Source organism: Phyllostomus hastatus, unplaced genomic scaffold, assembly GCF_019186645.2.
Source record: "Phyllostomus hastatus isolate PE091 unplaced genomic scaffold, TTU_PhHast_1.1 phas_contig_17, whole genome shotgun sequence".
NCBI lineage: Eukaryota > Metazoa > Chordata > Mammalia > Chiroptera > Phyllostomidae > Phyllostomus > Phyllostomus hastatus.
Window position 1 is genome coordinate 10478494 of NW_025333664.1, and position 137795 is coordinate 10616288.

A 137795-nucleotide genomic window follows, 5' to 3' on the forward strand; every position below is an offset into this window, starting at 1 on the left:
CAGTTCCCGCTGCGCGCAGGGAAGTCATAAGCTCCAGGAAATGAAGGCTCCGGAGCAGTGCCTCCTCCTCACCCATAACTCCAGCCTCATTACGACCAGCTCAGGCCATAATGTGGAGAATCTAAGCCGGATCCCCAGAGGCAGCAAGCAGCACAGCTCCGGGACTGCGACCAGGGCCACCAAGGTGGGGGAGGGCCTGCAGACACCCGTGGCTCTGCCATCACGCCCAGGCCCCACAGAGGGGGTGATGGGACTGAGACAGGGGACCTGGGGGAGCTCCCAGCAGGGTCACCGGTGGTCCGGACCTCCGTGAGTTCAGGGTCCTGGAGGGAAGGGGGGAGCAGGATGCTCAGGATGCGACACCTCACTCTTCCCTGTGGACTCGTGGTGTTTTCTCACTGCAGCTGCCCTGGAATGCAGGTTTCGCCCCCTCCCCTGGCAACAGATGGCTCCCGACCCCCAGGCCCCTCCCATAAAGGAATTCTGGAGCCACTGCTGGGCAAGAGCACTGAGTGCTCAAGCAAAGTGGGTGTAAGACACCAACTTCCACTGTGACTCCCCATGAGTCGGTGGGCTAGAATAAAGGCAAGAGAATTGCCCACTGTGGCATCCTGTTGCAGGAGGATTCTCCTGCCCCCAAATTCCAGCCACTTTCCTTGTCCACAGGAGGACGTGGCTGGGGGCCAGGTCAGTCCTTCCACCTCCTCTGCCCATCCAGACACACACCTCGTATTCCCAACCTAACTCCCCAAACTGGCCAGACCACGCCCAGCCTGCCCGCACACACCTCTGCCGGCATGCCCATACCTGTCTTCCCACCTGCTTAGATGCCCCCTCCTCCAAGAAGCAGCCCTGATTCCCTCCCACCCACCTGCCCCTTCCAGGCACCTGGGCCCACTCCCTTCCCCAAGCCCTGTGGGTCTCAGGTTGCACCCCCTTTGATAGCCCTGATCACTTGCCACCTGATCACTCGCCGCCTTGGTTACTGGGGGTCTTGTCTCCCACCCCACTAGACCGAGCTCCTGTATCTCAGGCATCCTGCCCAAACCTGGCACAGAGTGGAAGCTGAGAGGAACTAAGTAGCTGAACTGAGCTGAGCTGGAGGGGGGGGGGCGGGTATTGAGCCCCTCACCTCTACTCACTGTTCCCAGTGCCTGAAATTCCTCCGTGAAGGCAGCATTGCTGTCCCCTGTAAACACCCACATTAAGCCATTATTCATCATTATTGCTTGAGTAGGAGTTAGTCCCTCAGATCCTTTCTTGCCGAAAGCGGGATCTCGTGGAGGGGGGAGGAGAGAGATGGATTGATCTGGGAACTGCGCGCTGGTCCAGGAAAGGGGAGGAGGGGTGTCTCAGACCCTGGGAAAGGCAGGTTTTCCTGGGGGATGTGCAGACACCGAAGGCAAGGTCCGAGGTGTGGTGACCCTGCCCCAAGTCACACGGGGCACCTCCAAGCAAGGCCCTCTGGAACTCGGGTGCCTGCCCCTGAGAGGGGGTGCGGAGGGACCAGCGTGAGATCCAAGGGCCTTCCCCCCGCTACTGTTCAGGACGGAATGGCTCTCCATGCTGCTGTGGGCCCAGGCGAGTGGTGGGTGGCGGCGTGGGTGCGGGACGCTGTGCGCCCAGGAGGCCCGGACCCTGGGAGCTCTTGAGGAGCCCCTCTAGAAGGGCCTGCTCCTTCCCTGGGGTGAGGGCCTTCTAGACGGTGGGCTGGGCTGGAGAGGCGGCGACCAGGGGCGGCGGAAGCGGCTCCTAGGGCCCCTGCTCCTGTGGGCGCGGGGCTGGTGGAGGACCGCTGAGAAGGAGCTGGGGAGGGGGCTGGGGGAGGGCAGGGGAGGAGAAGCGTGTGAGGGGAGTTGAAAGGAAGGGTGCCGGGGCCCAAGGGTGTGAGGGAGGAGGCAGGACTACTTCGCTACAGTCCCAGGAAGGCAGGGACCACTACGGTCCCGACAGTGTTGTGTTTGCCCCACCCCGCACGGCGCCAGGCACACTGTACATGTTTGATTAGTGACTACCGTCTACAGAGAGGCGCCGCCTGCCCTGCAGTCGCATGGAGCCTGCTCTGATGTTCTCTTGTTTCTCTTGCAGGCTCCTGCTCCAAACCGCCCCAAGACCTCTAAGGACCCAAGGATCTGCGGGCCCCAACCAGCGCCCCTCTGCGCAGGGACCATGGCGCACACCGGACTCGGGAGCTGTGGAGGCACTGCCTGGTGACCCGGCCGCGGAGGCTCGAGGGGGGCGCGGGCGGGGACCCCAGGGCCGTCCATGCCCGGGGTGCGGCCGCGCCCCCTCCCCCTCCAGCCAGGCGCCCCCGCGCCTGGGTGGCGTTCAGGGGCGCGGGCCTGTCCCGGTGCTCCGTCTGGAGCGGCGCCCCGGTGGCTGCGCTGAGGCCACCATGTGACGCGGCGCCGCCCCGTGGTGCCACCCGAGTGGCGACTCCCTGGTGCCTCCGGTCCATGCGCCTGGGACCCTCGCGCAGGCCAAGCATGAGGCCGCAGCCCGCCGGTCGGGGGCTGCCTGGAGCCGCGCTGTCGCCCGCGCTGCTGCTCTTGCTGCTGCTTCTGCCAGCGCCGCCCCTGCCGCTGGGAGGCCTGTGGGCGGCGGGCACGCCAGCGCTGGCGGCGCCTGGAGCTCTGCAGGACAGCGCGCTGAGCGCGGGCCGCGTGAAGCGTGGCTGGGTGTGGAATCAGTTCTTCGTGGTGGAGGAGTACACGGGCACCGAGCCCCTGTACGTGGGCAAGGTAAAGAGGGACCCCGCACCCACTTTCGCGTGCCCAGGACCCTGGACGCACTCACTGGTAGATGCAAGGGACTCCAATTCCCTTACACACGCACCCCCATAAGTGCCAGTGCCTGGTCCCCACTGCGGCAGACACCAGGGGCGCTCACTCGAATTTCGACCCGGCCCCACGCCCTTCTCTTAGAGTGCTGGTGGGTAAGCCCAGTCCACCTTGTAGCTAGAGGTATCTAGAATGCAGAAACAAACGTGCAGATCTGAGCGTGTCCTACACATACCCTCTGCACCCAGCTTAAAGTTTTCAGTAGCTTCCCATGCACTCGGGGACAACCCCAAATTCCATCCCATTGCCTCCACAGACCCAGCCCCACCCTCGAGTGTCCACAGGGCCCTGCTGCCCTCTGACTGCCCCCGATGCCCCAAGCACTCCTGCTGCCGCCCCTTTGCCTAGGTTGTCCCCCGGCCCCCAGCAGCTCCCCCCTGCTCCTACTGATTACTGTACACGCACCCTCAGCTCCCTGCTCCATCACCACTTGTCAGGGAAGCTATCCCTTCCACATCAGGCTAGCAGAGCCCTGTCTTTCCTCCATAACACTTAATTATGCATGCGTTTGTTTGATTATGCATTTAATGTGCATCTTTCTTCTTAGACTGTGTTTGTTTCCCTCACCATCAATCCCCAGTGACAGATGCAGGCATTGCCCACAAACTGTTCGTTGAATGAATGAGTGAATGAATGCATGCTATAAACTCTGATGGTTAGTGTGGCTGAAGGTCTGTGCCTTCGGGAGTGTAAGGAGCTGAGATCTTTTGTCCATCCATTCATTCCCGGAGCCTCTCGTGGATGGGATGCTGGAGAGGCAGGGGCAATTAAGATCCAGCCTCTGCCATGTGGGGGCTCCCTGGAGTGGCGGAGACACCCCCAGTGCACAAGAAACTTCCCAGGTCAGCACCTGGCCCTGAGTAGGCACCTAATACATGGTATCTATTGGCTTCATGGAGGAGAACACACCTGAGTGGGTTTTGATGTATGAGTAGGAGTTCGTCAGCCTAATGGGAAAGAGGGCATAACCTATGCAGAGACTTGGAGTTCTGAAGGAGCCCAGCTTATCTGAAGGCCTGTTGGTCGTCGAGGCGTTGAGGTAGGGGGTGTTTGTAGGGCGTGAGAAGCAGGGTGGTGCCCAGGGAGAGTTCTCTGGCTTCTGCTAAGGCCAAGCAGCTTTCCAGGAAGTTCGGGTCAGCAGAGCTGGGGAGAGACCAGCTCTGGAGTTTCCTGTGTGCTGAGATCCGGGTCTGAGAATTGGGGGACTGGACAAGCTGCCGAGCTCAGGGCTCAGGGACCGGGACCCTGGACAAGGACGGGAGGACAAGGCCTCGATGTTAGCCTTGTGATTTTCCCGGCAGGAAACCCAGATCTCATCTCGTCTGGACACAGTCGTCCCTGGCCCTTGGCTACTCTCCCCTCCACACATGTGGCGAAAGTCGGTCCCCACAGCTGATCCGAGGGAGGATTTCCCAGACCGAGCTCAGAGAGGCTCCTGTCCCGGCTCAAGCAAACCCGTGGCAGAACCTGAGGCCGCTGACTCCTAGCCAGGGCAGGGAGACGGTGGTCCGGCAGAACAGGGTGCAGGGACGGGAAGGGGGCACCAGTGCCCCACAGCTAGACAACAGCTAATGGGGAGGTGGCGAAGGATGCTTTGGGGCCAGACACGCCCCACTTGGAGGCCTGGCTCTGCTAACCCATGAGCCACACTGCCTCGCCCTCTCTGGACCTCAGCCTCTTCATCTGCAAAAGCGGGGCTAAGAGAGATCGCTCCCTAGGGCTGGGGGAAGGATTGAAGAAGAAAACCGAGCACATAAAGCATTCTGCCTGGGGCCGGTTGCTTGTTTATTATTTTTTTCTCATTATTTCTATTGAAGAACTTAACTCTTAAAGTGCAAAAGAGAAACAGTTGTTCCCTTTCGTAGACACGGAAATCGAAGTTCAGAGAGGGCAAAGTCACAGGGGCCAAGTGGCTTGGCCAGGACTTGAACCTGTGTGTGCTGGAGGCCAGTCCCAGCCTGGTTCCCCAAACCTTCGTGAAACTTCCAGGCCCCGGGAGAAGGACTTTGGAAAACCCCTGAGAGACAGGGAAGGACGCCGACACCTCTGCCTAAATGGCTGTGGTGGTCTCAGGCAGCCCCGCCCTGGGGTCTGCCCAGCAGCCGGGGCTCAGAGAAGGCACCCCCCCCAGCCACCCACGTGCTGCAAAGGCCCGAGAAACGGCTGACTCCCCACTGTTGTCCACTTCTGTCCCCCCATTATCCTCGCAGCAGCGCGAGCCGACCCTACCCCATCTGCTAGAACCACAGCCCGTCAGTGACGGCAGGGCCCTTGTAACGCCCTTCCTTGTGAGATGGGGAAACTGAGGCCAGGGGCAGAGAACCTCAGGCCAAGGTCCCAGTAACATGGTGACAAAGTCAATGACCAGCCAGATCTCCTGACGCCTGGCCCGCGCCTGGCCCGCGCCTGGCCCGGGGCGGTTTATTCTGTGTGAGCATCTGCTCTGACGCAAGCACGGCGCCCAGCCCCGGGGGTCCTCCTCCTCACAGTGACCTCTCCCAGCATCCCCGCTGCTGTCCTGACACGGTCAGCCTCCCCCTTCATCATCATCTGCACCCAGTGCCCCTCCTCTCTCGCCTTCAAGGCCACGTCCAGACAAGCACTCCCTGCAGGGAGGAAAAGACAAGTTTCCATCTCTGCAAACATTTGTGCAAAGCCCACTTTCTTATGAAAGGCGGGGTAGCGTGTGGCTCAGGGGGCCAGCTGCAGCCAGACGGCCAGGGCCACACCCCAGCTCTGCTGCTTGTTATGGTGACGCTGGGCTCGTCATGTGACACATCTCCGGGCCTCAGTTTCCTTTTCTGTTGAGGGAGGCTGTTCCTAGCCCCTCCTCAAAGAGCTGTGATGAGGAGCCCGTGAGTCGGCATATGTCGGGAACCTAGAAGAGCGCCTGGCACGTGCTCAGCAGTAGTTTTAAGTTGCAGGTCTCGCCTGTCACTTCCGCCACCGAGAGATACCATCTACACGGGCTCACCAAACCCTGCTGTAGACCCCGAAAGCCTCTTGGCGACCTGATGTCCTAGTTTTTCACCACGAAGTGTGTGTGTCAGGGGAGGTGGTCCCCAGCCCACCCCTCACTCTAGGAGTATGGGCTTGGGCTTTTGAAAACCACTTGTCCCCTTTCTGGTCGAATCCCGTTGTCGTGCAGCTGGTTGTGTGTGCACACGCACACACACACACACGCGCACTCAGACTATGCTCTCTCGCTCTTCAGGGAGAAAGGACTTCTCCACGGTTTCGGTTAATTCACTGCTTCTGGGTCCCCTGCCCCAGGGAGCCGCGGGGAGGGAGCATCCGTCCTTGTCGAATTCCAAAGGTAGCTTAGCAACAGCAGCATCTCCAGTGAACCCCGGCCCCAGCGGTAACCTATTTTACAGCCGCCGCCGCCTCCATCCCTCACCGCCAGGCTCCTTCCTGTCGGCACCCGCAGGAACCGCTGGGCGCAGGGGTGCTCGCCCAGGCCCCGCACCAGCGGTTCCCTCCGCTGTCCTGTCCCCTCGCTGCCACCTCCTCCTCCTCCTCGCAAGGCCCACCCTTAAAGCAACCTCCAACATTTCCATACAATCTGGGTGCATTGACTAATCCCCTTTTCTGAACTGTAATTTCCCCCGAGGCTTCTGTCAGCTGGTTGTGGATTTTGTAGGATTTTTAATTCTTTTTTTTTTTTTTAAAGCTAGAATTATATAGGGTCAGCACTCATGCCCAGCCCCTGTGGGCGGTGAGATCTATTTTAGATATACAGCAGGATTAAAGTGGGGAGGAGAGCAGATTTAATTAAGTTGCTAATATTTAAAGAAAATTGATGAACTCCTGGTTTACGAGTAGCTCGGGCGTGAACAGACCCCTTATTCTGGGAGAGGCTTTTTATTTGATTTGCTTTCCATTTAAATCCTGGACTCGTTTTATTTGCGTTGCCACACTGTCCGTTTAATTGTCTTTAATAAGGGAAACGTACCTCTGTTCCCATTTAATTTTGATTTAATTAGGAGGAAGTAATTAACAGCCTCATAAATCCTGTTTTTCGGCCCCCCCCTGGGGAAAGGCCCTCACTCCCGCGTTTTGCCTGTTGTTTATGGTCCAGGGCTGGAGTTGGGGAGGGGCCGGTCTCCCCCGGGGCTGCCCACACCTGATGCAGCGGGGAGAATCCAGGACGCGAAGTCAGACAGGCCTTGGGGCCGCCTCTTGTTCGCTGTGTGACTTCAGGCAGGATACGGCCCTCTCTGAGCTTCGGTTCACCAACCTGTGTGACAGGGAGAGAATAATCTCTGATTCCCCAGGTCACTCTGAGACATCAGCGAGGTCACGGCAAAGAGTCCGGAAGGACGCCCAGTGACCCCCCGCCCCTCTGAACACTTGCCTCCCTGGGACTTAACAGAGTGACGGGATCTTCCAGAAACCGCAGAGCACTCTGGGGAATTCTAATGACAGCTGCGTGTTTCACTGTTCATTCATTCAATGTGCACGGTGCTGGGCCACACGCCGGATGCCGAGGATGTGGAAACAAAGCCACGTGCTCGGCCCTCAAGGAGCTCGTGATCTCACACTCTCGTGCGCGCGCACGCTCACACACACGCGTTCAACTTCCCCTCTCCTCCGTCTTCTCTGTGCAGGCGTTGTCAGGGCACCGGGGCGTGCTGCGCTGGGGGAGTTCAGGCCACAGAGCAACCACAGTTCGCCCCAGTCCCTGAGGCCCAGCACAGCTGGGGCGACAGATGTGCAGCACTGAGGTGGTACAGGGGAGTGTGCGTGGGGCGGGGCGACGGAGCAGGGTGAAGGTCTTTCGGCCAGATGGGAGGGCATCCGAGAGGACTTCCTGAAGGAGGAAACACGCTGAGTTTAAAAGACTCCACGCAGATGTTGGACAATGGTCCCTCTGTCTCCAGTGGGTCAGGATTTGAGTGGCCCCCAAACTCCCCTGAGACTCGGGTGTGAGAGAGAGAGGAGGCGAACCTGCACTGGGCACCTCCTGCTATGCACCGAGAGCTTCCACACGTGATCTGATGAACCTTTAAAATGTTTTGGAAAATGTCTGATCTACAGAGAGGAAAACTGAGGCTCAGACAAGGGTGTCCTCTTACCGCGGGCTGTGCCACAGGTCAGTGACAGAGCTGAGGCTGGCGCCCAGCCAGTCCTGAAGCCAAAGCCTGTGGCCTTTACTGATCTGTGATTCGAAGTCCTCTTCTAAGTGATGAACTAGAGGCTCGGACTGAAGAGGCCGCCACCGACTGGTGTCAAGGCCTCTCCCCCAGCTGTGCAGCCCCGTGACTGCCCCGAGGTCCAGCCCTTCCTCCCCGGTCCCTCTTAGCCCAAAACATTGTAAGTGGACTGACCCGCTCCCCAGAGGCTGCAGAGGGGTCACCCCTGCATAGGACTCAAGCAGGTGAGGGCCCGCCTCATCTCTTCGCCTGGGAAATGGGGATGCGTGTGTGGGTGAAATGACACCAGATTTCTGCAAAGGCCTGCGACACATGCGTGATACGCAGGGGTGTCCAACCTTTCGGCGTCTCGGGGCCACACGGGAAGAAGAGTTGCCTTGGGCCGCACATTAAATACATTGTGACGCACAATCACGGAATAAATCTCACAAGGTTTTAAGTAAATTAACGGTTTTGCGTTGAGCCGCATGCAGAGCGGTCCTGAGACACATGCAGCCCGTGGGCCGCAGGCTGGACACCCCTGTGCCAGGGGATCGGTGAACGAGAGCACCACCCTCCAGCCTCCACTCGCTGTAGGTCTCGAGAAGTGTGCTCCTGAGATAGGCCCACACACGCTCCCTCTTCACTATGGGGCCGGGGCCGGGGCGAGCAGGGCCGCAGTCCCAGCCCCGCCTGAATCCTCAGCTCCTGGCCCTGCCCTCTCTGTCCTTACAGCCCCCCAGTGGGCAGCCCCTGGGCCCCAGCGTGACCTCTGTGTCCTTCTTCACGGAAAAACATTGATGACTTCACCTCTGGGTTCCCATCCCTCCTCCCCACTCCTCACTCGTAAGGGACCCCTGTCCGGGGTCTGGGTTAAGATGTTGCAGGCTGCAGGGACAGGAGGGAGGCCCAGAAGGAAGAAGAAGAAGGAAATACCCATTTATAGAGTGTTTAAGACGTTACACGTTCTCATGTAATCCTCACCACACCTGCACCAGGTAGGGCTTGATCTGACTCCTCAGGTGGGAGAATGAGCCCAGAAAGGTAAAACAAACAAGCCCATGGTCACAATGTTTGTAAGTCGTGGTGTCAGGAGCTGGCTTCCCCCACGTGTCTGTGTGACCAAGCAAATGACTTCCCCGCTCTGGGCCTCCGCTTTCCCATCTGAGAAAGGGGAGAATAACAGTGCTCCGTGTGGCCGTGATGAAGACTAACGCTATAGCTGTTCAGCATCCCCCCAAATGGTAACTACAGGCACACCTTGTTTTACTGTGCTTGGCTGTATTGCGCTCCGCCGATGCTGTGTCTTTTTTACAAATCGAAGGCAAGACCCTTCACCATCAAAAAAGTTTGTGACTTGCTCCGTTGCGATACCGCATTGCGATGTCTGGAACCGACCCGCCGTGTCTCCAAGGTGTGCCCGTATTCCGCGCACTGCTCAGAAGTGTGTGCCGATGGAGCGAGCAAGCAGATGGCAGGTCTGGTTGGAAACGCGGGCTTGGGCACTCTAGGAGGGAACGGGGCCACCCTCGCCTATCCCTGCGTCCCCTGGGCAGACGTGGCAGAAAAACATAAACAGCAAACAGGAGAGACAGGTCTCATCTCCCCGCGCTGCCAGTGATTCAGGGCCGCCGTTCTGAGATAATTTTATTGGGGGCATTAAACTGAGTTATGAGGTTTTTACAATCCAGCCACTTATGAGAAATCTATTAACAGTAACTGGACAGGAAGAAGGGCTTCTTGGTGGAGCCCAGGACAGGCATTAATTGGGGCAATCTATAATAGGATGGGGACCCAGAAAGGTTCCACCAGACGCCTCCATTTACTCCCCGCAATTTCTGCTGAGAATCAGCAGACTCGCCAAAAAGCGAGAGATGCCCATTAATCGGCTAATGAAATATGAAAATGTTTATGGGCCATTCAATCTTCCAAATGGCACTTCTATAATCCACCTTTCAGACACAAAGTTCCACCAGCAGAATTTATTCCCTGGCTCCTCCTGCATGGCAGGGGGTGGGCTTTCGTCCCCGTTTATGACAACTTTATTGGCACCTGTTATCCTGCTGGGTGGGCTGGGGGACGCAGCATCCTGGCTGGAAAGGGGACTTGGGGATTCTCTCATTCACACCCCATCTCTCTGGAAGTTTAGAGGGGAGTGGGGACCCAACCCAGGGTCACCAGCTTCCTGGGATGCATTTTCCTTTGCTCGGAGCCGCCTCGGAGATCTGAGCATCGGAGGGTAAGGGCTCGGGTGTCTCTGTTTGGAAGAACAGTCCGCTGGCTGAGTCCTTGCCCAGGAGATCTCTGGCAGGGCCAACAGCCTGGGACCTGGAGCCTGTGAGTGCCTCAATTCAATCCCAGGTATATATCGCTGACATTTAGCAAGAATGTAACAGTCTGGTAGCTGCCATTTGTTGGACACTTATTACGTCTCAGGCAGGGCTGATTTTCAGCTCAGGCAGGGCTGATTTTCAGCTCGTGCACACTGGCGTGGTTGCGCCGGGTGGTGAGATGGTGAAGAAGTCTGCAGTAAATAGTGTCTCTCCACCCCCTTGCCCAGCTCCCTCAGCCCCTCGGACCTGTCTGTGATCTAGCAACCGCAAGGTGCCTGCCTGGCTACCTGGCCCCGCGGGGTCCTGCTGTGGCCCCACTCCATGGACAGTGCCCCTGCCCTGCTGGCTGTTAAATACTTTGTCATGTGCGGCCAGGCATGTGCTGAGGGCCTTGTGTGGTTTCAACTCAATTATCCCCCAGCACCTCTGGGAGAGAGGTGCTGCTGTGACCCGCGTGTTACCGAGGAGGCGACTGAGGCTCGGAGAGGCGCAGCAGACACCCAGGGAGGTGCTGCTGCTGCCCAGGCCAGGCTGTCGCGCCTCCTCCTCCCTCTGGGCCCCTCTTGGGAGGCTGGAGGATGGGGCGAGCCGTCCAGGCTGCAGACCAGGCCAGTTCCTCCACTGAGCCAGTCACCCCACTTCTCCAATCCTCAGGAGAACACAGAAAATAAATCTATAACACCAGAGGCGAAGCCTACTCTAGTACTTTCTTTTAAGTAAAGAACGCTGAACTAGACATATACGTCCATTGCTCAGCACGGTGCCTGGCACGTAGGGAGTGCCCCTTCAGCGCGCACCCCGTTTTCTCCTCTCTCCCTCTATGCCCTGTGCCCATCCTGTGCCAAGCAAGCCCTGCATCTGGCTGTCCAGATACTGACATAAGTAAGGTTCAGCCCTGATATCTGGGGGTGCGGAGCCCAGGGAGACCGGACAGCGGCTCGGAACCTTGTTAGAAATGCACGCCGAGGCCCTGTTCCCAGACCCACCGAGTCGGAATCTGCATTGCAACAAGATCCTTGGGTGATTGGCATGCACGGGAGGTGGGAGAAGCACTGGCTACAGCCACCCTACAAGCTGACCATGACGACGATGGCATGGCGGGCTGCAGAGACCTCGGAGGGCGCTGGGGAACAGAGATCCGGAAGAGCTTTGGGGAAGAAGCGGCATTTGAACGGAGCCTGCGGGATGAGTAGGGCTTCAGCAGGCAGAGCAGTCAGGACAGGGTGCCCGCGGCTGGAGCCGACTGGTGTGGAGGCGGCTCTGGACTTCCCTGTAAAGGCAGTGGGGAGCCATAAAAGAGTCGCAAGCAGCGGGGGACGTGTTCAGATCTGCCCCTGAGGCCGAGGGTTCCGGCTGCAGAGGCAAAGGTAGATAGCAGGGTAGGGCTGGAGCAGGGAGAGCCGCTGGTGGAACGTTCCCGGCCCGACCGTGAGGCCCGGACCAGGGTGCGGCATGGCCCCCCAGGCCTCCGTGTTTCTGCAGAGGGCTGGTACGTGGGAGAAGAGACACACTTAGGAGCAGGCCCCCAGCGGGACTGAAGGCGGGGAAGCTGAGAGGAGCTTCCTCCCACCCTCCACTCCGTCTGTCTCCCTGCCTCTCCAGATCCACTCGGACTCAGACGAGGGTGACGGAGCCATCAAGTACACCATCTCGGGCGAGGGCGCAGGCACCATCTTCCTGATCGATGAGCTGACCGGTGACATCCACGCCATGGAGAGACTGGACCGTGAGCAGAAGACCTTCTACACGCTCCGGGCCCAGGCTCGCGACCGCGCCACCGACCGCCTCCTGGAGCCCGAGTCGGAGTTCATCATCAAGGTGCAGGACATCAACGACAGCGAGCCCCGCTTCCTGCACGGCCCCTACATTGGCAGCGTGGCCGAGCTCTCGCCCACAGGTAGGCTGCGGGGTCCTGGGGGGAGGGGCTGGGCCAGGGCGAGGGGGAAGGGGGCCTGCCAGGCTCTGAGGGCGGCCTGCTGTGGGTGCGTGGCTGCCACTCTGGGGCAGGGCCAGGGAGACAGGAACTGCTGCCCCGGGGCAGACGTACAGGCGTGAGCCCAGGTGCCCACACAGGCTCAGGCCTAGTCCTGGGCACAGTCACAGCCGCACACGTGGACAGAGGCATGCACGTGACCTCAGGCACACACGTGGACACAGTCCCCCATGAACATGGGTCTACATGTGGACACAGAGATACACTCGGACACAGTCTTACACCCACACGCAGTCACACACACAAGCCCAGCTGCACAGGCTACTGCAAGCTGGCTCAGCTGTCTGCTCGTGCGCGGCCCTTCGCCAGAGTCCACCTGCACCGTGGCCACCATCCCCACACAGCTCAGGCACAGCTGGACATGGCTACACCTACAACCAGAGACCCAAGCCCACGACCAGACACAGCCTCACACCCAGCCTAGCCACCTACAGCCCCACCCAGGAAACAGCCCCTGACACAGATGGAGCGAACGCACAGTCACCCACACAAACACAAGGAATAGCCACACCCAATGCCACCATCCTGGGGCCGGGCCCCACCGGAGTGGGGCCGCAGACAGGCCCGCGCACGACCAGGTGCAGCAATGTTCAGACAGCTTCATTCACCGCGCTCGGGAAGCCCCGAGGCAGCCAAGTCCCGCCGCCTGGGGACACGGGTTCACAGAGATGGCTGAGGCCCCAGACACAGACTCAGGTGCATGTGCCCAGGCAGGTTGCACACACTCGGAGGCACTGGGTGTGTGTGGAGAATGAGCACACACATTGCAAGTCCCGTCTGCAGAACACCTCCGATGTGGCCCCACTCAGGAACTCACGTTCACCCAGCAGGCAACACCGAGGCTAAAGGCTGGATGAACCTGCCCTCTTCCTCCGTGGGGCCCTCACGCAGCCAGCTGACCACCTGGCCCCACTCGGGCTGGGGCTCCTGTTAAAGCCAGTAGCTGCCGTCTCCTCCCCCACCGTGGTAACCTCCAAGCCAGGCTGGGCAGGGAGCACGTGCCGTCGCTGATGCGCTGTGGCCAGGGGCTCGGCGCCGCTTCTCTCTGGGCCTTCCAGCTCTACGGCTGCGCGACAGATGCCAGGGGCATCTGGGTGCTTGGGGAAAAGTGCAGTCAGCCCCAGCTTTCCCAGATTCAGCTGAACTGGCAGATTGGTGGGTAATGAGCGGGCTGCCGGGAACTAAAGAGGAGGGAGCGGACCAGAGAAGATGGCGGGCACGCAGGGATGGTGGGAGAACAGGGAGCTGCGAGGGTGTGAGTGTGGGTGCCGCTGGATCGCACACACACGCGGGTCTGCGTGTGCGCCTGGTGGGCACCTCCTTGGCTGGTCAAATGGCATCTTAAGACCCGTGTGCCCGTGTGACATGCCATGTGTCTATTGGAGTGTATTCACTCATTCACTGAAGAAATATGTATGCAGCCCTGGTTAATGTGGCTCAGTGGACTGAGCACCAGCCTGTGAACAAAAGGGTCGCTGGTTCGATTCCCAGCCAGGGCACATGTCTGGGTTATGGGCCAGGTCCCCAGATGGGGGCATGCAAGAGGCAACCACACGTTTATGTTTCTCTCCCTCTCTTTGTCCTTCCCTTCCCCTCTGTCTAAAATAGATAAACAAACTTTTTTAAGAAATTAAAAAATATATATTTAAAAGAAAAAGAAATATGTATGCAGACTTACTATTTGCTAGGCACTGGGGACACAGCAATGAAAAGGCAGACAAGCCTCCCTGCTCTCAGGAAGCAAGTAAACAAACAGATCTTCCATTGGGGAAGGCTCCTTTGAGAGGACACTGATGCGGAGACCCGAAGGCTGTGAAGGCAAGGGCCCTGGGGGAAGAGCATTCCGGGCAGAGGGAACAGTACCTGCCGAGTCCCTGAGGTGAGCGGAGAAACAGTGGGATCTTGCAGTCAGGCGGACCACAGTCAGGGCTTCGCCTTTCACGCTGAGCAGGCGGGGACGTCAGCGGGTGGGCTTGTCCAGAAGAGCGACATGATCCGACTCAGTTTTAACAGGATCCCCTAGCTGTTTTGTGACAATTAGGTGGGGGGTGGGGCGGGGGGGACGGCAGAGACAGATGGCCCATGGAGGAGAATATTGCAATTACCTAGGCAGGAAATCACAGTGGTGTGGAGCAGGGTGGGACCGGCGAGGGTACTGGAAAGAGGTCGACGTATGGATAGATTTCGAAAGTAGGGCTGAAAGCATTTGCTAATGGATTGGATGCGAGGCGTGAGCGGAAGGAAATTCAAGGATGACTACCGAGATTTTGACCTGGACAATTAAAGCGACGGGGTTTCCATTTGCTGAGATGGGCGGAACCGATTTCGAGGCGGAGGTAAATCAGGGGTTCGGTTTCAGGCATGCAAAGTTGGAAGTGCCGGTGAGCTGGCCAGATGGAGATCTGGGAAAGGCAGTTCAATACACAGGCTCAGCGGACAGGTCTGGGCTGGAGACATGAACTTGGAAGTTGTCAGTAGCAGAGACTGCCTGGACTGTCAGAGCCCAATGAGGACTTAGGAATCAGTTGTGCAAATGGGGGAAACTGAGGCTTGGAGGGGCAGGGATGTGTCCAAGGTCACACAGCGAGTCAGAGGTAGCCCAAGCCGCTGACCTCCCAGGCCCAGCAGCCTCTGCGCCTAAACTTAAACTCTGGCCTAAGAAGATGTGCCCTCCCTGTCTCTCTTCCCCCAAAACCAGCCTGCCTGTTTCTCCATCGAAAAGGTCAGAAAGGAGGCTGCAGAAGGAAGCAGGAGCCATATCCCAAGGACCTGAAGGAAGCCTGGAGCCTGGGAAGGCTTAATTGAGCGAGGGAATGACTCCCGCAGACTTGCGTTGGAGACAGCGCCCCCTGCTGCTGTATGGAGAACGGGTGGGGATGGGGGGTGGGGGCTCCAGAGGGAAGCCCAGCCCCATATCCACCTGGGAGGCTGGTCCATCATCGCTCCCCTCACGCTTCAACTCTGAGAGGTGCAGGTGGCGGGACTGACCGTAGCATCCCCATTGAACAGGTGGACACACCGAGGCTCAGAGAGGAGGAAACGTGCTCGCAGTCACGTAGCGAGTCAGTGCCACGGCAAGTTGCTGAGCTTGGCTCCCAGGCTGTTGGAGTGGCAAGGGTCCTGTGTCCCCTGTGGGGAAACTGAGACCAAGAGAAGGGCAAGGCTCATTCAAGGTCTCCCAGCAAGCAGGAGGCAGGGCCAGCCCCCAGCGTCATGCACGGGCACTGGCCTGAGGAGGCTCACCTCTCCTCGCCTCCCGCTCCCAGCCCACTCGCTCTGACATTCCACGCAGGAAAGAAGTCAGGCAGGCGGACTCAGCTTAGACAAGCCAGGCAACCCAGGAGGGGGGAGGGAGGAAGCAGAAATTAAATTAGTTTATTTCATTTGAGCAACTTTTTGAAGGGGAAGCAAATTCGACACCGGGGTGCTTGCGGAGACTCCAGGCGGCTTTGAACATCAGTCACAATTACCGAGCCTCCTGATCCGGGCTGAGGGAGGCGGGGCCGACAAGCGGCACCTGGTTCCGGGCAGCTTTGGAGATCAGAGGGAGCGGGGACGCAGCTTGGGACATGAAAGGCAGCAGCACTCGCAAATTAAACCACTCATGGCTTAAAAGGGAACGGAAGTGTGCCAGGGGCCTCCAGCGCACCACGCTCCCAAGGAGGGGCGCAGGCCGCCCAGCGCGACCTGCAGCTGGCTGTCAGCAGGCCCGGCTCCCCTCGTGACCTTGGCCGAGTCCCTGCCTCCCTCTGGGCCCCAAGTCCCCTTCTGAGCATTGAGGGGGTTTCATTTATGCAACAGATATTTTTTAAAGATTTTATTTACGTATTTTTAGAGAGAGGGGAAGGGAAGGAGAAAGAGAGTGAGAGAAATAGCAAACTGGGGCCCTGGCCTGCAACCCACGTGCCCTGACCAGGGATCAAACCAGTGACCTTTTGGTTTGTGGGACGACATCCAACCCACTGAACCACACCGGTCAAAGTGTGCAACAGATATTTATTGAGTACCTACTGTGTGCCACGCACTGCTCCAGGTTTTGGGGATTATTAGGAAGCTTATGTACAGAGCAGGTTGAGGACAGGAAAGAAATAAACAAACCACTGCATTACACACCCAGGGGCGTAAGCGCTGTGAAGAACAGGGAACTGGGAATTATACAGGGTGGGGTAAAAGTGGGTTTATAATAGTTTGTATGGAAAATAATACAGTGATTAATCAATAATAATACAAGAATGAACTCTGTTCCACGTACTCACAGCTACAAACCCAGCTTTCCCCCATCCTATACTGGGGGAGTGCTATTTTTTAAGATTACTTATTTATTTTGAGAGAGGGGTGGGGGGAGAGAGAAAGGAAAGGAGAGGGCGAGAAACACTGACCGGTTGCGTTCCTTGCCTCTCGTACAAGCCCCAACCATTTGTGCGCCAAGCCAGGGACCAAACCTGCAACCCAGGCGTGTGCCCCGCCTGGGAATCCACCTGAGCCACACAGGTCAGGACGGGGAAGGCCTTTCTTTTTACAACGTGACATTTGAACAGAGACCCGAAGGGACCAAGGGAATGAGCTGAGGAACTATGTGGCACCGTGGTTGTCAAACTTGACTATGCGTCCACATTACTGACAGGCTCGTTACAACACAGATGGCTGCCTGCTCTCCTCCCTGCCCACCCCCCACCCCAGGGTTTCTGATTCCGTGGGTCTAGGCGGCTGGAAATGTTTGCATTTTTAACAAATTCCAAGGTGATGCTGATGCCACTCATCTAGGGACCACACTCGGAGAACCACTATGTTGGAGGAGAAGTTCCAGGCAGAGGGGACAGCAAGTGCAAAGGTCCTGAGGCATAGTGTGTCTGTCATGTCTGAGGAACAGCAAGGTGCATGTGGGTGAAGAGAGGAGTTAGTGAGGGGGAGAGTGCCTGGTGAGATCGCAAGGGGTACCAGAGGCAGGATCACTTAAGACTCTGTGGCCACTGACATGTTTTCGGTTGTCCTGTCGGTGAGGCAAGGAGCGGAGAAGTGGCATGAGGCAACTCACATTTTTAAAGGATGACTGTTGGCCGCCATGTTGAAAACAGACTGTAGGGGGCGAGGGTGGAAGTAGGGAGATGGGTGAGAGGCAACTGCAACCGTGTGGACAAGAGGTGACAGTGACTTGGACCAGCGTAGGTGGTGAGAAGATACGGGGTTAGGGGTGCATGTTGAAGGTGGAGCCTGCAGCCTTTGTGACAAAGGATTGGATGTAGGGCGTGAGAGACGGGACGAGGGTGATGCTGGCGTTTTGGGCCCGAGCCACTGCATGGATGCAGCGGCTTTGCTGACACTGGAGTGCTCCGGGGAGAGCGAGTTTGCCGTGCAAAATTCAGAATTCATTATCGGACCGGTTGAGATTGAGATGTCTGCTAGAAATCTGAGTGGAATTGTCAGGGGGACAGTTGGATCTCCGAGCCTGAAGGTCAGGAGTGAGATCGGGGCTAGAGATACAGTGCTGGACGTCATCCACCGACAGAGGAAATGTAAGGCTCGGGGCTGGCCGACATCAACAAGGGAGTAAGTTTTGCTAGAGAAGAGTTGGACGAGGTAACCTCTTGATGAAGGGGAGCCGGACCCCTCCCCTAGGGTGTCAAACCTGACCAGCATACAGCGAGAGGATCTCATAGGGCTCCTGTGCCCAGTTCAGCTCCGCCTGCTTATTAATGCCAGCTCCGTATAGTACAATACACTTGGCACTGTGGAGGATCCAGCAATGAGAAGTTCAGTCCAATACTCATCTATTAGCCACTGCTTTATTCTGGGCACTGCAGGGGATGTAAAGATAAGTAATTGAATTAAATCCACAAATGTTTATCTGCACCCATTATCTACAAGTCCTCCCATGTACTTGGCCCTGTAGGGGTTGCAAAGATGAGTCACCCAACCTAGCGAACATTTATTAGCACCTACTTGATATATAGCCCCAAGGGGATAAAAAAAAATAAGCAGTTGCTCTCAATTCAATAAACACAGATCTGTGCCTACCATGCGGGGGTGCAAAGGTTAGCAAGATACGGCTCCTGACCTCAAAGTGGTAGCAGAGCAGTTTTATTTCTGGTGTCAGCGCTAATTCGTAGTGACTTTAGGGCTGTATTAGGGAGTCTGAGGATTCATTGAGGCTCAACAGAAAAGAAAGCCACAATTGATTAGTGATGTCTGCTTGAGCAAACGCAGGAGAATGTGGTAGTTTATATGCCATAGGACTGGCGTTGCTGGACCATGGCGTTGTGGCTCAATGGTCTGGAACGGGCAGAGACTCTGCCACAGCCACTTTCCCCCGTGTTCCGTTAGCAGCATCTTTAACAGGTGGGAAAAGACTGTTTTATAGTCGAGTTTGCATCGGGATATTCACTAAATAATAGCCATCCGCCAACACTGCCTTCGTGGAGCTATTTCCCTTTATTCTAACCATCCTGGAAAATAAGCAAGGCAGATATTACTGTCCTCATTTTACCAAGGAGGGAATAAATTCAGAGAGAGAGAGAAAGCGGCTTGCCTGCGGTTCCAGAGTAAGACAGAGCCAGAACCAGACCCAGAACCTGAGACCAGAACCCGAGCTGCTTGCCTCAGCACGTGCGGCAAATAGCCACCACCATTTCTTCAGCTGGCGCACGACTGTGCAGCTTGCAGAGCACTCTCCCATCCCTAATCTCATTTCATCATCCCAGGAACTCTCCTGGGTTCAGTGTTGACACCCCGTTTTACAGCTGAAGAAACTGAGGTTTAAGAGGGAAGGAGAAATCCAGTTGGGATAGCATGCTGACTGCGAAATCCAGGGCTGGGAACCGGGGACAGAGAGGACAGGAGGAAGGCAGAAGGCAGTGCGTGCCCCAGGGTCCCGTTGGAGCAGGGCAGCAGCAGGCTGGGGGCCCCTGATGGTCCCACCTGCAGCCGGAGAGAGTATAGCTCAGCAGCCCTCGGGCCCAAGCCAGGAATCAATCGCTGGCCTCTGCAGAGACAACTTCTAAAGATGTTTTTAATTAAAGTCCAGGAAGATCTATATGTGCAATATCTCCTTGCCTAGCAACGGCACTGGCTCTCACCACCCTGGGTGGGGACGGGGGACGGGACAGGAGGTTTCTGGTGGGAAGCGGCGGCAGACAGCAACAGAGGCCCTGGCCTCTAGGAGTGCCGCGCGGCCCAGGCGATCCGAACAGGAAGGAGTGCACCTGCGTCTTTCTTTGTCTTGCCCGTCAACAATCACGCAACACACGTGAGCACACTCTCTGTGCCAGGCCCTGCAGAGGCCCCCCACTGTGGCAGGGGGGACAGAGGTGACAGAGCCACCACCCTGCTCTCAAGGGTCTAGCACATAGAGGGTGCTCTGTAGATACTGGGTGACTGAATGGAACTGAAATAAAAGCAAACATTTTTTTTTGCTTTCTGCAACTGGCAGAGGGACACTCTTGCAGACACTTAGGATGTCACTGGCCCAAACAAACAAGGTGGCCAGACAACTTACCAGAGCGCCCTGTTTAGTGCCTTTTTAAAAAGATTTTATTTATTTATTTTTAGGGAGGGAAAGGGAGGAAGAGAAAGAGAGAGAGAGGGAGAGAAACATCAGTGTGCAGTTGCCTCTCAAGTGGCCCCTACTGGGGACTTGGCCCGAAACCCAAACATGTGCCCTGACTGGGAATCAAACCAGTGATCCTTTGGTTCACAGGCTGGCACTCAATCCACTGAGCCATGCCAGCCAGGGACAGAGCACCCCATCTAAATGTGGAGAGAATGGAAGAGCATATAGGTCTCCCTTTGGGATGGCAAGGGGTGGATTGGACACACACACACACACACACACACACACACACACACACTCAACAGCTGCCTGCATGGCCGAGCCCATGGCCGGGACCCACGAGCAGAGGAGGGGTGAGGAAATGGTGTTCTGGAGCTCCCTGGAGACCTGAGAGAAGTGTTGGTGACACAGCGGGGCCCTGACCCCATCAAGCCGGAATCGCCTTTCTTCCCCTCGTCCCCTCCCACTCTCTCCCACTCTCCTCCTGCTTTTCGCGTGTCTCCGTCTGTCCCTGTCTCTATATAACTCTACTTTCCAACTTCATCTCTGTGTTCCTACCTCTCTCTGTCGCATGGTCTCTGTCCCACTTTTCTTCTGTCTCCATGCATCCCGGCCTCTCCAACCCTCATCCCTCCGTCTCTGTCCTAATCTCTCCCTTTGTGTCTTGGTATCTCTGTCTTCCCACTGCCCCTGGTCCCTCTGTCTCTGGCCCACTTTCTCGGCCCATCCCCTGTGCCTCTTTCTCTGTCACTTGTCGCCGGGCCTGCCTCCTCCCTCTCCACCCTGCGACCTCCCCCTCCGGTGCAGCCACTTGCCTGCGTCTCCGGTGCCTCATTCATCTACATTAGGCCGCCCTGGCTGGGCAGCGGAAGAGGGGTGGAGGCCAGCCCAGCACGCGCATTATAAGTGATGATCAAAAAGGGAGTTGGTGGGGGCGGCGAGGGGGGAGCTGGAGAAGGGGCTTGTTTCCTGTGTAATCTGAGCATTCCCAGGGACTCGACAAGTGGTTTTTAATTTTTAATAGAAAGCATTCCAAGCAGTTCTGGCAGCAGCAGGGGGCGGGACTCATTTTTTATAAATGTTTGAGAAGCTAAATGCAAGCCGAGGGTTTCCCGGGCCCAGCAGGGCAGCGCGGGGAGGCAGGGAAGAGGCAGGAGAATCATAATTACAAACATCTTCATAATAATGACACTTGGTCACCTCGGTGGAGGACTCTGTTCTTTTCCAAAGTGTTTCATCTCTTTCATCTCATTAAGGCGTCTTCCTCGCCCAATGAGGCAGGAAAGATAAAGCCTTATCTCCATTTCACAGAAGGGGAACTGAGGCCCCGTCAGGTCAGACAGTTTTCCCGTAACCGAGGACAAGGCCGGAATGAGAATTTATGTCTCCAGTCCCCATAGCACCACCGCCTCCTCCCTGAGCCAGCTGGGGCTTCTCCTGAGGGTCCTGGAGCCCACACTCAGATCTCAGTTGGGCCCCACACATAGCAAGCATGAAGGGACAAGAAAGGAAAGAATTCTGGCCTGGGAGTCAAGACTTGGGTTCCAGTTCTGGCTCCATGGTGAGCCGTGTCAGAGCCGCCCAGACAAACCACAGATGAGGGGTGGGCCAGCCCCATCCTTGTGATACTGTTGCCCAGGGATCTTCTATTCAAGGCCAGGGGCATGGGCTCAGAGATCTTCGGACCATACAGAGAGAGGAGAAAGGAATAACTGTGATGGAGCACCTACTATACGTCTGTCTTCTTAAATCTATCCACTTGAGTCCTCGTAGCATCTCTGGGCGGGGGGGCAGAATGGCACCCCCCCAAGTTTCAGACGGGGAAATAGGTCCGACAGGAGGGAAGGCTTGGCCAAGGCACAGAGTGAAGAAGTGGTGTGATCTGAACCCAAGTCTCTCTGATGCCAAAGCCCACATAGTCTCCATGGAGGTGTGAGGGTTACCTCCTCTCAGGATGTCGAACTTCTCCTGCCTGTTTTGCCTGGGAGGAACTCTGCACCATCCTTGCTGCTTCCTTCTGGGTGTCAGCCTCAGCACAGGGACAGTGCACCCCGGTGGGCGACAGGCTGGCTACCCAGACCTGTGTTTGGATATTTTCCTGCCATGTACTAATGATGTAACCTTGGGAAAGTCATTCCGCCTCTGTGACTCCGTTTCCTCACCAAGTTCTATCAGGGGTTGTGTCTAGGGCATCAGTTCTTAGCCTGGGATGCCCTTTAGAATCACTGTGGGAGAGTTTTAAAATGCCCCTGCCTGTGCTCCACCCCAAGAGAGCCCTACTGAATTGGTCCGGGATGGGGCTCAGCATCAGTTTTATTTTATAGCTCCTAAGAGATTCTAATGTGCAGCCAGGCTGAGAACCACCGGTTTCTGTGCTCTCCCAGGACCAGCCTTTCCATATCTCACACTCCATGTGGAGCCCTGGGCTCTGAGATCCCGTTCGTCCAAGAATCACGTGGGCAACCATGGCAGCCTGGACTTTGGCGCTTAACCTCAGGTAGCAGAAGGGCTGGCTCGCAGCACCATGGACAGCGAACAGCGCATCCCGGCCTCTGGAAGTCTGGGCTTGAGCAAGCTGTTGAGGAGGGAGAAGGCTCAGTACAACTCCTTGCCACTCCTCGCCTTTTCCCTCCCTCTCCTTTCTCTGAATCTCCTCTCTCTTGCTTTCTGTGTACTTCTTGTCCTTTGACCCGCTTTTTACATGTGGGTTTTGACATCTGGTCCATTTGGGTTTGAATCGTACCCTTCCGATTTCCTTGCCAGGAGAATTTAGCCAGGCTCTGTCCTTGGTTCTGAACGTGGAAATCTGTTTCTTTTGCAGTAGTCCTGACAGTGTGGTGGTACTATCACCCTCGCTTCACAAAGGAGGAAATTAAGGCATGAAGTGTTTCATTACTTTGCTCATCCTCCATTTCCTCATTTGTATAGTGGAAATCTTTTTTTAAGATTTTTAAAAAAGATTTTATTTATTTATTTTTAGAGAGGGAAGGGAGGGAGAAAGAGAGAGAGAGAGAAACATCAATGTGCGGTTGCTGGGGGCCATGGCCTGTAACCCAGGCATGTGCCCTGACTGGGAATCGAATCTGCGATGCTTTGGTTCGCAGCCCACACTCAATCCACTGAGCTACACCAGCCAGGGTGTAAAGTGGAAATCCTGATAGAGTTTATTTCAAGGCTGTATTATATAAATTCCATAAGATAATACATATAAAGGGCTTATCAATATCCAGCACAAAGTCATCATTGATAAGTGCCACTATCATTAAATAATGATATATAATGATGGGTTTCATTATTACTCATCATTAATTCACAGTTTCACTTTTCACGATGCGTAACAGTTTCTTCATCTGTAAAGTGGGAATAATACAGGATTGTACTGGACTCATCTTGTATCAGCTCACAAGAGCCAAGTATTGACTTTCAGGAGCTTTGTGAGCCTCTTGATATCACACTGGTAGCTTCAAATTGGCCATGGTGGGAGTCTTTACACCATGGAATTCGCAGACACTACAAAGCAGGGCATTCCTCCGTGCTGCCCCAGCCCCCGGGGCTGATGGCTAAGCATGTCCCAGTGGACCATTGCATCCCATCACAGAGATGACGTGAGGACTGAAGGAGAGAATGGACGTGACAGGGCATTGTAAAACTCAAACTGCTGAACCTAGGAGGGGTGACCTCAAGGTGGTCCCCCAGCCACCGCAAGCCTGGCACCATTCTGTCTGTCAGTTCTGGGGAGCTGCTGACTTGTGAAGAAGGTGGAAGGGGTGTGGGTCCCGGGGAACCAGTTGTGAATCACTGACCCTTCACCATCCCCACGTGTTGGCATTAACTGTAATGGCTGCAATAAAGAATCCCAGATTGGGAAATGACTCCATCATCCCCGAGGGAGTCCCTGGGAGGGAAGGAAGGAAGGGGAGGGAGGGAGAGAGAGAGAGAGCAAGAGAGGGAACAGCCATATCCCTGGGGAGTCACTCAGTCTGGTATCGTGCGTTACCCAGAGTGGGGGGTGGGGGAAAACAGGCAGAGGGGAGTGGCGGGGAGAGCCTCTCATAACAGTTACAACAGCCACTGTTTACTGAGCACTCACCGTGAGCCTAATGCTTTATGTATCTTTCTTCTTCCAATTCAGCATGTCTGTGAGAGGGGCGTGATTGTGCCATTGTAGCCTGGCTGGCAGCACCTCCTGATTTGACAACAACCTGCATTTACTGAGTCCTTAGCAAGGTTTAGATACTGTGCTCGGTACTGAAAAGGGAAATCTATTTGAGTTCTGAAACAGATCCCAAGAGTTTGGTAGTACTATCATCCTAATATCACAAGTGAGAAAATGGAGGGACAAAGGGGTTTGTGATATGCCCAAGGTCAAACTGGAAAGAAGTGGCAGAGTCATACTGATTGTGATTCAGTGCATCAGGCCACCAGCCCCCAGAGTCACTGCACCTGTACTGACTCGGCTACCCAGAAGGACTTTGACCTCAGAGAGTCCTGAGTTCAAATCCCACCACGTCCTCAGTCTGTGCCCTCCGTCAAACCACTTCTGCTCTTTTACCTGTTCCCTCCCCTGTAATTAGAAGGGACCCATTCCACCTCTCAGGGATGCTGTGAGGATTGGAGATGATGAATGTAAGTGCCTGGTGAAGCCAGGCATGTAAAGAGCATTCAATAGTGTATTCCTTTCTCCTCTCTCTGTATAAGGGGGTGGAGACACCTGGGATCATTCCCTTGGCCCTGAACAGGGGACCCCTGGGCCCCAACCATCAAGAGGGAGGGGGCTTGCCCAAACCTCTTCCTCACCTTCTCCTGGAAACCCTGGTTGGCATGGAGCTGGAGCCACCAAAGAGAGAGGTGCATTGCAGGGCAGGTTGAAGAGGCTCGTGATGGGAGGGAGGACACCACAGGGAAATGAGAAATGCAAAAGAGGGAAAAATAAATACATGTGTCTGTCTGGAATGATCGAGGGCCCCGGGCTGGAGGCGGGAGCGGCGGGCGGCAGGCCGGCTTCGCAGAACTGCCGCAGTAGCATTCCCAAAGCCTCCCTCATTAGCCCGGCAGCGAGCTGGTCTCCCCTCCCTGCGCACCGCCCTGCTGACCCGGAGAGCCCGGCCAGCCCCAAGAGGGCCCCACTCCGCTCCTCGGCGTGCGGGGCCTCACTCTCTCACCAGCAGGGCACGCAGAAGAGAGCTTCTCCTTGAAGCGAGGTCTGAGTCCTCACCCCCTTGGGTCATATCCTGAGCCCCCAAGGCTCTCTCTTGATCTTTCACCTTGGCCCCTACTTTCTGGAAAGGTTCAGAGAGACCGCATGGCTTCCCTGTCCCCCCTTAGCCCCTCCCCCACCCTCACCCTCACCACCCGTCCTGTCCAGCCTCACGTCCCAAGCCCTGCTTTTGTCAAATTGAACATGATGTCAAATTAGAGCCATCTCTGGGACAGGCCGAGAGAAGCTCCCAGTTTAATGAGGCAGCGTCGAAAATCAATAACTTAATTGCCGCTCTTTGATGGACTTTTATCCAATTTATACTCTCCCCAGCAGCCTACGTGCAGAGCATGAGGAGAAGTGTGTGTGCCTGGGGGCAGGGCTCATGTGGGCAGGGCGTGGGGAGGGGCGAGAGGGGCACCAGGCCCACAGCCAGCTGCTTCCCAAAGGGCAAGTTGGGCACTGCCACGCCCCTTCCCCAGGGCCCAGGAGATACCGGCCTCCGAGCCTCCAATGAACCTGGTGATCCTTCCTGGCTGCCCGCTCATCCCCCACTCCCCCACCCTGTGGCGGGACAGGGGTGGGGATGGGGGAAGCGAGGGGGCGGGGGGTGTGCGGAGGAAGGAGGCAGAATTCCCCTGAGAAAGCCAGACGGGCTGGGGTGGGTGGAAGACCCCTCTCTTGGGAATCAGGTGCCTGGTTTCCAGTCCTGGCTCTGACCCTGACTCTCGGGACCTTAACTGGTGAACGTGACCATGGCCACCACCCACGGAGAGACTGCCCTGAGCCCGCTCTGCGTGGAGAGTTCAGAGTGCATTCCCTCGTGAGCCCAGGACTAGAATCTTCCGCATTTGGCTGAAGAGGAAACAGATGCGGAGAGGCCGCCCTCCGCTGAGTCCTGGGCTGGGAACCAGGGAAGGGAGGCTTGAACCCAGGTCCATTCCTGTGCCAGTCACCAGGAAGGCCCCTGGTCAGGGAGCAGGCTGGGTGGGGGTCAGTGTGGCGATGGGGACTGTGAAGGGACTGGCTTCTGTGACCTCCAGCCTGGGCCTCCTCTGCCAGCTTCCTCAGGGGTAGGGAGGGGTGGGGAGGAGGAGCTCGGCGGCCGCAGGTGACCCCAGTGTTGCTTGGTCCCCCGGGCCCAGGCACATCGGTGATGCAGGTGATGGCCTCGGATGCGGATGACCCGACATACGGCAGCAGCGCTCGACTGGTTTACAGCGTGCTGGATGGAGAGAACCACTTCACGGTGGACCCCAAGACCGGTGAGGGGCGGGGCCACAAGGGGTGCGGTCTCAGGGGCGGGGCTTGGGGAGACACATGAGTGGCACCAGGGGCGGGGCCCCAAGGGGTGCGGTCACGGGGCGGGGCTACAGGGCGGGGCCTGGGGGGGAACAGACGGGTGGCACCAGGGGCGGGGCCGGTGGGGGTGGGCCGTGGACGGAGGACAGCACCCAGAGGTCTGCTCTCAGCCTTCCAACCACGTGGCACCGAGGGTAGGGCAGAGCACACGGAAGCATTTTGCTCGCTGCGGGAGACCCAAGGGTGGAGCTGGAAGAGGGGAGGACTGAGAAACAGAAAAGAAGGCGGTGGCGGCCCCTGCGAGATTGGCAGAAAAACGAAGGCAGGAGGCGGCCACTGCGGGCGCTCCGGAAGGACTTGGGAGGTCCGGACGAAGCAGCCCCCTGTCCTTGGACCTAAACGGAGGCGGGCGTGTCCTGAGTGTAGTTTGGAGGAGGTCGGCTGGTGAAGGGCACCTTTTCAGCAGCTGTGAGGGCTCCGTTCAAATTCAGACGGAAAGACAGAATTTGTTTTCTTCTTTGCTTATTTGCCCTCCCCCCAACGCCACCAAACGAGGGTGCGGCACCCCCACCTTCACTCTGAGGTCAGAACCTGGCTAGTCTCGGAGTGGCCCTGCCAGAGCGGCAGGGCGCACGGAGGGAGGAGCCTGAGGCTCAGAGACGTGAAGTGGCTCTCGGGGCGTGGGGGTCGCACAGCCGGGAGTGGCTGCCAGCTCCGGGGTTGGTGCTCGCGTGGTCCCGGGGAGAGGAGGGGACAAGTGCTATAATGGGGCTCACAGCCGGGTGGGGGGAGGGGGGCAGGCTTAAGCGCGGGCATTTAAGATTTAAGACGCAAGGTTCTCGGCGGCGGTAGCAGCACCTCCAAAGGATAAGAAGGTCTTGGCTAGACGGAGATGCGGAGAAGGGCATTCCAGGCAGAGGGCATGGTGCAGGCAAAACTGGGAGGATGAGAGCATCCTGAGGCATGAGGGGAATTGTAAGCGACTCAGGACGGGAGGAGCGCGCGTGTGGAGAAGCGGTGCAGGGAGGCTGGCCAGGGCCTGGCGCGCTCAGTGTAAGCGAGTTGGAGAGCTTGGAGCTTATTCTCAGGGCGGTGGAGGACGGAGGGGTATTCGATGGAGCTGCATTTGGGTTTCTGTTTGTGTGTTTGTTTTGTTTTGTTTGGAGAGGGGCTCAGAATTCCAGTCTAGGAGCACAGTTGTAGTTGTATTTTGTTACATATAATATTTTTACTTTTTCCTCGTTGCCAAACTAATACATTTTAGAGAACGTTGAAACATTAAAGAAACGTCCAAAAGAGGAAGAAAGAGAGCAAATGCTTTCTGCCTCCACCCCCGGTAATTGCAGCCCCCAAGATAGCCTGTCGGTATATATAGCCAACAAGATCTTGGACTCACTCATTTGAAAACTAACTTATTCTTTTAAGTAGAAAATGTATTTCAAGGTTCAAAACTCAAAAAGTCCAAACAGGCATTCAGTGGCAATTCTTTACCCCTCCCAGCCCCCCACCCACCCAGTCTGTGTCTCCAAGGCAACCAGTGTAATTTCCTCCTGCATCTTTCCAGAGCCATTCTATACATGTACGAGGAAAGAAGTATATGGATTTGTTTTATTTTTTTTTACACAAATGGTAGCTATAACACACCATACACACTGCTTGCCTTTTTTGCTTACCAATACATCTTGAAGATTATTTCATATCAGTACACACAGAGCTTTCCCATTCTTTTATTCAACAGCTGTGGTGGATACACAAGAATTTGTTTCACCAGTCCCCTGTTGATGGACACTTATGCTCTTTCCAATCTTTTGCTACAACGAACAATGCTACAGTGAATAACCTCGTACATATATCATTTGGTGTGCATGTGGGAGTATTTCTGCAAGATTATTTTCAGGAAGTGGAGCGGCTGGATCAAAGACCACGTGCATTTACTCGGGATCTGGAGAGATAATGCCAGCATGTACCAGCTTGTTCTCCTGAGAGCCACACACCAGGGAGCTGGGTGCCCCTCCTCCCCGCCAGCACGTTGGGTTCATTGATGACTTTGAAGCAGGGAAGTGACATGCTCGGGTTTTCATTTTAACAAGATCCCTCAGGCTGCTGCTGTATCGCATGGCTCAGAGGCAGGGGTAGAATTCGGGGAGACCCAGGCACCTGGGGTGCCCAGTAGAGAGAGTCCTGAGGGACAAAACCCAGATCCTGCACCCCTTGGCATCCACCCAGACTCTGTAAGCTGCTTCATCTAGTTGGGGGGGGGGGGGTGCAGAGATAATGTAGGACTGGGTGTGAGGGTTAGTGGGGTGCTGAGGAGGGAGTCTGAGGGCTGAGAGCGAGACCCTGAGAGGGCAAACCTCGGGGGCCTAGATGAATGCAAGGGAGCGGGTTGAGGGAGGAACCCAGGGGTCCCTAACTTTGGGGCCTGGGATGGGAAGGGGCCCCATCTGCAGAAACAGGAGGAGGAATGTGGAGAAACGTCCGGAACATCTAGCAGTCCGTCTGAAATAGGGGCTCGAAGCTCCAAGGGCGGTCGCGGCTCTGTAAACTTTGGTTCCGCCAGGTGCGCGGAAGGAATAATCACACCCATCTCACGAGCTTGTTGTGAGGGTGCAATGGGAGAGTTCACTCATTCATTCAGCAACTCCTGGTTGCGCACCTTCCATGTGCCCAGCTCTGTTCTAGGATCTAGGAATATGGCGGGGAGGGGGGGGCAAATCCAAGAGCTTGCCCTCACAGAGCTGGGGATAGCTTATCAACATACCACGGAATGTCCAGTAGCAATGCGTGCTAGGAAGAAACAGAAAGCAGGATGAGGGGAGAGGCTCGGATGAAGAAGTCAGGAGCAGCCTTGCTGGGGAGCTGACCCGAGGACTGAGACCTCAAGGAAGTGGGGGTGGGAGCCACTCGGCACCCAGGAGAGAGAGCTTCCAAGGAAACAGCAAGCGTGTGAAGAGTTCAGCGCAATACTTGGCATATGAAGGGAAACCAAAGGGATGAAGGACATGACGATGATGATGGAGCCTGAGGAGGTGGGGCCCTGAGCGTTGATCAGCTTTTGGTGGGAAGGAGAGGAAGAGACAAAACCTAGCCATAAGGCAGGGCCCAGGACCGAGTGTGGGAGGTGGCAGGGGCGGGCAGATGAAGAACCAGGCTCGGAGAGAGTGAGGAGGACAGCCGGGTCCCAGGGAAGAGCATCCCCCACGGCAGAGGGTCCGGAGGGAGGGGCAGGTGAGGAGCCAAGGAGCCTGGAAGAGCAGAAAGAGTCAGTTCCTAAGAAGCCGGAGAGTGGGCACCAGGCGAGGCAGGCCGAGGTGTCGGTGGGGTCCTTGTTAACTGGGGTCCCTCCGTGCTCCTCGTCTGAAAGGGCCTCTGTGGACACTTCCCAGGAAGGACCGCACTTCCCTCCCCGAGCCTTCAGCCCCGCTGCAGGAGCCGCCGGTGCCTTTCCCAGCCCCAGCCCCGCTTCCCCAGCCGGGAATATTCCGCTGGTGCGGGGCTATATTTAGCAGCCACCGCGAGGTACAGTCTGTTCTCGCTGTGCAGAGCGCGGGGAGCAGAGCCGGACAGGGCCTGGGAGGAAGGTGTGAGGGGCGGGAGGGGGCGGGGCACCGCGAGGCCCAGCGCCGGGGGAGGGATTAACGTGCCCGTTTTAAAGGCCAGGCCTGCCAGCCAGCCCCCTACAGGGGCGACAGGGATGGCATTTACGGGCTAATGAGCCGTCCCTTGGACTCCGGGGCCCCTTCTGCAGCGCTCGGAGGGGACAGCAGAGGTGATGAGGGCAACAGCTGGAACAGAGGGCGATGGGTGAGGGGGAAGCTGCGGGGGGCCCGCGGAGGCCAGGTTCTGATTGCCAGCCCCGCCCACTGCCGCCCCCGGCAAGAATAGAAAGACTCGCGCAGAGACCTCAAAACATCCGCTGAAAATTCTCGCCTGGCCTAGAGATGCCCGTTTCCCAGGGAGAGAATGACACCAATCTTTGCTGAGCATCTTCTAAGTGGGAGGAGGGACAGAGAGGCTGTGGGAGAACGTCAGGTGGTCAAAAATGCTTATTGAACACCTACTATGTGCCAGGCTCTATAGATAAGACGATGACCAAGGCCAATGTGGATCTCTGCCTCGTGGCACTTACCTGTGGGCACCCACCCGGGACTTGAGGAGGGGGAGTCAGCGAGCCATCCCCAAAATATGAGACCTGCTCCCGGAAGCTTCGTCTCATTTCACCCTCCCGACAGCCCTACTAACTGGGTGTCCCCATTTTACGGAATAGGAAACTGAGGCTCGGGGTGACTCCAGAACTTGCCCCGAGGTCAGATAGCATGTAAAAGGCGGAAAGAAGTCTTGAATGATATCTGTCCGACTCTGAAGTCCCCCCTTTTTGCACTGCCTCAGATTTGATTCTGTAGCCCCTGCACCCAGTAGGCCCACATTAAGGGACTAACAAGTGAGTGAATGAATTTGCGGAGCCAGAAGGTTTCGAGAACAATTTCATGGGCTGATTTGGGAATTCCACCCCACACCCCCATAAGCACACCAGCCTCCAGGGCGCTCCTCCCAGCATCGGGGGGCAGAGTGGGGAGCAGGTAGGAAAACATGCCGTCGACTCTTCTCACCCCCAGACCGGCCTCAGAGTAAAGTAACTGCCCTTCCTCCCACCCCTTAAACCCAGGCCAGCCTTGTGGCTGCTTTGGCCAACGGAATGTAGCAGAAGTGATGCTCTAGAAATTCTCAGATTGGGCCTTAAGAGACCTTGAACCTTTCACTCTCTGTCCTGGAACATGGTCCTGAGACCGCCCTATAAGGAAGCCAGCTCAGCCTGCTGGGGGACGAGAGGAGGCCCCGTGACAGCCAGGGTCAACTGCCAGACATGGGCCTCAGGCCACCTCGGGCCTTCCAGCCAGCTGACCTGCCTGCTAAATGCAGCTGCAGAAGCGCGCCCAGGAGAGGAACAGGCCCAGGAACTCAATTTCTCTGTCAGCTATCTACTGCTATCTAACAAACCCGAAATGTGGTGGCTTCACACAGCAATAATTTCTTATTTGTCATAATTGTGTGGGCTTTCTGGGGTCAGCACGCGGTAGCAGTCAGCTGGCAGGTCAGCCGGGACAGCTGGCACGGCTGGCCCTCTCTCCCCATAGCCTCTCGTTCTGGGCTTCTTCACAGTGTGGTGGTCTCAGGGTCCAAAGAGGACAGGTCCCCAGCACACAAGGGCTTAGCAAGCCTCGCTTTTGTCACACTTGCTGAGGTCCCATTGGTCAAAGCAAGTAGCGTGGCCCAGGCCATTGTCGGTGTGGGCGGAGATGACCCATGGCGTGGATTCCGGAGATGTGGTTCCCTGGGAGCTGTTACCATAGCAACCTACCACCGAGTGTAACCCTGAGGCAGGGCCCAGATGCACCATGGCCTCTGGGGATCTGCCTCCCAGTCACCCAGACATGGCACCTGATCATACACTCAAGGCCTTAGCACCAGCTTCCAAAAGAGAAGAGTTCAGTGTCCCCAGTCCCTCTGGAGCTGGCAGTGGCAGGGCCGGCCCACAGGCCGGGCTCTTGAGCGTGGCTCCTCACCCACAGGTGTGGGTGTCAGCCAGCCCCCTGCTGCAAGCCCCACTCAGAGCTGGGGCTGCACGGTGGCCCCGATCCCGTCATCAGCCTCCCTGAATTCCGTGAGGTGCCCGATGGAAAGTGACACGCACAGGGCTCAGCACTCGGCCAGTGCTCCGCGAGGCAGCCCCACTCCCTGCCTTCCCACCTGGTCCACTCAGGGCCCCCTGTCTGCAGCTGGCGGCCACTGCCCCAGCAGTCCGTCCGTCCGTCTGCCCTCTCCGTTCCTCCCTGCCCCCACCCTGTTTCTCCTCTGCCTGTCCCTTGTCCGTGAGAATGTCTGTTTCACTATTTCCATTTGCCTCTCTCCAGGTCTCTCCGAGTCTCCATTGGTCTGCCTCTTTCTGTCTCCACCTGGGCGTAGACTCCTCTCCAGCATTCCTGCTCCCCTCACCCCTTCTCTCTTCCTCTCTCTCTCCAGGTCTCCCTCCCTCCGGACCCCTCCCCACCTCTGTCTCCACGTGGGTGTCTCCTCTTGTCTCTCTCCCTCCTCCCACCAGGTTTCCGTCTGTCTCCTCCTCGGCTTCCCTTTCTTCTCTCTCTCCTTCCCTCTCTCGCCTTCATCTTTTATCTTCTCCTCTTTTGTTCCTTCTGCTCTTTTCCTCCTTCCACGCCCCCCCTCCACCCCTGCACCAAGGTGGAGGAACCCCAGGCCCACCTTCCCCCAGTACAGTCCCCACTGTCCAGGGTTGCTGCTGCTAACAGATCAGCTGCAGACACTCAGCAGCTAACAGCCCTGGGCCCTGCCCCGCCCCCCAGAGGGCGCCCCTCACAATCACAGTGTTGAGGCGCCAGAAGTGGGGGGTGGGCCATGCAGGACCTGCTGCACGATTGCAACGGTGCTTTGCCTGATTAGGACCGAGAAAAGCAAGGAGAATATTCCAGAAGCTGAGATGAAACCACACAAATGGCACCCCTCTGCCAGAGGCCCCAGATCTGCCCTTGCACCCGGTGGTGGGTGGAGCAGGGGACTCAGGCAGGCGAGGTCGGGACCCTCCTTCCTACTGCGTGCCAGCAGCACGGTGCGACTCGGGCCCCGCAGTGCCTGCTTGGATCCTGGCTGTGCGCTCTCTACATGTGAGACTTCGGGCGAGTACTTAGCCTCCCTGTGCCTCCGTGTCCCCATCCGTAAAGTGGGGACAATCACAGCACCTTCATCACGGGGGGGATGAGAGGAGTGAATGAGACGGGTCACTTAGGTGCCTGATACAGTGGCAGGTACAGAGAGAGTCCAGGCACATCACTGACGACTGTCATTGTCACATGCAGTTCTCGCGAGATGAAACTGGGCACCAGTGAGTCTCGGCTGAGTTTGCCCCCAGGCCATTTGACAGTGTCTGACGGCATTTTTGGAACTGGGGGTGGTGGGCGGGGTGCTGCTGGCGCCGCCTAGTGGGCAGAATCGTCCTGCCAGAACGCCTGGAGCGCTGAGGCGGAGGAATCCTGCCCCCTGGGGAAGTATTGTGGTCGTCCCCTTTTACAGACGAGGAAACCGAGTTTCAGAGAGGGCAAGGGATGTGCTCAAGGCACATGGCTCTGAAATGGCAGATCTGGGATCGATCCCAAGCTCCTCTGCTTCCAAGACTCCCCTCTCCTTGGGGAGACCTGTTTCAGCAGTGGAGGGGTCAGCAGGGGGCCTGCTGAGAAGTCCTGGAGGCCACTGATCTGTGTGGCCCTTGCTAGGAAGAGTACACAGGCCATTTCTCCATGTGGTCCCCACACAAGCACGGCCACCCCCCAGAGGCCCCCTGCCCGGCTCCCCCAGTTGCACACACACACACGCACACACTGCAGCCTCTTCTCCCATCCCAGTGCCTTTATTGGAGTCGGGAGGCTGCTTGGGGACATCAGGACTCAGAGACTGGGTTTTATGGGGCGCATCACGGGGCTGCTGGTGCATGACTCCACCTGGTGCTCAGGCCCTGGGTACCACCTGTCACCACCTGGTGCTCGGCAGGTTGGAGTGAGTCATGGGGGGAGGCTCTGAATGCCTCATCAACTCCCCGCTCCGCCTTCGTCTCCCCCTGGCAGAGACACAAGAAACGCAGCCTTCCCCTCAGCAGAATTCATCTTGCAGTCACCCCGTTCCTGCGGCCCCTCCACCCCCGCATCCATTAACAGCTTGAAGGATTGTCTGAGCCGCCATGAGCTAGTGCCTGGACAGAGAGAGAGAAGCTGTGGCCAGGCTGGGGGCCAGGGTCTCGGGGGCCGGGGGGCCGGGGATGAGGTAATCCTGGAGGGGGGCGTGTTAGTGTGCATGAGTGTACGTGAGCACATATGCGTGCTTATGTATGCAGCACGCAAGCATATGAGACATACCTAGCCTGTGTGTATAGGTAGGTGAAATGCCGCAGTGAGTGTACCTGAGTGTGGCAATGAGTCCAGTTCACTCTGTGAAACACTCACCGAGCTGCCGCTCCGAGCCAGGCTCGGGGCCGGTGCCGCCGACAGGAGGGCGATCGGACAGTCAGGGGCCAGGCTCCCGCAGGGATTCTCAGGGTTTGCCCTCCCCTGGGGAAGCTGAGGCCTCAAAAGTGGGGCGGGTCTCCCAGGGGCAGGTTCTAGTCCCTACACCTCGTTTTAGTAAACCACATAGTCTGTTCTGTTGCTTTTGTGCCGTGTGTGAGTGTGTGGGTGTGTGGGTATGCTTGTGCATGTGAGAGTGTGTTTTTGAAAGTGTGTGTTTAAAAGTAGGGGTGTGCTAGTGTATCTGTATGTATCATGTGTGAGTATGTGTGTGAAAGTGTGTATGAATCTGGTGGTTGTGTGTGTGTGTGTGGTAGAGTACTGTGTGTGTGTGGAGTATTGAGTGTGTGACTTACCCGTGTGAGCCTCTGAGCATATCTGTGCGAGCACAGGCGTGAGTATGCGGGTGGGGGGGCTGCTGAGTGCCCCACACCGGTACTGAGGCCCTGGCTGTGTCGTCTGCACTCCCCCCTGAACTTGAATGAGCCAGCCTCTGCCTGCGCAGGGGTCTCATGTCAGCGGGCGGCTGATGTGGGCATCCTGGGCCTCACCCTCCCTCACCCACAGGTGTGATCCGCACAGCCGTGCCTGACCTTGACCGCGAGAGCCAGGAGCGCTACGAGGTGGTGATCCAAGCCACAGACATGGCGGGCCAGCTGGGTGGCCTCTCGGGCTCCACGACCGTCACCATCGTGGTCACCGATGTCAACGACAACCCGCCCCGCTTCCCGCAGAGTGAGTAGGCCCTTCCCGGACAAAGGAGCCAATGCCTGAGTGTCTGTCCGTGAGCCCATGAAGCCACCCACTGACCCCACTGAAAGAGGGACACGCATCTGTCTGTCTGTCTACCCACCCAAGCCAGCCACTTCCCCCAGGTCCCTTCCACTCGTGCGTCTTGCGAAGAAGGTCCCCAGAGTTGTCTGATTTTCCATACATCCGAGTAACATGGCTACCCCCTCACCCGTCACCTTGCTTCCTGCCGACGGTGAGTCACCCTCTGTCCGCCCACCCAGCCCCTCACGGCCCTTGCACACACCCCAGTGATCTACCACGGGCTCAAGCTTGCAAAGGGGTGGGGCGCAGACACAGGGACATGTCAGAAAGAGGCTGCAGCCGTACCCCGGCCATCACCATGCCTGGCGAAGCTGAGTCTGGAGCGGCAGTCCTTCCTTCCTCCTCCGGGCCTGGAGGGCAGGGCTCTGTGCTTCTGAATCACGAGGTCTTTCTCCCCTCTGCCTCTCCCGGCACAGCAGTGGATGGGGGTTACCAGGCCCAGTCCCCCCACCTCCCCGTGGGCCCCGCCAGCCCCTCTGTCCCAGGCTCAGGCTGAGAGCTGTGCAGAGGGGCGGGGGGCTGCCGCCAAGGCTGGCAGAGACTAAATGCCTGGGGAGCCGGGCTGATTCCTATCGGGTGAGCCATTACTCAAGGTCTGCTGCTCTCACATTAGGCCCCGCCACAGGGGACTGACCCCCTCGAGATAAGGGAATCCAATCCCTTAGCTGAGAGCGCGGCGTCACTGCAGCCTAGCGCGGCAGCCCAGACAAGGAGCTGGGTGGGCAGAGCCAGCTCCCCAGCACCTGGGAGCCTGAAACGGAAGCCAGCCCCCCCCACCCTGCCCTCTCCCCCACCCCAGCCCAGCCCACTATGGGGAAGCTTCAATGCACCAGGTAAAGGGGAGGGAGCACCCGGTCTTCTTCCCAGCTACACTGGGCTCTGCCTTGGCTCTGAGCTGGGAGGGGTGGGGCAGACAGAAGAAAAGACGCCAGGGCCCCAGGCAAACTCTTGTTTATTCATTCTTTATTTATTTTTAGCACTTCTTTATTGTAAAATATAGCACACAGACAGGTGTGGAATATCAGTGTAAAGCTCACCCTCCTTTAACCACCAGTCGGGCCCCCAGAAGTAGTCCACATGGCCTCTCCTGGTCACGACTTTCCCCCCACTCCTCCTCCGGAATTAACCGGAATCCGCTCTTGCGGTCTTCACCTCCTCGCTTTTCCCCAGGGTCCCCGCACCTGTGTCTGCATCGCCCAACATTAGAGTTTCATTTCATCCGTGTTTAACCTTACATAAGTGGATCCACACCATATGAAGTGTTTGTTTTGCCTCTCAGTATCGTTTGTGAACCCCTGCGCTGCTGCTTGCAGCTGTAACTCATGCATTTTCATCGCCGTATAGTAGTCCGTGGTTTCACTATTGCGCTGTTGATGGGCATTTGGGATGCTACTGGCTTGAGGCTTTTGCGGAGGATACTGCTTGGGAACATTGCCGCAGGTCTCCTAGTGCCATTTTGCGCACATTTCCCAGCGTGTATACAGTGGAGCAGAACAGCTGGCTCGTGAGATAGCTTCAGCCTCACTAAATGGAGCCAGACTGTCCCCCCTGTAGAGACAGGCACGTGTCCGCTGTACCACATCCTCGCTAGCACTTGGTATTGTCAGGTCCTTTCATTTGTGTTAATCAGGTGAGTGTATACTGCTTCTCATTCACTCGCCCACTGGTCCCTCACATGTCTCATTTCTGTGACAGGCTGGTGTTCTGCCAGGCACTGAGAATGCCTGATGAATAAGAGATGGGGTCCCTGCCTTCCAGGAGGGAGAGAGAGACAGAGAGAGAGAAGGGGAATGAATGAGAATGGATGGATGGAAACAGAGAGTAAAACGGAACAGGGAACCGCAGTCACCTGCACACTGGGATGAGCTGGGGGGCCCTGGGCACACAGGAGCGGAGCCCGGAGGTCTGGGAGGGCTCCCTGGAAGAGGACGCATTCTGTGAGACTAAAGGGAGAGTGGGAAAGAGGAGGCCAAGGCAGCGAGGAGAACACGGAGGGGTGATGATGCCTGCAGGAGAGACAGAGCAAGTCACATTGAAGGAATCGCAGAGACTTCGGCCCCGCAGACGCCACTGCGGGGGTGGGGCCGTCAGGGGCCTGGGGAAGGATGAGGCTGCAGCTGTCAGCCGGAGCCAGGCAGCACGCTCCTTGTGGGGCCGGCCAAGGGGCTTAGACAACTCCATCCAAGGGCAGTGGGGAGCTAGGCGAGGGGTTACAGCAGGGCAGACCACGATCAGCTTGTGTTTCGGAGAGAGAGCCCCCTCCCCCCGCTGGGTGAGACTGTGTGCGGATGAATCAGAGGCACACAGCCCACGCAGAAGGGGCAGCAGACCTGTGTGGGGCCTCCAGGGGCCAATCCCCACCCCCACAGCCCCTGCTTCGCCTGCAAATCACCTTCTCCTCAACCTCGTCTCTGGGAGGAGGGCAGGGTGCCATTTCGTTCCATCTGACCTCGTTCCTTCTGGTTTTCCATCTGTTTCGCCCCCGTAGCCACAACGGTCATCTTGCCAGTGCGCAAACGTGCCAGGCATCACAGCCACCTCAGGGCCTTTGCACCTGCTGTCTCCTCTGTCTGGAATGCTCTTTCCCAAGCATCTACTTGACTCAGTCTTTTACAAAAATGTCATCTTCTCGGAGAGGCCTTTCTTTCTTATCTTTCTTTTTCTTTAATTCTTGTTTATTCCATTACAGTTGTCCCAATTCCACCCCCCTTTGCCCTCCTCCACCCAGCCCACCCCCCGCTCCCACAGTCAATCCCCACCCCATTGCCTGTGTCCACGGGCCATTCAAACATGTTCTTTGACTAGTCCCTTCCCTTATTCCCACCACTCCCCGCCCCCCTCGTTTCTCCTCCGGCGGCTGTCAGGCTGCTTCATGTTTCCATGTCTCCGGTTCTGTTTTGCTCGTTAGTTTATTGTGTTCATTAGAGGCCTTTCTAGACCGCACACACCTTCCTCAGCAGCCCCCTCCCTGCCTCCTGCTTCATGCTCCCCCGAAGTACCCGTCAGCGTCTGCACGCTGCATGTCTCCCTGCAGTGAGTGTCTAGCGCCTCTCCCTTCCCATTAAGAGCAAAGGACTGTGAGAACCGGGACTTGGGCCTGTTTTGCTTGTTGCTGTAACCAGGGCCTGAAACTGCATCTGGGACGGTATAGCTGCTCGATGAATAGGTAGAAATGAAGGAATCGGTGTCAAACAGAAACATCAACATAAAGCCCCACCATTCTAATACAATTTGTTCCATTTTATTGAGGAGCTGCCATGCGCCAGGCACTGTACTCGGCATTTTCCAGGCGTGGTCAGCTACGTGAATCAGGATAACAATGCGGTTAGGGAGACGCTATTATTATTATTATTCCCATTCTACAGATGAGGGATTCGAGGCTCAGGATTACCCAGCCGGGACTGACTCCAGAACTTCAGCCTTGACCATGGTTCTCCTCTCTTGCCCTCACTGGGCAGATGGGGAAGCCAAGGCCCAAAGAACTGCAGGCACGTTCCCAAACTAATCAGCAAGTAAGCCCAGGGACAGATCTAGGGCCCTCCTCTTTGCACTGTCTCTTGGTTTCTGCAGAGGATTCGCCTCTCCCAGCACCTTCCTGGCTAAGCTGGGAGCCCCTTGCAGACACTAACCTCCCTGGAGCCCCACTGGGCCCCGCTCTCCTCTCCCCTAGAGCTGGTGGAAGCCGGGGCACGGGCTGGCCCCATCCCTGCTCACAGCCGTGTCCCCCACAGAGATGTACCAGTTCAGCGTTCAGGAGTCGGCCCCCATCGGCACCGCCGTGGGACGTGTGAAGGCCGAGGACTCGGATGTGGGCGAGAACACAGACATGACTTACCACCTCAAGGAGGAGAGCGGCACGGGCGGCCATGTGTTCAAGGTTACCACGGACAGCGACACTCAGGAGGCCATCATCCTGTTGCAGAAGGTAGGGTAGCCCCAGGAGGGGTGGGAGGAGCAGGACCTGGGGGTGGAGTCAGGGAGCCTGGGACAGCCACTCCACTCCACTCTACTGCACTCCACTCCAGGGATTAGGTCTTTCCAGAGACCCAGGACCAACCTGGGAAAATGCTGGTGTTTTCCCTCCCATTTTACAAATGAGACAAGGAGGCACAGTGAGGTTCAGCGATGTGTTTAAGGTGGCACAGCTAGGTGTCAGAGCCAGGATTCAATCCAGATTCAAATCAATGCTTTTAATCACTACAATGTGCTACTGCTTCAAGTCCGCACCAGGACCTCTCCCTGCATCGCTCCCTCTAATCCTCACCCTTCCCTCCGACGGAGATACCAATGACGCTCATCTTCACAAGTGAGAAAACAGGCTGGGAGAGGGAAAGGGGCTCGCCCAAGGTCACAGCCACACCTATAAGGGGTACAGTCGGGATTTGAACTCAGATCTCATGACTCCAAGCTCTGTCTTTCCCGAGTCTAACAGCCTTCACCCACTGGCTTGTCCAGAAACCAGAAGCCAAAAGTGCAAACCCAGTGATTCCTACGTGAAGATGGAGTTCAAATAGAGGCAAAACCACTTCCCAGCACTTGGCCTTGGGTTGGGTGACTCGGGGCTGTGCGGCCTTTGAGACTGTCCCATGGGAGGTCTGAGTCCCCCTTGCTGGCCCTCGGAGGGTTGCAGACCTTTGTACACCTTCAGGGACAGGACGCCCACTCCCCGCCGCTGTCCAGCTCTTTCTCCTCCCCTTTAGCCAAAACCTGTCTCGCTAATTCTGTGCCTATCAGCCTGGGCTCTGCCCCGGGGACCCACAGAAACATCTGCCCATGACGACCCTTCATTCACTCTACAAGTACATTAGGACTCACTCTCTACCTGCCTGGCCTTGAGGGTGTGAGGACAGAGAAAACCGCCAGTTTCTTCAGCTACTTCCCGGAGGACAATAATGATGATAACTGATACTTATAATAAAGTGTTTACAATGTGCCAGGCACCCTTCAGCTGCTTTCCTTGCATTAACTCATTCCATCCCCACAACACTCCCCGAGGTGCTATCCCTGTCCGTTTCATAGGCCCCGAGAAGTGCAGTAATTGGTGTGCAGGCCGTGCATCTTGCGGAACAGAGTAGGGCCGTGGGCCGTGGGCCGAGGCAGTCAGGCTCCAGAACCCACCCTTGCAGGCAGTAGGTGGTTTTTGGTCTTCTGATCTCCCTGTCCGGTGAGTGTCCTCACTCTAAGATGAGCCCACTTCACAGATGGGTAATTGGAGGCCCAGAGAGGCACAGCATCACAGAGCGGTAGAATCAGGCTCCACCCCCAGCCTGGGGACTTCTGGGGATGGAGCCCCCTCTCCTCCTCCTGCTTCCCCCACACCCAGCGCCCCCACCCCACAGGCTCCAGCACTGGCGCCTAGGGTGTCTCTGTGAGGCCAGCCCTGGCTCAGGGAGCAGAGCCCGGTCTGATGGATGACCTGGCTCCGGAGCCCATCGCTCACTCCCAGGCCAGACCACGGCCTGCCTCCCTGCATCCTGATTTCCCCGGCAACAGGACTGGAGGGGAGGGGGCGCGGTTTTTGCTGCCGGAAAAGGTGGGGGTGGGAGGTTCCGAGAGGCGGAGAGAGTCCCGGCTCAAAGGAAAGGTCACCCTGGTACTGTGAGCTCCCCCACCCCGCCCCCCCTGGGTGGCCGCAGCCCCGCCGCGGCGATTTCTGTCTGCTGTAAGGCCGCGGTTCTCAGCCGTTCCCATCTTGTGGCACACGGAAACTAACTACAAACATTCCGCGGTACACCAAAAAATACATTATATTTTTTGCCGAGCTGACAAAAACGTAGGTATAATTTTGATTCATTCACACCGGACCCCTGGTGTTGTGTTGGCTGTTGTCATTTTTTTTTTCTTCATTTGACAATCAAAGGGAAAGGAGGTCAGTGCCCCTGACTCAATAGCCAGGTATTGCAGGTTGCAAAAAATCCTTGCAGCGCGCCGGTTGAAAATCGCTGCCCTAAGCCGTTGCCTTTGGGAGGCGACAGCCAACCCAGGGCCAGGGAGCTCATCTGTCAGAGGGTCACCCATTAGCTCTCCCTGATGGGAAGCAAGGCGCAGCAAGGATTTAACCGGATCTCCAGGGAAGCTCTAAGGCGGCCTCGCTTATCAGGCTCAACTCGCCTTAGCTGCCGCCGCCTGTGCAGCACCGGGGAACACCGGATCTCCTCCTCCCAGCTGAGGCCCAGAGAGGGTGAAGGGGCTGCCCGCCAGCACGCCGCTGGTCGGCGGCAGCACCGTGCCCTGCCCTCTCGTGGGGGAGGGGCCAGGAGGGCTTGGGAGCCCCGCCAGGTGGCTTTGAACCCGGCCTCTGCCAGGGGCCCACCTGCTAAGTGGCCTTGGGCAAGTTACACACTTCCGGACCTCGATTTCCTCCTGTATAAAATGAGCTAATACAAGCCTCTTAGGTAGGGGTGCTGTAAAATTAGATAAGTTAGCATACCTAAAGCGCCAGCACATAGTAAGTGCTTTGTAATTAATAAGTTAATGAAACGCCCCAACAAACTGTGCTGAGTGGCGGAAGTCCGGTTGTCCGAACCCTTTAGCCCTGAGTAGCTGGGTGGCCCTAAGCGAGCCGGTCGGCAGGGTCGCACCTTCCCCACCTGTAACCAGAGAGGGTCGGTCTGAGTCTACACGTGACCTTGGGCCGGCCCCGCCCTCTCTGGGCCCCGCTCCCAGCCTCCGGATCTGTCCTGGCAGACCCCCGCCCCCTCACCGGCCCTCGGCTTCCTCCCGCAGCGCCTGGACTTCGAGTCCCAGCCCGTACACACCGTGGTCCTGGAGGCCCTGAACAAGTTCGTGGACCCCCGCTTCGCTGACCTGGGCACGTTCCGCGACCAGGCGATCGTGCGCGTGGCGGTGACCGACGTGGACGAGCCCCCCGAGTTCCAGCCGCCCTCCGGCCTCCTGGAGGTGCAGGAGGACGCGCAGGTGGGCTCCCTGGTCGGCGTGGTGACTGCGCGGGACCCCGACGCCGCCAACCGGCCCGTCCGGTGAGACCCCCGCCCGGGGCCGACGCCTGCTGCCTGCTCTCCCGCCACCGCCCGCGCACAGACGGGGAGAGGGGGAGGGGGCCGGGCAGGGAGGGAAGGAGAAGTTGGTACCGGGGGGAGGGGAGAGTGAGAGGTGGATGCAGCTGAGTTCTGGGACAAAGGAAGCAGATGTGAGACCAGTCACGGAGAGACGAGGGACCCAGGACAAGGAGAGAGAACCTAGCGCGACAGACACCGCCGAGTGAGCCGGGCTCGGGCTGGGCCCCCCTTTCCGTCCCCCGCGCTCTCCTGCGCTCTCAGCCCATCCGTCCTGTGCCCCTGTCTCCCCGATTCCACTGTCCACTTGCCCACCGGCCCCTCCCAGCAGTGCCCCTGGATCGCTGCTGGACGCCTCAAAATCACGTTCAGAACTGAGCTCCTAGTCTCTCCACAAAACAAACAAACAAACAAACACAAAAAACCCACCACATTCTTCCAGTTGTTCCATCAGAAATGTTGGCGAATCCAGTCTTTCACACCTGCCTCCAAGCCATCAGCAAATTGTCATCTCCACTTTAAAAATAGATCCAGAATCCGACTGCCCCCACCCCCTGCACGCTCCCCCTGGGCCAGGCCGCTGCTTTCTCTCGCCAGGATTACCACCGCCAGCCGCTGGGCTCCCTGCCTCTGCCCGCGACCCACACCCCTGTAATCTAGAACCGGGCCAGGAGCCAGATTGAACATGCCCCAGTGTGCATCAGAGCATGGCCCTCCTCTGCCCAAAGCCTTCTGAAGTTGAAGTCACCTTTCAGGCTCAGAATAAAAGAGCAGGCCCTCGGAATGACCTCCAGGCCCTGTGTGATGCGGCCTCTCCTTAAACCTCTCAGACCCCCCCACCCCCCACCCCCAGCGCACTACCCTCCGTGCTCTGCTTCACTCTGCTCAGCCACAAGGGGGCTCCACAAACACACCCAGCTCTCTGCTGCCTCAGGGCCTTTGCAGCTGCTGATCTCTCCGCCCTGAGGGTTCTCCTCCCCTGAATATGGCCATGGCTGGTTCTCTCACTTCCTCCAGGTCTGTACTCCAGAGTGAGGCCTCCCCTGGCCCCCCTTTTTAAAATTGCACCCACCCCCGCAACTCCTAGCCCCAACCGTCACATTCCCATGCCTCATTTTCCTTGGTCCTCACTAGCCTCGCTCACGTTCTAACTCACTACCTGTTTTCTAACTACTTTGTTTGCCTGGGCCACAAAAAGGTAAGCCCCATTTGCGGGTAAGGATTTACGTCTGTGTGTCCACCACTGTGTCCTCGGGGTCTTGCCCGATGCCTGGCCCTCAGGGGACGCTCACTACACGTGTGGTGAGCGCATGAAACGTAAAATCAGAAAGGCTGAGAAGAGACAAGACAGGCACTCGAGGAGATGTGGAGAGGCCAGCGCTGAGAGGAAGTGATCTGAGAGCGGAAGCTGGAAGAAAGAGGACGAGAGGAACTGGGAGACAGAACAGACTCGGGCAGAGAGAGAGGCAGAGCAGGGACGGAGGAGGGGGGCCGAGAGGAGGGGTCGCTGCAGCACCCTTGGTGTCTGGAAGGGTTTGGGGGCTGCAGGGGTTGGGGAGGCCGCCCCTGACTGTGGCTTCAGTTAGAAGATCAGATGGAACAGAAAGGGAGGATTGTAGGAGAAACTGGTCCAGAGGAGGTCAAGGTGATGGGGGTTGGTGGGGGGCAGGATGGCTACTATTGGGCAGATGGGAAGGAGTCTCTGGAGCCCCCAGCTTTCTCCCTGAGCACTGGGGAGAGTGGGAAGGGAAGTTAGTTTGAGGATCTCCGCAGTACACAATTCCAGAGCGGTGACGTTCCACCACCATCATCACCATCACCATCATCTGCGTGACTAGCCCTCGTGGAGCTGTGCAGTGCACAGCCCGTGCAGCCTTGCGTGGCAGCCCCAGGTGAGGACAGGAAGAGGCCGCCCTGCCCCGCTGCCCAGGGGCTCCCAGGCTGGGGATGCCCTCAGGGGGGCGGGAGAGCCGCCCTAGAGGGGGTGGGAATTGAACTGAGCTGAGCGCCTGGGTGGGGTCAACGGAAATAGGAAGGGAGGAGCATTTCCAGCCGAGGACCAGCCCGTGCGGGCAGGCGTGTGGATGCAGGGGAGCCGTAGAGGTGCCCGGGGAAGCATGGACTGGGATGGCTACGGTGCAGGAGAAGGGAGCAGCCAAGGGGAAGCCTGACGGGCCTCCAGGGCAGGCTGGGGAGCTCTGGCTCCGTTCCTGGGCTGGCTGTACCCTTCTCACCGCCCACACCGGCCTGCCTTTGAACTCCTCCACTGCTCTTCCCACTGCCACCCCAGGCTGTTGGTACAGTCTTTCCACCCCTGCCTCAGCCTCTGGCTGGGCCCCAGAGCTCTGGGGGGGGGGGGGAGTGGGCATCATCCCCCCTGCGAGCCAGGAACCTGCGGCCCGAGAGGGGAGGCAGCTCCCTGGGCTCTCACGGTGAGTTAGGAGGCAGGAGCGGGAGCCCACTCCCTGCCTCTGCAGTCAGCACTCTGTCCACCTGCTCGCCTCCTCTCCGTGTCACTCTCAGTACCCCTCGGCCTCCCCGCCTCCCCCTCCTGTCCCTCCTGCTTTTATCTGCGCTGAAAGGGCCAACTTTGAAACCTTCTTTCATCTCTCTTCGCTGGCCCTTCCCTGGGGCTCCTCAGATGTGGAGGCGGTGAGGAGTCCAAGATGGGTCCAATTTAACATCACAAACATTTACCCAGCTCCTCCTCCTCCAAGACAGGCCCCGAGCCAGGCCTGGGGACACCGCTGAGATGACTCAGCCAAGGGCAGAGCCAGAGAGGAGTGCCCAGTCTGCGGACACAGACGTGGACAGGGGCGCCAGTCAGAGGCTGGGTGACGCAGAGAGGGCTCCTCACGGGCCACCGGGGCCGCCCGGGGCCTGGCTCCCCTCCCAGCTCCCTGGTTCTAAAGGTCAGGGACTCGGCCAGCACCCGTGAAGTTAGCCGTGCCCTGCACTGACTCAGGAACCTCGGGAATGGTGGTGACGAGACCTTGTCCCTGCCCACGCGGACCTGGCCTTCTCCTAAAGGGGAGATGGTCTATGAGTGGCTAAGCGGGATCACTGTTCGGAAGAGCTATGATGAACATCAATAGTAGCGTAAGGAGGATGGAGGCCGAGGGGGGGGGCTACTTTGGGTCGAGTGGTCAGGGGGTTGACAAGTGAGCTGAGATCATAGTGAGAGAGAGCGAGCCAGCCACGCAAAACTGCGGGCAAGGGCAAGGGCAAGGGTCCTGAGGCAGGAACGGGCTTGGCGTGTTCCCGGGACTGAGGCCATAAGCGGTGTCCCAGGAGGTTTTGCCTGGCCCCGTAGGAGCCCGGGAAACAGACGCGGATGGGGGGGGTTGATTTTTCTGAGTCCCTGCACGGGGGAGAGCGGAAGGCGCCATGGAGCGTTGCGTTTGTCCCTTGGGGGCTATTCCACTCACTTCACAGACGAAGACACTGAGGGTGGGAGAGGGGCAGTGACTCGCCCAGTGTCACTCGCCCTGAAAGGGAAAGGAACAGGCTGTGACCCGCTTCTTGAGTCCAGCCCCCTGCCATGCGCCCCTGCCTGTCACTCTTCGTGGTTAGCGCTGTGCCCCGACTTGGGCCATGCCCCCTCCGTGCTTGAAGCACAGAGATGAGACAGACACGGGCCACCGGGAAGACCGGACCACCCTGTGAGCGAATCTGGTGACAGGCCTGAGGGGGCTGGGGCGGGGGCCTGGGGACTGAGGAGCTCCCGGGACGGGGCGAGTACTCTTGGACCAAGGAGACAAGTGAGCATGGGCTTCCCCCTGGTGGCCCCCCGCGGAGCCAGAAGGGCTGAGGTGATCGTGAGGGGCTGGTGGGCCCATCTCTGGAACGGGCAGCCAGCCAAGCCACGTGAGTCTCCTTTGAACATCGACAGCAGGGAAGCCCACGCTGGCCCAGAGGGAGAGAAGACCGGATGGGCTCCCTGCACTCCGCAGTGGGTGCGGCAGAACGTCCGTGGGCTTGGGAATCAGAGAAGACCTGGGCTTGAATCCTGGTTCAGTTGCAGAATTGTGGGAAAACCACTGCACCTGCCTCAAGCCTCAGTTTTCCCATCTCTAAAGTGGGATTATAATAGTACCTGCCTCATTTATTCATTCAAAAAAAATGGGTAGTAAATGTCTACTGTGTACCAGGGTCTGTGCTCACTGCCGCTGCCAGGGCTGCAGGGAGGATGGTGTTTGGACAGGACCATCCCTCCCCTTCAGTCTGCAACCAGGATAACCACATACAGGTTTTTAGGCATCAAGTCTGGGCTTTGAGTGTGCGCTGTAAGGGGATGGGGGTAAAGGGAGAAAGCATTGCACATGGGGTGGAGTGAACAGAGAGGAATCGTTTGATTGGGGAGCAGCCCTTTCATATCTAAAGAGCCCCCCCACTAGTAGCTCGGGGTGGGGTCTGCATTGCTCCGCCTGCTGCGTGTATACATCCGTGAGCCCGCACACAGGAGCACCAGGGGGGCTGTCCGCGTGGGAGCCTGCAGACTTCCGTGATTGTTACGCCCGTGTGCACTGCCTGTGCACATGTGTCTGTGGTTGCCCCGCCTGCATGCACACCCAAGCCGGGAAGCAGTGTCCTCCCCGAGTGCCCCATCCTAACCTGGGCGCCGGCAGCGTTTCGTGTGTACCCTGTGGGAGCTGGTAGGACACCCGGCAGGCCCTCAGGAGGGCGCGCTTAGACCTGGGGCTCTGGACAGACGTGGCCTGGGAACTTGGCTCTGCCCCTAAGCAGCCCTTTTGCCCCAAGGTCAGGCCCCTGGCTTCCCTGAGCCTCCATTTCCTCATCCGTAAAATGGGGGTGATGACAGGACCCGGATGGAGTCAGGGAGCCTGAGCACACAAAGGTGGGACACCGGCCTGGCGCAGTCTTGCTCGGCAAGTAAAAGTAACGGCTAGTTTGTGCGTCACATGCCAGGTGCCCGGTGCTGCTACGTGTTTCATTGGTAGTCACCTGGTAATCTCACAACCACCTGTGAAGCTGGTATCATCATCACCATCATCATTGTTGTTGTCATCTCCATTTTTAAGAGGAGGAAACTGAAGAAAAGAGAGGTTAAGTGACCTGCCCAAGGTCACACAGCTAGGTGTCAAACCCAGGCAGATGGGCACCAGATTCACTCTTCTGACCACTACTCCCGGCCTCCCTTGCACACGTGCACAGACACACACTCTGACGCACTCTACACTCTCTCACTGCGCCCTTCCACCCACACCTGCTCTGGTCCCCTTCCTGCCCTCCAGGCCTGGCTGAAGGAACAGGATTTGAGTAGAAACTTCTAGCCCCTTCCATGCCTCCTGTCCTTCTCGGGCCCCTGGGCAATACTCCCACATCCGTGTGTGGCGCCTGCCGCCCCCAGGCATGCCGACCGCCCGCTGGTTGGAGGGACATCCGGGCACCCTTCGTCAGACCTTACTGAATAATTAGAGTTAACAACAGTTTTCACTCATGAAGTGATTTTCCTGGAACTCACCGAAGTACCTCATCCCCCAGCTGGGCATTTAATCCTCCCAACAACTGGCAAGGAAGGATTATCATCTTCATTTTGCTGGAAATTAGACTCAAAAGATGGAAGTAACTTACCCGGGTCACCCTGGACCTGGAGCCAGGCTCAGGGCCGAGCAACTGCCTCTCAAGCCTTTGTTCTTCCAACTGCACCGCAGTGTCTCTCTCTCTCTCTCTCTCTCTCACACACACACACACTTTCCACCCACAATGCAGCCCAGACAGACACACAACTGATGCACCTACACGTGAAGCACACAGGCAGCCCCCCCCGCCTCCGCACCTGCCAGGCCACACTCCTCGCCACACGCCAGGCCCATCTCCGCTGCCCCCCCCCCCACACCTCGCTGGCTCCCTGAGCTGGAACACCCCCACCTGGGCTCAGCCAGCCACACTGACCTGTAGCCTCAAGTCTTTAGCTGGTTAATGGCCGCCCCTCCCCCTTGGCCTTGGGAACAGCAGCCGCCACTTAGATTCCAGCCCCCATCCCTCTCCCCTCTGGGAGGGAACAAAGGAGAAAGCTGGGCGGAGGAGGACTAGGGGGAGGGAGAACAGAGTCTGGGCAGCAGGGGGGGAAGCAAGCGAGAAGGAGGCACTTGGCATCCTCACGGCCGGCCCTGGCCCCGCCATCAGCGGCCGTGGGCCGGGCCGGGCCTCTGGGCCTCTCCTGGACTCTGCTCTCCTGCCCGAAAATCGGGAGGAGGGCTGCACGGTTCCTTCCCGGTGAGCCAGCACTCAGGGTCCTGGCCTGCCTTTGCGGGACTCGAACATCCGCCTGGGCCAGCTGGGGGCCCAGGGCACCTCCTGAGGCGGCTCCGTGCACTGCAACTTTGGATGGGTCGACAAACTGGAAAGGACTCTGGGTATAGAGTCCCCAGATTTGGGCACAAGTTCCAATTCTGTGACAGTCCCTGTGCAACCTTGGACAGGGTCCTCCCTAGGCCCCGGGCTAGTAAATAAGAAGAAGGCCCCCTTTAAGAAGATACTCCTGGGTGAGGACATGTGACTGGGCCAGCAGGGCACAGCCTGCACAGCCTCCCCTGGCTGTCCTCAGCGCCGCAGGCTTCCTGCCCGAGCCTTGGTGTCTCCGTCTGCAGAACGGGGAGATGGTACCAGCCTCACGGGGCGCTAGGCAGGGACCTCATCAGTCTCGCATGCCCCTTCCTCCCCAGGGGCCCAGCGCAGGGCAGCAGGGAGAGGGTGCTCAATGACTGGTTGGGCAGAAAGGAACAGGAGGAGGGACGGCTAGAGGGAGAGCCAGCCCAACACCGTCCAGTGCTCGCTAGTGGCAGTAATTATCACCGTGGCCGGAACCTTCCCACATGGTGCCGCCCAGGCTGGTTGGCGGTGGGAAGAAGGGTGTGGGTTTAGCCGCTGAGGGACGGGACTGGGGACTCAGAGCTGTGGCGCCCGCTGGGGTCATAGGCACAGCCCGCGGCAGTTGGCCACGAGTCTTCACCGCCGCTGCCACAGTAAACGTAGATGGAGTAAGGGCTGTTACCTTTGTCTAGAATCACACCGGTGGGAGGTGAGTATGAGCCGCCCCCTCTTCCAGATGAGGCCAAGGAGGTCCAGCAACTTGTCCGAGGTCGCACTGGCAGAAGGAGTAGCCGTTCACTTCTCTCAGACCTGTGCAGTCCCACAGGATGTCATTGTCCCCGTTCCACAGATGGGGAAACCGAGGCCCACGGAGGTTTGGTAATGCAGCCAAGGCCCCACTGAAGGGTCATGTCAGGGCTCTGGGTCCCCAGCAGGGGCAATTCTGGTGTCCTCGTCTCCCTGAGCCTCAGTTTCCCACTCCGGGAGATGGGGGAAGGGTGGCTTTGCTCCTGCCTGGGGGAGGGGCCTGTGTCTCCGACTGAGCCCCACCCACCCAGCTGCTTTGTGCTGCCGCACAAAGAGCCCTTGCTTGGCATTCAAGGCCTTTGTGGGCCACGAAGCCCAGCGGCACCCCTGCCCGAGTTATCGGTGCAGGAAGCCGTGGCCAGCGCCAGCGGGGCCTCTCCGGGCCGCCGTCGGAGACATGTGTTGGACACGGGCCTTTCAGGCCCGGAGCCACCGCACAAAGGCCAGGGAAGAAGGCGGAACAAAGGGCTTTTTCACAGGGCAGCTGAAAAGCCGAAGATTAGTTCCTGCGTGCTGTGCAGGCTGGGAGGCGGGGTTGCGGGGGGCTGGCGGCCGTTCCCCCAGACCCCCGAGAAATAACATCACTCAGCCGGTGTCCCTGGTCTGGGACCTCCATGCCCAGGCAGCCAGAGAGAGCCTCACGACACCAGGGCCCACCCATTTCCTTCTGCCCAAAATTCCTCTCCCCCCAACCCCGTTCCCCAACACCCCCATCCCCACACATCAAAACCCTGGATCCTGCGCCCTGCCTGCTCTGGTGCCTAAGTCTCCCCCATGGCCCAGTTCTAACCATTTTTTTGCACCATTTTTCATTTCCTGAATAATTCTCGCTGGCTGCCTTTGCCCTTTCTCCTCCCCCTGCCCAGTAACAGCCCCACCCCCTTCGCGGGCCTAATGCCAGGGTCACTGCTTACGGAGAGATAAGAATCAACCATCCAGAGAGTGCTAACTCTGTGTCAGCCACCCTGCCCTTGCAACGCCAGCAGGGTGCACATTGTTAGCCCCATTACCCAGAAGGGGTGAGGCTGCGGGAGCTGCTGAGAGGCAAACCCAGGTCCCTGTCCACGCCTCCTCTGTTGCCCAGGGCCTCTGCTCCTTGTGTCTCCCAGGCGAGGGGTCCCTCCGTGGGGCTAGGGTGGGTGGGGTTGGGAGATACGGGCACGGGTTCCAGCTGGTGCTGGGGCACCTTCAATCAGCCCCGCCCTGCCTCCATCAGGTACGCCATTGACCGAGACTCAGATTTGGACCAGATCTTTGATATCGATGCTGACACGGGCGCCATCGTGACGGGCAAGGGATTGGACCGCGAGACTGCAGGCTGGCACAACATCACGGTGCTGGCCATGGAGGCAGGTAAGATGGGGAGGTGCAGAGGCTGAGGGGCGGGGCAAAGATGGCAGGGTGGGTGGGAGGCTAAAGCCAGTGGGCGGGAAGAGAGAGATCTGGGGAGGACCCCAGGCCAAAAGAGCAGGGCCAGTCTGGAGGCTGGTTTTCTTCCCTCAGCATTTATTGAGCACCCACTGCATACCAAACCCTGTTTTATTTTGTTGTTGTTGTTGTTGAAGTTATTAAACATTTTGGTTTACTTAGTTCTGCTTCCATTGCCAAGGCCTGTTTTAGAGGCTGGGGATACAACCCTGAGCAGGACAGAAAAGCTTCTGTCTTCCTGGGGGAAAGCTAGCCCATCAACAAACAGAGAGAAAGGGCGTCCTTCACGTCAGGGGAAAGAAGAAAGCAGGGAAGAGGGTGGAGAGAAAGAGGGAGGGGAGGAAGAAGGTGTTTCTCTTAGGAGAAGGCCTCTCTGAGAAGGAGACATTCTGACACCTCAGTAAACTGAGGGAGTCACGCCCACATCTGAGGGAAGAGTGTTCAGGCAGAGGGAACAGCCAGTGTAAAGGCTCAGAGGCGGCAGTTTGCCGGGCCTGTTGGAGGAGCAGCAGGAGGCTGGTGTGTGGAGAGGGGCAGCGTGGTCAGCCACGTGGGGCCTTTGGCCTTTACTAAATGAGGTGGGAGTCGCTAGGGTGGGGGTCGAGCAGAGGAGGGAGGATGCCCGACAGGATACTCCAAGCAGGGGCTCAGCCAGTAGCCTAATGCGATGGTGCTGGGAGGATGGGGTGTGGCCTGGCTCAGCACGGTAGCCAGGGTAGAGCGAGAAGTGGTCGGCTTTGAGAGGCCGGGTGAGGAGGGGCCAATAGGACCCGCTGACCGGATGACATGGAAGAAATACAGAGGGGTCCAGGAGGACTCCAAGTGCCTGGCCTGAGTTTCTGGAAGAGTGATGAGCGTGTGTGTGCACACATGTGTGTCACAGACACATTTTGGTGCAGCTGGGGAGAAATGTGAACTGGGAGGGAAAGAGGGGGAGGCCTGAGACACGGGGGGGGGGGGGTGCAGATAAGGAAGGCGGTGGAGGGAGAAGCGGCAAGCACAGGGACTCCCGGAGCGCCAGGGCAGGGAAGAGGGCAGCCCAGGCCTCCTCGAGGACCTCCTTGAGAACCACCACGGCCCAGACAGCCGGACCTGCTCTCCACACTCCCACGCCCTGGCGGCCTCAAGCTTCCGGAGCCAGCAGAGCAGCCAGTATAGGAATACTGCGTCTCTGAGCCTCAGGCAGGCGATTTTCAAACTCCCTTCTGCCCACCTAGGCCCCGAGCCCCTGGGAGCCATCCTGCCAGCCTTCCTTCTCCTTGCCACCCCCCCCCCCCACCTCGCCCTTCCACTTTGCAGGCCCCACCAGCCGGTCCCCGGGCTGCAGCCGAGGAAGTCCCTAGGCTGAAGTTCCTTGTCTCTTTCAACTTCAGTTTAAAAGGAAATACAAAGCTGCCTCAAACCTCAGTGCCTGCTGCTCCTGAGCCTTTGAATCCACTCTGCCACCGCATGAAAGGGAGATAACAAAGGTGGCTGGAGAGGAAGTGGCTGGACTGGGGGGAAGAGCTCTCCCCCTCCTTGCCTCCCTGAACCTGCTCCCTGGGCAGGCAGGGAGGGATGCCTCCCCTCCCTCCCCACAGACACGTCCCCTGCAGCAGCCTGTCGCATGGCCCGGCGTCCACCGCAAGCGTCCCCTCTTGGGTTAAGCACTGCGCTTCTGCCCAGCGGGTCTCTTTCAGAGAGCAACTAGAGCAGCATACAAAGTCTGCAATGCTTGCAATGCGGCCGTTTCACAGGATAAAGACCGTGGGGGCCTCTCCCCCGTAAACACTGTGCAGTGTTTACTTAATACATATTCCGGGCTAGTCGCGTTCCAGCACATACTTTTATGAAACCATAACCAGTAGCAGATCAGCACCCATTTTACTGTTGGGAAAAGTCAAGGCTCAGAGAGTTCCGGGACTTGACCGAGGACGCGCAGTGGCAGAGCTGGGACCTGGGCCAGGTCTGCCTGTTTCCCACCATAGCATTGCTGTGTGGGGGTCCTTTCCCTGGGAGTCACTGCTCTGAGCCCCACCCCGTCCCACCCACCAGGCCCCAACAAGTGCCCGCGGGGAAGAGGAAGGCTGGTCCCTGGGCTAGAGATGCCCCCACCTCTGCACTGCATACACAGCCCCCACCCAGCCTGCGCTGGGACGTTCATCAGTGAGGCAGTAAATGGCTCCCATTTCACAGAGCTGGCAGGAGGATGCTGTACATAGTAGGGACGTGCCTGGGAAGAACGTAGCCTAGAACTTAGTAAGTGCTCAGTTCCTGGTGTCTGTGGGTTTTGACTCTGCACTTGACCTCGGCACCGACTCCATGCCAGACACTTCACAGCGATGTGCTGGCTGAGTCGCCCCACCTAAGGCGTGCCGGCTCTGCCGTTGCCCCCGACGTGGGGATGAGGGAGCTGAGACTCAGAGAGGCAGAGTCGGTGGCTCAAGTGTCCGTCCCCAGCCTGTCCGGCTCCAGAGCCCCGCTGTCCCCGGATGCCCCTCCACTCATGATTCCTTGGAGCCGGGCACAAAGCCAGGCGTGTCACAGAGAATCCACGTGCTGTGGCTCCCCACCCACTCCGAGAGACAAGGACAGCATCATTATCTCTATCCGTGTTGCAGATGAGGAAACAGAGATTGGGGGGGGGGGGAGCAGTGATGGCCCCAGGTCACGGAGCAAGTCCACGCAGGACCAGGGCTCCACCCCGGCCTGCCCCCTCCCCGCAGTCAGCCTGAGCCCCAAGTGCAAAGCCAGTGGGTCCGCCTCCTGCACCCCCGGCCGAAGCATCCCTTTGACTCCTGCAGAGCAGCGGGTGCCAGGGGGTCACCGGGGCCCCACCCGCTCTTGTCCAGGTGTGACAAACACACGGTGATGAGAACCAGAGGGGAGACATTTATACGCGGCGGCGGTGAGGCCGGCAGGTCCCGCGGACACGGCCGCGCTCGGGCGGGCGGAGCGCCGCCTGTCACCGCGGATTACCTCACGGCTCCGCACCACTTAGTATGCCGTCTCCCCTCTCCGTCCTGCCCGTCCAGACGCTGCTTCCCTGACATTATCTTTAACGTTTTGTAATCATGAAATATTAATGACCGATATTGAATTTAAAGTACAATTTGTGTCTGAGGCCTTCGGTGGAAAGGGCAGTTGTAAGGGACGGTCTTCAGGGAGCCTGGGGGTGGGGGGACGGCGCTGGGGTTGGGGGTGCGAGGGGCTGCCTCTGCTCCCTCCTCCAGGGCGGGCAGGCTGGCCCAGAGAAGTGGCATCCGTGTCCCCAAAGGCCAAGCCTGAACCAGATCAGCCAGAAGCTTCCCCACCTGAGTCACCCCAGGCCAAGCCCCCTCTCCCTGCACACTGGTTTTTCCTTCACTCCACAGGGCGCATTTTATAACTTCTGTGTGTATTCGCGGGGATAGTTAGTAAATCTCTCTTCCCCGGGAAACCTTCCGGGAGGGCACTCACACCGGGCACCCGGGAGGCACGGGTGCGTTCTTACTGAATGAATGGTTTAAGGGGCTCGCCCACCGGGCGAGGACAGGGGCACACGGCGGACAGGCCGCGGCTCCAGCTGCGTGGTTCCAGCTCTCTGAGTCTGGGCGGGTCCGGCCCCTTGCGCTGCCTTGGCCTTCTCATCTGTAGAATGGTGCTGCCTGGGCGGCGGTAAGGATAATAAGTATTGCTGATGGCAGTTCCTATTTATTTGAAGCTTCCAATATGCCAGACATCATGCTAAATGCTTTCCATCATGCCGAGCGCCTCATATAAAACATCTCGCGTCGTGTGCGTTGGAAATCACGCACGTAAGGTGCCAGCACTGCTCCCTGACACACCGTAGGGACAACGTGTGGCCAGAGAAAGAGTCTGAAGGGAGAGCGGACATTGGAGAGGATGCACTCCAGCCTCCCCACCCCCACCCCGTGTCAGAGCTGGGGAGACTGAGCCCGGGGAAGGGCAGCAACTCACCGGATCCACCAATGAGGTGGTTTCTTGACCCCAGCCCGCTGTTCCTTAGGAGGACAGCAGGGGGCGCCTGAGGGGGCTGGAGGAAGGACCAGGGAAGGGGTGAGGGCTTGCAGTGGGTTTGCGGGGTACAAAGTGCTTTTTCTGCCAGGGACAACCCCCCACCCATGTCTACCCTCGACCAGTGTTTTCTGAAGGTCCCCGCACCTGGCCCGGGCTGGGCACTGAGGTCCGGTGGTAACAGGGTCACTGGCCTTGGGAGCCCACAGGCGGGCAGGGGACGGACATGCCAACAGTGAGTGGAAGTAAGGGGGGCAGCGGGCCCCTGGGAGGGGCAGCCAGAGGGGAAGAGGCAGGAAAGCTCTCCCAGAGCAGGGGACATCTGAGCTGGGTCTCTGAAGCTGAAGAAGCCTTTCTGAGCAGAAAGGGGGTTTGGGGGATCCCAACAGAAGGGTCCATGTGTGCGAAGGCCTGGAGGCCCGGGCCGTCCACTGCCCATTCTGAGAACGGACAGACGGGGCACGGCCAGAAGCTGGGGCTGCAGGACGGCTGGAGCAGGCCAGGCGAGGGGAGCGTGCAGGAGCTCGCTGGCCGTCCTGTGAGGAGCTGGCCATGTCCCGGAGACGACAGGGAACCAGTGCATTGCAGGTCTTTGAGCGGAAGAGTGACAGAGTCAGGTGTGCGGTCCTCAACGTTCAGTCCTGTCCACGGGGCGGGCAGACGGGAGGGGCCGGGCCTGGAACCTGAGAACGGATGGGAGGCTGCCAGGGAGACCCGGGCCCAGATGTGTGCTGGGTGTGCGGGGCGGGGCCGGGGCAGGTGAGAGAAGCGCCAGGGAGGCTGAGTGTGTGTGGGAGGCAGGTCTGTCACAGCCCTGCGTGGAAGGGGCCACTGCAGGAGGCAGTGAACTCCCCGTCACCAGAGGTAAGTCAGGCCTGGGCTCCTCTTGGACTGGGCAGCTTCTGGGGGCCCCTGCCACATCACCTGCCCAGCAGATGGCAACAGGAACAGAGGTTTCGTGATATCCATAGAGTCTCCCTGAGACAGCCAGAACATTAGGAACGGTTCAGCGCTCGGGTGGAAACCCTTCCCCCACACCCCAGATTCCGGGGCCCCACGTCACCCAGAAACCCTGCCCCGCCCTTTGGAGGACAAAACGGCCCCCACAACAAGGTCAAAGCTTCCGATCTCCTTGGGGAAACCAAACAGATCTTTCAAGTCCCGGAGAAACAGAGAAGGGCACCCAAACTTCTCGCTTCCACTGGGCATGAGTGGGGACAGGGCAGGGAGTGCAAGGAGCCCACTCGTGACAGCCCTGACACCCCCTCCCCCGAACACCCCCACCTGCTCACCCAGCCCCCCCTCGGCGTCCTGCCCGCTTGTCTTGGCCGGCTGGTAATTGGGATGATAAATCTTCCTGCCCAGCTGGCCAGCTCTAATCAGAGCCTGGTGTTCCCAGGCAATTTAATTCCTTCGGGAGAAGGGAGGTAGGGAGATGATGGAGAAGGGGGTTGGGGCTCGCTCCTGCCCCCCCCTCAGCAAGTGAGCTGGATGGAGGTACCTTGGAGCTGCCCCCTCGCCCCCTCCCTCCTTCTCCCCACTTCTCAAGTCTCTCCCCCACCCCCGCCCTGGCAGCCTCACGGCTCTCTTTCTCTCTTGGCTTCTCTCTTTCTCTGACAGCCAAGGAGAACTTCCACATCCAACCCCATTTGTTTCACTGATGAGCAGACCTGTGTCCAGAGAGAGAAGCAGGAACAGGGTCATGCAGCCGGACTGCATCCTCAACAGAGGGGACCCTGAAGGGGGCACAACCCCCTCAGAGTTAGTCCGTCCCAGAAGGTCTTGGTCTCCCCCTCCCCCCGTCACCTCCCCAGCATCCCAGTGTAGTCAGGGACTAGGAAATCCATTCATTCCATCTTTATGAAACCCCTACTGTGTGCCAGCCCCGTGGGTGCTGGGGATACAGCAGCAAACAAAATGGGCAAAAATTCTGCTGACCTTCTGGCAGGGGAGGTGGGTGGTGAGCAAGTCAAGCAGGGAAGAGTGTCTAGTGGGGGGGCGAGGGGCACATTTAAATACGGTCGCCAGGGCAGGTCTCTCTGAGAAGACGTCTGGGCAATGAACTGAAGGAGGAAAAGGGGCGAACTCGGAGCAGAGCTGCAGGGAGAGAGGGCTGAAGGGCAAGGCCAGGGAGGTGGTGACCAGAAGATCCCATGGGGCCTTGTGGGCACTTAAGACTGGACTTATCCTCTGCCCAGGACAGAGGCAGTCCAGGAGAGCTTCCAGGAGGAGGCAGGGACACGTGTGTGGGTCCTGGAAGGCAAGTGGGGCTCTTACAGCTAAAGGCGATAAACTCCCCCTTTGGAGCCAGGCCCAGGTTCGAATCCCAGCTCTGCGGATTGTTCCCTATGAGCTGGTTTTCTCATCAGGAAAACAGCAGAAACGCCAGTCTGTACTGGCACCATTGTTGACAGGATGCAATGAGGCAGCACAGGCCCCAGACCATGGCACGTGCTCGGTCGGTGTTTGCTTGGGTTCTTCTGGGAAGGAGCACGTTCCTAGGAGAGTCTCTGCTCCGGCAGAGTCACCAGGCCAGGTCCCATCTGTTCTTCCCTCCCCAGAGGCCCCCGGCGCTTTGAGCTCAATTCGGTTCAGGCACTAGGTGAGCAACTGCCAGGGGTTTGGGCTCTTTCTTGGAAAGCATCCAGAGCCATTTCCTGCAACCTCCCCCCACCGCAGGGCCTTTGCACGTGCTGTTTCCACTCCCCGGGGCACCCTCCCTCCCGCCGCCTTCACCTGATTGGTTTAACAACAGGCGTCACGTTACTTCCTTTACTTCCCAGTTGGATCTCAGCCTCAAGGTCACTTACTCCAGCGAGAGCATCCCTGCACCCGGCCAGGGCGGGGCCCCCTGCTCCATGCTCTCACAGCCCCCGAACTTCTCCTCTCACCTTTTTCATAGTCCGCAGTGACGTCTGTCTGCCGCTAGACTGAGAGGCCGTGTCGGTTTCGCTCCCTGTTGTGTCCTTGGTGCAGAGAAGGTGCTCAATCCGTAATTGTCAGTAAAAACCAGAAGTCTCAGCTCCAAATGGCTCAGTCCAATCCTCCATCTGTTGTTGTACATAAGGAACTCTGGGGCCCAAAGTGGAAGAGACCCACCCCCACTGCGCAGCCATTCTCTGCCCCAATTCTGGTCTCTTCCTGGGGCACCCACCGAACTGCTCAGCCCCCCAGCCCCCAGGGCATCACCCGCCACCTCCCAGATTAATGGTGAGCCAGCACAGGGAAGAAGCACCGGGCCGAAGCATGTTTAATTTTAATTTAGGAATCACTAAGGCTATGGGCCTGCTCAGCGCTGGCCTGTCAATCAGCCTTCCTCAAGGCTGCATCAATTAGTTTAAAAATATTGAATGTAATTTTGCCTGACACAACATATTGCAGCTACCGCAAAATATAATTTATTTTAGAAGAAGAAATAATTAAACTAATTTGCATGTCAGTCAGCTGAACTGAGATGCCGACGTGGGGGGGGGGGGTGGACCCACGGGGGATCTGGCCTCTGGAGAGGGCACCTGCTGCCGGCGCCGGGGGACGTCGGCGTGGGCCCGGGTCCGAGCAGCAGCGGCTGCCGGATGGACAAACACGCAGGCAGCCAGACCAGGCGCTAGACTCTGAGTCAGGGAACCCGGAACCCGGCTCAGCTCTGCCGTCGACTTGCCTGGGGCTTTGGCCGGAGTCGTACGCCTCTCTGGGCCTCGGCGTCCTCATCGGTGTGGTGGGTTGATCAAGACCTCCTTCACGGGTTGTTCCGCGGATGAAACGAGGTCACACATCAGAAAGTTCATTATAAATTGGGAGGCCCTTCCCAGAGGTGAAGGTTACTTAATGGATGGATTCCTTGTTTTATACCAGAAACTTTCAAGGTGCTAAAGTGTGAATTATGATGGGCGGGTCTTACAACTGAGGCTAACCTTGATCAGGACGGGTGCGGCGGAAGTCGGTCAGAGGTGAGACATCAGGCTGGACTCCCCCACCTGCCGGTCGCTGGGGCAGCGGTTGGCAACCCTTGCTGCCCATTAGATTCCTGGAGCTACGGAAAAAAAAAAAAAAAATCAGTGACCGAGCCTCGGGCCTCTGTGAGTTTCCAAGGCTCCCCAGGGGACTGGAACATGCAGCCAGGCTGGGGACCGACCGCTGCGATGTCAAGGCCAGTGGATCCTGACTCGGGCTGGCCCGAAAGCTCTGGGGGTTCCAGGCCCGCCCCCAGGTCAGGGGTCCCTGGGATGAGCTTCGCAGGCGGCGACTGCAGCGATGTAGAGGCTCACCTCCCTGGGCTTCCTCAGCTGCCCCACCTCTGCGACCTGAGACCCCGGGGGCCCAGGGCTTTCCCAGCAGGAGACATTCCCTGAGGCATTCCCGAAGAGAAGGCGGAGCAACACCGAGATGGCGATTGAGCGGGATGAAGGGTGTGTTAACGAACTAACTGTGTAACCATTGCACAATGTGTGCATGGCTCAAATCGTCACACGTTGTGTACACCTTGAACGCGGACCGTGTCCTGTGACAATCGTATCCCAGTAAAGCTGGAATTATGTCTTTAAAAGCAGAGGGAGGAGATGCCCAGCAGAACCCACAGAAAGGGTGCCAAGAATGGAGATCTCTCCAGCTGGGGTCCCCAAGGGTGGAACTTGTCCCAGGCCCACAGCGCTCTGCCTCTCCCTCTAGTCCCTGCACTGCCCCACAGCAGAGGGGGTGACCCGGAAGGGCATTCGGGCCCTGCCCACCCCCCACCCTCCCTCTGCCTCAGCGAGGAGAGGGGTGCCAGTGTTGGGCCGCAGGCCTCGCCCTCCCCACCACCAGAAAGCACCCACCCTCTGTCTGTCGAAGTTCTCCAGCACCTCGCTCTTAAAAATAACAGCTCACCCGGCATTCCCAGCCATGACCCCCATCTCTCGCCCCTGGGAAAGCCCCCTCTAATCGCTGAGGCGGCAGATCTGGGTGGGCTGGGAAGATAAGGGGCCCCTGGCTAAGGGGAGCTCCAGAGAGGGATCGGGTCTGAGTTAATTGAAGACTCCCCCGCCGCCCCCCTCCTCCTTTCCCGGATGCCCCCAGGAGGCGGCTGCACCTGCCTCCCGGTCTCCATTCCTGTCCATCAATACACAAGCAGCGGATGCCTTATGTTCAGAGGAGGAGGCAGCTGACCAGTCCCACGTCCTCCCGCCCCAAACCCCATGGGGCTCCTGGCTGCCTGGAAGCTCCCCGGTCGCCCCCAGAATAGCTCCCTGCCAGCCAGGCCAGAGACGCAGCCAGCGAACCACTGCCAGCGGCGGGGGGGCAGCTTCGTCTCCTGGAGCATGTCCTTGGAGAGCACGTCAGTCGTGAACTCGTGGCTGAGACAGCTGAGCACCGGGCCCCCGCGAGCACCCAGAGGTCTGGGGGTGCAGCTAGAAAGGGCCTGCAGAAAGGAGAGGCTGGGGTGAGGTAGTCCCAACATCCTCGTCCCTGGATGTCCCTGCTGAACAGCCCCGTGGAGGGTGTTTGTTTATTCAACAAATCCTTCTGCAGCACTTGCTGTGTGTCGTGTGCCCAGTTTCAAGGGCTTCCCAGATAGCGTCTCAGTCCGGCGTCTTCGCCAGTCCGTTACTGCTGCCCCCTCCGCTGGTGAGAAGACAGGGTCGTGGAGAAGACCAGGGACTTGGCCTGGATCACGCAGCCGTAGGTGAGGGGCTGGGGCCGGAGCCACCTGGCGGGCGGCAGAGTTCTAGATGCCAGTCACTGCGCTCTGTCCGCTTCCTGGCTGTGGAAGCTGACGTCAGACAGGGAACGGTCTCCCCCAAGATCAAGCACTGGGCCAGGGACAGAGCCCGCCTGGAATTCCATCCACGTCCTTCCCGGCTTCACTCATTGGTGCAACAAGTGAGCTCGAACCTTCGCTCGTGCCGTGTCCCACAATGCTGAGCACCCAGCGAGTGACACTGTACGGCAGAGGCCTTGACCCCAAACACATCCCAGCTGGGGGAGTGGGGACTTCGTGGTTTGGCGGGGACCCAGGCCAGGGCCGTCCTCTGGTGGACTTGCCATGCCCTCCCAGGATCGCGTCCTGAAAGAGCAGAAATTTGGGAGTCCAATTGCCAGCCGACCCAATCTGTAAGCTTTTTCCGTGTCTTCGTTTCTCTTCTGCAATATGGGGATAATTTGTACCCAGTCCTCCAAGGATGCCCGAAATGATGGGCGCCACTGCCCCAGGTGTGTTCTCGGCACTCTGTGGTGACGGGGTGGAGCCGGCCACAGCGATGACGGTGCTGTTGGCGGGGGGAGGCAGGGGGGTTGGGGGGCAGCAATGTGATGGTGATGCGGATGGTGGTGGGAGTGGGGGCGTGATGGTGCTGGCCTTCGAGTCTGTGCAGATGGTCACGATGATGAAAGCAGTGGTGGCGGCCGTGACCGTGATGGTGACAACCGAATAGCGATGGTAACAGGTGCGGTGATGGCGTTGTGGGTGGTCCTAGTGAGGAACGCGGTGATGACGGTCCTGAGAGTTACGCCGGCAGAGGAGGTGATGCTGATGCTGATGGTGGTGGTGGCAATGGTTTCCTGGTGGAGCCGTAAGAATGGCAGTAGTAATGGTGGAGACGGTGACGGTTTGGTGATGGCGATGGGTGGTGCTGGTGATGGTGGTGGTGACGGTTGTGGTGCCAATGCCAGTGGCACCCGTGCTGATGGCGGGGGTGGTGATGGTGACTGTGATGGTGATGGCTATGGTGATCATCTGACAGTGGTGATGGTGACAGCAATGGGGGGAGTGGCAGTGGTGGTGACGATGACCCACTTGTGCCCGCTGTCCTCAGTCCCGGTCCCGGTACCAGCCTGATCAACCCGCACACGTCTCAGTGCGACCGCGCTGCCGGACTCCGTCCAGCAGCTGGTGGGCGGCTGTCTGGGCCTCACACTTGAGGCCTTTCAGCCTCCCCCTGTGCCCTCGTTACAGACAATCATGCCCAGCTCTCCCGGGCATCCCTCAGGATCCGAATCCTGGACGTGAACGACAATCCCCCGGAGCTGGCCACGCCCTACGAGGCAGCCGTGTGTGAGGACGCCAAGCCGGGCCAGGTATCACCCAGGGGCTGGGGACCACGGGGTGCTGCCAGGACTGGCCAGGGGCTCCCCTCAGGCCTCACACCAGCCCCCTGCCCCCTCCCCCCCCTTCAGCTCATCCAGACCATCAGCGTGGTGGACAGAGACGAGCCCCAGGGCGGGCACCGCTTCTATTTCCGCCTGGTGCCCGAAGCTCCCAGCAACCCTCACTTCTCTCTGCTCGACATTCAAGGTGAGTTACCTCCGAGCCCCCAAGTCCTAGGGTGCGTGGCGTGGGGAGCCTAGCTCAACTGCCTTCCTCTTCCCGCATTATTGCCGGGGAGGCTGCGACACCCGGAGAGCCAGTGCTGGGTCCAACATTGCTCAGAAAGTCCCAGCCAAGCTGGAGCGGGCACCCAGCTTGAAGAAGTCTGAAGAACAAGCACAGGGTGCATCGGGGGCATCTCACTGGATAGAGGAGGGGGATGGAAGGACACGGAGAGGCAGTCCCTGAGGACTGGGCGGGCCAGGTGCCAGGGCAGAAAGAGCCCCCGGTCTAAGCCAAGGTTGAAATAAGTCATTTGCACACCCTCCACCCTGCAGCTGACAAGGTGCTTTATCTCAGTTGCTCCTTGCATCCTCTGGCCACCCTGGGGCGTGGTTTTCTACTCCACCCCCACATTGTCCAGGCAATGAAAAACAGGATAAAGGACCCACCCAGCGGCCTTTAGGAAGTCAGCGGCGAGGCTGGGATTCACACCCAGGCCTGGTTCAGGTCCAGGGTACTTCCTACCTGGAAAGGAAGCGGCCTCCCAGCCTGAGCAAATCCCATTGTAAGACATGTCCCAGCAAGCTCCCCAAGAACTTGAAGTTTGAACCTTTGAGGAATAGCCTGGGGTTATAGGGTGGTCAATAGACTCGGGGTGAGGGACCTGGGTCCCTGTCCAGGCTCAGTGGGTGGCTGTCTATGCAACTCCGGCAAGGTTCGCACAACTCTGAGCCTCAGTGTTCAGCATCTGTAAAATGGGGCTGAAAGCACCTGCCACCTAGGTTGCTAGGTGGCCCCAGGGAGACGGAGGCTACTGGGGCATATTGTTATGGCCTTCCTTCAGCAGTTGTGCCAGGCATTGTTCTAGGCCCCCAAAATACAGCGGCAAACAGGATAAAATCCCTACCCTCCGGAGTTTACATTCCAGGGAGGGGAAAGGAACCTGATAAACAATATGTCGGGGGTGGTGAATGCCTGTGGGGATGGGAGGAGTCATGTGACAGCCACAGGGTCTGGGCTTTGTTTTAATCAGTGCTAGGCCCTTGGTGCCCCCAAGAATGCCTGGCACATAGTTGGTGTTCCATAAAATGTATTAAACAAAACAGGGGACAGCACAGAAGCTGATTTAGATACAACGGCCTGAGAAGGCCGCCTGAAGGGATCCATAGACCTCCTGCGTGGTTGGAGGGAGGGCGTGACAGGACCAGGGGGAGATGTCCTGACTCTGACTAGGTCTGGGATCACCCCAAGACCTTAACACCGCTCCCCTCCAAAGGGAGAGAGACCCCAGTGGCCTCTGAAGCCAGACCCGTCTATAGTCCCAGAAGCCGTATTAAAGACGTTTAGCGCCCAGTGCGCTTCAGAAAGGACGCTGACCTTGAATAACCCACAGCAGGACCCCAGAGCCCCTGCCCTGCCAGCCTTTCACCTCCCAGGGGCCCGACTATGTCACTGCAGGTAGGGGCACCTGGGGGAAAGGCTGAGGCATCAGGGAAGGACTTGGGGTGGGCTCGGAATCGTGGCTCTTTAAATCTCTTTGGAAGCATTTCAATATTTTAACAGCCGGGATAGCCCAGCCCTCTCGTTATTCTGTGGTATCTGGAGCTGGCCTCCGGAGTCACAAATAGCCCTGGCTTGACCTTTGCAGATGCGTGAGTCTTTTCCACCTGAGGGGGCTGAGCTTCAGCCCCGGATGCCTCTCTTCGCCCAGGGGGCCACCAGAGCCTCCATCTGGTGGCCCCACTGGGTACGAGCCCCGGGAGCAAGGGCGGCAGCAGCGTGCTGAGGTCAGCGCAGCCATGAAAGGTCTCCTGCCCCGTCCCCAAGCGCCACCCCACGGTGTGCCAAGCCCTTCCTCCTCACCATGCGCATATCTAGGGAGGCAAACGGCTAGCCCAACCCATCTGTTTCTTTACACACATTTGTAGCCAGTTTGGAAACGTGATTTATAAATACTGCTTTTGCAGCCAGGGATTGACACTGACGTGTGTCGGGCCAGATGGAAGCGTGGGGCGCTGGGCGCGGATCCCGCCCAGAAGGTGGCAGGAGGGTCCGGGCCAGCCAGCGGTGCGTCCCGCTGACACCGACCACTGCCTGGGAGGGCGGCTCAGGGGACGGGTTCAGGGATGATGCCCAAGGATCCCCTCTTATGGGGCGAAGGAGTGGCAGGGACCAAAGCTCTCACAACATATGGCTGCCTGGCCGAAGACAGAACCCTGGGAACAAATACTGCTCTCCTCTGGGCCTGCTTGGAAATTTGAGGCTGAGCCTGATCCAGCCACTCATTTGTCAAGTCTAATTCTCTGTCCCTCCTCTACCGCTATTATTTCACACCTAAAACACACAATAGCTTCCCAGCCGGGCTTCTGCATCCACCGTGGTATTTTGCGTCGTGAGAGGCTCCCTTGTCTAGAACATACGTGCAGCAAGGGCAGGGACCATGTCTGTCCTGCTCGTCACTGTATCCTCAGGGGCTAGAATAGTCCTGACGCGCAGAGGGTACTCCATCAGCATCCGCCATCGAGTGAATGAATGCCGTGTCACCAGGCCACTTCTCTGCTTACAACCCACCAATCCATGGCCTCCCATTGCTTCTGAGTGAATACTCCAAGTCCCGACCGTGCCCTCTGCTACTCTCCATGATGGGCCCCGCCTCCCCCTCCAGCCTCATCTTGACTCCCCTGGGCCATCACCCGCATCCCTCCAGCCAGGAGGAAGTGCTTCCGGCTCCTTGGGTGTGTCATGTGTCCTGCAACCTCAGAGCCTGCGCGTGGGCTCCTTCCTCTCCTTTGCCTCTTCGTTCGGGGCTCAGCGATAATATCGCTGCTTCCAAGGTCTTCCGAGAAGACCCCCTGACCTTCCAGACCAGGTAGCGTCCTCTGTGAGGTGCTCTTCCTACACTTTCCCTCTTTAGCCCCCGCCATGGCTTGTAATTATAGGCTAAATGTGGGGTCTGTTTGTTAATGCTCATCTCTCATATGAGAATATAAACTCAGACCCAGCATTATTGGTTTAGCTCTCATTGTTTTCCCCCAGTGACTAGCACAGTGCCTAGCACATGGGGGGGACCCCCCAAAAATCAGAATTATCTTCTGGAGGGCAGGCCCCCTAGTACTGCAGGCCTCCCCGCTAGGTGAGTGTTCTAAGAACCCATCTGGATCAGTGCATCAGCTGGTGTTGTCGTGAGAGGCTGCGTTCGGCTTCAGTGAATTTTTTTTTTTGAAGACTCAACGCGTTTGCCCATTTCACGATGGGCGATTTACAAGTGCACTTGCCCACACTGCGCTGAACGGTCAGCAGTTTTTGACCAAAAACAGCATGACCTCCATGTCCCACCCTTCCCATTCACCCAACCTCACCCCAAGCAACATTTCTTTGTTCCCCTGGATAAAAGAAGTCCTCAAAGGGAATTGTTTTTGCCCACGTGGAGGAGGTGAGACAAAAACGGCAGAAGCACTAAAAGGCATCAAAACCAATCAGTTCAAAACCGTTTTGAGCCGTGGGAAAAGTCTCGATAGGTGTACTGCATCCAATGGAGAGTACTTTGAAGGTGACTGAAGTTTAAAGAATGTAAGAATAAATACACATTTTTTATAAATAAATTCTGGGGGTTTTGGGGGTCCGCCCTCATAGTAGTTACTCAGTAAAGATTTATTGGATGGATAGGTGAAAGATGGAGGACGGATGGATGATTTGGGGTGGATAGAAGAGGGAGCCATGCCAACAATTCACTGAATAAATTCACGTAAGTCACCAACTTCCACATATATGAAGTGGGGACAACGTCATGACTCTGGTTGTAAGGATGGAGCGTGACTGTGTATTTAAGGCACCCACACAGCCCTGGATGCATAGGAAGCACGCGGCACATGCAAAGGAGCCCCACGCCATTCCTTCCGTTCCCCGTCTCGCTCTGGAGCCTCCTTTCTTCCCCAGGGGAAGGCAGATGATGTTCTCACAGCTGGGGTTGACTCGGCCTTTGCCGGGAGGGCCAGAGTTCAAGCCAGAGCTCGGGGAGCTAACCCAGGACCACACACGTTGCCCCAAAAGTTGTGGTTCATTCGAGCATCGTTCTTCAGGCCTGGCTCTGTGCCAGGGAAGAGACGGGCTCACGGCTAACGCAACGCAATGTGACAAGGGCTGGGACAGAAGTGTGCATGACACCGGCACAGAGCAGGGAGAGGGGAGCCATAAATCCTGCCTTCCCGGGGAAGCGGAGAAAGGAGGCCACAGAAAGGAGGTGACATTTAGCTGGAGCATGACGGATGAGGGACTGGCCCAGGCAAGGAAGTGGAGAAGGTGTTCCCAATAGCAGGAGCTCTGGGCATTAAGGACGGTGCAGCGCCAGGACATCGGGGCGGGGCCTGCGAAAAAGAACAACCAGCACTTACTGTGAATTTTTATGTGCTGGGAACTATTCTGAGGGTTATGCATGAATTTTACCATTTAATCCTCACACCTACGTGATTCTATTTTCCTCGGTTACAGATTAGGAAACTGATGTCCGGAGAAGCTGCGTTTCCCAAGCTAGTAAATTGTCAACTTGGCATTATTTTTAACGTTTTTATGGAAATTGGCAGATGGGTGTCAAAGTGGATAGAATGGCATTACGAGCCCTCGTGCGTTTATCACGTGAGCTTCCGCCCGTGACCGATCTTGTTTTCGCTGGGCCTGTCTCATCCACTTCCTAGATGTGCTCAAGGTCACAGACAGCCTTGAAAAGGGGCTCTTTTTCTTGCCATGTGCCCTTTTGGGGAAGGCCAGGACTAGGGCCCTGACTTGGGGGCTGCAGAGAAGAGGCCGGGTTAACTGGGTACCGCAAAGCTGGGAAAGAGCCCCTGGCTGCCCAGCTCAGAGGTCAGCGAGACCAGCTGCAAGACCCCGAGGGCAGGGGGAAGGGCTCGGGAAGGCAGGGCCCCGTCATGTGCAGTTGGCTGTGAAGAGTGGGGACGGGAGCTGGCTGGGCCCTGAGTGCTTCTCTACAACCGTGATGGCAGCCATCAAAATGACCGAGGCTCAGGGATGGCCCGGCCCGTACAAGAGAGGTAGGTGTAGGGGTGGCAGTGAGGCCAGGGCAAGCGGGCACCACTTGCCACGTAAGCCCTTGTTCCAAGACCAGACACCCAACCCCCAAGTCTCTCCTGACATTCCTAACCACAGGCTCCAGCAGGGCAGTGAGTGTGGGTGTTAGTTCACCGTCCTATCTGGCCCTGTGTGTTTTAAAAAAGGAAAGAGGTGGGTGCAGAAACCTTGGCATGAGGGGGTCCCCTCGTCAGGCCCCGGGGGCCATGCCCCAGCCCCCCAGGCTTAGTCTTTCAGACTCTTGATGAAAAGCTTCTTCTGCCAAAGGCAGGTGCTGGGCTAGCATCCCCAGTCTTTTCTGATGACCCAGGACTTGTCAAGGCTCAGCAAGCCACGACCCCAGGGCCACCGGTCCCCAGGGTCAGATGCACTGGGTGGCTGGGGTGGAATCTGGAACACAAAGAGGTTGTTGAGACAAATGGCAAAAAGAAAAAAAAAAGACATAGCCAGGGACAGGACATTGGCCTAGCTGGGGACGGAACCTCAGAATAGCTTGAATAAGAAAATAGCATCTTCAGACAGCGGGGAGTATCCTAGGACAGCTAAGGACAGAGCTGTGGGCCGCGTGGCTGGAATCGGGCAGCTGCCGGTGGAAGTCGGAGACAGCTGCTGAGGGAGTTTGGGGAGACCGGGGAACAGGCCCATAGGTCCGCTGGGAGGCTGTGGCTCGGGGCACAGGGATGCCGATCCCAAGGCAGAAATGGGAGGTGGCTGGGACAGAGGAAAGGGGCCCCGGACCCCCAATCACACGCCCCTCCCTTTTTCTGGAGCAGACAACACAGCCGCGGTGCACACGCAGCACCTGGGCTTCAACCGGCAGGAGCAGGACGTGTTCTTGCTGCCCATCCTGGTGGTGGACAGCGGGCCGCCTGCGCTGAGCAGCACGGGCACCCTTACCATCCGCGTCTGCGGCTGCGACAGCTCCGGCGCCATCCAGTCCTGCAACACCACGGCCTTCGTCATGGCCGCCTCTCTCAGCCCCGGCGCCCTCATCGCCCTCCTGGTCTGCGTCCTCATTCTGGTTGGTGAGTCCACGGAGAGCCAGCCCCTCCTCGACTGGCCCCCTCCCGGGGCCCTGGGTTTCCTTCCCTAGCTGCCCCCATGGGGCCTCGGTGTCCCTCTCCGTACAAGGAAGGGCTGGCCTGGGTAAGCTCCCAGCCCTAGCATGCAGCTCCCGTGCAAAGTCTCCTAAGCATGGAGCAGCCCCCGCAACCAGCTCCAGACGGCGCCAACCCCCACCTGAGGCAGTCACGCTGCCCCACCCCCTGCAGAGCCCAGACTCTCCCTAATGTTTTAAAACCAAGCATATTTTTAAAAATTCTCCCATGCCTATTGTCCCGTCTGATTCTCCACATCAGACTGGTCGTAAAGGGCTCTTGCCAACCTCACAACCTCAGCCAGGTGTGCCGTCCCCGTGCTTCCGAGTGGGGAGGCTGAGGCTCGGAGAGGCAAAGCGGCTTGCACAGGGGCCCGAAATCAGGTCTTCACACCCCGTGTTCCCTGCTCCTGCACCTCGCCTGCTATGAGTCTGCACTGGGGGCGGAACCTGGGAGCAGCTGGGGCAAAATCTTAAGAATTTGGGGGCTGATTAAATGTGCCCCCAGTGAAGAAGTCAAGTTCCAGGAGCGAAACTGAATTCGAGTGGCCGTCATGCCACCCCTCCCCCTGGTGACACACGGACTTCGTCTCGGTCTTGACTACAAGACTTCACAGAATAGCCCGAACGGGAGGAACTCCGGGGAGGGCCGTGTCGCAGTCCTGGCTTCGCTCCGTTCCCTGGGAGATGTTAGCGCCGCCCCCCACCCCCCTGCTCATTGCCTACCATTGCCCAGCCCCCTGGGGACCTGCTTGGCCAAGGTGCACCTCCTCAGGTCCCTGCAGAGGCCCTGGGCAGACTCCTCCTTGCTGGGAGGCCCCGCCCCCACCTTTCTCCCCTCCCAGCCCGAGGCTCAGAAACCCTTTTTCCAGAGGGTGCACTTTACAGCGGTTTCATTTTCCGAGGCAGTGCAAACAAATTTCTGCCTAATTGCCCACAAACGAAGAAAGTGCACATCAGTGCTCTAAAGGTGACGGGCGGAATCGCTGATCAGGCCTGGCACATCTGTCGCCTACCGCCTGCGCTCCCTACCATCTGCTCTCACGGGCATCCCCTCCGCAGCTCCCCGCCTCCAGCTCCCAAGGCCATTCATCCATCTTCCCCACTTCCCTCCTGACACCTTCCCCCCCTCTGGACCTAACCTTGGCCCCCACCCCTTCCCTGTCACGAGCCACCTTGTTAGGCCGCGAGCCAGCACCCTGCCCCATGGCCCCAGCAGCTGGCTCTGGCCACTGGCCCTGCCGGAGCTGCGTGGAGCAACAAGAAGAATCCAGGGCCTGGCACAGTACCCAGCATAGTACCCAGCTGGCATAGTACCCAGCACATCTGCCCATTCACCCACCCACCTATCCACTGATTTCTCCCCTTCATTCATCAGTTCCTTATTTATCCATCCAGCGAGTCCCCCCTTTCCACTAAACTGTGCTAGGCCCTGGACTCATCAGTGAACGAAAGAGACTAAAAGCCCCTAGTGCTTGGAGTATCGGGGTTGCCATAACTGAGATGGAGGAGACTGGGGGTTGTAAGGGGAGGTTGTAAGGGAGGTTGTAAAGATTATTAGCTCCAACTTGGACATGATGAACAGGAGACCCTCTTGGTCAACCCAGAACACTTGTTGAGTAGGAAAGTGGACGAACCATCTAGATTTCAGGGGAGAAGTCCAGGCTGGAGGTTGCTGTAGGGGAGCTGTCAGCCTCTGCACGGAGCTCAAAGGTATGAGAATGAAGGAGAGCATCAGGCAAGGGATAGTGGATGGAGGTTCAAGGACCACGACCTGGGACGTCTGATGTTCAGGAGCTGGAGAGGAGAGGAGAAGCCTGCTTAGATGACCGGGTGATCGGAGAGGTGGGAGGAGGCAGAGATGCAGGGTGCTGGAAGGCCAGTGAAGGACGCCAAGAAGGATGATTCATTCATTCGCTCCCCCAGGCTTCCGTCCGACTCTTCATTGAGCCGTTCACTCGACAAGCATGCGTCACATGCTTACCGCACGCCAGGCCCTAGAGGGCAGTGGAGGGTGTGTGCTTTGGGGGGGAGGGGACCAGCACCTTAACACAGCAGGGCCTGAGGTGTGATGGAGCAGTGGCTCTCAAACCTATGGGGCGGGACCTGAGAATTCACATTTCTGACAAGGTCCCAGGAGATGCTTGATGTAGCTGGTCCAGGGACGAGGGTTTGAGAACCAGGGTGGTAGAGAACGGAGCCCCTCACCAAGGGAGCTTGGAGGTGATGGCGCTGAACCTGGCCTGGAACTCTCCTAGAAGAAGTCCTGTGGGAGACGTCTTGACCTGAGACGTCTTGACCAAGGACTGAGAGGGTGCTCAGGACTGCTGGAGTGGACAGAGGAAGGCGAGGGTGGCAAGAAGGTCAGGGTCATATCTCACCCCTCCAGCCCTCAGCTGCTCCCTTCAAGCTCCCAGCACCTATGGCCCTCAGGGGTGTATCTCTTCAACAAGTTAAGGATGAAGACCTCAGAGATTGGGTTCAGCCCTCAACACCCATGAAATCTCTGAACACTGCCCTCTGCACCCCTGCTGACGGGGATGATCTGGCCCCAATTTGCGCACCTTCCAAGATGGAGAGCTCACTACCTCTCCAGATAGCCATCTTAGGCTGGGCGGACTCACTGCTGGTGGAGTGGGGGGACGGGGTATACTTGGCCCTCACTCACCCCATTCTGTCTCCCACGCAGTGCTGGTGCTGCTCATCCTCACCCTCAGGCGCCACCACAAGAGCCACCTGAGCTCCGACGAGGACGAGGACATGCGGGACAATGTCATCAAATACAACGACGAAGGCGGCGGCGAGCAGGACACCGAGGCCTATGACATGTCAGCGCTGCGGAGCCTCTACGACTTCGGCGAGCTCAAGGGCGGCGAAGGGGGCGGTGGCGGAGGCCCTGGCGGGGGTGTGGGCACGCCCCCGCCCCCGCCGTCCCGCCTGCCCTCCGAGCGCCACTCACTCCCCCAGGGGCCACCGAGCCCCGAGCCACACTTCTCTGTGTTCAGGGACTTCATCAGCCGCAAGGTGGCGTTGGCGGACGGGGACCTGTCGGTGCCGCCCTACGACGCCTTCCAGACCTACGCCTTCGAGGGCGCGGACTCGCCGGCTGCCTCGCTCAGCTCGCTGCACAGCGGCTCCTCGAGCTCCGAGCAGGATTTCGCCTATCTCAGCAGCTGGGGCCCGCGCTTCCGGCCCCTGGCCGCGCTCTACGCCGGCCACCGCGCAGACGACGAGGCGCAGGCCTCCTAGCCTCACGCCCTGCCAGCGGGCAAGGCCGCTCGCCCCACTCAGGACCCTACTGGGCCCGAGGACAAAGAATCTCCCGTGCTCACCCTCTTCCCCAACCCTCCTACCTTCTTCCCAGGGCAGCCAGAAGGGAGGGGGACTTGTTGGGGGAGAATTCCCCAAAGCCCCCGCAAGGGGGGGTTGAGGCTTTCGGCCCAGAGGTGCAGGAATGATGACCAACGTCATTAAAACAGCAGCGAGACCAGGTACTGCGTGGATCTGGGGTTAGAAAGGGAAATTTGGTGTCGTCGCTGGGCGGAGAAGGGGGAAACCCTGGGGGAACACGCCGCAAGGTGCCACCCCCGAGGCCCCCCCGGCGGAGTTCAGAGGAAAGAAGGTCTGTTCATTTACTAAGCGCCTACTGTGTGCTGGGATACTGTAGAGAGACAATCTTAGTCATCGCAGAAACTATGGGGTGGGGCCCTGCAGGTAACAGACGGAGAAAGCCAGCCAGAGAGGTGGCTGTGACCTGTCCAAGGACACCCAGTCAGTGACCTCCCTTCTGTGGGCCTCAGTTTCCTCAGCTGTCAGATGAGGATGATAACAGAACCTACCTGGAAGAGTTGTGGGGGTAAAAAGGGTCCCCAGTTCAAGGGGTTAAGACAGTGCCTGGCACATAGTAGGTGTTCAATAAATGTTAGCCTTTGATACTATTACTTTCTTTGTCGTTATTAGAAGGATCGCGTGTCTGCCCCCCAGGTCTGAGCTCTCTGCCTTGACCCCATTGCCCTTTTTCCAATGTCTCCAAGGGAGGAAGAAATGGTCTCAATTGTGGCCCTGCTCCTGTCCTGACCGGGGACTAGGGACGTTCCCAGGGACCACAGAGCCTTCCGGAACCTCTGGCAACACCGGGATAGGTCACGTGGCAGGAGCACCAAGAGAGACAAGCTGGACACCCCAAGACTTGGATCAGGTGGGAGGGTTGGCAGAAAGTGGAGAGCTGGGAAGCCACTGAGCGCAGTGGGGGCCTTATCTGCCTGGCCCTGGCACCCGTCAGCCTCCCCACTCGGGGACCCCAAGTTGAGAGCCCCAGGGGCTACATCAGTTCCAAGCCTCCAACCCTAAAACCATTTGATTATAAGCTATAGGTTATTCGTCTCCCCACCCCAGGCCCAAATGATTCATTCTCTCCACATGGGTCTGCAGTAAATTCCAGCTCCTGCTGGCGGGGCATCCTGCAGCGAGGCCCTCAGCTACTGAAGCCTCAGTTTCCTCATCTGTAGAATGAGGCTGATGACGGTCCCCCCGTAAGGACTTGTGCAGAGGCTTAAAGGAGATGATGAATGTTAGACTCTAATCTCAGTGCCTTCTCGACACATTGAAAGTGGTCAATAAGTAGTCATTCGCCTTATTTTTCAGCATTCCGGGCAACGTTCATTCATTCCCTCCACATTTGCCTGGGCCCACGGTGACAGAGCCGGAGACGGCCATTCTGTCCTCAGCGCCTTGATCGTATTTCATCTAAATTAAATGCTGTCAGCTCCAGTTCCCAGGTGAGGAAACGGAGGCTCAGAGAGTAGTAAGCCACCTAAGTCACGCAGATCAGAAGTCATTCCTGCCTTCCAGTAACTCAAGGCCCCACTGGGAGAGGTGAGGAGGCAGGGGGCAGAGGTAGCCAGTAATAGTGCATCTAGTAAGAGTGGTAATGGAATTAACAGAACAAGGTCCTGGAAACACTGAAGAAAGAGTAAATAATTCCTGGAGTGCTTCCCAGAGGAGGTGACTCCAACTGGATCTCGAAGAACGAGTATGAGATGTATGAGATGGCCGAGCGAGCAAAAGCATGCCCAGCAGAGAGAAGCATGTCCACACAGGCTGGGGGTGGCTGACAGGTGAGACTCATGCGGTGGCTTCAGGAACAGGGGCTGATCCAGGGGCTGGATCACAGGGTGGAGGGATGGTGAGTTGTGAGGCTGGGAAGGCTGGTTGGAGGGGGCTTGGGGAAAGAGGCCACGCCAAGAAAACATTGGTGCTTCGGTCAAGTTTAACATGTCTCCCTAAAGTCCTCAGAGGGACGATGGTAGGGGTGTGAGATTTGTGTGGCAGGCCCAAGTCAGGGGACATTAGGACCTCGACTCATGTAGGACCCTTAACTCATGGTTTCCGTAGCTCACCCTACAGATGGGCGTGGTAACTCGGGGACTGGGGGGGGGGGGCGATACAGGAGCCCCTCTCCCACCGCGTGTGCCCAGCCCTCACATACAGAATCCCAGCCACAGTGTGGAGGCTGGTTACGGCCATAGCAAAGGCAGAAATTGAGACCTGCAGGAATAAAGCGACTGGCATCTGTGGGACAGAGCTGGGACCCCTGATTCCAAGTCTGTTCCTTCCACATGTGTCTGCGCCTTGACAGACTCTGACCCAGCCAAAAAGGAGGTTACAGGCAGGTTACGTGTCCAGAGGGACGTATAAATACGGAGCCACAGAACACCTGAGCACCTTGTCCAAATCCCGCACACGGGCAATGACCTTCTCAAGGCCACACTGGATTAAAGATCTTGCCAGAAATAGAGAACATTATTCATCCAGATTCATCGTCTGAGCCTCTGGCTCTACCATTTACCAGCTGTGGGCTTTAGACAAGTGGCTTTGGACCCTCTCTCTGTCTTTGTTTCCTTATCCATGAAATGCACACGTTCAGAACACCTCCGCAGGGCTGTGCTGGGGATAAAATGCAATCATAACCGCGGACACGTACTGGGCATTTCCCATGTGCCAGGCACTGCTGTAAGCACTTCACACGAGTTACTCATTTAACCCTCCACCAACCTAATGAGGGGACCCTCATTTTAAAGGTGAGGAGACTGAGGCACACAGAGATTGAGTACCTTGCCCAAGATCGAACAGCTAATAAGTGGAGATGCCAAGATTTAACTAGGGTCCTCCTCGCTCCCCCCTCCCCCGAACCTACGCCATCAGCAGCACACACAGTGTCTGGCCCACGGTAAGCACTGAACACGTGGCCCGGGCGTGTGTCCAGCCAGTGTCACTGTGTCCTGCGAGAGCTTGCTCCTCCTCTCACTGCCACACCCCACAGCCTGCGGGAGTCCTCAAGGCTCTCTGTGTCTTCTGCTAATTCCAGGGTAGGACGTGGAGGGAAAGATATCGCTGCTCCTGTCCCCTTTGCTTCCAGCTCCTGCACAGGCCATCTCCGCTGCGCCCTCACCAACCCGCAGTGAAATCCAGTGAGACCAGCCCCTTTGCTGGGTTCCACGAGTGGTCACTGATGCCAAGCATTTTGTGAGCTCTGTCTACTTTCCTGATGGTTTGGGGTCCCAGAGAAGGGTCTTGTGGAGGACAGAGCCTTTGGCCATCTGTCTGGCTGGTTCCCATCGAATTCCCCCACGAGCGCCAAATCCTCTCCCGGTGCTATGCGGAGAGCACGGCCACCCCTGCTCCCGGCTCTAACCGGACACGCTGAACTCCACCAAGGAGCTCTGAGGACACAGATCCTCCCACCGAACCATGTCTGCCCTCCTTACAAGGCGTCTGGGAAGATGAAAAGAAAACAACTTCCATCACCACCATCATCACGGGACAAAAGAGTACCCAGGGCCATGAGCAAGAATTAATGTAAAATTGGCCAAAAGTTTAGAACCAGTGATGCTAACGACAACCACGTGAAGGTAACGACGGCAATGGTGCGGGCAGCACACTGGCCCGGGGCTTGCTGCACGCCAGGCGCTGCTGTAGGCACGGCGCGCAGTTGTCGCTCCATAGGTGACGCCGTGGCGAGTGAGTGGGCTTGTGTTCACTCTGGTTAGTGCCTCACATGCGCTGCCTTGTTTGATTTAAGCAGGCAGACCACTAGCCCTACTTCATGAGTGAGGGACCCGGCGCTCCAGATGAGGAGGACTCACTCACCGGCATCGAGTTCGTGAGGGCCAGGACAGCCCCCATGAGGCTGCACGGCACCAGGACGCCTGGTCTCCTGGGTGGAGTTTCTGCGCGAGTGTGGGGAGGAGAGAGAAGCAGTTGGTGAGACGGGAGGCACTCCCGACAGATGGCAGCGCCGAGGAGCAAGGTGGAGGTGGGACTCAGGACCCCGTCCGAGCACGGGTCTGCGTGTCCGCTGTGTCCCCACATACATGTGTCTGTGCGTGGCCGTGGGCATGCAGCAGGGGGGTGGGCAGCCAGTGTGGAGCACACGGGTCAAGAGCTGACCCCTACTTCCTGGTGCACGCAGCTGAGAGAGCCGCTGCGGTCACAGGGGGCGGCCAAGCGCCTGCATCCATCAGCCAGCCGTCACTGCGGCCCACCCCCAGGTCAGGAATCAGCAGCGCCACTCACCTCCTGCCAGCAAGCGCTCTCGGGCCAGCTCTGGCCCTGGCCATTGAGCCTTTGGAAAATGTAACCCTGTCAGCCCTCGCTGGGAGGCAAGAGGGGCCACGCTTCAGTGCGTGCACACGTGTTCCTTCAGACACGTTCCCGCCTCGTGCGCAGCGCGGACACAGGCATGCTCAGGGCCGTGCACCCGGGCACATCCCTGCAGGCCTGTAGGTGTACACGCTTGTACACAAAGCATATACATGCCTTCCACAGGCATGCTCTCTTACATGCATGTGCACGTGGGCCCACCGATATGTTTCCATGAGCCAACACATTCTCCATCCAGGCACGCACATGTGAGCATATGTGTGTCCCAGACGCTCCCAAACAGGCACATAGTACATGTGTGCGTGTGTCCGCTCAGATGTGCTTGTGCACATGAACTCACAGCTCCATGCACACACACACTCACGCGTGCACAGGAAAGCATGTGTAGCATCAGGAACAGTCAGTGACAAGCTTTGATTTCAGGTCTGTGGTGCCCATGGATGCGTTTGACATGTCAGCACGTGCAAGGTCTGTCTGTACATAAGAGACATGATGACTTAGGAGGATCTGGACAAACAGGCATCTCCAAGCATTCAGATCTGGCACACACGTGAATGACATACACCCCGTGCATCTGCCCATCTGTGTGTGTACGTCCGCTTCCACACCTAACCACCTCTGTCCACACACACCTTCGGGCAGGCCCCCCGTGGTTCACCCACAGCCATGTCACACGTGCCTCACTCCACACACAAGCATGCACTCCAACAGGCACGTGCCCCTGAAGCTCATATCCCACGTGTGTGCATGGTCAGAGCTCCGACATGGGGCGCACACACAGCCCCCGGGGTGCAGCCTGCCCCAGCCCCAGACTGTCAGGTGTGCTGGGGACAGCAGGAGTGGTGCCCATACGCAGAAATCGCCACTCACGCAGAATTGCATCTGCAGCAAACTTCTCATTTGCTGTGCAAATGATGATTAAATGTTATTGTGCAAGAGAAAATGGCAAGGAAGATTCATTAGCTTTATTGTCAGGAAGGACTCCATGGGCTCCAGCTCCCCCACCCCAAGGCTGGCTTAACCCTCTGTGTGCTGGGTGCGCCGCGCTCAGATGCGGGCTGTGGAGAAGGAAGCTGGGGGGAGACAGATCCCAGTGCTGGGCCACGTGAGCTCGCCCAGGCGTAGCGAGCACTGGGGAAGGAGTCAGGTGTCCAGATGGCCACTCCCCCCTTGCCCCTCGTTTGCTGTGCAGGCTTGGACTTGTCGTTTCATTCATCAGATGATCTCTCGCCCCTACCATATCACAGGAATACAGAGGCCACGGTCCCTCCCGGATGCATGGGGCTTTTCAGACGGACAAGGGCATTCCAGGCTGCCAGAACAACTTAAGCAAAGGCTTGAAGGCTCGGGGACACAGTAGCAGTGCAGGGTCTGTCCAGGAAACACGGGGCCTGGACAGGTCAGTTGGGAGACAGGTTGTCAAGGGCCCAGGAAGCCCTTCCAAAGAACTTGGACCTTTTCCCAAGGAAATAAGGAACTGTGGAAGGTATGTGAATAGGGCTGACAGATAAAATACAGCGTGCCCGGTTAAATTGGAATTTCAGATAAATAACGAATGCTTGTTTTAGCATTAGTACCTCCTAAATATTGCCCAGACAGACTTATACGGAAACACATGGTCATTATTTATCTGAAATGCACATTTAACTGGGAATCCTGTATTTTTCCTTGTCACATCTGGCAACGTTATGTATGGATTTGCATTTTAGAAAGATCGTGCTAGCTATGGGCCCAGGGTGGGTTAGAGAGTGAGAGGAGGGGGAGACACCAGCAAAGAGATAAGTAATTCCTATTCTCACCCTCTTTTGGGATCAGAGAACCCCAAATTTTAGCAGGGCACATGACCAGCTATTACAAAGACCACACTCCCAACCTCTACCACAACTATGTACTACCTGAATGGAGTCCCATCCAGTATAATCTAAGCAGAATTGCCATGTGGCTGCTTCTTGGACATTTCCTTAAAGGATCATTGACCCATGTCTTTTGCCTCTTTTTCTGCTCCTTTCTCTTTTCTGCTGGTTGAATACAGCTGAGATGGCTGGAGCTCAAGCAGCCACCTTGGACCATGAAGGCAAAGGCGGCACCCACTTGGTTCCTTTCAATCTCATCAAGCCACCTTATCAGCCCTGAACTGCCCACATTCATACTTGGTTTACAAAAGAGCGAAATAAACTTTCAACGGTTGAAATCACTGTTATTTTGGTTTTCTATCCCAAGCAGCCATGCCTAATTCTAAACTGATAGGAGACACTGACACAGGAATCTCAGAGAGAGAGAGAGAGATGTCAGGCTTAACCCAGGCCAGCAACAGTGGATTTGAGAAATATTTAAGAGGAAGCCCTAGCGAGAGTCAGCAAGTGACTGGATATGGGGATGGCAGGCAGAGAATGTCAAAGGCTTTCAGACTTGAGTGACAAGGACAGTGAAGGCGGTAACGAGCCAGGAAACCCAGGAGACACCTCAAATCTGGGATCATGGGAAGTCAGTTTGATTTGGGCCATGGTGACTTGGAGAGGCCTGCCAGCCACGCGCCCAAGACAGGGAAATTCGGGACTGGGGGGCTCAAGATGTCTTTGCTGGTCACCCTCATCGACGGGGTAGCTGAAGTCATAAGGGCAAGGGAGGCCGGAGGAGGGGTAGCCTGATGGGATCCGAGAGTCAGGGATGAACGCCGGCCGAGGAAATTTCGGGAGCCGCTGGAGGGGGAGAGCCCCCAGGACCTCCGTTTCTGCAGCTGTACAAGGAGGGCAGGGGGGCGGGTCGACCTTGCCGATCCTTGCAGTCTCTTCCTGATCTAACTTTCAAGAATTCTGAGGTATGCTCGTAGACCACTTATTTCTCCTCCCTGTGATTCAGTTTCCCTTTTGAAAATGGGGCTAAAAATAGCACCTACCTCAATGGGGTTGTTTGCCGGGCAAAGTGACCCAGACTAGCTCGTCGCTCAGAGGCGGCGCAGAGTGAGAGCAAAGTAAGCGACAGCCACCAGGTCATGGAGGCGGGGACTTGGCAGTGGTGCAGGAGGGGTGGGGTGAATCCTCTTCCCTAGTCCAAGCCCAGAAAGAGGCTGCAAGCCTGGGGTCCCTCACCGAGACCTTCAGTGGGCACCTGCTGCATGCAGAACACAGTCAGATGGGGAGAGGAAAAAACAGGGGGAAATGTGCTTACTCTTGAAATGGTGATAAAGCCCAGGCTTGCCAGGAGAGTTTGGAGGAAGTTAAGATTCAGGGGCAGGAGAGGGGCCGGAGTGGCCGCCCCCCCGCCCCCCCCCACCCGGCGCAGCGAAGACGCAGCAGCCCGCTGATCGCAGCCCAGGCATCCATGAAATGGGCCTCCTGGGAGCAGGGGGAGCTGCAGCGCACCACCCCTCCGCGCTCGCCGCACCAGTGTGCTCCGGCTGCCGCAACAAAGCCCCGGGAGCTGGGTGGTTTAAGCAACGGAAATTTATTATCTCACAGTCCTGGAGACTAGAATTCTGAAAGTCAGGCGTCCACGGGGCTGGCTCTTCTCCCTGTGTCTCTTCGCGCCGTCTTCCCTTTGGGCATCCGTCTCTCTGTCTGAACTTCCCCCGTCCAGGACCCAGTCACAGTGGGTCAGGGGCCCACCCAGCTCCAGTGCACACTCGTCTTCACTGCTGACGTCCGCGACAACCCTATCTCCACACAAGGTCTCATTCTGAAGTAGTGCGGGCTCGGGCTTTGGCGTGAAGTTTAGGAGGACACAGTTCAGCCGGCAACATCCCCCGCTTCAATCCCGGCACCCGCTGTCACCCCAGACCCCTCGCCAGGTTCCCTTCCTGGGGCGGCTTGAGTCCTCCCGCCCGCGGGTGGGAGCTTGCACGTCTGAGGGGGAAGGCCTTGGGACCCACGTCCCCAGCTGGGGTGGGGTGAGGATGGGCATAGTTTCCTCCATGCCCACTGATTCACTCAGACCCTCACTGATAGCCTCACACATGCGTGCGCATGCGGGCACACACACACACACACACACACACACACACTCTATTCAGAGAAAAACCCGGCGACCCAGCCATACACATGAAGGCCCACGCACAAAGACACATGCATACACATACATGCTCACAGCCATGAAGACACACACGGACACAGACCACCACTCAACTCACACACATTCCCCAGACGCACAGACACGTGCTGGTATGCCCACACAGGCACCAGGACGACCACGTCAGTGGGCACCCAGAGACACGTCTGTAATCCCACCGTCACACGAGATGCTGCGGCTCTGCCCCTGTGCATTGCCATAGGCCCACATCGCTCAAAGCAAAGACACAAAACACAGGGACACAAGCACTCCCGCGCACACACCCGGATGGACGCACGGGGCCCTCTGCAGACCCAGGCTTCCCAGCCCTGTCGTGGTTGGCAGATCCTGGCAGGCGCACACCATCCCCCTGGCCTCACAGCTCACCGCTCCCTCCCTGGTAATTAGAGGCAATTCAATCCCCATCCCGCCCAGCCAATCACAGGCTCCACGGAACAGGCAGCCATCAAAACCTCCCCACCGGGAGGGCAGCGAGGCAGAGCCCCCCTTCCCACGCTGGTGTCCCCTTCCGCTTCTGTCATTGAGATGGGACGTACAAACCTAGACACACAGACACACACGCACGCGCTCAAGTCCTGAGACTGCACACGCACACACAATCACATGTACACAGAACCCACACAATTGCACGTGCACACACAACCACACACAGAGGCACAGGAACGCACAGTGTACAAGGCACGGTATCTACACAGATGTGCACAGTCTCACGGTCAGTTACTGCAAATGCGTGCACATCATTCCACGAGTTCCACCAAAGTGTGTGAACACACGGACATGCGGTGACACGTGGAGATGGAGGACACAAACACTGCCACGCACAGGCCTCAGCCTGTGCTCAGCAAGCACCCTTCCAGGGTGTCCGAGCCATGCACACCTGCACCCGGTCGCAACGGGGAGGTTACAGGCACAGAAACGTGAGAGCAGGTGTACCCCTGCGCGCACACACACAAAACACACAGGACCCCTCGCTGGCCCACTGTGCGTCCCCACGGAGGCCCATGGACCCCTCCCACTGAACCCAGAGATGACCCCGTCCGCTCCCCAGCTAGGGCCATTTCCCAGGAGAGGGGGTGCCGAGGCCCCACCTGTCAACCTCCTGCGTGTGGCTCTATCACGGCCGGTGCGCTGACATTCAGAGCCTGGCACCGAGATGGTCGCATTTAGCTGTAATGTACCACAGATTGCACTGACATTTGGAAAATATTCCACCCCGGGACCCATTCAACTTCAAACTTTTTCCTGGAATAGGAGAGAAATGGCAGAGAGAAGGCGGCGAGGGCCTGAAATGTTCTGAAAAGGGGCTGTTTCCCAGCCCAGCCCTGCCAGTGCTGAGCTCTCCAGATTCTCCTCCCAGAGACCCCGGGGGCGCTGGCTGCCGCATGGCATCTACCTGGGGGCAGGAGACTGGGAGGAGGAATGGGAGTCTCCAAGGCACAAAGTTTCAGACCTGGAACTTTGTCATCACAGAGGACCTGCCGGGGGTCCCCTCATCATGTCTGGGCCCAGGTGAAAGCCACCTGCTGCTACCAGATCACCTACCAAGCACCAGGCCCTGTCTTAAGCATGTTGCATACATGACCTCATTTGCAATGGTAACAATTTTATGAGGTAGGAACAGTTATCATGACCATTTGAATGATGAGGGACCCGAAGCTCAGAGAGGTAAAGTGACTTGCCCAAGGTCACACAGCCAGGCCAGGCTGGAGCTGAGATTTGAACGCAAGTCTGTCTGGCTCCAGAACCTGCCCTTTTCCCACCTGCACGTGGTGAACTTGTAAAGTGTGTCGTGGAGTCAGGTAGATGCTAAACCCTCCCCGGGCCTCCCACTGGCTTTGCCTTTCTCTTCTTTCCCTTCTCCTCCTCTTCCTCTCCCTGGCTTCCTTCCTCTCCTCTCCCCTCCCCTTCTCTCCGCCTCCCCAAGCAGAACCAATGTTCCCAGAACGATGGCACAGTCTGGGACGGCTTCCTGGAAGGGAGGAGGAGGCCTGGGCTGCACCTGGGAGCTCGGAGTGGATGGGTAAGACGGCATCCGCAGAACCAATGTGCAAGCCTCGCAGCAAAGCCTCTGGTAGCTCCCGCGTTTCAATGAATCGAGTGCTTGGACCCTTCCTACGTGACAGCTGCAGAGAGCCAGGGCTTGGATGGGGGACACTTGCCCCGGGTGGCCCTGCCCTCTCTGAGGTCGTGCCCAGACTGGGGTCTCGGCAACGCAGCCAACCAGGCAAACTAGCAGCAGCCAGAGATGTGCCCACCCATTCTCCAGAGGGGAGCCCCGCAGAGGCCCCTGCTTATCTGAACGAGGCAGTGCGGTGGGAAAAGGCAGGGAAAGAGATACTTTGAAAGCAGCGTGGGAATGACATGGTCCCAGCTCATCCAAAAAATGATAGGAGAGGTAGGAAGGCGGTGTGGTTCTCTGATGAACTAATTAATCTCCTTAAATACCTTGGAGTCCAACTTCCCAAAAGGCAAAAGAAAGTTAGGTTATTCTGACTACGTTATTCTACTCTAAATGGTTCCTGAGTTTCTCAGGGTGGCAATCAACTCTCTCTCTCTCTCAATTCTCAGTAATTGTAAAGAAAAAGAAAAAAGAAAAGAAGGGTTGTTTTTTTTTTGTGGAAAATGACATTCTAGCCACAGAGAGAATCCTGGACCAATTGGCCTCCGTCTGGGGAGCCAGCCCTGTCGGGGGGCGTGGGCAGGACAGCCACCATCACATCATGTTCTGGGCTGCAGGGGCATCCCGAGGTCTGTCTGCCTGCAGGAGCTTGAACTGATTGGGAAAAGGGAGACTGAGTGGGGAGGGTGAGCTGAGATCTTCAGCAAAAGCAAAGAATGATCCCTCCCAGGGCCCCTCACTGGTGCCATCGAGAGCAACACGACGCTCAGCACCAGCACCCTGCGGACCGCGGCCGTGCTCATCAGCGATAAGTCGGGCACCACCGTCCGAGCTCATCACCAGTGACCTTGCAGGTCCGTCACCCGTACTCTCCGGATAGCCTCAGGGCCCTCCCCCGGCGCCCTGGGCCGGCACCCTTATCGATGCCCCTTGAGCGCAGGGACTGTGTCCTCTTCGGTCATCACTGTATCCCTCCTAGCCATGGGGCCTGGTACTTAAAAGGGACTCAGGACACATCTTGTGAGTAGATGAAGAATTGGGCCAACGTTCATGAGAAGGATACACCAGCCTACCACCCTATCGTCAGGCCCTTACCCAGTGCCTGGCCGAGGAGAGCGCCCATACGATCCGTTGGGTAGATGAGCGAGCGAGTGGGTGGGTGGATGGACGGGTGGGCGGGTGGATGCGTACGTGCGTGATGAATATATAGAGGGAAGAAAGGTTGACTTCAGAAGCACAGTTCGTGCCCTTTGTAATTCCAGGCAATCTGCCTCCAAGTCCGGAGTCCAGCGCAATGCAATCATCCCGAGAAACAAGAGAAGCCCGTCTGCTCGCCCACCCCCCGCAGCTCTGGGTCCCCCGCGGGCCTGATGGCCCCACCTGATTCTCTCCTGCGAAGTGGAGACGGGGCCAGGGCTGGGGGTGGGCAGAGTCAGGGAGCGCCTCTCTCCTCCTGGCCCTGCTTTCCCCCTCCCACTCTCCAACCCAAATACAATTTTCCAGAATGTCCCCAGGACCTGGAGGGAAAGCTCATTCCCTGTGATCTGCCCATAAAACTGTCAGGAGCTGCCTGCCGTTTGGGGAGCCAGCTGCCATCGGCTCAGCCCGGCAGCAGGGTGGGCCGGGAGGCGGGCCAAGGTAGAAGGGCATGGGCTGTGGGAGTCAGCTTTCTGCAGACCCAGCCGTGACCTCAGGCAGTGCAGAACACCCCCTACCTCCCAGAGGGCTGCCCAGAACAGGGGGAGTGCTCAGTCTACCTACCACTTATTCCACACCAGCTGCCTGCTGCTCACTGCCCTGAACCACCTAGTCTTTGCCCTCAGCACAACCCGTCAGTCGGGTCCGTCACGGAAGAGCCCCACTTTATGGTCATGGAAACAGAGGCTCAGCGAGATGAGGGACGTTGCCTAATGTCACATTGCGGGGATGTGGCAGAGTCACCACCCAGGCCAATCCGACTCCAGGGCCTGGCCCCCATGGATGGCAGCTGGCCACCTCCAAACCCAGGCCACCCAAAGCCACCAAGGTCAGCATTGCCACTCAGCAGCTAGGGATGAGAAGAGCTTCAGGGCAGGCGGGAATGTTGACATGACAACTGGAGTAACCTCCCTCTCGACGGTACCTAACCTCTGACCTCTGCCAGTCACCTGGCTGTTTCCAAGATGCCCCAGCCCCACAGAATTTATATCTCAAGTCAGAAAAGGCGCTGGAACCTGTCTGGGGAGCCTGCCAGCCCATGCACACCTCCATGTGAATTGGGAAGAGTGAGGTCTTCGCCCTGGCCGGTGTGTCTCGGTTGTTGGAGCGTCATCCCGAAACAGAAAGGTTGCAGGTTCGATTCTCGGTCAGGGCGCAGAGCTGGATTGCGGGTTTGATCCCTGACCTGGGCGCAGACGGGAGGCAACCTATCAGTGCTTCCGTCTCTCGCCGATGGTTCTCTCTCTCTCTAAAAGTAATGAAAAACTGTCCTCAGGTGAGGGTTTAAAAAAAACTGATGCGTTCATCCCGGCGAGAGCCAGACAGCCGTGTGCCGTGGCCAGCCTGCACTGCCGCGCACGGCAGCCCTCCCCTCGTGTGAGATGATTCTGCTCTTCAGTCACACAGCCTTGGGACTTCGGGGCTAGAAATATTATTGAGCCGACACATGTTTTCCCAGTGTCAGCCATTTAAATAACATATTCGTGACTTCTGCTGTGCCCAAGTACCACCTGGGCTATTATTTACTGAGTGTTTTTCTTCCAATAATCCCATCTTTATACTTAATTTTATTTTGAAAGCAAAACTTACATCAGCACGTTAGGTGGAAAAACAGCAACAGAGGACATCGATGGTGACACGAGTAGAAACACACTCAGGAAAAAGAAAATGTAGCCCTAACTGGTGTGGCGCAGTGAATTGATCACCTCGTGCAAACCAAAAGGTCGCTGGTTCGATTCCCAGTCAGGCCACATGCCTGGGCTGCAGGCCAGGTCAGAGGCCAGGTCCTCGGTTTAGGGAGATTGATCCATCTCTCGTATATCAATGTTTCTCTTTCTCCCTCCCTTCCCCTCTCTCTAAAAATAAATAAAATAAAATCTTTTTTAAAAAGAAAAGAAAAAGTGTATTAATGTATGTTCTGATAACCTTGCCTGCTGAAGGCTTCAGCCTGCGTCTTGTACCATTTTCAGAGGAAGATTACTAAGTATGAGAGAAATATTTATTAAGGCTCACTAGCACCAGGCTGCTGTGGCTCAGTGGATAGAGCACTGGCCTCTAAACCAAAGGGTTGCCGGTTCAATTCCCAGTCAGGGCACATGCTTGGGTTGTGGGCCAGGTCCCCAGTAGGGGGCACATGAGAGGCAACCACATGCTGATGTTTCTCTCCCTCTCTGTCTCCCTCCCTCCCCTCTCTAAAATAAATAAATAAAATCTTAAAATAAAAAAAAAAACAAGGACGGATCTATGCCCATCCCTGTGAAGTTAATCGCGAGGATTAAAGAGTTGATCTCCACAAAGCACTCAATACTTATTACAGAATAAGCCCTCAGCACAGTCCTCACTGTTACAGAGAACAACACTGACAACTCAGGGCGGGGCACCGCTGGTCCCGGGCACCGCTGGTCCCAGGCACCTCCGGGCCCACCTCCCGCCGTGCAGCCCAGCCTGATGTCTGCTGGGGCTTCCCCCGCGCCGCGTCGGCGGCACAAATCACAGCCATTGATTTCTGGGAAGGCAGCTTTAGGGTTTTCGTGATTTTTTTTTAAGCTTGGCTTTAAATCCTGATTTATTCTTAGTGCCTTAAAATAAGAAGTGGGGATTTGGAGGCAGGTTGGATCCTCCCTGACTCTCGATTCTCCTGCTCCTCCCCCCACAGCAGCCCACCTCTACTACTTTGCATAATCTGTCTCTTCCCCCAAAGGGGGGGCGGGCACTGGGACCTCCGTTTACCCCAGGGGGTGGGAGGAGAGGACGCAGATGGTGACTTGGAGCCGAGGCTCTGTCCCCTGTCCTCCTGGTGTCTCCCCTAACCTGAGACCTAATCGGGAACTTTCTGGACCTCTCAGACCCTCCAGGCTCGAACCCAGGTCACTGGCTCAAGAGTGCCCCCCAGACTCTGCCACTTCCTAACTGTGCGTCCTTGGGCATGCCACTGAAACTCTCAAGGAGCCCGCTTCTTCCTCTGCAAAACAGATGTAGAGGGTCATCTCCCAGGACTGAGGGAGGGAGGGAGGGAGGGAGGGAGGGAGGGAGGGAGGGCCCATGAGTTCGCCAAGGCGCGGGGATTTTTCAGGAGCTCTGATGTATGTGGGGGTCTTGGTGATCATTGCCTTGCTGGGAGATGGTCTGGCTGACTCCCAGGGGCCACCAGTTCCAGGCAGAGTCAGGCAGAGAGGGCCTCCCAGATGTGCGTTTCAAATTCAGGCTCTGAAAATGTTGCAGCTGTCATTCTGCTACGACCCAGCTGGGACCCACTGACAGCATCTTAATTTCAGCCCAAGCTCTTTTCCAGACCGGCTGCTAATTAGGGCTAATGGGCAGCTCTCCCTGCTGGCTCCCGCTGCCGCCACCGCCTTCTCTACTAAAGCAGGCCGCGCGGAGCAGGGCCGCTGGGCTGATGCCTCGGGCTCCCATGTGGGAGTCTGTCCTCCGGGTTGGGCATTGCTCTCCGAAGTCCCTGGGCGGGGTGAGTTTGTTGTTGTTGTTTGTTGTTGTTGTTGCTTTTCCCCTGAAAAATGGGAGTGAGGACAGAGGCACATTCATCCGGGCAGGCAGGCAGCTGTTCGGGGACCACATACCCTCTTCCTGCTTCATGCCACGTCCATGGAGCCACTGAGGACTGCCAACAAGCTACACCAGGAGCCAGACACTCCTGGGTTCAAATCCCAGTGTAACCCAGTTCTGGCTGTGTGCTCTTGGGAAAGTTACTTAACCTCTCTGAACCCAGGTCTCTACATTTGTAAAAAAAAATAGTCCCTACCTCCCAGGGGTGTTAGAATGAGATGAGACGTGGGGGGCTGGACACCGCAGCCAGCCCCACAGCCCTGAGGCTGGCAGGATTTGGAGGGATCCTAAGGCCCTGAGTGCCATCTGGAGAAGCTGAACTTCAAAGCCAGAGAGCAGTAAATAGTAACTATTATTTTTACCATGTTCACTGAGCTTCAACACTTCTTAAGCATCCCCACCGTGCTGTGATTATGATAATAGACACAGTTACCCAGCACTTACTGTATGCCAGGCACCGTTCTACACACTAACTCATTTATCCCCCAAACAACCCTACAAAACAGGTGTAATTCTTTTTTTTCATCCTCACCTGAGGACATGCTTATTGATTTTAGAGAGAGGGGAAGGGCAGGAGAGAGAGAGGGAGAGACACATCGATCAGTTGCTTTTCCTACGCGCCCCAACCAGGGACTGAACCCACAACCAAGGCACATGTCCTGACCAGGAATCAAACCCACAACCTTTTGGTTTATGGGACAACACTCCAACCAACGGAGCCACACCGGCCAGGGCAAGACAGATATAATAATTATCCCCATTTTCAGACATAGAAACTGAGGCACAGAAAGGACGAACCGCTTGCCCATGACCATCCAGGCAGTGTTCGGTTTTCTACTGCTGTGTAACAAATTAGCCCCAAGTTTAGCAGCTTAAAACAATAAACCCTTATTACTCCCGGTTCCTTAAGTCAGGAAGCCGGGCGCAGCTTAGCCCAGTGCCCCGGGTCCTCACTGCTGGGGGCTGGAAGTCGCAGTTCCTCCCACGTGGACCCCTCACAGGGTCGGCCACAGCCCAACAGCCAGCCTCCCTCTGAGACAGCAAGCGAGAGGGGGTGCCCATGACGGACGCCTCTGTCTTGGTGTAACTACTCTCAGAAATGGCACCCCTGCCTGGCTGGTGTAGCTCAGTGGATTGAGCTCGGGCTGGGAACCAAAGCATCGCAGGTTCGATTCCCAGTCAGGGCACATGCCTGGGTTGCAGGCCACGGCCCCCAGCAACCGTACATTGATGTTTCTCTCTCTCTTTCTCCCTCCATTCCCTCTCTAAAAAAATAAATAAATAAAATCTTTAAAAAAAAAGAAATGGCACCCTGTCACTTCTGCTGTATTGTATTTATTGGGTTGGCCAAAAAGTTTGTTTGGTTTTTTCCCCATAAGATGGCTCTAGTGGCACTTAGTTGTCTTTCACTTCATTCGAAACAATTTTGTTAGATTGTATTGTGACAGCTGTCATATTGGCGTGCATTTAGAAAACTAAAAAAACGCTTATCAAAATTGGTGAATTTTTGTGCAGTCATTTTAATAATGAAGATGGAGAAAGTAAGCAACTTGTTCTGCGTATTATGCTTTATTATTTCAAGAACGGTAAAAATGCAACTGAAACACACAAAAAGATTTGTGCAGTGTGTGGAGAAGCTGCTGGGACTGATTGAACATGTCAAAAGTGGTTTGCAGAGTTTTGCGCTGGAGATTTCTCGCTGGCCGAAGCTCCTTGAAGTTGATAGTGATCAAATGGAGGCGTTCATTGAGAACAATCAATGTCATACCACGTGGGAGACAGCCGACATACTTGAGCTATCCAAATCAATGAACTTATTGGTGAAAATGAAAAATGTGTCTTTTATTTTACAGAAAAAAACTAAACACACCTTTTGGCCAACCCAATGTGAGAAGCAAGCCACCAGGTGCAGCCCGTACCCCAGAGGAGGGCACTCCACGAAGGCAGGAACAGCAGACGCCGTCGCTGCGCAGGGACCGGCGGAGTGGGAGTCCAGCTCAGCCAGCGAACAGTGGAGTATTAAGCCAGAAAGCCTGGCTCCAGAATCCATGTTCTTAATCCGGAATCTGGTTAATATCCTGGCTCCACGACTGTAGCCTGAATAATGAGACATTAAAGATCATCCCTGCCCTTCTGAAACGCTCCATCCAGAGAGAGGAGAAAAGTGAAAGAGTGAGGTGAATGGTGCATCAACACAGGGAGGTTCAGCCGAGTAGGCAGGAAGCCTTCCTGGAGGAGGCATCACCTCCTCCCTCCTCCAGGAAGTAACAAGGTAGACTTGGCCCAGCAACAAGGGGTGTGGAAGAGAACTTGGCAGCCGGAACCATCTGTGTGAAGGCTCATGTGGAAGACTGGTGCTTCGTGTGAAAAGGCCAACGTGTGTCTGGGAGGAAGAGAGCTGGGCGAGTGGAGCAGGACCTGGAGGGGTAAACAGAGGCCATGCCTTAAAAGGGCAGGTGAAGGAGCTCGCATATTGTTCCCAAGAACTACGGAGCCATGGAAGGCTGTCCACGGTAAGATTTGGGGGGGTTTGTTTTTTTTTAAAGAAATTTTTTTTAATTTTACTTATTTATTTTTAGAGAGGAAAGGGAGGGAGAGGGAGAGAGAGACAGAGAGAGAGAGACAGAGAGAGAAACATCAGTGTGCGGTTGCTGGGGGTCATGGCCTGCAACCCAGGCATGTGCCCTGACTGGGAGTTGAACCTGCGACACTTTGGTTCACAGCCCGCGCTCAATCCACTGAGCTATGCCAGCCAGGAAGATTTGTGTTTTTAAACGGCTGTCCCGAATGGTGTGGAAAATAGAGGCAGGTGGCTGGGGACAAGGGGAGGAGTGAGGAGGCCCTTGCTTTTTGTTTTTTAAATGCATTCGGGTCATGTACATCCAGCAAAGGCTGACCACGCATGCCGTTCTAGGGACTGGAGATACAGTAATGAATAACACAGGGCCGTTCTCTCTTGGAAGTCACATTCTAGTGGGCGGGGGGGATAAACTTATAAAATTAGTAAACGTAGAAAGAAACTATCAAAGTGATTGGTGCTATGAAAAAATGTAATTAAGCAGAGTAGCATAAAAGCAAAAATGACCACAGTAGCCACATTGACCTTGAACCTGAATGACAAGAACTGGCCAAGGGAACATTCCAAGCCGAGAAACAGCTAGTGCAAAGGTCCTGAGGCGGGGCAGGTTTGGTTGGAGGTCAGGACCACTGAGGCGTAGTAGCCAAGAGGGAGGAGGACAGGGAGTGAGGCTGGAGAAGGAGACAGAAGCCAGAACAAGAGAGGGTGCGCCTGGTGCCGGGCCCTGGCCGCAGGAAGAGCAGTCGGGCACTGAGCAGTGGCACGAAGAAGACACAGCCCACTGCCCTCAGGTGAGCAACTCAGAGTTCTGACGGGAGGCCCCCGGGGGCCAGGGAGCCACAGGAAATGAGGGGGTGAGAGAGGAGAGGCCTGCCTGGCCCTGACCCTCTTGCCCACTGGTCTCCTCCCAACGGGCCCGGCCAAAGATGAATGTCCCCCAGGTAGACTCGGGCGAAGGCAGCAGGTTAGGCAGCATTTTCATATTTGTTTAATAAAAAGTTATGGATGCACAGAGAAGGATAATTAACCACCCAGCATATCGTCCCTCGGCGCCCCCCTCCCCTTCACACTACTGCCACTGTGGCCCCCAATGCTTGCCGCTCCCCCCGCTGAGTCAGCGGAACCCTCGCCTCTCCCGAGGGGGGGACACCAACCCGTGCAATAAATGCGCACTGACTAAGTGTACATTGCGGCCACTCAGGCCTGTGCAAGTGGCGATTCCAACAGTTCTGCCTGAAGTATTTATGCCGGCACCTAGGGCCACGTTAGCTATTTATTTTCGCAGAGAAATTAAATTAGATAGTTAAATAGCTTTTGGTATAATTATGAAAGAAATTTACATGAGATGTTTATGAGGAGAAGGGGGGATCATTAGGCACCCAAACCCCAAGGATATCCATTAATTGGGAGACTTCTTATTTCCTCTTCGCTACCTTAAGTGGGCGGGGAGGGGCCCCTCCCAGAAAGAGCCAGAGGGGTGGGAATTCCTGTTGCCGGATCCTGAGCCCCAAGGGTGACAGCTGTCTGTCTGTCTGTCCGTCTGTCCATCTGAGCAGTGGGCTCAGAGCACGGTGAGCCAGTAAATGCCAAGAGTGAATGCACGCCAGGTCTGTAAAGCAAGGGGCTCCTCCTCCTCTCCGAGCCTCAGGTTCCCCATCTGTCACGACGCCTCCCTCACCGAGCTGTTCTGAGAATTAACAGAGATAATGCGAGCACACCGCTCCCTAACCACTGAGGCCACTAACCCAGCACGTACGGTATGTCAGGAGCTGCTCCTCCCAGTGCCATGTTGAATCCTTGAAACCATCACTTTACGGGGATGTCAGTGCTTGAACCTTAACCCCAGTTAGTGGACAGACAGGTGAGACTGTCCCTCGCAGCTCGGAGCACGGCCCGGCGTTAAACCAGACAGCTGGGCTGAGCCCGCCCCTCTGGTCAGGGGCTCTGCACCCGCCCTGGCTCTCCTGGAGATCTGCCGGCAGGCTCTTCCCCTTGCATCTCAGAGGTGAAGACCTACTGCTTTCACCCACGCCTGCACGTAACCAGGGGAACCAGACCCAGAACGGAAAAGGACGCGTGTTACGCGAGTGTCCCACTGAGCAAGCTGGCCTGAACCTGCCTACTGCCTAGCCCAGCCGAGCTCACCTCCCCAGAACCGGGTAATTAGCCCGGGCTGAGAAGCACTGATTGCAGGTGCTCACCACAGAGCAGAGAAGGGAGCGCTCTCTCAGGGCTGGGGCTACAGGGTGGAGGAGCACAGCGCCCTGGGGCTCCCCCTCCTCCACTGGAGGAGGCTGGCTGCCAGGGCGCCAGGATCTGAGCCCCAGAGAGAAGCCAGGGCGGGAGGGAACACACTTTAAGCCAAAACTGGGAAACTGGGGCCGAGCTGAGGGGACATGAGGTCCTGAATTCTATTTCTGGCTCTGCCATTTAAATGAGTCGTGTGGCCACTTCACCTTGCTCAGCCTCGGTTTCTTCATCCGTAAAATGGGAAGATAATAACAGTCCCTTCCTCGCTGGGCTGTCAAGAGGACAAAAAAAGATTCTGCAGGTAACACATCTTCCAGCAAGTAAGCACTCAAGAAAATGTCGCTGTCATTGTTATTGCCCCCAAAAGCAGTGAACTGTCTCTTTAACCAGAGGCCGGCTGGGTGGTTGATGGATGCAGGAGAAAGCTCTGCCCTTGGGGCCTTCTTCCCACTCTGTGACAGTCCCCCCATCTGGGAGCTGGTCTGAAGAAGCAAGCGCCATGTGTGCCTGGTCATCTGGAGGGGCCCAGTGACGTCATTCAGGTGAACCCCATCACCAGATGAGGACTGGGTGCAGCCAGCAGGGTGCCACACACGGATGACCCACCCAAGGAGCAGAGCTGAAATCCCAGCCCGGGCCACTCCAACCCCACAGCCTCCAGGGCCGCTGAGGCCCCAGCCTGAAGCCCCCTTCTCCTCAAGGGAAGTGCCCTGGGCCCTTGGTGGCCACCCTGGTGACCCCAGGCTCTGCCCAGGGCAGACACGTGGCTAAACAGCCCACGAAGCGCTAAGGATTTAATGGAGGATGCTAATCAGGGAATCCTAGGGAGATCCAATTAAAATGCCAGCTTCTGTGAGTTCCCCTTTTTAATTTTCCACAAATTAGCCTTAAAGGGGAAATGGAAATGAAGATATTAGATTTTTTTTTAGAGCCTAGAGGGAAAAATCCTTTGAGGATTATATGACTTGTTTCTTTTTTTAAAAAATCAAATAAAATTACTCTCAGCTGAGGGATCTCTGACCCCCTTGGAGGCACTTTTCGGGGTGTGTGCACGGTAACCCCTTTGTAGTATAAAGCTCCGTTTCCTGAACGAGCGAGTCCTGTGTACCTTCCTGCTCCCACAGCCCCGAAGGTCTGCATCGTGGCCCCGTTCACAGGTAACCGAGGCTCAGAGAGGTGAAGTGGTTTGCCTGGGGTCACACAGCTGGGAAGTGGCAGGGCCTGGCTCCAAGAGTCATGGGCTCCCAGCTGCAGCCAGGTTCCCATTTGGCCCCAGACCCGGGTCCCCTAGGAACCTGCGGAGCCGAGGATGGAGACACACGTGTGGGTTCCAGCCTGCCCGCTGCATCCCCCGGGTCTGCTTGAGGTTGTCGGTGGTCTAGGCGCCCGAAGGATTTCCCAGCCTTCACTCGAGGTAGGGTAGTCCGCCCTCCTGGCTTGTCCGGGGTGGCGGTGATTTCTGACCCCCACACAGGAAGTGGGTCTCAGTTTGCCCTTTGACATCCCGCAGCTGGGACCCAGCCCACCCATCCCTGTCTCCTGGCAAAGGCCAGCTCCTGCCCCCTCCCCCTGACAGTGACTGGCCCTGCTAACAGGTGCCCTTGACCTCACTGCAGGATCCTCTACTCCCATGCCACCTTGCCCCATTCTCCTGTCAACTGGAAGTACTGTTTCACCAGCGTGGAAACAACAGAAGCAGAGGTGCTGTGACGACAACCCACCCCACCCCCGCCACTAGTCCCCCACACAGGCAACAGGCCCCTGCCCAGACCCAAAGCCTGGGGACACTCCCAAACTCTACTCCAGGTCCCGGGGCGGGATCCTGGCAGAGACAAAGCTCCCAGCCTCCTGGGCCACGTGCCTTTGGACACACGAGTGACTTCACCTCTCTGCGCCTCCATTTCCCCATTGCAGCATGGGTGCCCTAAAAATCCAGCTCGAAGACTGTGGTGAAGGTTCGATGAGACCACGGTCACGTGAGAGGTCAAGGACCCAGGCAGGAAGAGCGTCACGTCCCTGGAAGAAGAAGAGGCCGGGGGGCGGGGGTGGATGAAAAGGTGAGACAAGACTTCACTTGATGGAGTCCTGAGTCCACTGAAGGGGAGGAGAACGAGGCGTCAGAGGGGCCAGCGACAGGTGAAAATAGCCCGCTGCCTCCCCGGCCTGGTAGAAAGGGCCAGACCGAAACCTCCCAGGCCATTGGCATTGAAGCAGCACCCCTACCCAGGGCTGGGCACTGGGGCAGCCAAATCTCCAGGGACCTCCAAGGTTTGCATGAGCTTGTTTGGTGGGACGCCTGAGTCAGAGGGCAACCCCTCAGATCTTGGGTGGTAGCTCAAGGCTGGGGCTCGCAAAGCTAGGGGTCAGGGTCTAGTTCGGGGAGCTGTCTGAGTCTGGGGCTGTGCCAAGTGTGTGTGCAAGCCCAGGGTTGGGGGCTGTCTGTACTGGATGGCGAACTCTGAACTTGGGGCAGAGTCTGGTTGTGAAGCTCTAGGTTTGGGGGTCTGCAGACTCGCACTTGGTATCATCCAGACCGAGCTGAACCCCACGTCTGTCTGTGAGCCCGAACCTGGGAGATACCAGAATTCGAGGTGAGCTCTGTATTTTGGGTGCGCTAGCCGAGAATCCCAAGGCATCCGTGAGTCCGAGTATGTGGGCACTGGGTCTGTTTAGACCTGTGTGTGAGGGTCTGCGCCGGCCCTGGAGGTGTGTTTAAGAAGCAACCAGGTTTCCCAGAGCGGTGAGGAATGAGTCTTAGAGGGGAGGGGTTCCCAGGCAGCTAGCGAAGACCCACACAGCCCCCCACCCTCTTGTACATTCCTCACCCCCCTTGTCATGCACACGATCCTCATATCACTGGTCTCGCTCTCCGCCACCCATCAACCCCCTTCCTCACCCCCACCTCTGCCCCAAGTTGCTGAGTCTCCAGGAGCTGCTCCTCTGAACCCCGAGTCTGAGGCACCCCCACAGGCCTTCCCCGAGGCAGAGGGGATCAAGGGATGGGATGCGAGAGCACAATTCCAGCCTCACCCTCTCCCCTAACAGAGCAAATCCATCAGAATCACCCTTCAGGGCCCCGGAAAAGCAGATCGGATTCTCGGGGAAGCCTGCCGCCTTATCTAAGCCTGCGGAACAAGCATTTTGCATTTACTCCCCCAAATGTGTTGCCGAACTGCGTTCCAGCCCATGGCTCCCAGCCATCTGCAGAGAGAAATCCAGTTAGACCTTGTATAATAAGTTCCTGACAGTCTTGCCGAGGATGCTGGGTCATAAAAGTCTCCCGGTTTTATCGCCAGTAACAGACACGGAGTGAAATTAAGTTGTCTTATCAAATTTAGATAATATATATCCCTCCAGAGGAGAAGTCTCTGCGTGGGGCTTTCATGGTATGAGCCCAGGAGGGGGCGGGGAGTGGGGGCTGGGGGGGGAGGAGGAGGGACGCACGCAGGCTGCAGGCTCTCCTAGAGTCTGGCGGGACTGGCCCGCAGCGGGGCGGAGTTCTGGCATCCTCCGTTTCAGGGTCTGGACCTGAGACCTGGCGCTGTCATTTCCATGCCGGGTGAACTTGAACAACTTACCTCGCTTCTGAGGGTCCCCGTTTCCTCATCTGTGAAGTGGACATGACAATAATAGCGCCCGCCTCCTGGGGGGCTGCGAGAGTTCAATGAGATGCTATGTGCCCCAGCTTAGCCCGGTGCTTGGCGTGTGGCAAGCGTGCAAATACATGTCATCCGTAACTTGGGAACAGGAAACAGGAACAAGGGCTGGGCACGGCTAGTATCTGGTCCGTTCTCTCCCCATTTTACAGGTGGGGAGACTGAGAGGGCGAGTAAGTGGTTCGTGGTTACACAAGAAGACCGGGTGCCCGAGTCACCCTTCCAGGACTGAGCCATACCAACTGTCTCCCCCGGCAACCTGGCCCTCTAGCGAGGCTGGAGGCTGCCGCTTTTCTGCCTCTGCCTGTGGTCCTGCTGTTCGATGCCTCACCCCAGGGAATGGACAGATGTGGCAGGAAGCCTGGCTGTCCCTTTGCTAGAGGAATGGGCTTCCGGGACATTGGCCAAGGCCAGATTTACACAGGTCTGCCCAGCTGATCCTGGGACACTGGTCTCACTGTCCCAGGAGGTGGGGGGTGTCATACCCCAAACCAATGAATGCCTGCCTGAGGGACTTGCCCTGCCTTCCTCCCACTGCTGGGATGCAAGCACCGTGCGTCCAGAGCCCTTAGTCCCAACATTCCTGAAGACCTTTGGCATACCTCTAATGCCAGAGAGCTCACTACCTCACCAGGCAGTTGTTTCATTTCTCCAGCGTGGGCTGAAGATGACCCCAACTCATCTGACTTCTAAACTGAGATCCATTCATTCCAGACCCACACCCGCCACTGCAACTCACTTTCAGCACAGCCAGAGGGCACGTGAGCCTACGTGTGTACATGGATTTCTGTGTGTTTTCTGTCCTGTGAGCACTAAGCGGAGAGGAAACTGGACTGGCGCAGCTCTGTATTCCCAAAGGACAGGGCTGGGCATATAATAGGCACTAAAAAAATAACAATAGCTAACCTTTCCTGAGCGCTTACTAGGAGTCAGACACGAGTTCCACGCATTGACGCGTGTAATCGTCGTAATAACCCTGAGATGCTGTTACCATCATTATCTCCAGTCTGCAGAGAGGGGACATAACTTGCCCGAGGTCACGCTGCCAGGGCCGGGCAGAGTCAGGATGCGAATGCAAGCACCGTGCGTCCAGAGCCCTTAGTCCCAACATTCCTGAAGACCTCTGGGATGCAGGAAGGAGAGGAGAACAGGAAGAGCGGGCCCAGGTGTGTAGATCCGTCTCTTCCAAGCGGTCCAGTCTCCCGGAGAGCAGGAAATATGTATGACTCATTGCTCTCCCTCCCCCAGCGCCGAGCGTGGCAAACATTAGGTGCTCAATAAATGTTTGCTAAATGACTGTGTACTCCTTGCAGGCACATTTTTCTCCCCCACTACTCGAAGAGCCTTTGGATGAGGAACTGAATTGCATTCATCTCTGTAGAGCTGTCGCTAGTGCATTGCGTGTGCACACAGTCCCATAAATACGGCTCGGCGAGCTCATGGCCCGTTGTGCAAAGAAAAATCTGCTTCCTCTGGCTCTGGGGGTGGGGCCAGGTTAGCGAGTGGAGCGCCATTCCTCCAGGGACGTGCCTTCCTTCAGCACACGACCTGAAGAACTGTCTGTGGGAATCCTGCCCCGGCTCCCTGGGGCCCAGCACCAAGCATGAGCAGCATTGCAACTGTTTGTTGAATGACTATTGGCCAGTATTTGCCTGTCTCCTACCCTTTCTGCTGGTAGCCAGTCTGAGCCCCAGGACAGCGATTGGTGGAAGAGCCACCAGCTGGGTGTCATGCAGCCGCAGTGCTGATGGGGAGTTTGCAGACATAAGAGGGACAGACAGGGTCAGGCATAATTGGTAAATATTTGTCTATCTAATCAGAGGGCCTTTTAATTAGCAATTTCATCCATGCAACTGGTTTATTTTTTTTTTCTTTCTGTGGGAAGTCAATTAAATGTAACAGATGGAGGAGAACATGGGGGTTTCCTTGTCTCCCACCATCTGTCCTACCCCACCACTACCCCCAGCTGCGCCTACACCTCATTGGTGGAGCTGCCTGCCAGTCACCAGAGGGGGACAGGGCTAGGGGACTGATGAACAAACAGAGTCTCTGACACCCAGAAAGCCTTGCTTGGTGCTCCTGTCTCACTGGCTGTCGCAGCAGGCTGACCCTGAGGGCACTCCAGGCCCTGAGACCCTTTGCCAGCAGGGCATCTCACCTCCCTGCCTGCCTGGGAGCCAGGGCCATGGGAGAGGTGCTTGTTTCAGCTTCCCCTGCAGACCCGCCAGACAGCCCCTGTCTGGAGAAGACTCTGGTTTAGTTCAGAAAACATTTACTGACTGTCTGCTCTCGGCTGGGTGATGTGCTGTGTGCTGGGGACATACGTCGGGCAGTCGCTGCCCTTCAGAAATGCATAGCCCATGGGGGGAGATATTCATTCACCCATTCACTTATTCCTTAAATATTTATTAAACAGCGTGTGTACGCCAAGCTTTCTGCTAGGCCTTGACAATACAATGATGAATGAGTCCTGGCTTTAAATGACTCAGTTCAGCCGAGGAGACAGGCACGTAAATTCATGCATTCGATAAGTATTTACTGAGCGTCTAGTGAGCTGGGCGCGGCTTGGGTTATTGGGGACACCGCAGTGACCAGCACAGGGTCTGCGTCCTTTCTAGTAGGGGAGAGACTGTAAACAGATGGATGTGTAATGACAGGGGTGACCAGCAATTTGAAGAAAAATAACCATAACGTTGGGTAGCATGTAAGGCCTAATAGAGCGAAAAACTCAGAGTCCTTCAGCATGGCCTGCCCGGGCCATGTCCTCCAGCGCACACGCCTCTCCCAGATCATCTCCCCCTCCCCCACCCCCACCTCCAGGCTACGTTCCAGCCACACCCACCTTCAGGTGGTTCCCCTGCATTCGGGGCACTGGCTGGGGGTTTTCTCCCATACCGCTCCCTCTGCCTGCCACACTCTTCCCCTTAGTCTTTGCCCGGTGAACTCCTCAGCTGAAATGTCCCCTTATGTCCCCTCTGGGTCTCGCCAGCTGTGCTATGTTTTTCTGCTGCATTCTTGCAGTCCCAGCTCTCCCTGCATTCCAGAATCTTCTTCCAGCTTGATAGTTGCCAGGTACTCTCACCTGTCTCCCTCAGCCTGTCTGGGAGCCAGCCAGCCCAGGGCCCAGGCCAGGTCTGCCTTGCTCCGCTGCACCGCATCGCCAGGCACAGTGCCTGGTACGTGCCTCGCCCCCTACCCATCCCACCAAGAGTGGCCGGACTGAATGAAACCGGGTAGAGAAGAGGCAAGAGGGCATCCCATGCCAGGGTCCAGATTTTGCCGAGACAAGGGAGCTTGAAAGATTCCTAAGTGTTTCAGAGCCAGGACACAGCCCGGTGTGGCCGAATTAAGGAAAAGAGCAGGCAGGAAGCCGGAGTTAAGCCTTGAATGTTAAACTAGGATGTCTAGACTTGATCCCTGTAAGCCTATAAGCCAACTTCAATCATTCAGAGTCTTCTCCCACGATTTTGCAGAGGTTCATGTTTCTCGGCGCCACTTTAGCTTTTTTCGTTAAATTATTGCTTTTTTACTTTATTTTTAAATAATAGCTTTATTGAGACAGAATTCACATAGCGTAAAATCCACCCTTTTAAAATGTCCGAGTCAGCAGTTTTTAACATCTTCACAGCATCGTGCAACCAGCACCGATATCTGATTTTAGCGCGTTTCCATTACCCCTGCAGAAGTTCTGTACCGGTCACTTCTCACTTCCCTGCGCCCTGCCCAGCCCCTGGCAATCACTGTTTTCTGTGTCTCTGGATTTCTCAGTTCTGGACATTTCATATGGGTGGAATCACACAATGCGTGACCTTTCGTGACTGTATTTTTCTCAGTTAGCCTACTGGCTTTAAGATTCAGCCCTGTTGCAGGGTATATCGGTACTCCGTTCCTTTCCCTTGCTGAGTAACATCCCATTGGATAGCTGCACCCCACGTCATTCATCCAGTCACCAGTTAATGGACCTGCGAGTTCCCACTTTGGGGCTATTTTGAATAATGTTGCCATCAACACGCATGTACAAGTTTTCGTGTGGATGTGTGTTCCTCTCCTGAGTATATACTTAGGAGTGGGATCGCTGGGTCTTCTGTTAACCCCATGTTCAACTTTTGGAGGAACAACCAAACTATTTCTGAAGTAGCCGCACTGTTTTACAACCCCACCAGCCAGGTATGAGCATTCCGATTTCTCCACATCCTTGCTAACACTTGTTATTGTCTGCCTTTTTCATTTTAGCCAGTCCATTGCAAATGGGTAGGAAGTGGTATCTCATTGTGGTTTTCATTTGCATTGCCCTAATGACTAACCATGTTGAGCCTCTTTTCATGTGCCGTTTGTGTATCTTCTTTGGAGAAAAGTATATTCAAATCTTTTATCCATTCTTTAATTGTGTTGTCTTTTTATTGCTGAGTTATAAGAATTCTTTATATATTCCTGATACGAGTCTCGAATCAAATCTTCTTTGCTTTATTCTTAGAAGGAAATTTTATACCACTATCTAAAATGGGAAAATACCTGTCGTAAGTCATAGGTGATTGTAAAAATAAATATAATTTATTAAGCCCATAAATACTGTGAGAGCTCATGGAAAAGGCAGGTGCGGTCATGCCTGGGGGTGACTTTACTACTGAACCATCAGGAAGGTCTCTCTCAGGAAGTACCCCCCAAGTGAACAGCTAAAGAAGGAGAAGAGAAAGCACCGGACATGCAAAGATCCAGGGGGAGAGGATTCTGCGCAGAGAGACTGAGGTGGAACTGAGTGTCATGTGACTGGAACGGAATAGTCGAGAGGGCGAGTCATATGGGCTGACGCACGGAAACAGATTAAAAAAAAAAGACCCCAGTCGCCTGGGACCGTGTAAGCCAGAGCGAAGGGCTTGGATTTGCCGTAAGCACAAGGTAATGCCCTCTGAGACTCTTAAGCAGTGCAGTGACATATCTGATTAATGTTTTTAAAAGCCTCTGCCGCGGCTGCGTGGTGGATTGTGAGGGTGCGAGGTGGAGGCAGCGAGGCCCGTGCCAAGGTTGCTGCAACAGGCAGGTGACGGGCCGGGCTGGCTCGGGCCCAGGCAGGAAGCAGAGGAGAGCAGTGGCTGCTTCGGAATACGTTTCGCAGGTAATGTTGACAGGCATGGCTGAGGCACTGGATGGGTCAGTCAAGGAGGAGACAGGAATCGGGGGTAATTCTTAGACGTTTAACCATCTGCTGAAACGGGAGACAAGAGCAGAGGTCGAGGTCTGGGGTAACTCAAGCTCTGTTTGGGACTTTTAGGTAGAGAGCACCGCTGGACATCCAAGCGGAAATGTCAGGAAGGCAGCTGGAAATTTCTCAGAGTCCAGAGGGATGCGCTGGGCAATCACAGGTGGTGGTGAAGGCCACAGGGCTGGATGGAGTCCCAGACAAGGAGCGGCCCGCAGCAGAACCTGGTGGCCCTCCTGCTGTGCAGAGGCGGAACCCCAACAGGAGCCTGGGGAGAAGCAGCCGGTGACAGGGACGCAAACAAGAAAGCGTGGCATTGAGCCCAGAGGAGACAGTGTTTGAGAAGAAGGAAGCGGTTGGAGAAATCTAGTTTTAAACCACATCCATGCTACTGCGTTCTAACCACACGCGGTGGTGCGCTGACGGCTGAGTCCGAGCCTGATCTCCCTCCGGCCAGAGCTGTGACAGACAGACCGCCACCAAACCGAGATGTCCTCCGTGGCACTGAGAGAACTGGGAAGTCCCCAAGGGAGGCCAGACCACATAGCACCTGGGGACATCCTCGACCCTCCCCTGGGCTCTCCTGGCGCACTTGCAGAACCACTCCCGTGGGCAAAGGCGAGGCATCAACGGCTATGGGCAGAGGGGGTGTCCTGGTCAAACTGAAGGGGTATAAGATGGGCTGGTGGAGGAGAGATCAGGCAGGGACGGCAGGGGAGGGGAGCAGTCCCCATCCCGGTGACAGACGCGAGGCCTACACTGAAGCAGAAGCTACTGAGCTCGACCCCTGCTCGACCCCTCAGGCCTCAGAGCCAGCCCCGTGTTTCCATCTACTTTCTGTTCATCCCGAGTTCTGCTTCTTCGTGGTCTCTCGGACCCCGCCCCCACACATGCATCTATTTTCTCCCTGCCCCGTCTGACATGTGCAATGGTACAATTCACTGAGTGCCTACTATGTGCCGGGCACTGTTCTGGGCACTTCCCATGGACCACCCACTCAGTTCTCACACCCTTCCGTTTTACAGAGGAGAACACTGAAGTACAGAGAGGGCTAGCAAGTTGCCCGCCGTCACACGGTGAATAAACGGTCCAGCTAGGATTTCAGCCCAGGGGCTCTGCCTCAGGCCCGTATTACAGTGATGGAGAAAACAGAACCCAGCCTTCTATCCTGTAAGAAAGCCCTTCGCCGGCGAGCACACCTTGCATACCTCTAGTGATGGGCACTTCACCACTGCCCCGGTCAGTCTGCTTTGCTGGTCGGGTTGATTCATAAATCCCTCTTTTTCTGTCCCTGCCACCTATCTCCCTGGAACTGCTCCCAGCTGGCAATGCGGCGGAGGGCTGGGCAGCGGCATCGTGGCATCCGGGTTAAAAGAAGGGTTCTGGTAGAACGGTCTCCGTGCTGTGAGGATGGTGTGGCAGGTGCTCAGCGTGTCTCCAGGCCCACTGTGAGCTCTGCTGCTCAGGAGATGGTGCTATCTGCCCAGAACAGGCTGTCCCTTTCTTCCCTGGGACCCCCAGCTCCTCCCTTCAAGGTCATCGCTGCAGGTCCTCAGCCCCCGACGCTGCTGCAGCTTGTCCCCCCACCCATCCCTGGGCTTCCCCCTCCGCCCCTCCCCTGCCGGCCCCCCTGCAGCTCAGGTGAGCCCAGCTGCACCTGCTTCCTAATCAGGATGCCAGGGGCCCCCCACGGCCCCCCACCCCCCTGCAGGGCCCCAGGAGGCTCCTTGCTAATTTCTCTTCCTCAATCAGCCAGTACACTTATGGCCTCTCCACTGATTGCCCCTTTGTTCCCTGCCAGGCCGATGCCACCTCCGGGGCCCAGCTTGCCCCTGACTGCCCCTGTGTGCCCTGCCCACCTGGCTCTGCGCCGGTGCCTAGGCCTGCAGACATCGGAGGGGCCTGGGGTGGCACCGAGGCACGTCAAACAAAACATCGGGAGTGTATGAGTGTGCTCACACTCACTCTGAAGGGAAATACCAACATCGGAGCAGGAAGAGAAGCATGCACACCTTCTTCTAAAGGATATCCACATGAACCAGGAAAATACACGCGTGCTTTTGGTGACGAAAAGGCACAAATACAAACCACCCAGGGACACGCACATGCGTGCACACACATGCACAAAAGCAGGTGCTTATCCATCCCAGACTGTTGTAGCTCCCCCGCCCCCACCCGCTGCTTCCAGGCCCTCCGCACTGCTTAACTCCTTGGATGGGTTGGTTAATGCCCAAGACCTTGGCCTGAGCGAACACAGATAACAAGGCAAATCTCATTTCCAGAGTGAATCTGCGTCTGGCTCCCACCCAGCCCCGCTGGGTCATCCTGGATCTGCCCCCCACACCAGCACCCCGCCCCCACCTGATGGTCTGGCTGTGTGGCTCTTATCACTCCCCTGAGGTCACTGTGCCCCTCCTGGGCAGAGGGGGCTGAGGGGGGGCCCAGGACAAGACCAGAGCGAGCTGGAGAGGCTCATCCTGCCCAGTGACCCTAGCAGAGCTCCAGCTCCGTTTCCCTGTGGCTGGGGCTGGCCTTGCTCAGGGGGCTGAATAATTACATCGCAACCGGCTGGCTGCGCCTACTTCCAGCTCAGTGCTCAGGGCGGACGGGGTCCCCCTGGGAGCTGGCTGAGGTGGGGAGGGGGAGGTGGGGAGGCCGCGCCACTGCGCTGCTCCGGGAGCTCCTGTGGGCCCTTCGGCACTGGGCCTGTGCCCTGACTCGCCAGCTGAAAGGCCATTAGTCAGGCGGGGTCTCTGGGGAGGGGACCCAGACACCGCCGGCCAAAAGGCATGAGGAAGGACACCGGGGCCTTTAGGACCTGCTGCCCCAGCCCCTCACCCTGCTCCAGGATTGTGGTTCAGCTGAAACACATCATTCCTGCTCTAAAGGGTGTTAAAATACCAAGCTCTTTCCCAACCTGTTGATACGTGGTGTTTTCCCCCAAGCTCTCCAGGTAGCCCCCCACACCGGTCCCTTTGCTAACTGTCTCCTCTATTCCAGGAATTAAAGACTCTATACCCAGCCCAGGAGGGTGCCTTCAGGACCCCACCCCCCTGAGGGCCCTCCTGATTGGTTCCTGGTCATGGTCACTGGAGAGGAACTAAAGATGGGGGGTATCCTGCCCCTGACTCTGCTGACCTCCGACCCTAGACCCAACCCCACCCTTCACTCCCCCTGGTCCAGCTGCCCTTCTCCCTTTGCCCTGTCCCCCTCTCTCTGACTCCGAGAGTCTGGAAGCACTCAGGACCCAACCACAGGCCGGAGGGTCCTGCATCCAGCTGTCTAGACAGGGGGCTTCGAGGGAGAGGCAGAGGCAGAGGTGGAACACAGCCCCCAGCCGGAGACCTCCGAGGGAGGAAAGCCAGTGGCAATGGCCCTTCCCCCCGAGTCCCAGCTTCCTCTGCCACTCACACCCCCACAGCCCCACCCCATAAGTACCCCCGTCATCTGTACAGGTTTATTTCACCATAATTTCATTTCATCCCTAGCGCCGGAAAGATGGATTGGCTGGCGAGGAGATTGGAGATTCTGGGTTGGGCTCGTAAATTTGCTGGCCCTCCAGGAAGCCTCCTGGGAGGTTCCTGCTCTTGGAGGGGGTGACTGTGACCCCCATTCCCTCTCCCTGCTGCCTCCACTGGGGACAGGGGAGGGGGAGCTTCCCAACCCTTGAACTCCTAGGGCTCTTTCTCCACCTTTGTCACCAAGAAGGCTATTTGTCACATGGCTGGCAGGATGACCCGTCTTCCCCCGACCAGGAGGTGGGCACTAGAGCTGGCTGGGGGAAGAAGGGACAAGAAGCAGGGGTGGGTGTCCTCTCCTCCCTCCCTTCACGGGTCACCGGGAGGGACTGTGCTGGGCAGGAGAGACAGCCTTGGCCACGGCCAGCCCCTTTCACGAGGGAGAGCGCACACGTGCACACACACATCTAACAAGCATGCACAGACACAGGCAGCATAGTAGCACGCCCACACCAACACCTGCTGGAGAGGAGATCACAGATGCGCTAGTAGAATCAAAGCAGCGTCGGAGATAAGAGCAGAGAACTCGCAATCCAGGGGAGCCAGGAACTGCGTACCGACCGTCCTGTGTTTCCTTGGGCCTCTTACTCACCCTTTCTGATCCTGACCTTGTTCGGCTGCAGGAATAACTAATATTCCCTCCAGGGTTGTTGTGAGGGTCCAATGAGCTAACGTGTGAGGGGCACCTGGCACCCTAGTGGAAGGCACCGTCCATTGCTTGCCCACAACACGCACACACACACACACACACAAATTTATACACCTTCCTGCATTTCTCTGTAGCCTGATTCAGGTCACAGGCAAGGCTAGAGCTTGGAGGTCACTGCAGATGGGACGGACGAGAGGACAGGAGCAAGCGGAGAAAAGGATGTCGCAAACTACGAGAAGCAGGAATGGAGACTCAAACAGGGAACGACGGTGCAAACCAGTCTTCCCAGTCCTGGCTGTACGCTGGAATCACTGGGGAAGCTCTGAAAGAAATGCTGATGCCCGGGCTGGTCCCGTCACACCCCCAGGGACAGGCAACTCATTCAGCCGGTCAAGGCTGGGACCTGAGGCATCCTAGGGGAAAGGAATTCAACCTTTGTAGCTAGATGGGCCTGAGCCGCAGCCTGGGTGTCTTCTGGTCTTGGATGAATCACTTCCCCTCCCCGAGCCCGGTTTTCCTCATCTCAGACCAGAAACACACCAGGGGGCCTGGGTCTCTAGCACAGGGCCTGCTGCCGGCAGTGCTCTGGAGCAGAGGGGACCCTCCTGGAAGCCAGCTGGGCCCCCTGGGCTCTAGGTGGGACTGAGGTTTCTGGCCATCCACCCCCGACCCTGGCGCATTCCCTCCGGGGCGCTGCGCCCTGCTGCTTCTCTCCATATTAAACATTAGCCCCCTGCCTTCCTTCTGCCACAGGCCCGGCGTTTCATTTCCCCAGCCCCCCTGCCGCCTCCCCCATGCACACTTCCCTGGGGCCCGCCCGGGTGGGATCGGGCCTCCAATTACATGCACACAAGGATGCATTTCTCCTCCCAGCCCCGGTTTCCAGGATCAGAGGGGGACCGATTGGCAACTCTGTTCCTGATTTTATCCAGCCGGCGTCACTCCTGCCTAATTAGTATTCCAAGGACGGCTAGCTCCGCAGGCCCCGGGATTTGTTTGCCAGCCGGCCAGCTCCCTGTCTCCCCAGTTCAGAGTGAGTAATTCTGTCCCTCCCAGGCCCATTTAAGGGAGTGAATAATTAGTTACATTCAATTAGGCCTCTCGCTGCCACTGTGGCTCCTGCCTGCCTCACTTGGGGGGACAGGCGCACTAATGAAATGGCACATGTCTGACACAGGGGGGTGGGTGTTGAACACCGACAGCCCCCACCTCTCCACAGGGGGCCGGGGGCTCAGAGGGAGCGGGTTGGAGCAGGAGAGGGAAAACCAACGGTGGGATGGGGATGAAGGCTGGGGAGGAGGGGAGGCTGGAAGGGATGGAGAGGAAATGGGAGATGCCAGAGGAGGCGTGGAGGGAAAGAGGAACATCAGAGGAGGGGAAAGGAAGCCGGAAGGGACTCCGGAGGAGAGGGGAGAAGAGAAGCCACCTCAAAGTCCATCCATATGCAGCCCTGACATGAATCAGGCCCCAGCCGTACGATGGACTCCTATGCAGCAATTAAAAAGCATGTTGTCGATCTATATTTATCGGCGTGGGGAGACGTCTGCCGTGTACTGCTGAGCCGAGAAGGCTGCTTACAAAACAGTGGATGCACTGGTAGCCTAAGTTCAAAGAACGTTTTTGGCACAGACGCCAAGTCTGGGAGGACCCGTATGTAGCTGGCGGTGAGCGGGGGGTGCTCGAGTTTTCCTGCTGATTGCTTGGGTGGGGCGGGCAATGCCAGGCCTGACTTTCGGAATCAGCCAGAACAGTGACACTTGGTCAAAGGAGAGCAAAGGTGAGACGAATCGCTGGGAGAAGAGAAAGAGGGAGCTGGTCGGGGAGCAGAGCAGAAAACAGGGCGGGTGGGGGGTGGGGGGAGGGACACGGACTGCAGGGAGCAGCCCTGGGGGGAGGAGGGGGCAGGGAACAACGGGCGGGCCCCAAGGCCCAGCTGGAGGTGTCAGCGGGCAGGGAGTGGGGAGCAAAGTAGAAGAGGGGTGCCCCCCAGTCTCCTACCCATTGGCCCCATCTGTCTGGGCAAAAGCTACCGGCTCACCCCGCAGAGCCCCTCCCGGAGCCAGCCCCCCAGTAGCAGCACCGTCTGTCCCAGGGGGGCCCCCTCATGAGCTTCCTCCTTCCCCCAGACTCCAGTACCTCAGGATGTGTTTTTTTTTTGTTTTGTTTTTTTTACAAATTAAAACTGTATCTCCCCACCCCCGCAGGTGGGTTTGTAATTTTCTGCGCCAGGATCACTCTGGGGGAGAGAAACCCCTCTGGGAAGAGTCTTTAATAACTTCTGCTGCCCAAGGAATCGGCTGCAGGCCCCTGAAGGCTTGAGGGGAGGGTACGTGCCTGCGTGCCTGGGGAGCTTCGGGGGTGGGGGGTGTCGGAGAACAAGCTACACACAGCTGAGCCTCGTCCCAAGGCAATTCCCTCAGGCCCAGAGCTCCAGGGCCTCAGCCCCTGCTAACCAGGCTGGCGCAGGCAGCCCCCGGGGGATCTCTCCAGCCTCCTGTCTCGGGTACAGAACCAGGGGACCACCTCCAAAGCCACGTTACCCGTCTGGGCTCTGGGCCCTCGCAGGGCCTCAGTTTCCCCATGCATAAAACAACAGGGTTGGGCACAATGACATTCCCAGTCTCTCTTCACTCCAAGCCTCGGTGACATGCTTTCTTGGGCTCTCGCCGAGTCTGTTAATTTTTGCGATTGGTGGCATTTAAAGGCATTTAAATATGGGACGATTTCACATGGAAATCTGGATTCCCGGGATTACGGCATGCTCATTCCTGCAGGGCAACCATCGGAAAGAACTGGCAGGTGCTATCCCCCCGAGACGGGCAGAGCCCCTCCACACAGCATCCCTGCTGCCCTGACTTGTCCTGAGCGGGTGTGTGTGTGTGTGTGTGTGTGTGTGTGTGTGTGTGTGTGTTAGAGCATCCCCGCCCTAAAGGTCAGTTGCTCGTGCTCTGGGCTTCCCCCCTGTCCCGGGCAGTCACGCTGCCTTTCAAAGGCCTGTCACCGTGCACCTGTTTCTCTTCTCGCTAAATGGGTACAAACCACAGGCCCTGACAGGTCCACCCAGTTAGGTCCAAACCCCAGCTCTCATTCCTCAGGCCTTACTTGCGGCAAGTCTTTTAGCCTTGGAGCCCCATCTGTGAAGCGGGCGATATAAGAGGCTATGCCTGGTGCCGGGCTGTGCTAGGGCCTAAGACAGTGCTCAGACAGTCCTGAGCACCGTGCTCAGTGCCAAGTGAACCCTCCGTCTCTTCGTGTGTGTCACTGTGCACAGCCCTAGCTCAGGGCGAGGCCGCAGCAGCTACGCGGTCGATGCTGTTAAGTGGAAGGAGCAGTGGAGAGTGGAGACCTGACAGGCAGAACGGATGTAGTTGCAGAATAGGTGTTGCAGGAGGCTCGGACCCGTGGGCATGGGAGGAAAGGCCTCATCCCCAAAGTAAGGGCAGGATGTGGTGTGAGAGTCGCTCAAATTCGGCCACCAGGGTCTTCGGACGTTACGTTGGCGCCACCCTCTGGACGATATGTGCCTCACAGCCATCCCTCCACTCACCGGCAGGGAGGACTCCGGCGGGTGTCCCGCTGTGGGCCGCCCAGGATGTCTGTGAATGCGGCCCAACACAAAATCCTAAGTTTACTTGAAATTGTGTGTTCATCAGTGTTCACTAGTGTTTGTGTATTTCATGTGTGGCCCAAGACAAGCCTGCTTCCTCCAGTGTGGCCCAGAGACGCCCAAAGTTTGGGTCCTCTTCACTTACTTGCAGCGTGGGCAGGAGCCTTAGAACTCCTAGGGCCCCAGCCCTTCGCCACACAGCTGGGGCTTAAAGGGCCCAGAACCTGAGAGCAATTGTCCAAGGCCACAAGCTCCTGGATGAGCTCCACTTAGAAGGCAGAACCGGCCGCTGCGGGCACAAAGGACAGCCCCGCCCCTTTGTCTGGGGCCTGAAGATATACAGCAGACCCCCTGAGCCACTGAGGATCCCTTACAAGACCCCTAGAGAAAGCCTGAAACCATGGGGAGTACTGAACCCAACTTACACTAAGTTTTTTTCTACTTGGCACATGCATCCCTATGATGAAGTTTCATTTGTATGGTAGGCGCAGTAAGAGATTAACGGCACTAGTGACGAAATAGAGTGACTGTAGCCATCCACCGTGATCCAGGTTCTGGGAGTGTGGCCTGTCTTGCTCTGATAGCCGCCCTGATAACAGAGACAGGTACTGTCATCTGTTAGGTGACTCACAGTGTGACCACGCTGGACAAAGGGGTGATTCACATCCCCGGTGGCATGAAGCAGACAGCACAAGATTTCCTCCAGGTGCCTGGAACAGCGTGCAATTTAAAACTTATGAATTGTTTATTTCTGTAACTTTCTACTGAAAATTTCCAGACAGCCTGTAACTCCAGATAACTGAAAGCAAAACCACAGATAAGGGGGGGCTGCTGTACAAACGCATACTTTCTTTCTTTTTAAAGATTTTATTTATTTATTTTTAGACAGAAGGGAAGAGAGGGAGAAAGAGAAGGAGAGAAACATCAATGTGTGGTTGCCTCTTGCGTGTCCCCTACTGGGGACCTGGCCTACAACCCAGGCATGTACCCTGACTGGGAATCGAACCAGCAACCCTTTGTTTCACAGGCGGGCACTCAATCCACTGAGTCACACCAGCCGGGGCCAAAAGTGTACTTTAGTATGCTTGAGCTCTGCTGGCTCTTAGGGGGATTTCTCCCAGGAGCAGACTCTGAGACAAGGAAGGAATGCAGGCAGTTTATTCAGGAGTTGAACTTGGGAAGCACCACTGGAGGGTGGGGGGAGTTGAACTTGGGAAGCACCACTGGAGGGTGCGGGGAGTGAGCTAGGGAAGGGAAGGGGGCCAATGCAGAGGGCCCGCTGGGGCTGACCGCTCTCGGGAACCCAGGAGACGGTACAGACTGGTCTTCAGATTTGTCCCTCCCACAGGCAAGGAGGCTGGGCCGCTTACCCTCCGACTTTCAGTCCCAGCTGGTTGAGAGTGTTCCAGGTGATTAACTCCCTCAGGTATAGCTTACCTGCCCCACACCTGGACCAAGCATGTTTTCAAGACCAGGGAGACCAGAGGAAAGTGATCCCGAGTGCTCGCAATAGGAAACCAACTGTTATCTAGAAATCTAATTGTCAAGGGTGATAGTTCTCAGAGTGCGGTCCCTGCACCAGCAGCAGCATCCCCTGGGAAACTAGTTAGAAATGCACATTCTTGAGCACTATCCCAGCCCCATGTGGTCAGAAACACTGGCCGTGGGACCCAGCAATCTGTCTTTCTGCTGGTTCTGATCCATGCTCAAGATGGAGAGCCCCTGACCCGAGGGAAGACCAAGGAGGCACCCACAGCAGCTGCCACGGGCACTGTCTCCATTCTCCAGATGAGGAAATGGAGCCGATAAAAGATGAAAAGTGACCCACAGACGATAGGTAGCAGAGGGGTGGGTCTTTGGTCCCTTGCCACCGTACTGCCATGCGCAGAGGTGAGTAACGCCAGCACTTGGGCTCTTGGTAGGGGATGAGGGTGAGGTCCTCCGGTGCCCCTCCCCTCCCCTCCCCACCCCACCTCACCACCACTTTGCTCCACTTTCTAAACTAAATATCTCCACCTGGTGCCTCCAAATGGTTCTCGGAGCTCTCCCGGGAAGCCTGCCAAGCCAGGTGCACCTCTCTCGACTCCCAACTGTCCTCACAGCCTCCACTGGGGACAAGCCCTCTCTGCCCTCCCCCCTCCAGTCGAGGGGACACATCGGGGAAGCCCAAAGCAGCTTCTCGTGGGGAGTGAGGGGAGGGGCTGAGATCCCTGGGTTAAACCAGCCTGGCTTCATCCACGCGAGGAATCCGAATCTTCATGCCGGGTCTTCGCATGCCTCTTCCTTCTCCCCTTGTCCTAAAACCTTCCTCCCCTCCCCTCCCTTCCCCTCTGCTCCTACTCCATCTGCTGCTCCTCCTGGCTAGGCGCCCCCTCAGTTGGCACAGCAAGAAAGGAGAACAGGATGGTTATTTTTATCCTAAGATACTGCTGGGGGGAAGGGGGTGCCATCTGACCGAGAAGCAGCAGCTCCCGGAGCAGTTGGGAGGTCAGGAGGAGGTGGGAGGCCCCAGAACTTCTCGGGAAGGAGCTACAGATTTGGGTTCCAGGGACCAGGAGGTCTAGGAGAAGCAGTGCAGGACCAGGAGCGGGGAGCCCTGAGTGGCACTGCGACGATGAACTGCTGTGTGACCACAGGCAGGTCTCCGCACCTCTCTGGGCCTGTTGCCACTTCTGTTAAAGAGGGAGGGGTGCGGGCCCCGCCTGCCCCCGAGGCTGTTTTGGTGAACATGAATGAAATGCAGAGAACCCTTTGCAAACACGGTGCCACGTGTGAGCGCACACAGAGGGTGACAGCCGGGGGCACTCTTATTTACCCTCTGAAAGCGCCCTACTTCTGCGAACTGACAGCAAAGCAAGCAGCTCGTGTCACCCAGCATGTGCACCCCCGCTTCTCTTTGTACGTGCCGGATGACTTTTTAATTACATAAGCAGTTATGTGAATCCACTCTCCTTTCGGGGTGGAAGAAATGAGGCCTTATGGGAAAGTCTTCTTTCGCCAGCCCTCCCCCAGAGCCTCTGCCCCATCCAGCTGTGCACCTTCCGTGTATCCTTGCAGAACCCAGGCTATACTTACACACGTGCGTGCATGTTTCTACACACACCCGTAGGTGATGGCAGATCATATCATCTGTGGCTATGTGCTTTAAAGAAAATTTTTTGTGCCCATCATTCTGCAGCTTGCTTTTTGTTTCCCCCCATGACAGTGTTTTTGAGATCCTGTCGCATAAATACATTACAGTTTTATTTAACCAGTCCCCTGTCGATGGACAGCTAAGTGGCTTCCGTTGGTTCGCTGTCACAACCAGCACTGTAATGACATGCATGTAGATGTCCCTCGGGCTCAGAGAAACCACCACTGGCACTGGCCTGCTGGCTTGGAGGGTTGGATGATATCACTATTTGGCTGCCCCCCTACCCCCCGAAAAAGTTTTGTCTCCGTCTTTAAAAGCAAGCTGGGAGATGGAATAGGCTCCAGGCTGGAGTGGGAGGCTCCTCTCCCGAGGTGAGTGTTTCTGAGCCACAGCGGTGCAGGCGGAGGAGGCTGTGCCGACTGCCGGCCTCGGGCCCTCACGCCGTCTCGTCTGCGGCTCCAGGCTCTGCGGCCACGTGCGTGTTCGTCCAGGCTGCCGTGCTCCTGCGCACACACAGCCTCACAGTCTCTCCTGCACCGAGATGCGGCTCTCTTTGCCATCCTCCTGCGTGACCGGCTGGCACCCATGCAAGGTCTCCTGCACCGGGTGGTTGGGGAGGGGGCCAGGAAATTCATCCATCTCCACGGGATCTTGCCCTCTGCCCTTAGGATGGAAGACCTGGTGAGTCACAAGATGAGGTTACCCTCAGTAACACTTCTAAGGAGCCCTTCCCTCCAAGGGGTCCTTCCCAAGCCCCTTCCCCTTTCCCACATCAGGGCTGATTCCATGGGCGCCTCCTGCCCCCTGCTGGCCACACTGAGGGTGTCAAGAAGCTTCCAGTGGGTTCAAGGAGCTGCCCCTACAGTCTGGCCCAGGGCTCCTGTACCAAGACCCCAAAGTGGTACCCCACACACTGAATGCTGGGAAAGAACAGCAAATGACACCATTAACATGGACAGTGGCACCTGGACAGCTCTGTGGAGAGGTGAGCTCTGAGGGTGCTAAAGGTCGGCACGGAGGGGGTTGGCGGGAGGAGCCCTGGAGCACGGGGTGGGGGGGGGGGGAACGTGGCCAGTTCTGTGGCCGCCACACTGACCACAGGGCAGGCCCCGAATCAGTGTTACTGCCATACAGGAAACAATGAGTCTGTCTTCTGTCCAGTTTGCCAAAACTCAGAGGCGGTTTCCAGGGGTGACCTACCTTGGGGTTTGCCTCCTCAGCCACCCTTTCTAGAGAGAAAAAGAAAAGCGATGGGGCGTCAGGGAGACTAGATCAGGAGACAGGCAGCCAGGTCCACTCTACCTTCTCCTCCTCCCTGCCCGCCTCCCTCACCGCCTCCCACCTGGGGACTCACTGATGCAGGCGCACACCAGCAGGACGGTGAGCAGGACCGCCATGAGGACGGGGACCACCAGCAGGGCTCTCATCCGGTCCTGGGAATCTGAAGAAATCTCGGCTTCAGCGACGGCTCGCACCCCCGCTGCCCAAAGCCGCTGCACCTTAACCAGACTCTAAAATCCTTCCGCGTCTGAGCGCATCGACGTCAGACGTTTCAAACAGGGGGCCCTGGTACAATGTGGCCGGCAGATGTCTTTAGTGTAGCCAGCACGCTCTTTTAAATCTTTCAACATTCTCATTTGGGGAGATTGCCTATTGGAAATGTAGATGTCTGATTTCTGAGAAATGTGCAAGATGCAGCCCCAGTGGGCCCGCAGCCCTGGACTTCACAGGCCGGAACTCCGCACCGCTCACCACGCTCCCCAGCCCTCCCCGCCCCCCTCTGCCCGGTCCTGAGGTCCAGCATCATTTACATCTGCACTGCCGCCTTTGTTATAGGAGAATGGAGGGGACATTCACGTATGTCTTGTACCCAAGTCTCCACTCCAAAGGGGAAGACAAAAGAAAGACCGAGAGACAAGGCAGGGGGCTGGGGTAAGGCATACACCCGGGACAAAACTTAAGGGGGCGCCAAAAAAACTCAGTAATCAAGATAAGTCACACTGGAATGTGATGCTCGGAACAATGAAATCATCCCATTACGGCCTGCAGGCTGGCTGCATGTTTTTCAAATAAAGTGTCCTTGGACCCAGGGCCTGGGTCAGGCTGAGGCGGGTTAGGCGGGGCGGGGCGAATGCGGGGCTGGATCACGTCTTGAGTTAAAATGTTGTGTTCGTGACGGGTTATTTTTGCATCCACTTGGATTCTTTTTAAAATGTTGCCTCGAGATGTTATCTCGATTCTGCTTTTTCCTGGCACCCCTTTAAACAGGTGCCCGAGGCAAGGGCCTGGCTCCAGCCCCAGCCGTGCCAAAAGGAAAACGAATGTTAAGAAAAAGCAAAGAGAGCGTGTTTTTCTTACCTGACCTTTTTTTGCTCATTAACTCGACCTGCCTAGGCCCTGTCGTTACTCGAGTCTGTGACCTGTGCCCGTAGCAGCCCAGCCTCCTCGCTGGGACATCAGAGCTGAGGCCCCGAAAGGACACCGTGCCATCCCATGCTGGGCCTTGAGGGGCAGGCGGGCAGAAGAGCTTTGCCGGAGCACCTTCAAAGTGCAGGAGCCCGTGCCGCGTGCTTGCACCAGCCTCCTAAGGGAGGTGCTGTGGTCACCCACTGTACAGACGAAGAAGCTGAGGCTGCAGAGGGGAGATGGTTTGCCCAGGCCACGCCCGTAAGTGGCAGAGCTGAGACGCCACAACTCCAAACTGCCTCCTCCTCTCGCTGCCCCTCCCACCCACTGTGTCTGTGTGCCTCAGTCTCCCCCTTCAGTTCCCTCCCTTCCCAGCCTGTTGCCGGGACTCATTCCCCCGGACTCACCGCAGAGGACATTGGTCTTGTTAGTCCCTGCGCGCCGCACCACCAGGCCTTGCATCTCACAGCTGTGTTCACACGCATGTGCACAGAGAGAGAGAGAGAGAGAGAGAGAGAGACATTAAGCTTCCCCGGCCATAAGATTTCCAGCCCCAGAGGGAGAGACCATCAGCCACCACCAAGCCCAGGTTCACTGAGCACGTATTATATGCACCCTCCCGTGCTCGTTATGATGCCAGCTCTGTGCTCCTGGAACTCGTGAGTGCAGGGAAAAGCTTATGCACATCTTGAAGGGGTGACAATAGGAGAGTCTCTAATGAGCGCCAAGCGTTGTGATATAGGCTCAGGAGACTGGGAATTGCTCCGAGAAGAGAGGAAATCCACAATAGCGGGAATGGAGGAGTGATCCGTCCGGTTTGAGGCAGGGCTTCTCAACCTCGGCACCACTGACGCTCTGGGCCACATGACTCGCTGTTGTGGGGACTGTCCTGTGCACTGTGGGATGTCTAGCAGCAGCCCTGGCCTCCGCCCACTAGGTATCAGTGGCATCCCCCTTCCCGGTGTGGTCTCCAGACATTGTCATATGTCCCCTGGGGGGCAAAATTTCTCAGTTGAGAACCTCTGGCTTAAGGGACATCCAGAAAGACCTCCCTGGGGAAGCTGGGTCCGAGTGGGCCCTGAAGAATGTAAACTTCAGAGCAGGGGCCCATGCCTGCGAAGCAGGACAGTGTGATACAGAGATTGGGGGGTGACGTGCCGGGTGGCATCGGGGAACCATGGAAAGTTGGGTTTTTAGAACCAGATCACTGATAGTCAGCCACGAAGCTTTTGACTGGATTCAGCTGGTGAGTCGCACCCGTATCCAGTCAGATGTCTAAATAGTGCGAGGACTCCGTTGGCCAAAGAGCTCACAGGAGGATAAATTACAGGAAAGCGGCCAGCCAGAGGCCTTTGCAAGAGTCCAGATGTGAGAAGACCCAGCCCAACGCGGTCCCAGGAGGACTGGCGAGGAACGGTCAGAGAAGGACACCACAGGGAAAAACATCTGAAATGGGGGAAAGAGAGAGAAGCTTCCAAGAGAACACACACGTGAGCAGAGTCACACACGAGAAGAGTGCTTACAAGCTCACAAAACATGGCCACACGCCTTCCCCTCAAGCCTCATGAGACAAGGGTCATTCCGTTTTCCAGACGAGGCTCAGAGGGAGGAGGGCCCCACGCCTGCACGGGGCCATACGCTTTCTGGGCCACAGTGCGGTCGGAACCCAGTGCTCTGATCCTGCTGCCCCAGCCTGCCGCCAGGCAGCAGTCCACATTTATCAGTAACAATTTATTGAGCACCTACTATGTTCCGGACACTGTTCTAGGCATGAGGGCTGCATCAGTGGAAGGGGAAATAAAAACAAGTCTTTAAATTTAAGGAATTTGTGGTAAACAACAAAGGATATATGACATGCTGTGACTTGTGTAGACAATGGGTGTTTGCACGTGCACATGTGTGTGTGTGTGTGTGTGTGTCTCCGGAAAAGCATACAAGGAATGGCGTGTCTGCCTCCGGGGAGAAGTGGGTGGCGGAGGGACGGGGGTGGAGAGGAGATGAATTACTGTAGATCCTTGTGTGCCTGCTGTCTCGTGTGCTTGTCTTACCCGCTTTTTAGAGCTAAATGTGAACAGTCAATGGGGCGTGCGTTAAAGGGCATCCCCGGCGAAGAGTCTGATGGAAGAGACGGGTGGGGTGCTGAGGGGGTTGCCGAGGAGCAGGGCGTGGGGAGGGGTCAGGAAACGGAGCCAGAAGGTCGGAGCCACGCAAAAAGAGCGTGGGTTTCGTCCCGAAGGCCCGGAGAGCCGTGAAGGATGTTCAGCAGGGAGGGCTGCGACCCAAAATGAACTGCAGACAACTTGCTTTGGCACGCACCCGGAGACCCGGCTGACGGGCAAAGACTAGAGGCGGGGACCTCAGTGAGGAGGCTGAGGCATCGCCCAGATCGAGGTGCGGAGGCCAGAGCTGAAGTGGCAACACTGAGACGGTGGGAAGGAGGAGTCCCCAGACATCTAGAAGGCACGGCGGACAGGACCCGGTGACTGATTTGGGGGTGGAGGTGAGGTGGGGGACCAGAGGACAAGTGCCCAGAGGCACAGCGGGCGAGAGGAGCAGGAAGGTGAGCCCATCTGGTGCCTGTGGGTCGCCTGCATGGAAGTGTCCCCCTCGGTGACAGTCCAGTCCGGGACCCAGGAGACGAATCTAGACAAGCGATGTTGGTTGAGAATCCTCTGGGAGGGATGGTAGCTTGGAGCCAGGGATAGGGGTGAGGCGGTCCAGGGGAGGCAGCAAAGGGGTTGAGCGTACAGCAGAACAAAGACCTAGGAGAAACAGTTATGGAGGAGACGGAGGAGCACGGGAGGGTAGAAGGAAAGCAGGAGAGGTGTCACAACGTGCCCAAGACACGAGGGTTTCAGGAAAGACAGAGAGATCGACGGTGTCCATTACCACCGAGAGAGAGCGGACAAGAAAATGCCGAGAAGTGCCCGTCTGGCTGGCTGTCCCCGAAGTCAGATGTTTTACACACGCGTGAGTGTGTGTGGACATGGGGAGCTGGGGCTGGGGGGCGGGGGGCCGGGGATACAATGGAAGCGGACCCCATCGCCCTCTGGGGGCAGGCAACACAAGGGATGAGTTCTCCTACCTTGCCCAAGGATGACATTTCTCAAAAGCAGATGACACATTGGAGAAGAAACCGACTGGGCAGGGTTCGCAGACGGTATCAGAAACTTGTGTGGCTGGGGGCGAGAAGGAAGCAGTAATCATCACCCTGGACCAGCGGTTGGGCTCTCCAGAGAACCCACGGACAGGCAGGTCGGGAAGATCTTCCTGCTGTAAGATCCCCCTCCTTCCCCTAGCGCGCAGCCTGCCCCCACTGCCCCAGCCCCTGGGAAGGGTTCTCCCACGGCCCTTGACCCTCCCGAGGCAGATACCACGGCAGGAGGCAGAATGAGAAAGGTTCGTTTCCTGCTCCCTCTGGGGGACACACGGATGTATGTAGGCTGGAGTCCGCATCCCCTCCACAGCTGGGGCTGGAGGGAATTACCTCTCAAGGGCGCCCGTGGCCCAACCCCTTGCCTTTGGCCCTCGGCTCCTCTCTCATAGGCCTCTACAGCTGGTTCCCAGACAGGCCACCTACCGATCTGCTTGACCCCAAAGCCAGGGGGGCAGGAGCTGTGCGGGGCGCAGCTGTCGCAGTTGTCATTGACACAGTGCTGGCCTTCATTACACGTGCAAATCCTGTCGGTTTTCCCGGTGCCCTCCGTCTGGGTCCGGAGTCCTAAGTCTGTGCAGAGATGGGCAGGAAGGATGGGAACCCCTTGCTGGCCACACTCAGGGCCCCCCTCCTCACATTTCCTGCTCTGCTTTTTGCTTAGACCCTCTTCCAAGCAGGGATGGCTATCAACTTACGGAACAACGTAAGTACAACCTAGACGCCAGCCAATCAAAACAGACCCTAGCTATTAAAAAAACAAAACAAAACAGAATGGCTGCACCCTCAAGAATATCAGCCTAGCTCCCGAGCTCCCCTGCCCCAGCAGCCCACGCACTGGGGTCACAGTATCTGTGCGGATGACAGTATCTCTCGTTGTTCGAGGTCTCCAGGAATTCGCCTGGTCCGCAAGGGTGGCACGTCGTTTCTGTGGTGTCCGTGCAGTCCTGGACCACTTTCTCTCCTGGAAAAAGCATCAGGAAATGAGGCTGCTCCAGCCAACCCGGTGAGTCAGACCAGCGCCAGAAACTGATCAGGCGGGGCTTTAGGGCAGAGGATTCAAAATTGACAGTCTCAGACCCTTCCGGGCTTCACGGTCAAGTACGGGGCGGGGGCACAGGGCAGATATGGGAACCCTAGTCCTGGGCAGGCAGAGAGGGGACCCAGAACATTCTGACAGCAGGGCATGGGTGGGAAATCCCAGGGGTCCTTTAAAACTGGAGTTTACAGATGACACGTGGCATGCATCTGCCAGCAAAGCAGGAGGGGTCCCACCGTGGGGCCAGAGGGTCGGCATCTCACCTGGCTGGCACATTTTACAGCACTGACTGTTTACTAGGTATTGGTTTTCTCCGCATACATTGAGTGGTTCTGAGTGGACCTAAAAACAGAATTGGGCAATTTGAAGGGATCTTGAAATCTCTGCTGCAGCCTCCTTGGCGGGAAGGTAAAAATCGGCCGGGACGGGGGTTAGCATGGGAGTGGAAGACTAAAGCAGAAAAAAAACACAGCCTGCCTATTACTGGGTGTGTTTCTTTTTAACTCAGCTGCCAGCTGATGTGATTGGAAAAGCACCCAGAGAATCATTCTGGTACTTTAGAAAGCGGCTGTCCTGGAACCCCCTACCAGTCTCTGAACGACACTGGTCTTCCTTGCGGCTGGACTCGTGAGTCTTTCCTCTTCACAAAGATTCAAAAGCACACGAGGACCCCAGTCCCCTCCCCTCACCCCGGCGTCCAGAGGCTGGCTGACTCAGCTGGTCCCAGTCCCGGTGGGGGCTATACTTAGCACCTGGTCTCTTCCTTCTCCTCTTCCGCTCCCCAGCCCTTCCCTGCTCCAAGCCTCAACCTGTTTTCTCCCTCCAGCCCCTCCCTCAGGAGACACCAGGAAACTGGTGAAGCGAGGAAGCTCAAACCAACGCTTTCACTTTACAAATGGTGGGACTCAGGGCAGGGGAGGCCGGGGCACTTGACCGGGGTTTCACCGTGAGAGAAGCCAAGTGAGAATTCAGGTCTCAACATTCTCCCCCTCTCCATCAACTTGGGTCGCACCCGCAGTTTTTACTACATCCAGGTACCACCCCTGCTCCTCATTACTTCTCATGAAGTTAAATCCATTTCTTTTCCATGTAAATGTAACCCTTGTATCATGGCCATGAGAGGAGAGCCAGTCTCACTTCTCATAAATAAAAGGTAACCCTAAAAATAAACTCAGCAGAAATAAAACAGTGTTATGAAACCCCAACTGGTTGCTTTGCTCGACAATAGCCCTCCATCCCGGGCCTGCTCTTAATTTTTGTTGTGAAAGGAGAAGTAGTAAGCGCTTGAGAGGTATAAAATATGCTCTAGCTCCAGAGACTTCTTCCTTGAATAAAAACCAAGATTTTAAACAGAACTGTAACGTGAATCTCCGTTGGTTAGCTCTGTATGCGTGTGCCCCCCACAATCATCCCACATTTGGGGAACAGCCAGTGAAAGGAGCACAGGTTTGAGAGACAAACAGCTTAAGGCTCCAATCTTGACTTTGTAACTCTTACTAGTTATGTTGTTTCTCTTAGTTTCAGTTTCCTCATCTCTCAGAGGGGAGTGATAATACCTGCCCCACAGGGTCAGGGTGTGAAGATGAGAAAGAATGTACATCTGTGGCCTGGCACGGTGTCTAGAACATCAAATGGCAGTTTTAATGTCGAGACGTGCACCAGTACCTGCTTGGATGCCCTGCACCTGATTAACTAGCTCATCGGTGGCCCTCACTCAGCCATGGCCCACAGAACGCATCTTACCCCAAATGGGGAAGGAAGTGGAAAGGGCTGCTGCCCCATCATCACATCGCGGCATTCATCCTGTGACTGTCCTTCCTGCAGCCCCGAAGACCACCCTGCCACACTTCCGGAGCAGCGAAAGCCCTTTCGGCCATCTTCAAACACAGGGGAAATGTAGCTGCTCCTCTGAAGGTTTGTCGCTCCCCAGTTCCCACGCCATGGCTCCGGTCCTTCTGAGACAAAGGAGTTCAACGCCGAGGCTCGGAGACTCTCACCATCCGAGAGGCAGGCTCAGGAGCCAGGCAGATGTACATTCATACCCAGGTTCCACCTAGCTATGAGAATTTTAGGCAAGACATTGCCTCTCTCTGGGACTCAGTTTGCTTATCTGTATAATGGGGAGTTAAAGGACATCAGACGGAGAATCCCTGGAAAGTGTTCTCCTCAGGGCCTGAAAAACAGGAAGCTCTCAATCAAGAGCTTCTGCTGTTGTTGCCACAGCCCAGTCCTACCTGGAGCCCAAAATGTGAGCATGCTCTTGAAAAGCCCAAATCCCTAGCTCTTCCTTCACCCACTCCTACAAGAATGCTCCTCTTTCCGGCTCCACCCCCGTCCTGCCTCCCTTCTCCCTAAGAGTCACTGCTTAGAGTGAAACTGAAAGTTCTGGGATTCAAGTAGCTTCCCCACAGACTGGTTCTCTTCCCTCGCTATCTACTCCATAGGTGACTCCGGCTCAGACTTCACACCAGAAACCACAGCCCTTGAAAGCAGGGGGTCACCAGATGGTTTGGAATGAGGTGGTAAGGTACTTGGGGGGGATTCCCAGCCTCCAGAATGAGGAACTACAAAAATACATTTAAACAAAAAGTGAGACAAGTGTGGGCTTCTGAAAATCCCGGAGACATGCGTGACTGGGCATCTCTGAGCCTTCTGATGATGCCGGGAGAAACCCTTTCTTGGGTCCCACGAACTATTCATCTGGCCCAGAGGCCCCCCACGGCGTCTTAAATTCAGGACGCAGAGCCATGCAGCCTCGAGTACTCCTGCTAGGTTGCACACGCCTTATTCCCACAAGATGCCCTGGAAGAAGGCAGCCCCTGCTAGCAAGGAGATAACACTCTCAGAGGCTGGCATCTGTCCACAGGGCTAAGGGACAGGAAACAAGCCAGACCCGCCGCTTCCCTTGTCCCGCCTCCTTTCCCACTTCTCCTCGGCGGGCCTCGGAGGCAAACCCAGGCGCCAGCCTTGTGGCCAGATGAAGCTTTGAGGCTCCCCGAACCCCAACCCGGTCCACGCTGTCCAGGCACTGTTCCCACGGTGTCCCCACTTCGCACCCTCTGTGGGCTACCTGGAACCCCAGCCTGGGAGGAGAGAGAGGCAGCCCACCTCCTTCAGCCGGGACCCCAGGGTGCCTTACCCAGCGTCTACCCACCGCTTCTGTCCCCAGCAAAACCAAGCTAGAAAGGTCCCTTTCCCCAAATACTGCTTCCCTTCCCACTCCCCTCTCTCAAATCCCAAGTTCCCCCGTCGGGTCGGAGCAGAAACTCAACTCACGGCGGTCAACAAGAAGCCCACGAGGAGACACTGCCGAGGGAGAACCATGGCGAGGGAAGAAGCGGGCGAAGGGGAGCTGCGCCGCGGACCGGGTCGCTAGTAACTCCCAGGCTCCAGCCCCCGGCCACGCCCATTAAAGGGGTGTGGTCTTCGGTGGCCAATCGCGGCCAGCGCCGCTGGGGTGGGCGGAGTTCCGGGCCACCAGCAGCCAGGGATTCCCCCGGGACGTTCCCAGGAGTCCTAATTCTCCAGCTGAGTTTAAGGACGCGCCGCGCCGGCAAAGAAGGGTAAGGTTCCCTGGACGAGCTTTTCCTCCGTAGCCTCTGGAACTACAAAGGCCAGTCTGAAGAGAGGAAGGAACCAGCCGGCTTCCCGGGGAAGGGGGTGGATGGCGAAGGAAGGGAAGAACGATCCCCACGGGTGCTGGGAAGACACCGCAGGGATGCCCACGGTTCTCCCCCGCCGCCTACGGGAATCCCAGCAGAACCGAAAGCGTCCCCATCGAAAGTGGAGAGGCCTGAGAAAGTTCCCCGCGTCCCAGAAAACGGGAAAGCCACAGCTGGGCTAGGGGGAAAAGGCCAATTTCCCAACTGAGTTTCTCTCTCTTTCAAAGGAAATTCCCTCCTGAGAGCACAGCGTCCCAGCCTCGCCTCCATCCATCCATGCACCCACGCATCCGTGCGCCACGCCCCCCGCCCCGCCAGATTCTATTCCATACCAGCTTCCACCCGTCACTACGCACATAGAGCAGACAGCCTTTTGCTCTAAGTGTTTATATCTTAGGGCCCCTTGCGAATCGTAGGAGACTCAGGCCCTCTCGAGAACTGCGGGAACGCACACACCCTTGTACCTGCCTTTCCCAGGTTCTGGCCCTCCAAGCCTTTCCCGAACCAGTGTTAGCGTTCTCTGCCCTGCAGCACATGGCCAACACCTGGGCCCCTGAGGTCCCGTCCAGGCTCTGCCTCTGATGGGCAGAAATCCCTTGGCTGCAATTTTCCCCCAATGAAACGTGAAGAATTTGAGCTACACCGTGGTTGGGTTGATTACCCTCCAAGCTCTGCATTTCTGCACTAAGCCAAAAGGCCAAGGTGTGCAGGGCTGGGGAGGGGGGTGGAAGAGGAGGGGGCTGCTCACCCCACCCTCCTGGCTTCTGATGCAAAGGGCCACCTCTGGAATCCATCCCCTCTTTTTCATCACCTCTGCTGCTACCCGAATTCAGAGGCTCATCGTCATTCGCTTGGGCTGTCCCGACATTCTCACTTATTCGGTAAGTATTATTGAGCCCCTACTATATGCTGGGCAACTGTTACATTCTCTCTCTCTTTCTCTCTCATTCATACTGCAGTTGCCTTTATAGATCTGATCGGGACACTCCACTGCTTAAAAACGGTCAAACCCCCTTTGGGCTCCCCCCATGCCCTCGGGATGGTTCCAACTCCTCCTTGAGGAGGGAGCCCTTCTTCCCTCAGCCCCAGCCTGTCTCCCCACTCGCTCCCTGCACGTCTTCCCATGCACACTGGCTTCAGCCTTGCTCGCCTCTCAATTTTCCAAACACACGATTGTTTTTTTCTTACTGTTTTTTTCTGACTGTATCTTGCTGTATTCTTCCTTCCCTTCTCCTTTCTGGAACCAATTTAAATGTTTACTTCCTCTTCAGTCTCCTCTTCACTCTCTGAGACACAAGCACGTACTCCACCCCACCTCCCCCCTTTTCCCTGTGTTCCCACAGCGTTAGCGTGCTGGGCTATAACTCTACCTGCCCGGCCACATTTGACTGTGAGCTCCTTGAACACAGGACTGCATCTGTCCCGGTCTTAGGCACAATTCTGTGGGTAGCGGAACACCAATATACAGTTGCTGAAGGAATGAGGGAGGGAGTGGGCTCAGTAACTTAATGATTCTCATCGCTGCCTCCACGAGGAAGGAAGTGAAGGCGGAAGCTGCAAAGGATTGGTCGTCGCCTCACGGACCTCGAGCTGGTAGTCAGATGCCAACAGCGGAGGGGCACCTGAAATCGGCGTCCAGAGGACTTCATGAAAGCCACCCAAACTGGCCCAGGGTGAAGAGAACGTTAAAGTAGCGTTTCCCTTTTTAAGCCACTTTGGAAAAACCAGCACAGTTTTCATTCCTTGGGGGAGGTGCGAGGCGGGGGCATCACTCTAATAACTTCAGCCGATGCTTACTCTTTATTTGCTTGATTTCAAAATTGGGCCCTTCATAAAACTGCCTTGGGAGGCAAGTACACAGAATTAAAACATTAATTATGTTATATAAAACATATCAGAGCGGCAATTAAAGCAGCTTAAATTAATGTGTGAAAGAATAAATAGTAGCCTTCGGGTTGCCCCATGCGGTGAAGACCAGACAGGATAAAGGGAAGATATTTTAGTATACGCGTATCTCGAGGAAATGCGTGCTGGCAGGAACCGGCCCAGTGAAGGCGAAGAATCTTCTCGGGCTGGGAAGAGTCTATTGGAGGAGGAAAGAGAGAAGATTCTCGGGGAGGGCGGCAGTATTGCATGGTCCCGTCAAAGAGAACTATGGAGGATTCCGTGACGGGAGTAGGGCAAAGGGCAGTAACAGAGTGGGGGCCCGGGATTTTGGAATCACAGAGAACATGGCCTTCATAGGGGCGTTGGCGGGTCATAGGGCCATGTGAATGGGTAAGAAGTATGCCTGAAGGTCAAGTCCATAGCACTGCCAGAACCTGGCAACCAAATAGTTGTAATATGCAACCCCCGCTATATTATTGCTCTCGGGTTTGAACAACTCCCCAGAGCCCTCACCCCTTAAGTTCATAGGGCCCAAGGTCATGGACCCCTGGCCTGCTGTCTAACTGTCCTTCCTGCCTTCATCTTGCTGCTCCAGACGGTGCTGTCCCCTCTGCCTGGAAAGCTCTTCTCCACTCTCCTTCTTTTGGACAAACTCCTTCTCGCCCTTCAGGGTTCAGCTCAGGTGCCCCTTCTGTGGACAGCCCTCTGCAACAGCCATCCTGGGATGTGCGTGCTTTCCTCCCCTGCTCTCTCGGAACCCCGTGGCTGCTCACCTACGCAAGACTCCAGCCCTACCGCACGACGTTTCAATTATTCTGTTTACTCGCAAAACCTCAGTACTCAGTGTACTGAGGCGAGGCAACTCGGTGGGGCATAATAATGAAGCTCCCTCCCCCTTCAGCCCTGCTGTGTTGAATCTCCCTTTCCCACCCCTTAATGACACCTTGGGCAGATTGCATTACTTTTGGATCACTTTCTGTTGTTAAACCTCCCTCCTTGAAAGCTTTATTCTCAAACTCCATTTCAATCTCATTTGATCTTCTCCCTTACTCCTCCAAGAGTTGACCTGAGCCAGGTCCCTGCCTGCTTGGATAAAAGAGGGGAGGGAGCATGCCCCCTTATTGATATCGAGAGGATGGAGTGGGAAGAGCCCTCTGCAAAAGTCCCCTCCCTCTTGGTCAGCCCTGCTCCCCCAGCCAACCCAGAGCAGCAGGTGTCCACATACGGTGTGTCAAGGGGCATGTGAATAAGTTTCTTGGGGACTTCCCCACCGCACAGGTCTCTGACAGGGGACATCCAGCTCAGGCATGAGCGCTCCTTTTTCTGCCCCATCACCTGGGCTCCTGCCACTGGAAAGACCCTCTCGCTCAGCAGCCAGACTGCTCGGTATGACACCAAAAGGCCTGGCTAACTACAGCAGGGTGCACTTGACCTAGAGAAACTCGCGCATCCTGGCCAGCAGCTCCATAGTGACCCCTCTCTCCACCTCTCTTCTCCCCTGCTCAGGCAGACATAGGGGGACATCAGCAAGTCCTCTCCCAAGTAGATGCACCCCCCACCCCCTGCTGGGGAACAGCACCCAGCATCCTTTCTCGCAGTCACCCTCACCCTTCAGTCTTCACGAGAGACTCACACTTACATTGGGGTGTGTTGTCTTCTACCATAACACATAATCCACAACAAAGCCAGAGAACTCCTCCTTCCCCAGAATTATCAAATGGGCAAGGAAAAAGAAAATGATATTTTGACTAGGAATTGCCCCCTTTTTGGCCAGTTCTGCCCCATTTAGCAAACCTTGGAGGGGAAGTATCTGGCTCCCATTTGCAATGGACGGTACGTAGGGTGTGTTAGCTTTGGCCATGGGCCGCAGTGCCAGCTCCTAAGTAACGGGGACTCCCACTCAGTAACCTTTGAACTGGGCCATTCCTCATACCTAATGATCTCTGGAAAGAAGGATCTTCGTAGCCTGGTGCCCACAAAGAGCCCAAAAACAAGCTGAACATTGAACAACTGTTTGTTGAGTGAAGGCAGGACTATACAAGACAGAAGGGGTCCATTGGGATCCTCCCGCTCATTCCACACTGTCCTGCGTAGCTGTCAATCTCCACCAGACAACCCGGGCTATCATGCTGGCATTCCCAGCCCAACTGTGCACAAAAATCTTTCCCTTCAGCTCATCGGAGTTGGGCTGGGCTTTATCAGAGTGAACGAAAAACCTCAGGAAATAACCCAGTCAGAAAGTAAGGAAGCCCAAGAGCCAGCAAAACTGATGGGTGAAAAGAAAAAAACAGAAGGGCAAGTTAACAAAGTACAGGTCTTTGTCTTGCTCCTGAACTAATCATGATTTGGTTGATCCTGATTCCCAGAGAAGGAGACCTCAGGCCTGGTCCTTAGCTTTCTTGGGCTCTGATGCCCAGCATAAGAGATGCCTTTGGTTGGGAGAGAGTAATCCAAATCTCTCACCACGGCCTCAAGATCCCGCGTGATCTCTGGCTTCTACTGGCTTCTCCCTCCACTCGCTCACTTGCTTGCTACACCCTAGCCATCCAGGCCTCTTGGTTTCCACCTCAGAGCCTTTGTCTGTGCCGCTCCCTCTGCCTGAAATGTCCTTCCTCCCACTCTTCATCCACTGACTTTACTTCCCCATTCAGGTCTCCTGGCCAGTGACACCTCCTCAGAGAGGCCCTCCTGGATCACCTTATCTAATGTGAGTTCCTGCACCAACTCACCTTCCCCAAGGCTGTCCTCTCGCATAGTTTCTGTTCTAGTCAGGGTCATCATTGCAGGCAAGAAAAGACAGAGCTGGTGAATTTAAATACACAGAAGAGGACATTGCTGGAAAGGACCAGGCGGCTCATAGAATTGAAAGGAAGGCTGAAGAACTCAAGCCCAGCCAGGAACCACAGGACTGGGGACATAGACAAGAACCTGCTACAGAACAAGTCTTACAAACCAGCTCCCTGCTAGCAACCTCCAAGAGGGTCCCCAGTGAGCCCGCCTCCTGGTCTTCACCACCCTGTGTAGTCCCCTCCATCATTATGCTGGGGTTGGTCTGTGTGACCAACAGAAACCCAGTGAAGTGATAGTGTGTCATGTTCAAGGTTAGGTTGCAAACTACTGAGGCTTCTGTCTGATGTGCTCTATTGTGTATTCTCTCTCTCCCCCTCCCACTCTCTCCCTTCTTTCTCCCTCCTTTTTTCTCACTCTCTCCACCCACCACCCTGCCCCTCATCAGGCCCTGAGGAGAAGCCAGCTACTATGTTACGAGGACCCTCAATCAGTCTTTAGAGAAGCCCGCGTGGTGAGGAACCAAAGCTTCTGGCCATTGGAAGTGGACCCTGCCCTGACCGATGTGGCTCATCCTGCAAACCAAAAGTTTGCTGGTTTGGTTCCTGGCCAGAGCCCAGCCTGCACTACGGGCCAGGTCCCCATTTGGGATGCATATGAGAGAGGCAACCAAGCAGTGTTCCTCTCCCTCTCCCTCTCCTTTTCCCTCTCCCTTCCCCTCTCTCTAAAAATAAATAAATAAATAAACCCTAAAAAAAAAGAGAAGTGGATCCTCCAGCCCCAGTGACACCTCAGATGACTGCAGGCCCAGCTGATATCTTGGGAAACACTTATATTTATATTTAAAAGGACCTTTACTTTGCATTCCCTCCATCACTAGATGCTATCATTCACTTTAATATGTGACAGTTTGATGAAGGGAAATCTCTTATTCTTGCTTTAATTTACATTTTCCCAATTATAGTGAAATTGAGTATCCTATCAAACGTTTATTAGACATTTAGATTTCCTCTTTCATGAACTAAATTTGCCCACTTTTCTACTGAATTGCCTTTTCTTATCAGTTTCACTTATTCATGTATTTATTCAACAAACATGTATTGAGTGCTTACTATGTGTTCCCTGTCGGTGATATACCATTGAGGAAACAAAGTCCTGGTCTTAATGAAGAGCTCTTTTTATGATAATGACCTTAACCCTTTGTCATCCGCGTTGAAAATCAGTCCAAATGTCTAAGTGTACCTCCAGGCTCTCCTGTCCACATTTTCTGGCAGATTGTTAATAATTGTAGTTTCAGATTTTATGATGTAAAAAGACCTAATACTAGGTGCCACCAGCCATTAGTTTGTCAGGACAGAAAGAGCACTTAGTTCAATCCCCTGTGTAGCTCCTTTTGGGGCTCCACTCTCGTGCCTTTCCTAATTCACCATTCCTGTCTCTGCTTCAAGTACCTGGGACCATCTCCCGCAGGGGAAGAGCAGGGCTTTTACGGTCACAAGAGCACACTGAGCTCTCGAGTGGGGCAGGACAGAAGTGCCGGAGCGCATGCCCCTGGGAGCACCCTGCTACAGACGGGGAGCTGTTGAAAAACCCGGTTCCCTCATCCTTGCAGGGCTGTCCAGCCTTCCGGCATCTCTGGGCCACACTGGAAGAAGAAGAGTTGTCTTGGGCCACCCATTGAATATACTAACACTAAGGAAAGCTAATGAACAAAAGAATGTTTTTAAGTAAATTTACAATTTTGTGTTTGGCCGCATTCATAGCCACCCTGGGCTGCATGTGGCCTGCGGCGGGCCACGGGTCGGACACCCCTGGATGGACTGACTCAGAGACGTGTGCTCGGCACTGTCTCCCCCGTCCACATGAGGCCCTGGTCGTTCACAGTGCACCCTGCTCATCAGTCCACCCTGCAATGGCTTCCTTCCCCTCCCTGTTTCACTTCCCCACTGCCTTTTTAGTGCTTCCTGGGACCACCTCCAAAATAAAGTAGTTGCACTCAAATCCTGTCTCAGTTTCTGTTCCTGGGAGGCTCCAACTAAGACGCATTGATTTACAGGCAATGAACTAGTAGCAGGAGGCCGTGTAGCCTAGTGGGTAGAAGAAGCGGGGCCTCTGCACTCAGGGGTCTGGCTCTAATGCCTGGTTCTGCTCCTGTGTGACCTCGAGCACATACGCTCTGTTTGTTTTTAATGTAGCAAAATTTGTTTTAAAATAGCAAATTTCACAAGTTAAAAAATTACTAAGCCCTGGCTGGTGTGGCTTAGTGGATTGAGTGCCGGTGTGGGAATCAAAGGGTTTCTGGTTGAATTCCCAGTCAGGGCACGTGCCTGGGTTGCAGGCCAGGTCCCCAGTACGGGGGGCATGAGAGGCAACCGCTCATTGATGTTTCTCTCCCTCTTTCTCCTTCCCTTCCCCTCTATCTAAAAATAAAGAAATAAAATGTTTTTATAAATAAAAAGTTAATAATGTAATATACCAAAAGATTGAATTGTGTGATTTCAATGGATGAACTGTATGGAATATGAATTATATTTAAATAAAATCTATTTTAAAAAAACAACCTGAAGTGGTTTATGAGAGGAAGCAACAGACCGCAAAAGAAATAAGTCCGCAGGCATTATAATTTAACTGCAGTGTAATGTTCCTATACAATTTAAAAGAGACAAAAATTCATTAAACATATCGTATCGGGATGTATGCATTTGTAGTAAAAGCAACAGAGTGTATGCAAATGATACCTACTATTTCAGGAGAGTGATTACCTGTGAGAAGGGAGAGGAAGAAACAGGGAGTCAAGCTCTAGCCATAACTATAATGTATTACTTAAAAAAAAAAACAAAAAAAAAAACAAAGGTAACATAGGCCTAATAGCTCACATGGTTATTATAGGGATTAAAGTAATCCTGCAGTTTCCTATAATATCCAGTAAAATTGATATTCATCATCAGTATGAGAAAACTGGGCCTCACAGAGCACGAGTCTCTCACGTAAGGTCGTATGGGAACCTGGGACTCACGTCCCACTTCGGAAGACTCTGCTCTTCTGCCCTCCCACGGGCCGTGATGTTACAGCCACAAGGCTCCGCTTGTCCCGGGCTTTGAATGCTCTTGGACTCGAGGGGTGGGGTCGGGCGGTAGTCAGCGCTGTCCAACAGAGCTTTCTGTGAGGAAGACAGCCCAGGGTGGTGGCCACTAACTACGTGTGCCCATTAAACACTTGAAATGCGGTTAGTGCAACGGAAGAAATAGATTTTTATTTCATTTACTCATAATAAATATAAATAATCATTTATGGCTAGTGGCTGCCATATTAGACAGCTCAGATCTAGAGGAAGGAGGTGAACAATTGTGGGAAGGATCTCTCGGTTCTTTTCTTCTCCCCCTATTCTCTCCTTCCTCCTGTGACCTCTCCCAGCCCCAGCCATTTAGTGCCCCTGCACAGGACTCCCCTGTCTCTCCTTCCTACAGGCTGGGTTCTATGGCAGGAAGCATCAAGGAAGGTGACAACCGTTGCATTTTTATGCACCCAGCAAGGTGAAACAAACTCCTTTGTGACACCCGTGTTGAAAGACAAGACGAGTATCTGCTATAAATAAAGCTGATAACTATAAAGACTCTTCTCTAGATGGCTTCCATTGTCCCTTGCTCCTTTATAGCATTCATGCTGAGATAATTTCCAGCTTCACAGATCCTCAGCAGTTACAAAACACCCCATTACCTCATTTTCATTTCATCAGAATTACAGGTCACAAGGCTACTCTGATCCTTACCAAGTTCATCATTAATGGTTTCAAAATAACGGTTCTTTCTGTTTCAGCATGAGCCCCATTCAGAATGTCCTACCTCTATATTCTTTTATATCCTGCTTCCTACTTTTAACTCTCTGTCTAGACAAGAGTGACTAATGGAGTTTTCCAAATGCCGGTGTGTATTTCACGTTCATGAAGATGCTCCCTGCTCTGCTCTGTAACTCCACGGCAAAGGCTGTGAAAGCAGTCATTTCTTTCCAAACCGTCTAATCCTGATGGATGGCAGGGAAAGGTCCACCTGAGTCATACATCTGGTCAACCATCGGCTCTCCCAAGCTACATCTCCATGGTAACTTTCATGAACTCCGCAGGGCACAATAGGACACGTGGGCTTTGGAGGCTGACACACATGGGTTTGAATCCTGACTATGTTGCTTAACCATGAAAAACAAAATAACATCCTCTTTGAGTCTGTTTCCTCGTCTGTGAAATGGAGAAATGGGATACCAATATTTTCTCTGCAGGTTAGTGGAAGGACTACAAGGATTTACACGGGAAGCAAGATATTGAAGCCAATAAAAAGCATGGACTCCACCACCACCAGAATACTGCTCTATGACAAGGGGTAATTTGCCAATCTCTCTGAGCCTCACTTTTCTCCTCTGTAAAATGGGTATAGTATTAATACCTACCTTGTAGGATGTTGGGAGGATTAAATAAAAATATATATGAAGTCCTCGGACCATGACTGACTCAGAGAAATCATTCACCTCATCGTATGCCCTCAGCAGAGTGTCTCATCCCTGTTTTTGGCTACTTTCTTTAGAGCACAATTCTTGTTTTTCAATATTGTGAAATCCTCTGAGCATCCTATGAACCCTGCTCAGAAAAAAATGCTGGCAAATGCATAAAGTAGGATAAATAGAGTTACAAAGAAAACCAATTATATTGAAATATAGTCCTCAAAATATTAAGAAGACGAATGTGCGAGATAGCTGTGGACACGCTCCTTTATTGATGGATCCAATAATAAGATCTAGTGGCAAGTCTAACATTTCCATAATCCCAAAGTAATGATGAATACAAACAATAATTCAAGACACCTGCAATGACTATAATGTAATTCGAAATATCTTGTGCTTTCCATTGGAGACAATGTAGCAGGCTCTGCTAATACTACTGTTGGCTGCCTACGCTCATAATTAAGAGAAAGGCTTCGTTTCAGTCAGAGGTAGATGGAAATAAGGAAGTAGATTTTTCCCAAATGAGTTCATGAACTCCGGGTGTATGATATAGTTAGCACGCCTTTGTCCTCAGCTGTCACAGATTAAGAGGTAACCTGAAAATTCTCTTCACAATCCTTTACGTGGCCTCTGGTTGGAAAAGTAATTGCAGAACAGAAGCACGCAGTTCTACAAGAGCGCGCAATAGGCTGACAAGCTAATGCTTATTGATGGGTACGTGACAGGCTCTGTTCTAGGTGTTTACAGAGGTTAACTCAGCACCATTCACAATAACCCTTTAAGGTAGGTCCTATTACTATTTCTGTTTCACAATGGAGGAGAATGAGGCCTAGAATGGTTAGGTAAACGCGCCCAAGGTCAACAACACAGTTTAGTACGTGGTAGAGCCAAGACTAGAACCTCAGTCTGATTCCATAATCTGTGCTCCTAGCTACCATACTCTAACCACTTCTCTACTCTGAGTATGGAGGTGGAGTAAGATATATTTTTTAAAGATTTTATTTACTTATTTTTTATAGAGGGGAAGAGAGGGAGAGAAACATCAGTGTGTGGTTGTGTCTCATGTACCTCCTGCTGGGGACTTGGCCTGCAACCCAGCCATGTTCCCTGACTGGGAATGGAACCAGCGACCTTTTGCTTCTCAGGCCAGCACTCAACTACTGAACCACACCAGCCAGGACCAGAGTGAGATATTTAACTAACCCGGTCAGGGTGGTTAGGAGTTAATTAAGGAGTTGGCAGAGAAAGGAGGAGGGGATGTGGAGATGCACACAGGTGGCCGGGAGAGTGTCCTAAGCAGAGGGAATGTGTACTAGGCCCTGAAGTGGAAAGAGTGTGGTGGATGTAGGGCCCAAAAGATTCCCAATGAGGTCACAGGTTGGCAAGCAAGGGGGACGGTGGCATCAAATAAAGCTGGACAGCAGAAAGCTTCGAGATCTATCTTGTAGGGTCTGGAAGGCAGCTTTATCGTTATCTTAAGTACAGCAGGGAGCGACAGTCAGGTTGGTTACACACAAATATCACTCTAGCTGTAAAAAGAAAGAATGGGGGGAGGAAAAAAGTGGCAGCAAATAGCCTCATTTGGAGGACTGCGTGAACTCAGTGGGACAGAGAAGAGCACGGGTTTGAGAAAGGTCTGGGGGGAAGGGTCTGCTGGACTGGATGTGGGGGTGGGGGGTAACTCTGTGGCAGATGGTGTTTCTCACAGATGGCCACAGCTGTATCTTTCATCCGCCCGCTCTTCTTACAAAAGGATTCCGTATTCTTCCGCTCAGAAGGTGGCACCTGTATTCCCTCCCCTTGAATCTGGCTGGCCTTATCAGGGCTTGTGATTTCTGAGGCTGTGTCACAAAAGGCAGTAATACAGTTCCGACTTTGTGAGCCACTCTCGCAGAACCCAGGGCTCCATGCAAGCGTGCAGCTGCTCTGAGGCCGCCGTGCTGTGAGGAAGCCCAAACTCGTCCACGCAGGGAGACCACGGGGAGGCCCTGCCCCTTTGTGAAGAGAGATGCCCGGCTGGCCTCCAGGTGCTCGGACCCCTGCTGTTCCAGCCGCAGCCACTGTCTGTCTGACTGACCCTGAGCCACAGCTGTCCAGCCAAGCCCTTCCCAAATGACCGATTCCCAGAAACTATGAACAAGAATAAAACGGTCATCTTGCGCCCCTAACTTTTGAATCTGGAGCACTCATCTTTCAGATTCTGCCTCTGCGGACTCAGCCAGTTTCTCAGTTCTAACCCTCGTAAAAGAGATTTAACATTCTCGGTTCAGGTTATTTATGAGGGATCCCAAAACAGGGTAAATGGCATGCGGGTACATCATCTCTGCAGTTTTAATTTTCCAGTCCAGGGGTTTATAGACCTGGAAGAGCTTTTTAAAAAACCCACTCGAATTCTTAAGTTCTACCCTGGACTCACTGCATCAGAATCTCTGCGAAACAGTGAGCCATGGACTCAGCTGCCTGTCCTACTGTTCGACATGATTCTTTGCCATTTTCATAATCATTACACTTATGTTCTATTTCTATACCCCAACATATGTGGGCACATCAGGAGATGTATCCTTCAGGAATTTCAAGGGAAAGGGAGCATTATTCAGATTGTCTTGGTCATCTGAGTAGCACAAACAAGATTCACTTACCTACATCAAAAATAACTATCTTTCAGTGTTTCCACAAGTATCTTTCACATGGCTCTGGAAGTAAAATAACTATAATATGTTCCTTCTAAAATAAAAATAATTGAAACAGTGTGACTTGCCAAGAAAAGAAACATATTATAGAAACAATGAACAGCCCTGAAATGAATCTTTCTCTGAGAAAGAATGTTACATACAAAGAAGAGATACAAAAATGTTTTGGGGGCATTATTTGTTGTAGAGATAGCTTGGAGAAAGAGGGCCTATTACACCTACCTGTGATATCATACATCAAAATGGACTTTAATTGGATTAAATGATTAGTTATTGAAGAGGGGAAACAAACCATGGTAACATTAGAAAAGGAATATATATGTATGTATTGTATGTATTTATTAAGTTTTTCAGAGGAAGGAAAGTAAAAAATGGATCAGCAAGGCCGTGTTCATTCTGGAAGCTCTAGGGGAAATTCTGTTTTCTTGCCTTTTCCCGCATTTAGAGGCCTCCAGCCTCCCTTGGTTTATGTCCCCATCGTCCATCTTCAAAACCAATGGTGTAGTAACATCTGCCAGTCTCTCTTCCCTCCCCCTCCCTCCTCTCCACCCCCCCCCCACACACATAGATACACCCCATACTCTGGGTGCCTCTCTTCTCTCCTCTCTCAGACAGTCCTATTGGCCAAAGACTTCCACTAAGACCAGCACAGATAAATGAAGAATTTCTTGGCCTTTATTAGATCATGTGAACGTTTGGGAATTGGAAATAAGAGATATTAATCCCTTTGCCTGGAAAATGCATTTGTGCCTATAATAGTGTGCAGGATTCTAGTCAAAAGAAAATTACCAGCTGAGAAGGACACAGCATCGTCTCTGTGTGTTCCTGTTAAAAATGTGTCCCGTGAATCTAGCAATGAAAAAACATCAGAAAAGCCCAATGAGGGATGATCTCTAAAATAAATGGCCCCAAAATATAATAGAATAAAATAAAAGGCCTACACTCTTCTGAAATGTCAAGGTCATGAAAACAAAAGACTATAAAACTATCGCAGTTTAAAGGAGACCAGAGAGATTTGAAAACTAAAGGCAACGTGTAACCCTAAGCTGGTCCCTGGACCAGAAAGAGGGAAAAAAAAGTGTTTCTTTTGCTCCAAAGAACATGAGTAAGACATTTGGTAAAATTCAAATACGTCCTGTAGATGAGATAATTCAGAAAAAGAAAGAGACACAGAGAGACAGAATTATAAAGCAAAGAAAGTAAACTGTTCAACATTAGAGGGGAATGGATGAAGAACATTCTAGAATTCTTTGTCCTATCTTTTGCAAATTCTTTAAATCTGAAATTATTTGAAAAAATTTAAAAGAAGTTTTAAGACTCCAGAGTGCTCTGGTATGTAGCAAACAAGAATTGCACGTAACCTGTGACCCACCTGAACTCTGAACATCCTTTGCACCTACAAAAAAAGCTGAGACATGTCCTCATGAAACAATTAGCAAAAGAGAACAGCAAGACATTCCTGAACTGTGGAGTGAAATGCAACTCAAGGGTCAAGAGCCCAAGTCACTCACCCGCAGTGCTCTGTGACCTCAGGCAAGTCATGTGAGCTCTCTGTACCTCCACGGACTTGCTTGTAAAATGGCTGTAGTGATGGTATTTACCAAGGAGAATATATGACATTAGGAAAGGGAAGGAATTCTGAAACAAGACACAGAACACTACAAACCATAAAGGGAAGGAGTGAAACATGACTACATTAAAATTTTAAGTTTTTGAAAGACAAGACACCATTAGCAAAGTAAAACGACAAACCACAGAGAGAAGACCTAACTCGAGAGTCCAGTATCCCAAATATGTAAACAATTTCTATGGATCAATAAGAAAAACATAAATCAGCCCAATAGGAAAATGGTACAGAAATATCAACAAGCAGTGAATAAAGAAAAAAACCTGAATAGCATGGGAGAAAGATGCTCAATATCACTAATTCAGGAAAATTAAAACTAAAAAAACAAGGATATTGCATACATGGTCATCAACAAAAATACATAAATGAATACAGTCTGAAAATATCCAAAGTTGTCAAGGATATGTAGAAATGGCACTTAAATATTGTCGGCAGGGTATACATTCATACATCTTTGAAGAAAAGCTGACAAAATCTCCTTCAATTCAATATATAATATGCTACAAAGTCAGCAATTCCACTGCTATACCCAAGGAGATATGTACGAATGTGTTCTATACAGCACACTCTGTTAAAAAAAAAATCTAACCATTCCCTAGTGCAGACACATAAATTGTGGCTCATTTATATAATAAAATATTATACCGCAAATAAAATGAATAAAGTAGAGCAGTAGTTCTCAAGCTTTATGGCACATCAGAATCACCAGGAGGATTTGGTAAAAAAAAAAAAATGCTGGGCCCTACCCCTAGAGTTTCTGATTCAGTGGGTCTTGAATGGGTCTGAAATTTTGCATTTCAAACAAGTTCTAGGGTGTTACTGATGTTGTTAACTGGTCCAGAGACCACACTTTGAGAACCACTAAGCTACTTATGTGTTTTAAAACAGTTAAATCTTGAAAACCCAGTACTGTTAAAAAGATAAAGGCACACCCTGGCTGGTGTAGCTCAGTGGATTGAGCACGGGCCTGTGAACCAAGGGGTCGCTGGTTCAATCCCCCGTTGGGGCACATGCCTGGGTTGCCAGCCATGTCCCCAGTTGGGGGGCATGAAAAGCAGCCACACATTGATGTTTCTCTCCCTCTCTTTCTCCTTCCCTTCCCCTCCCTTGAAATAAATAAAATCTTAGGAAAAAAAGATAAAAGCAAATTGTGAAAGGGTACATAAAATATATCTAAGCATATTAAACAGTAATATACAATTAGGAATATATACCTTCCTAATAAAAGTACAAAATATACATCAAAATGTAGTTCAGGAGAGTGATTATCTCTGGGAAGGGAGGGGAAGGAAATGGGGGGAGAGTCTTCGTAGTGAGTATAAAGGTCTGTGTAGTATTTTATGGATTTTAGTGTATGTTTAAAATGTTAAGAAATTTTTAAAGTGTAAATTACATAGTATCTCTCCCACGGGGTAGTTGTGAGAGTGAATGACATCATGTGAAATTTCTGGGTGGGTAAAGATAGCAAAAGGAAATTGAGTCACAGAAAACAGCCTCTGTATATCTCAACAAAAATAATTTCAAAGTTTAAGGATATCAAAAATTAAGAGAATCTGCCAATTCAACCAAATGATGAAGAGGGTACAAATTTATGGCTTAAGCATCAAAGAGAGGGTAACCAAAGGGTTGGGGGGAGAAGATTATGAACTGAGTCAAGTGTGGTTGACCTACTCCACAAGAGTATTCGGGAAAGTAGGTGAATGAACAAAATCCTGATAATTCTCACCTAAAGCAAGTGAACACAATCACCTGGGGGAAAAAAAGGAAAAATTCCTGGGAACCTCCAGTAGTTCTCAGCAGATGTGGAAATAACCACCTGCTGCCATTTTCCCAAGCACCGTGATGAATTATGGTAAAGGGTCTGAAAACCCAGTGTATCTACTCATAGGCATTAGACGCCTCCTGCACTATTAACAAGCAGAAGAACTGCATGATAAAGTGCATCCCTGTTTCCCTCCTTCAAGTATTTACCTGTTTGCAATTACACACTCAAGTGTGATTATTCACCTAATTCTCTCTGTCCACGAGACAGTAATCACCCAGACAGCAGAGATGGGTGTGCACTGAGTAAATCAGTGAAGGAGTAAATATATGAGTAGGCGTCAAAGAAATCTGACTTCCTCTAGTGTTCAAATTCCACAGCCACTATGTTTGCTTGTCACAAGGAGAAAAACTAGACCCCTTGGGGTGGGAGGCATTTCCTCACTCATAAAAGAGCCTACCTGATTCATATAGCCACAGGTGTGATAAATCACGTGTATTTACAACGAATTCCATCCTCTGTGACAAATATGTTCTATAGATTAAATAAATAATACAGCATTATGCATGCTTCACCGTCAACATTTAACATTCTAGGAAATTTATTTTTGGCATTGAGTATTCCAAGAAAAATAAATAATTCAAGAAGAACCTGTGACTATATCACCGAAGTCTTTTTGCCTCTTATCAGTGAAACCAATAGAGTACGTACACAGCCCATTGAAATGTAAATTTAAATAAAACATTTTCTCTACCCCTCTGCTCTCTTTGCCCCGTGATCCGGAGATGACAGGAAAAAAACTGTGT

General features: G+C 55.7%; 2 protein-coding genes across 4 annotated transcripts; one reads left to right on the forward strand and one right to left on the reverse strand.

The window, feature by feature from the left end:
* Positions 1-2486: 2486 nt before the first annotated feature.
* Positions 2487-72195, forward strand: CDH22 (cadherin 22). Its single transcript, XM_045833213.1, has 11 exons — positions 2487-2741; positions 11911-12205; positions 26190-26309; positions 34980-35147; positions 38978-39171; positions 41973-42226; positions 50622-50758; positions 61758-61879; positions 61979-62096; positions 67967-68218; positions 70979-72195. The coding sequence occupies exons 1-11, from the start codon at positions 2487-2489 to the stop codon at positions 71536-71538; spliced, it is 2475 nt and encodes an 824-aa protein (XP_045689169.1). The 3' UTR covers positions 71539-72195.
* A 39049-nt stretch (positions 72196-111244) lies between these two features.
* Positions 111245-121483, reverse strand: CD40 (CD40 molecule). Of its 3 annotated transcripts, none has more exons than XM_045833012.1 (9): positions 121360-121483; positions 118347-118425; positions 117883-118008; positions 117471-117617; positions 116976-117069; positions 114298-114359; positions 112827-112925; positions 112685-112713; positions 111245-112162 (listed from the first exon to the last, which is right to left on the reverse strand). In XM_045833012.1, the coding sequence occupies exons 1-9, from the start codon at positions 121405-121407 to the stop codon at positions 112004-112006; spliced, it is 843 nt and encodes a 280-aa protein (XP_045688968.1). In that variant the 5' UTR covers positions 121408-121483; the 3' UTR covers positions 111245-112003. The 3 variants fall into 3 exon arrangements, with proteins under 3 accessions (XP_045688968.1, XP_045688970.1, XP_045688969.1); XM_045833014.1 differs by having other exon boundaries at positions 112839-112925; positions 121360-121442; XM_045833013.1 differs by lacking the exon at positions 121360-121483 and adding an exon at positions 119827-120256.
* Positions 121484-137795: the final 16312 nt, after the last annotated feature.

Coding starts and splice junctions, on each gene's coding strand:
- CDH22 (XM_045833213.1), top strand. CDS start 2,487: ATGAGGCCGCAGCCCGCCGGTCGGGGGCTGCCTGGAGCCGCGCTGTCG. Junction 50,759..61,757: donor GGTGCTGGCCATGGAGGCAG/GTAAGATGGGGA, acceptor CCCTCGTTACAG/ACAATCATGCCCAGCTCTCC. Junction 68,219..70,978: donor CTGCGTCCTCATTCTGGTTG/GTGAGTCCACGG, acceptor TCTCCCACGCAG/TGCTGGTGCTGCTCATCCTC.
- CD40 (XM_045833012.1), bottom strand. CDS start 121,407: ATGGTTCTCCCTCGGCAGTGTCTCCTCGTGGGCTTCTTGTTGACCGCC. Junction 114,360..116,975: donor AAATGTCATCCTTGGGCAAG/GTAGGAGAACTC, acceptor GTGTGAACACAG/CTGTGAGATGCAAGGCCTGG. Junction 112,163..112,684: donor CTGAGGAGGCAAACCCCAAG/GTAGGTCACCCC, acceptor GTGACTCACCAG/GTCTTCCATCCTAAGGGCAG.